Below are 144,179 nucleotides of genomic sequence, written 5' to 3'. Positions count from 1 at the left end.
TTATCTCTCTCTTGAACCATGGCCTCCAACCGTCCTCCACTCTTCCTTCTAAAGGGCCCACACTTCATCTTCTTAAGCAAATATCATCCTTTCTTGGCCCAGGAATTTTCACTGCTTCCCACCACCAAATCTGTGAGGCTGCTGGTCTCTGCACACATGGCTCTACCTTCCCTCTAGCCAGTGCTGAGGAGCCCCCTGCTCCTCTCAAAGGCTGGTGGCCCCTCGGGTGCTCTGGGTGGCTTCTTCCTGATCATCAGTTTCTCCCTTCCTATGCTCACAGCTCCCGTTTTAATCACCTTCCTCATGTCAGGGCCTTTGCACTGGCTGCTTCCTCTGCCCAGAATCTTCTTTCTCCAGGTAACCATGTGGTTCATGTCCCCACTTGTTGTTCAAGCGCACCCCCCCCCCCCCATCTAGGTTCACAGTCCCCATTTCTCTCCTAGTTGGTTCTTTTCGTAGTTCTCACTGCAGCCTGACTCCGGAGACTCCCTCTCTTCATTTGTGAACTGCCTCATCCTCTTTGCTTGCTTTGCTCATTGCTTATCTCCAGAGCCTGGAATAGTGCCTGGCAAACAGTAGGTGCTCAGACAATATTTGATGGAAGCATGAATCATCTTTTATCAGTTTAAATACCAGTTGGATGCTGGCCGATCCCTATATCTTCAGCCCCACCCTCTCCCCGAGTTCTAGATCTGTCCATCCACATGCTATTTGACACCTCTACTTGGGTGTTTCGCTAGCATCTCAAACCTAATAAGCCTCGAGTTGGATTCCCGTTTCCTCCTCATACCCTCTGACCTGTTCCTCCCCTGGTCAGTTAAGCCAAACAGCAGTAATTATCCTCAATCCCCTCTTTGCCCCACTCTTCACACCTGGTCCATCAGCAAGTCCTGTGGCCGATGCCTCACAGCTGCCCACCTGTCCCCAGCCACACTGTTACCTTAGCCCTCACAGCTGTTCTCTTTGCCTCCACTCTTGTCCCCCACAACTTCATCTGCACACAGCAGTGCAAGGGTCTTTTTAAAAAAATTTTTTTAAATTTACAATAGTTTTAGATTTAGAGAAAAGTTGCAAAGGTAACTCAGAGAGTTCCCATCCACCCCCACCCAGTTTGCCCTATTGTCAACATCTTACATTGCTATGGTGCATTTTGTCACAACTAAGGAACCAACCTTGGTACCTTGCTATTAACTAAACTCCACCCTTTGTTCAGATCTCTCTAGTTTTCTGTACTATTCTTTTTCTGGTCCAGGATCCCATTCAGGTCCCACTTTACATTTAGTTATCATGTCTCCTTGGGTTCCTTCCTGCTGTGACTGTTTCTCAGACTTTCCTTATTTTTGGTGACTTTGCTAGTTTTGAGGAGTGTTGGTCAAGTATTTTGTCAAAAACCCCTCAATTTGGGTTTATCTGACGTTTTCCTCATGTTTAGGCTGGAGTCATGGTTTTGGGGAGGAAGACCACAGAGGTGAAGTGCCCTTCCCATCAAAGGTACATGCTAGCAATGTGATGTGTCACTGTCGATGTTGACCCCGGTCACCTGGCTGAGGCAGTATTTGCCACGTTTGTCCACTGGACACTTACTTTTTTCTCCTCACTTTCTGTATTCAACTCTTTTGAAGGGAGTCACCAAGAGCAGCCCACATTCAAGGGGCAGGGGAGGAGGGAATTAAACTGCATCTCCTGGAGGGGAGATTATCAACATAAATGATTTAGAGTTCTGTATGGGAGACTTGTCTCTTCTCCCCCATTCATGCATTTATTCACTCATTCCTTTATTAAGCCATCTTTTATGTATGTCAGTATGGAGTCATGGGCATTTATTTCATACTTTGCATTATAATCCAACGCTATGTTATTTATTTGGGGCTCAAACTGTTCCAGCTTTGCCCTTTGGGACCTCCTTCAGGTTGACTCCTATGTCCATTTGACATGCCCCCATCTCTTTGTTTTTTGAGCACGTTCTTCCTTTCTGTCTCTCCAAATTGCTGTGGGCTCATCTGGTATGGTCCCTCACCCTACCTGAGAATCAGCTATTTCTCCAGGTGTCCTGAAGTCCTTTGGTTGGAGAGTTGTACTAGAAAGAATGGCCTGGGTGCTGGGGGGTGCTCGCTGGCACTGGGCCAAGGATCTTTGAAAAATGCAAACTGAGACACCTCCTTTTTCACTTGGAATAAAGTATATACTCCTTACCATGGTCATTTGGCTCCTGGCCATCTTTTCAGTCATGTTTTAAGCCACTGTGCAGCTATGATGAGCCCGTTTCTTCTCCTCAGATGAATCTTTGGACTCGCTGTGTCTGCTTGGGTCTTTGCCTGGGTGACTCCGGGTCCCAGGGAAATGCCCCTGGACTCTAGCCCTTACCTGCCTAGCTTGCCTTGGTCTTCCAGCCCCAGGAAAGACCATGGTTGTGAAAGAACAATGACCTCCAAGCCTTTGTACTGCCATCTGCACGTGGCAGTCTCTGATGGAAAGCCTGTCCTTCCCTAGAAAGGTTTATTTTTCTTGAAGACCTAGCTCAAAGGTGCATGAAGCCCTTCTGATTCCCAGCGACCTGCAAAGCTGTCGTGCCCTCTTTTGTTCCTGGAGATTGGTGCGAATGTCTCCATGAAAGCACCGGCACATGGAACTGTAAGTAGATTGCAGACATCCTTTTGTTGCTCACAAGTGAGCTCCCTGAAGCTGCCAACCATGATTTGCCCATCTTGGCTTCTCCGTTCAAGACTCTCAGTAAGTAATTTATCAAGTGGATCTGGGACTTGCCATTTAAGTTCCCCAGACCTCTTCAGCGAAAGTCTCCCTAGGAAAGGATGAGCAGGTCACCAGGGGAGCCATTTCCAGCCCTCAGAAAGAGCTTGGAAGATTATGGCAAAAGTGGCTTCCCACTTGCTTTCTCCTTTCCCTTCTTTGGAAGAGAGAGCTGGAGGGTGGAATGGTCACTTCTAGCAAAGCTTTCTGATATTTCAGCAGCTATAAAGGAGATCCCGTCATCCCCAGTCTTATCTTAAAATCTCCTTGATGTCTGTGTCTTTTTTTTTTTCCCATCTCTGAAGATCAATAATATTGCAGAAGTGAGAGATCAAGGTTTTTCAAGTGGTGCGTGAGCAGGGATGGGGGCTGGGAGTGGGGGTGGAAGGAAAGTTCCCATTAAACTCATCCTTGGATGATGTTTCTAGATGCACCAAGTTACATGCTCTCCCCTCTCTACCCCCATTCCTCCACCCCTCCCTCTCTTTCCTATAAACAAAGCCATAGCCTCAAACAACATTTGTAAAGCACATTATAAAATGCTTCTAATAAATCCCTAACAGCCTTGGCCATAACCAGCTGAAAGAAAGGTGAGTATGACACAAAATTGTCAGGTTAGAACAACAAATTGGGCCACGAGAGCAGGGATTTATTCATCTTTGTAAGTGTGCTATAAAAGTTCATATAATTTCACAAATAAATATGAACATTGCTTAGTAAATGGCTCCTGGATTTAGAGCCCCAGAACCACAGGAAGGAGCACATTAGCACCAACAGTACAATTTCAGATATGGGGCAAATCAACCTGGGGGTTGCCAACCAGATAGCCTCAGCGTACTCCTGTCCCTTCTCAAATATGTGGGGCACCCCAGGCTGAGCAGCAGGAGGGCTGGGCAGCTCCCGGGATTCAGGACCAGAACTGGATGCCAGACGGACACTGGTGGGCCCTGGTGTCCTCCTGAAGGTCTGTGAGGCCTTGGATGAGCAGGGAAGTTCAAGGAGGAAGGCAGCTCCCCGCTATGGGTAGGTGAGTGGGCAGATGTTGGGGTCAGGTGGGCTGGAAATCCTGGAAGTAGGGTGACCAACCTCCAAGTTTCCTGGCACTGAGGGGTTTCCCAGGATGCTGGACTTCCAGTTTTATAACTGGGACAGTTGGTCACCCTACCACTCAGAGCAGTGATCCTGGGGGCTCCTTTATTGCATACTGCCTCCTGTTGATGGGTGGCCCCAGAAACTGGGTGTGGGGAGGAAAGGAAAAAGAGGCAGGGCTTCAGAGAAGGTGGAATTGGATTTACATCAGTGTTTTTCAGCTCTGGTTGCATTTGAAGTACTTTTAAAAAGTATTAATTTCCAGGCGATGAAAAGATGCTCAACATCACTAATCATCAGGGAAATGCAAATAAAACCCACAGAGAGATATCACCTCACACCTGTCAGAATGGCTATCATGAAAAAGACCACAAAGAGGGCTTCCCTGGTGGCACAGTGGTTGAGAGTCCGCCTGCCGATGCAGGGGACACGGGTTCGTGCCCCGGTCTGGGAGGATCCCACATGCCGTGGAGCGGCTGGGCCCGTGAGCCATGGCCGCTGAACCTGCGCGTCCGGAGCCTGTGCTCTGCAACGGGAGAGGTCACGACAGTGAGAGGCCCGCGTACCGCAAAAAAAAAAAAAAAAAAAAGTAAAACAAAAAGACCACAAAGAACAAATGTTGGTGAGGATGTGGAAGAAAGGAAACCCTCGTACGCTGTTGCCACAGCCTCAAACGTTGTTGGTGGGAAAGTAAATTGGTGCAAACACTGTGGAAAACAGCATGGACATTTCTCAAAAAACTAAAAATAGAACTACCTTATGACCCAGCAATTCCACTGCTGGGAATATATCTGAAAAAACCCCGAAAACACTAATTCGAAAAGATACATGCACCCCAATGTTCATAGCAGCATTAATTACAATTGCCAAGATATGGAAGCATCCTAAGTGTCCATCAGCAGACTAATGGATTAAGAGACTATGGTAAATGTATACAATGGAATGCCACTCAGCCACAAAAAAGAATGAAATTTTGCCATTTGCAACAACATGGATGGACTTGGAGGATATTATGCTAAGTGAAATAAGTCAGACGGAGAAAGACAAATATTGTATGATATCACTCCTATGTGGAATCTTAAAAATACAGCAAACTAGTGAATATAACAAAAAAGAAGCAGACTCACACATACAGAGAACAAACCAGCAGTTACCAGTGGGGAGAGGGAAGGAGGGAGGGGCAATATAGGGGTAAGGGATTAAGAGGTGCAAACTATTAGGTATGAAATAAGCTACAAGAATATATGGTACAGCACAGGGAATATAATCAATATTTTATAATGACTATAAATGGAGCATAACATTTAAAAATTGTGAATCACTATATTATACACCTGTAACATATAATATTGTACATTGACTATACTTCGATAAAAAAAAAAGGAGAAAAAAACCTATTAATTTCTAGCGTCATCCCAGACCGCTAAATTGGAATCTCCATGGGTGGGGTCCAGGCATGGGTACTATTTCAGGGCTCTCCAGGCGATTCTGATATGCATGGGACATGATTCAGAGGTGTGGAGGATGCCTTCTCCAGCTTATCCAATGCTACAACTTGACTGCCCCTTCTTAGTGCCTTGTAGGAGCTGTCCTTTGATCCATCTATTCTCTTTTCTCTTGTTGCCATCACCAACCCCCAACCCCATTTAAATACCAAATCAGATTGGCTCAAACAAGCCATATTTGCTAATTCAGTCATGAATCCACCAGGAGCACTGGCTGACCCTTTCCCATCTGGTGCTTTTCTCTTGCAGACACAGCCCAGATAAGAAATGATGACCTGCATTTTCAAACCAAAGATGTTACAAATAGGAAAGTCTGTCCTAACGAGCATTCTTTTTTATAACTAAGGTAAAAATGTTGTAATGCAATTTGGTAGAACACGTATGTCTCTGCCCCTCTCCACGGTAGCTGGGGTGATAACTTGGAGCTCGCTCATCATTCACTCTGTTGGCTGGCAGCACACACAGACTCTAAATTTAAACCCAGTATATCCTCCTGTACACTTGAAATTTTGTTTTTGGACTGTCTGACTGGGAACAGGAATTTGGATTGTGAGCGCTAGGCTAAGCATCACTCTCTGTTATGGCCTGTGGTAGAGAGTGGATCACAGCTCCCAGAAGAGGGAGTTTGGTCTCCCTGGAAACCTGACTTTGATGCACAAAGATCTCAGCTCTCATGTGCTGCATCTGTCCTGTGACATCCTCTCATCTGATCTTTCAGGTTACCATTCTCTGAGCTCCACCACTGATTGTCAGCAGCCCCAATTCTGTCCTGAACAATGGTGTCTTCATCACTCAGTGCTCTGGCAGCTTGTAAAGCAATGTGTTGCGGGGGGCAGGGGGGTCTCATTTGATGCTGGCTTTCATGGTCCTCTCACTGTTTTATGAGTGTGGAAAGTCCATAGAGATGTAGAATCAGAGGTTGGGTCTCGGTCCCATGTTACTTCGTGGCTCTCCAACCTTGGACAAATCCCTTAACCCCTTTGATCCTTAGTGTCCTTCTCTGTATAATGGGAAGAATGGGATTGTAGACACATGGAGGGTATGATGCTATATGCAGTATCTGGCACATATTTGGTATTCATTGTGCTTGTTATGTCTCTCCCCACCTTCCTTCTGTTCCTTTTTATCATTGTTAAGACAATCAAATGTGAAGACATCATGCAAGGTGCTGTACTCAAACTCGGGAATATTCTAGTTATTACTCTGATTCCTATTAGACCTTTATTCTCCTGGGCTATATCTAGAGATTGGAACCTTTTACCCTTCTGTACTAGACCACGAAGTGCATCTCTTACTTTGCCATCTCTCAGACCTTACCATGCAGGTATCAAACATCAACTCTTATCCATTCTCTCTGAGCTTCCAAGGCCTTACCCTCTTTACAAGGCCTCATTCAAGTCCACCCTTCCAGGAAGGAAGACTGGAATTTTGTGATCTTGTAACTGGTGAGGGAAGGAATACTTTTAGGTTCCTGTCGAGGTTTATCAGGGCCACCCCATCCCTGAGGGCCAGCTCACGTCCCACTGTTTGAGTTTGCTCAGGCCATCTGCCCTTAACTCTGCTGTCCAAGCTGAAAGGTCCTCCTTCCTTATCTTCCCAAAGCCTATTCATCTACCAGGACCCAGGCTTAGTCTTACCTCCCCAAGAACCAGCCCCCACCCCCACAAGCACCCTGACCTCCCTTGCACTTAGCACTTGTGATGCCTGCATACTGGTCCCTGGGCTGGATGTCCTCTCTTGGCCTCTCCACCTCTACCCTGTCCTGCCCTATGCTGGGAGGCTGACCTACCTGGACTCCCTTCCCTTTGGCTTCAGGTTGGGTTTAGTCAATGGGATGAACCAACAGAAGATCCAAGGGGGAAGGAGAGTGAGCTGGGAGTACATATTCCCTATGGAGTTGCCTCTGGCTGCTACGGCTCTTTTTTTTTTTTTTTTTTTTTGCTGTAGCTCTTGTTAAGTGGACTTTCCCATACAGCGGTCCTCTCTGCCTTCTCAATGTCTCCTTCCCCGGCCTCTTTGGGCCTGGGGCGGTGGTGCACATTATCCCTTATGGCTTTCCCTAACTCTTTCCCACGTATTTTAAAAACAGCACTCTCATTAAACTCTACTCAATTATCCAACTTGAGTGTTCCATCTGTTTCTTGCTGAGACCCTGACTAATACGGCTTCTGATGGTGCAGGGTCCAATCTAACACTTAGTAGGTATTGTTTTATGTCATCCTTCAGTTGTTCACCACATGCATGTCAGGGTTAGGGTCTAAAGGGAAGACATGACTATCATCTAGCTTTTTTGGTGTCCCCAGACTTGGCATAGTGCTGGCCTCATGCTGGGCATGAGTTGCCCGAGAGAAAGACTGCCATGTGTGTGGGCTTCTAACTCCGTTTCTTTGGTCTCTTTCCGAGGTTTATGGGTCCAGTGACTGTCTTAGAAGAGAAGTTCTGAGTTGGGTGGTGAGGAATCCTGGACTTGGAAACCCAAACTCACACATTGGGCTGAGACAGGCACTGGAGCAAGACCCCATGCAGCTTGGAAGCACAGGCATGCCAAATGTCATACCCAGAGAGTGCCAGGGTCAGCCCTGGGTGATGAAGCACTGTCTGGGGAGCTTGGCAGGGCAGGAGGTGGCATTGCATCTTCTGGAGAGAAGGTAGGCAGAGCTGGTGATGGATGGTCTGGTGTCAGGTACACATTGAAGCGTGATCATGTGATTAGAAGTCATCTGAACGAGAAGGGACCTTAGGATCATCTAGTCCTGTCTTGTCCAATATGGCGGCCACTTGACACGTGTGGCTGTTGAGCACTTGAAATGTGGCTGGTCTGAATTCACATGTGCTGTGGGTGAAAATACATACCAGTTTTCAAATTTAGTATGAAAGGAGAGAATGTAAAATGATCTCATTGAATTTGTTTATATTCACTACATGTTGAAATGATAATGTATTATGTATGTTGCATTCAATTATATAAATTCTTTTTAAAATTTTTATTAAAATATAGTTGACTTGCAATGTTGTGTTAGTTCCAGGTGTACAGTGAAGTGATTCAGTTTTTCATATATATATAATATATATATATATTCTTTTTTTACATCCTCTTCCATTATAGGTTATTACAAGATATTGAGTGTAGTTCCCTGTGCTATACAGTAGATCCTTGTTTGTTATCTATTTTATGTATAATAGTGTGTGTCTATTAATCCCAAACTCCAAATTTATCCCTTTCCACCACCCCGCTTTGGTAACCATGTTTGTTTTCTATGTCTGTGAGTCTATTTCTGTTTTGTAATGATATACATTCTTAAAATTAATTTCATACATTTCTTTTTACTTTTTCAACATGACTACTAGAAAATTTTAAATTATATATGCATCTCACATCATATTTCTATTAGGCAGTGCTGGTTTGGTCCACCCCTCTCATTTTACAGATGAGAGACTGAGGCTCAGAGAAGGGAAGAGAGTTTCCGAGGCCACATACCCAGTGGGGATCAAACAGGGAAAGCTGGGTGGGTCCCAGGATGGAGAGTGGTCTGACCCTGAGATTTGAAAGCAGCGGTCCAGTCTTGGCCTGGATTTGGGACCTTGCCTACGTGGAATGGAGGCCTAGCACCTTTCTCTGAGATAGCTGCATGCCCCTGCCCCTGAAGCCCATCTCCCTGGGGGAATGTCTCTTGGTGGGCAGGGAGGGGTCCTCTCCACCCATGGCCTTGGCCCAGGCAGCCTAGACAGGACCTGACAAAAGAACTCAAAGGTAGTTTAGGGAGAGGTCTCCCCAGTGGCTACCACTATCACACCTGTGTTGAACAAGGCTTCCCATTTACCTGGGGGAGGCCAGTAAAGCCAGGACTCAGCAACATTTGAGCTGATTCTGCAAATATTTCTTGAGTGTGTCCTCTGTACCTAGGCCAAGAAAAGGAGAAGACACAGTTCCTGGACTCTGTGACTTATAGTCTGGCACTGAACAATCCATTATACATGAAACGACTCCAGAACAATGCCAGACAGCAAAGGTTAAGTCCCAAGTGGGTAACCCAGACTGCAATTGAGATGCGGTGGGGGGCTGTGGTCGTGAAGATGGCTTGCTATTTAGTGAAAAACCTGGCATGGAGCCCTTGTATAGTCTGAGCTCTGCTGCTAACCATCCAGCAATTTGGGCATATCGCTCTCTCTCCCATCTCATTGTCCTCATTTGCTCAGTGGGATAATGCTGGCCATCTGGATCCCGTTCTCCTGGTGTGGTGGGTGTGACGGGAGTGCCATATGTGGTCAGGAAGGGGTGCCGCCTAGGCCTGAGGTTCCAGAACCGCGGTGGGCAGGGAGTGAATGGGAGCAGCTGAAGGGTGCCCGAGAGGGAGGCTGGCCGTATCATTTATCTTCCAAAACGGAGCGTTTCTAAGGGTGAAAGGGGATGCTATTAATATTAAAATTGGGACGAGAGATGGAGGGAAAGGTTGCTCTATATAAATAGGATGTACGGCACTCTGCTGGGAAGAGATCAAAAAGCCCAACTGAGACAAGTCCAGTCTGGCTTGGGAGGCTTTGCACTAGGGGTTGGAGGGCCAGAGGTGGAGGGTTAGGGTTAGGTAGGGGTCAAAGCAGGAAGGAGTCTGGGGGTAGCATGGACAAGATGCAAGATGCAAATAGTGAGGGAGTGCTTGGCCTGGAGCCTGGTGTAGGACAGACCTGCAGCTCCAGACACATACCTCCTGGGGTTATGGGGAATCTAAAACGAGGTCGTGGCAGGAGACGTGAGGTCGGGGACCCAGCAAGGCAATGCTAGTCTCATTATTGACCACAGGTGAGCATTTTTGAGGGTGTCCTCTGGCTGACGATACAGGAAAGCATGCTGCTTGGAACCCCACAAGGGAGTCCGAGAATGATGCCTGAGTGAGGCCAAGGTTGCTGGCAGCAGGGTGAAGGCCAACAAACTTCAGAGCCCTTGAGAGCTCTCCGGGCCTCCAGCCCCAACCCACCCCAACCCTAACAGTGGGCCCTGTTGAACCAGAGCCAGCTGGAAGCAAGAGGTCTTTGGTCCAAGCCCCACACATGAAGAGAGCCTTAGAAGAGGTGCCCCTGTGACCTCCAGTGGGGGAGCTCAAAGGGGCCCATGCTTCCTGGCTGTGGGGCTCGAGTGGGAGGGAACCGTGCTGTGGCTTTGACCCTGGAGAAACATGACTGGCCCAGTGTTCCAGCCTTTGCCCTGCGGCTCTCTTGGTTCCATCTGCTGACCTCATGGGATTGTGCTTTGAGTCTGTCTTGGCTGCTGTGCACGGCTGGGGTGACAGGGCCTTTCTTCCCTCTCTGCAGCCCCTGTGGGTTGAGTCCAGCTCTGGTGGGTGCTGAATCCCTCCCGCCACCTCCCTGCATGTACCCAGCACCCCCTTCCTTCTGCCCATCTTCCCCACAGTCTCTCATTGGGGCCTGCCAGGGATTTCAGGAAAAACACACCCGGGCCTCCTGCCAGGTAAAGTGGTAAAACCCTCTCTTCTTCTCAGGCCCCAGGGACCAGGTCTGCGTGCTTTTCTATTCTCCGGTGGCCACCACCCACCCTGTGCAGTGGGATTCCACCTCACATGCTCTGTTAACAACAGATATCGTCATGGGCGTCAAGGGACCAGTCCTTGCGCAGAGGGAGGGATGGGTTTCCTCCTAGGAAGATTCCCAAGTAGAACCTTTTAGTCCTTCTTGGCTGTCTTTAAATAGACCCAGAGGGCTTGTTCTTTAGAGCTCTCTCTGATATGAAGGTTCATAACCAGCTTCTAGAGGTCTTCGGTAGGTGTTTGGGGCACTCTTTGGCTCTGTCCTGAAAGGTAGGTAGGTCTAGGCTTGTCTTTCTTACAGTGTCCTCTTCCTTCACTTAGTTGGTCCCATGAGAAAATCTCTGCATCTGTCCATCATTCACTGACTCCTAGGGGTCAAGCTCAGCCAGCCTGCCCTCCCCTCGGGGAGGCAACCCCACGTATTAAAGATGCCTGGGATTTGTTTGAAGCAGGTGAGGTAAGGCACACAGACACAGAAATGTCTGTCCTGAGGGAATACGTTTTTCTACTCACAGATCTCTAGGAACAGGAGGCAAGCCATGAAGGGGGGCCACACGGGGAAGCACCAGGTCTATCAGGAGGCAGAGGCAGGGGGGAAACATGGGCAAGAGTCTTTATGTGGTGTCTGCAGGAAGTAATAGGCAAAGCAGGGTAAGCAGGTTTAGGATTGGGTAGTTGAACAATTTCAGCAGGCTCTGGGGCACACAGGTTGTCCCTAGTTGTTTGGTACCTGGCCTTGGGGTGATTAGGGCAGGGGGACAGTGGCCCTAGTGGAGTGTAACAATTTAATAAAGGAGGAGCTTGGGGGTGTGGGCCCTGGGTTGGTTGGTTTGCTATCTCTAGGAATTAGCTACTGTGGAAGGGACAGTCCCTCCAGTGTCAGTGAGGCCAGAAGATGTCAAAACATCAAATAGAAAAATTAGAAAATGTGGTTATTATCCTCTGTCTCTGCAAAATTCTAGCCATTCTGCTGTATTACCTTCAAGAATACTTTTTTTCTGCCTTTTGGAATCAAGGCCTCTTCCTGGAAGTCTTCTCTTATCTCACCACTGGGGACCCCCAGTGAATGATTCCCTTCTCCCAGAGACTCTGCCTGTCCCTCTGCAGTCCCCGCTATTCCGTGCCAAGGCTTGGGGTTAGTTGTGTTCATGCTGGCCTCCTCTCTAAGGTCATGAGGTCCTTGAGGATTTGTCTTACCCCATATCCCTTGCAGTGTCTTTCACAGGCCTGGCACGCAGACAAGGTGCCATAAATGGTGGTAGAACACTGAATGAACACGGGCTATGGGCCATTTGGACATCCTCAAACTCAAAGGAGTCACTTGCATCTCAGGGTCCTCTGGATAATGTCTGCTGTCTTGGTGTCCCTCCTGAGAAAACAGCAGGAGACATGACGGGTGGTGACCCAGCAAGGCACTTCTATTCTCATTGCTGACACCACAGGTGGACATTTTTGTGGGTGTCCCCTGGCTGTTGATGGGTCGTACTTGGAGCGCTTCTTATTCCAGTGTTCATGACCTCATGGGACCCCTTCAACCCCTGAATTTTCATATAGAAATTCATGTGCAGTTTTCTAAGAGAGAAGATCCAGGGCATTAATCAGATTTTGGAATTGCTCCAAACAGGGAGCAGGTTAAGAGCCTTAGAATGGATGGTCCCTGGCAAGGCTGTGGTCCAGAGCTGGTATCTGGAAACTTCCACTGCCTCTGTCCAGGTCAGTCCTGCTGGAAGCCCATTCCTCACGGGACCCTGCCTCTGTGCCCTTCCTTCTCCCACAGTTAGGCTCTCTGGACCCCTCGTGGGGCAGTCTCCCTGTCTCCCAGACTGATCCTGACCAGGGGGTGGGAGGGATTTAAGTCATTGCAGATCACCACCCTGGGGGGCTGACAGGACTCTGCTCTGGCGTCCTATATTGCTTCTTGTGCCAAAGGCCCCATCCAGGTAACTTCTCAGGTACTCCAAGCACTCCAGAGTAGGGCCACTTGCCTATGCTCTCACCTCCATCCTACTACCCTGGCCAGGTTGCCCTGGCCTGCAGCAACCAGGTAGGTGCTGGGAGACTTTGCAGATGCTAATGGTGACAGCAATGACAACAGCAACAGCTGTCACTCCTATTATTATTATTGCTTATCAGCAATAGCAACAACAGTATTATCAAAAAGAACAAAGGTGAAAGTTGATACCACTGACAGCTGATTCTGCCACTGCTTCCCTATATTCATTTTCTCATTTGATTCTTACAACAACCCATGGGACAGGAACTTTGATCTTTCCCATCTCCATTTTACGGAAAGAAACGGAGACACAGGGAAGTTAAGTTACTCACCCGAGGTCACACAGATGGTAAATGTAGAGCCGGAGTTTAGACCCAGGTGTGTCCTATTCCCAAGCTCACACCTGTGGCCCCCATACCATGTTACTAAGTGTCTATCTGCGCCCTTGGTCTGGGAGCATCATTGTCCTAGGAACTTGCATTCCTCTGCCCTCTCCCCATGGCTCCCATAACACCCCATCCTTCTGCAGTAAAGCACTCATCACGCAGAATCGCCATAGACTGTTCTAGAGCATGAGCTCCCTGAACCAGGGCCTGGGTCACTCTTGTTCTCCACTGTAACCCCCAGAGCCTGGTGCAGTGCCTGGCACACAGCACCTGGGTCCCATCTGATTTTGTTGTGAGGTGCAGCCTTGGACATGGCCCACACCTCACTGCCAGTGTGCAGCTGACCAGCTGCCCTGGCCCATTGGCTTCACACACTCCCCCCTGCCTGCCACCCCAGATGAGGGAAGAGAGGCAATGATGGCAGAGTTCAGAGCATGTCACGGGCAGCCTCTCTCCCTGCTCATGGTACCAGACCTCAATGGGAACTGACATCTTCTCTTGTGGCTTGACCTCTCCCTCCCTGCTCCCTGGGGACTCACAGCCCAGAAGCTGATCGGAAACGACAGGCCAAGTTTTACCGGAACAAATCTGCCAGTGAAAGGGAACACACAGCACCTCCCTGCTAAGAGGCAGGCCAGCCCGTTCGGCTCAGACCTGTTTTGACAAAGAAGGCCAAGGCCAGCCGGCCTTGAGTTTACTGACCGGGGCCTGCAGGGGTCTCTCAGTTTGGGCCTGGGCTCTGAGGGCTCGGCTGCCTCTCCCACCCTGAGACCATGGCGGATGGGGGCTCTGGGGTCCCAGCCTGCCTGAATCTTGGGTTCCAGGATGAGGGTGCACTGATGCTCTTGCCCCAAGTGTCAGCTGTTGGAACCATGAGGACATCCACTGGGGGCCTCATCCTAGTGGATTCCCAGGTCTAAGCGAGGTGCACCATCTGAAGCCAAAGAAGGCTTTGTGAGAAGAGGTGCTGGGAGGTATAACCAGGCAGAGAGGTGTCAGAAAGGGTATACATATATGGAGAAAGTGAGCCCAGGGGACTTCCTGAGCTGAAACAGAAATGAGTATGGGGTCTTTAAAACTGCACTGCTCATCCGGATGGGACAAAGGCTGCTTAAGGCATCAAATTGGAGCCAACACCCATTTGCAGAACCAGAATCCCAGAACTGGTATCCCCATCAGCTCATCCTAGGGTCTGACTCATGTCCTCTAAAAAACCCCACCGATTCTACTGGTTCACCCGTCAATCCATCAACCCATCAAGAATTCGTCAATGACCTGTGCACATAGCACCATCCCCAGCAAATGCTTACCCTCTTGCCGGAGAGATGAGGTAGATGGGTGTGCACGCACACCCACAAACAGCAGACCGGCATGGCGTATAACTCATGGGGGATAGAGTGAGGTGACACACACAGGGCACTGACTGAGCGAGCAGATGAAATCGGGAGGAGTCAGAAAAGGGAGGGGTCCACATGGGCTGGGGTGCTGGGGGAGGGGCACGCAGAGGGGTCGGGAAGGATGCAGTTTTGTGAATGGGAGAGCAAAGAGCCCCCAGCTGGATGGAATCACGGCATGTGGCTCTGGTGCCACCAACACCACCCTTCCAGCTCCACTCTGAGCATGACATGTTATTGCCATTGCCACAGCACCTGGCACAGAGCTGCCACACCTTGGTGCCCACCTTAATGAAGACGGGTGGTCAGTAGAGAGAAGAGCGGACAGGGAGACAGGATGCCCGGTGTTTCCCTCCCCTCTCTTCCCCACCTTCCATATGAGCCAAGCACTGTTCAGAACAATGAGCATGAGGCAAAACTGCTGACCTCATGGAGCTTGCATGAACTTCTGTGACCAAATCCAGCCTTCAGTTTTTCATCTGTAAAATGAGACTGCTTCTGTTACCAAACTCAGGTTCAGCTGCTTGTCCCTCAAGAATCCAATACTGAGAGACAAGTGCTGGGTAAAAGGAAAGATAGCTTTATTGAAGGAGACAGCAATCACAGGCAGAAGGGGGACTCATGTCCCAAAAGACCAACTCCCCTGTGTTGATCAGGGGGCAAGAGATTTTAAAGGGGAATTTCAGGGGTGCACAGGTGGGGCAGGGGCTATGTTCAGAATAGCACAGCCAGCTCTGACAGTCATCTTGAAATTGGTCATGTAATGGTCTGAATAGCATCATCTTTTTATTACTTTTTAATTAAAAAAATTTTTTAACATCTTTATTGGAGTATAATTGCTTTACAATGGTGTGTTAGTTTCTGCTGTATAACAAAGTGAATCAGTTATGCATACACATATGTCCCCATATCTCTTTCCTCTTGCGTCTCCCTCCCCCCCACTCTCCCTATCCCACCCCTCTTGGTGGTCACAAAGCACCGAGCTGATCTCCCTGTGCTATGCGGCTGCTTCCCACTAGCTATTCTACATTTGGTAGTGTATATATGTCCATGCCACTCTCTCACTTTGTCCCAGCTTACTCTTCCCCCTCCCCGTACCCTCAAGTCCATTCTCTAGTAGGTCTGTGTCTTTATTCCCGTTTTGCCCCTAGGTTCTTCATGAACATTTTTTTTTTTTTTTAGATTCCATATATATGTGTTAGCATCTGGTATTTGTCTTTCTCTTTCTGACTTACTTCACTCTGTATGACAGACTCTAAGTCCATCCACCTCACTACAAATAACTCAATTTTGTTTCTTTTTATGGCTGAGTAATATTCCATCGTATATGTGTGCCACATTTTTTTATCCATTCATCTGTTGATGGACACTTAGGTTGCTTCCATGTCCTGGCTCTTGTAAATAGAGCTGCAATGAACATTGTGGTACATGACTCTTTTTGAATTATGGTTTTCTCAGGGTATATGCCCAGTAGTGGGATTGCTGGGTCATATGGCTTTTTAAGGAACCTCCATACTGTTCTCCATAGTGGCTGTATCAATTTACATTCCCACCAACAGTGCAAGAGGGTTCCCCTTTCTCCACACCCTCTCCAGCATTTACTGTTTGTAGATTTTTTTGACGATGGCCATGCTGACTGGTGTGAGATGATATCTCATTGTAGTTTTGATTTTGAGCAGCATCACCTCGATTGTTTTAAGTACAGCTAATCTTCAGTTCCAGGGTGGATTTGTTCCCATTTCCTTGAGGCCAGTTCTTGGAATTGTATAAGATGGAACAGCTTGTGTCATGGCTACAGTCTGGTCATCATGTAGTTAACTTTTTCCACCTGGTGGGTGTTTCAGTGTCTACAAAACAGCTCAAAGGGTATGGCTTAGAATATTATCTATAGCCCATTAGGAGGAACTAAATGTCCTTGACTTTGTTTAAGCACTAAACTATTATTATCTTGTCTTGTTTGACTGTGTTCCTTTACTTCTGCATTTTCTCACATCTCTGATTAAATTAATTCTTTGGCTAAAGTTTTTGTATGGACAAGATGCAGGCAGAGGTCATGGGGGTGGGGTCTGTCCTGGGAACACTCCATAGCTTCTTGCTCCATTATACTTCTGCCTCCAAATCTTTCAAATTCAATGGAGCTTACAGTTAGTTAAGCAGGGCTGGTCACAGCTGTGAAAGGAAATAACAGGACGTGTCCTTTCCTGGGGATACACACCAGCATCACCACCACAACCATCACTGACATAGGAGAACATCAGAGCAGCCCCAGTTGCCTGAGGGGTAACCCACATGTTTCCAGGCTCTGGCTGGATTCTTTGCATCAGGTGGGGCCTCTTCAAATGCTCATGTCACACACATCTCTGCATCCTGGTGTCCCACACCCTCTCTTACTTTGCCCGAGGGCTTAACAAGAAGGCCTGCACTGCCTGTGTGTTTAAGTGAGCTACTTCATGGTCGATTTCCCATCCATCGGCTCTGTTCCTTTGCTGGAGACTAAACACCAGAACAATTATTGTTTAATTTCAAGTGAAAGGAGCACTGAAGGAGACACAGTGTGACCTTTTCTGTGTATGTATCTACAGATAGAGATATATAGACATTGGAATTTATTTCCCCTGGGAGAGAAGTGGCACCGTGCTGCCAGCTGGGTTTGTGTTTGGAGCTGTGTCTGTGTACAGTGCTATGTGTAATTTATTTCCCCAGGGAAGATCCGCTAAGATGGCACATCTGATTCCTGTAGAGGTTTCTTTTTTCTTTTTTTTTAAAATAAACCAAGCCACCCCCTACCCTGAAAGGAAAATTGTCTCCTCCATCTAGTGGCCTTATTTGACTGGTGTCTCTGAGTTTCACAGTGCCTTAGCAGAGGGCTCAGACTCTGGTCCCTGCAAATTCTCTGAGACCCCACATCACCTATCCTCTTTCTGTTGTGGTCATGGGTGGGAGTGGAGGGGAGGGGACTACAGGATGACTGAGGCTAAGGACACACAGTGCCAGACCAGCCCTGCATTTTCTCATCTTTCTCCTCGGAGGCTCTGAGTGAGTTTCATGCCTTTGCTTATTCTTCGCTGGAACTAGCTTTAGCCTAGAGTTAGGAAGTGATGTCCTCATGCTGCCTGCATCTCCCCCCAATCTGCTCCCCAACACCCCTCCACTTCCTCAGCCAGCGCCACCTAATGAGGCAGCTCTCAGGTAAATTCCCAGGTAAATAAGTAAGAGCTCCAGCTCTCTGTGTTCCAGATCCTCCTCTGTGCCTGATCGCAGGGAGATTAGAAATATTTAGAAGGCATTATTTAATTAGCAAATGCAATGCAATGCTTACTTTAATTTTGTAAATTCAGTAGGCACAAGCTCCTGCCCACCTGTTCCAGTTGCCATAACAACTTTAAATTTCATTTGTGGTCTCTGCTGCTGTTTCCTCTTTGATTGTGTGTATCTGTGTGTTTTGTTTGTCTGGGGGATTGTAGTTCCTTTCCCCATCCTCCTCTTCCCCTAAGCCCCTACCTTGATGCCTTCTATTTCATCTCATCCTCTTTGATGCCTCTCTTTTGTCCTCCATTTCCTTCAGGGTCTCCCTCCATCTCCTTCCCTCACTTTTGAGGTTTAGTGTAGAATTATCTTCTTCCATTGCTGGAACCTGTGAGCCAAGAGTTCTCAAAGGCTCTCTAGAGTGCTTTAGGGGAATGCGTGGCTCTTAATGTGCTGTGATTTCAGGGACCCTGGAAGGCCCTGAGAGCTCAGGGTATCAACCTGACCCAGTGTTACAATGCCTGAAATGTCCCCATTGAAAATTTGTAAACCCTGGTCCCTGCCCCTAAGGGAATGGTGAATGCTTTTGAAGGGATTACACTGTCAATAGGCTCTTGTGAGGAAATAGTGATTGACCTGATGGGTGCTGCTGGTTTTGGGGAGGAGCAGGACAGCACCCTGCTCCTGGAGGGACATCCGAGATGCAGGAAGAGAGCATGGACAAGAGGAATCTCTGAGGTTATGCACTCCCCTATGCATGCTTTTGTCCAGGAAAACTCTACCTCTTTGGTAGGCTGTACCATTTTTCCCTGAAATGCATCAGAGAATTCCCAGACCTGGAACTCAAGCAACCTGTGGGTCTGGGTGCAGGATGTTGGCTACCCTGGGCTTTCTGAGTCTCCTGGGTAAGGTTGACTGGACACAGCAGTGATGCAGGAGGCTTTTCTGCTGAAGGCCAGGAGGACTTGATTGCAGTGGCCTCTGGAAAGCAACCTAAAAGGAGAGTGACCCCAGAAATTGCCTCTACCAGGGACAGAAGAGGTGGTCCACGAGGGAGCCCAGAATTTGAGCTAAACATGCAGAGTCCCAAGAGGATGTGTCCAGGAGGGAGACTGTAATTGGAGTCACCTGGGAGAATATCTTAAGTTGGGTTTCCCCAAAAGCAAACTCTGAGCCAAGAATTTGAGTGCAAGTTGCAAGTAGTTTTTTAAGAGTTTGATCCTAGGTAGCTCTGATGGGAGAGTGGGGGATGGAGGCAGGGCAGGGAAGAAAACCAATAAAGGGTATGCTGTTGAGCAGGTGACATCCTTGGGAAACTGTGACTCAGCCCCTGGGGAACTCTGGAAGACAGTACAAAACACATTGGAGTGTTATTCCACCAGATGGGTAAGGACAAGGAATATGAATCCTTCAATACCTCCAACTCTCTAGCATTGGTGGATGCTGCTTCTGGGTGTGTTGATTCCCCAGCACTTCTGGCGGGTTTGCAGAGAGAGCTGCTAGTGCAGTGAGATGCTGTCAGTGTGGACTGGAACAGTAGTGCTTAGGGGATGCGGGCAGGGAAGTGACAGCATCTGCTCTGGTCCACTGCTTGTACTACCTACTCAGACCTGCTCCAGACCCAGTGAAGTTTACTATGTCCTCACTGCTGCTTCCAAATGGTGACTGATCATACTTTCTTAAAAAAAAAAAAGACAACTGGAAGGTTAGTGAGACAAACTGAAGTTTTGCTGCTGCAGTTGGTTCTGAGGCAGTACTTGATTTTTATGGTATTGCTATTTCTGCCACCAATTCTAAATTCTCATGCTCACCAGCATTTTTGCTGTTCTCTGCCTGTCTGGTGGGACAGACCAAGCCATTATCCCTGAGAGGCTGAGCCCCCGGGCACTGGGCCTTTGTCAGGTCATTGGTGGCCACAATTGCCCATTCATGGTTATAAAAGGGCACCCCTCAGTGAATTAGCTGAGTTTCAGACATAATCTTTTCTGCCCCCCTTATAGAAGAAATCTTAACTCCTCATGATAATCAGCGTGAGTTTTCCCTGTCAGTTGGATAACTTCTTTCTTTGCCTGCTGCTCCGCTGGCATGAGGAACCCCAGTGAACAGGCAGCAGCCCTTACTTTAGGGCTAGAGGGAGCTCTGTTTGAGGTTTTTCCCTACCCTGGAGCCCAGATTCTTCAGATCTCAAGGGTGCAGAGACATGATGCACAAATTCCTCAAGTGGGTCACTGGGAGGAATGGCAAGAAGGGCCACTGCTCTTGCCAGTCCTTGGTTTTCAGACCCATGTATTTTAGTTTTGGGGTACACAGCACAATAAACCATTGGTTCCAACACAGAACCATAGCCATTGGCTCTAACAGTATGCTGTATCTTGACTAGAGCCCAACGCTGCGGGTGTCATTACCATGTTGGTGCTTAGTCAAGCCTCCATGAAACCATTCCAAAGCTCCATCATCAGATGGGCAGCTTCTGAGTGATGGATGTGTGGTACAACCCCTGGGTCCTGTGGTCACGTGCCCACCATCACACCTCTCTCAATGTTAAGTGAGCCTTTTGGCCTATATTATACAGGATCCTGTAACAGTAAATGAGATACTCTGTAAGCCCTTGGAGAGTGATTCTGACCAAGATGCTGTGGTCAAAAGGCACAGCCATTCCTAGAATATGCATCAGTGCAGTAAGAATGAAGAATATCTTTCAGGGTGAATGGATCTAGGGAAATCGACTTGCCAGGAAGCAGGTGGTTGGTTTCCTTGAGGGATGGTACCATACGGAGGGCTCAGCATCTAACAAAAGGGGTCATATTAGTTCCTGGAAGTAGCTAGATCAGCCGTGGTAAGAGGGAATCTTGGAGAGCCTTCTTCACTGTCACCATGGCTCCATTCAGTGGGATGGTCAAGGGCGGAGGCTGGCTGACGTCCCCAGCATCCTGTCCAGTGGTTCAGTGCCTCCTCTGTGGTGGGCGTTGAGAAAGATACATACACTTTATCCCCATCTTCCAGTCTTGCTCCTTGAAAGCCCATGACCACAACCAGCTTAAAGCCATTCACTGCCCAGGGGTATGTGAATATCATAACCGCAAGCCCCTTCTCCCACCACGTCATGTTGGTGATCAGTTGAAGTGTTTAAGACTGTCTCTTCTGGGTCTTTCAGGGCTACCTCTGGATCAGGCTGTTGGGAGATGGGAGTCCATTTTTGGCTCATGCCAATACATGGAGTTAAGTCACCTGTGAATCAGGCCCAGGGTTTTCCTTCTCCATCAGTTGGTGATGGGGAATTCCTTACAAGGCTGAGCTGAAGGAAACACATTGGTGCAACAAAAGTAGGTGACACGCGATCTGGGTCACCTGTTTGTGCCCTATGAACTGCTTGAGCCTGGTCCCAAATGTGCCATTTCCATTAAATGACAGAATGCCTCAGTGTCCACACAAATGATGACTTGGCAGGTCTGGAAACACCCAGTTCATGATGGATAGCCCTAGCATGGGCTTGATGGATCCTTGATGTCCCATGGTCAGGTTCTCAGTTCCTGCTAGGGCCCAAAAGCATGTTCAAAGCTGCTTTTTTGATAGTGAGAAGATTTTTTTTTTTTTTTTGCTACTCATAGCACAGCCTTGCTTGAATCCTAGAGTTTTGTCCTGTGACTCCCCTGCTTAAACTTGCCAGAGACTCCAAACAACATTGTTATCTACCCCAGATTTTGCTATCATCATAGAATCTTCCAGGCCTTATGGTCCCAAGTAAGGGCCTCTCTTAAAGGTGGAGTGTTCAAGGTCCAGTGATTTCTCCTTTTCTTGGAAGGAAATATCTCAATATGCCCCAGAGTACTGGACCTTTAAACACTTTATGGATGTGGCAGGCCTCTGGGTCTTTGTTGGACTTATTTCCCATCTCTGGTGCACACATCTTAGCAGGGCTCCTGAGTACTTGCCACTTCCTGCTCACCAGACCTATTATGATGCTGTGTCAGTATAATGGGCCCGGCTGATGTTGGTGGCATGTTCAGAAAAGCAAGGTCTCTTTGAGGAAGATCAGAGGTTTTTTTTGTTTTGTTTTTGTTCTGTTTTTGTTTTTTTGGCTGCACCCCGCAGCATGCAGGATCTTAGTTCCCCGACCAGGGATCGAACCCACGCCCCCTGCAGCAGAAGCATGGAGTCTTATCCATTGAACCGCCAGGGAAGTCCCAAGGTCTCTTTGAACCATATGGTCACAGAAAGCAGAAGAGTTAAATGGATCTGGGGCAAGACCATTAAAATATAAGCTATGCTTTCCAAGTGAATGCAAACTTATTTTGATTCTTTTTGAAGGGGATTGGAAAGAATGCATTCACATGATCGAGAACCACATATAAGAGTTGGAGGCTGTGTGGATCTGTTCTACCAAAGATATCTGGCAAAAAAATTGCAGTCGAGGCTACCCCTTGTTTATGTTTATAGTAGTCTATTGTTATGTTCCATGATCCATCAGATTTTGCTGATGAATTAAAAGGGGATATAATGGGGACCATTGCCTTGTATCATTTAAGTCTTTGAGGGTGACTCTAGTCTCTATCAGTCCAACTAAGATGCAATATCACTTCAGTTTTACTCTCTTGGCACAGTGTGGTGTGTGTGTGTGTGTGTGTGTGTGTGTGTGTGTGTGTGTGGTGTGGTATGTTTGAGTACAGGTATGAGCATGTGAGTGTGAGTGTGTGCTTGTGTGTGAGTGTTTAATGTGTGTGTGTGTTTGTGTGTGTATAGCAGGAGAAGGCTTCTACTTGGCCTTTCCTACGCTAATGACTCTGCTATGCAGGTCAACTGTGAGAGTTCTGCCAACTGCTAAGTGTATCTATCTGGATCATGCATCAGGGACCTGGGAAATGAACACAGACTAAGGTTGCAAACTCCTGGACCTACTGTGAGATGGACATCAGCTGGGAGTCCATTTATTATATGGCTTCTCCATGCCCCCACTTTAACTATGTTCCAAAGTATCAGTATCAGTGTGCTCAGAACCCGTATATAACAGCTTTGAAGTTTTGGGGCATTCTCTTTTCCCCAGTATACAGTTATCTGATAAATGGCCAAAAGTCTTTTTAGGGAAGGAATGGGAGTATTGTTACTATAGATATTTGTGTGGCATTTTCAGGGTCTTTTGCCAAGGCACCTGGTGTCCTCTTCTATTGGTCGTTTCTGAGTCCAAGAACTAGCTCAGGTCTGAAAACTGGATGGGGGATTATAGTTTTCTATCGTGGTGGCCGACAGCCTTGTGCTCACACCCTCCTGACAAATTTTGGTTGTATAGGTTAAGCATTACCTTTGTTGGCAGAGAACATCTATCTCACCTCCAGGAACATCATGGATTATTAGTCAATGCAACAGATACCAGCAGGTCAAGGCCTCTGGTTATCATTCCAGCCTTGCTGCCTATCATGTAATTGCATTCACTTTGCTTCTTGTTATCACGGAACCTTAGCTCCACTGACATTTGGGAGCCATGGCTGCATCTCCTACCATTTTTTCTAGCCTCAGGCAATAGCTACCACTGAACACAGTGCCCAATTATTTTATTACTTTAGTGAAGGGAATGTCCTCTGGGCCCTCCTGGGGAACATAGTTAGGGTGTTCTCTGGTGTAACAGTAAATTCATTCCAACAAGTGTGCCTATCTGAGCCTTTTGTTCTTTCTTAACTCTCTGCCAAAGCAGATTTGGCATTTCCACCACATATACTGTAGACCTGCAGTCCCAAACCGTTTTGGCACCAGGGACTGGTTCTGTGGAAGACAATTTTTCCACAGATGGTGGAAGGGGGATGGTTCAGGCGGTAATGGGAGCGATGGGGAGCGGTGGGGAGCGGCAGATGAAGCTTTGCTCACTCGCCCGCCACTCACCTCCTGCTGTGCGGCCCAGTTCCTAACAGGCAGCGACCAGTACCAGTCCTCGGTCCAGGGGTTGGGGACCCCTGCTGTAGGCCATTGTTGCCTCCAGGCTCCAAGGGGTCATGCCAACAGCGTATTAGAACTGGCTTTAGATGTCCTTGCAAGGGCACTAAATCCTGAGTCACGGGAAAGGGCTCTCCTATCAATGCGTCATCTACAACTCAATCCTGAATTCTACCCACCCATTCCAGCACTCTCAGGATTCTTTCCCAGGAATATTCTTCAAGTTCCTGCTGGCCTTTCAGCAGCCTTTTCTGCTAAGTAATCCATCTTCTTCCACAGGAAGTGGCATACTTCTCTAGTCAAGTCATGCTGAGACTTGGTCCTAGATAATGGTCTAGAAACAATGTGGGGGGGTGGAGGTACCCTTTGAAGAGGATTAGAATCATTTTGCATGACATTAGCCTCTGGTCAGGCTTCTGCCTAGATACAGACAAATGAAGACTTGTCTCCTCTGCTTGGCAAGGGTGCACTTCTGCTGGCCCAGAGGATTCAGGGAGTCTGGGACTTCAAGATTCTCAAAGATACCAACCCAAATGTCCTTATCGTGGGTCTCAGGGTCCCATTCATTTCTTACTGGGGCCCTGCTGTTAACATTGAACTCTTGCTGGGGCTATGAGTCCAAGCACCTTTGTAACTCTGCCACTCTTTTTGTGCGTGTGTGTGTGTGTTTATTTAAAAAAATCTTTTTATTGAAGTAGAGTTGATTTACAATGCTGTGCCAATCTCTGCCATACAGCAACAGTTATACACATATAGACATTCTTGTTTTTATATTCTTTCCCATTATGGTTTATCACAGGATATTGAATATAGTTCCCCGTGCTATGCAGTAGGACCTTTTGTCTATCCATCCTATATATAATAGTTTACATCTGCTAGTCCCAAACTCCCAGTCTTTCCCTCTCCCACCTCCCTCCCCCTTGGCAACTCTGCCACTCTTATAATCAGATACTGAGCCTGGTTTTCAGCTCAGTCTGCCTCTCAGATGCAGGGGATGAGGACCTCTTTAACATGGCCCTGGAGGCCTTCCGGCTTTTAAATGGATTACTGCTTAATTTCAGCTTGTCATATTTTTCCTTCAAAACTTTTGTGGCAGTTAACAACAGTTAACCGGCTCCACACTGTCATAATTAACATTACCTCCAAAGTTTTTAAGTCTAGGCCAGTGCTTCTTAGACTACCTATTATTAAGGAATAGTTTAAAAAATCTTTTGTGGACTGATGGATTACTAGAAAAATAAAATCATACATGATATAGGTCTAATTTTAAAAATTATTAGAGCCAATAGTCATAAAAGTACCCTTGAAAATTGCTATAAAATTTCCATATCCTTCTTCTCAATCTCTGTACTTATCTTGTCAGAGACTGGTATCAAACAGTTCATGGGCGGGGGTTGGCCCATGGACCACACTTTGAGTAGTGCTGTGCTAGACCTATTTTGTAAGTCAGTGCGTTCCCCTCTGCCTGTGTTCCATCTCAGTGCTTTTCACTGTGGGTAAGAGTCTTAGTAAATGTTATGCTAGAGCATGCTGGAGTTGTCACCCAGCCCCCCCCCCCACTTATCACCAGTAATGGGGTCTTCATTATCATTCCGTTGACATGTGATCTTAATCCAGAAACATGCTGAAGGTATGCTTCCTACCTTTATTCTGGCAAATATCTTTCGTTGGGTTCCCCCAGAAGTATTACCTGAGCCAAAGATTTGCATACATGTAGTTTCTTTAAAAGTTGATCTTAGGAAGCATGTGTAGGACAGTGGGAAATTGGTACAAGGAAGGGAAGAAAGCTGAAAAGGGTGTATTATAGTGCAAGATCTGTTTTGGCTTTAGTGTTTACACTTTTTATCTGTGGGGAAAGAGAGTGATAAGAAAGCCAATGGTTCACGTTGCCCTGTGTAGCTGAATGGGGAGAGTAAAAGTGTGTTTGCACAGGCTTGGCCTTGGACCCAGGCTCAGTGTTTGGATGTCGTCATGATGAGCAGTTTGGAATGGTGTGGTGGGAGAGGAAGCAGCCTTCATGTGCTCAGGTAACTGCTGCAGGCTCGGTGTAACTGTGATTGGCTGTGGGTGATACAGAGGGTCATCACATCTCTCTGAGCCTCAGTTGCCACATCTGTAGAGTAAGGCTAAAAATAATCCCTCCTAGGGTGGCTGAGAATAACCAGGAAGTACCTAGCATATTGTAGGCACTCATCACTTTTAGGTCCTGGTACTGGATCTGGAGCAGTAGATTTGGGCAAAAGCCCGGCACAGCTGGATTCTTCTCACCTCTTCATCTTTATCTTCTACTGCTCCCACAGCTCAAGGACTTTTTTTTCCTGCAATTGTCCTCTTTCTCTCTCCTGCATCATTAATTTTTACCTCTCTACTCTCTACTGGAGTGTTCCCACCAGAATACAAACATGCTGTAATACCTTCGATCTTAAAAAATTAAAATCTCCTTTGACCCCCATATCCCTCTGCAGCTACTGTTCAATTTCTCTGCTTGCTTTGACAGTGAACCTCATCGATAACTTGCTTTTTCCACTTCCTCACCTCTCATTCTGTCATGAACCCATTCCAATCAAACCTTCATTCCTACCACCTCATTGAAATAGCTCTTGCCAAGGTTGCTTATTGCTAACTTCAATGGTCAATGCGGAGTCCTCATATCATAGTGAGGTCATAGCTTTTGTCATAGCTGACCACTGTATTTTTTGCAACAATTTCTTCCCTTGGCTCACGCTCAGGTTGATCTTTAGCAGTCATCTTTGCTGGATTTTCCTATTCCTGACCCTATACTGTTGGAGTCTCCTTGTGCTTAGTTCTTTTCCACTTTCCTTCTTAAATTTACATCTTTGACCCCAGCTCTGACCGCTCTCCCCTACAGATCGATATATCCAGCTTGCTCAATCCTGCTCCTTGGTTGTCTCACAGGCATCCTGAATTTAACATATCCTAAGTTGAACACATCTAAGAAACTGGCAATGACTTCCACATTTCAGTAATGGAGAATTAACTTTTCCAGGTATTCAGACCAAACATTAGAATCATCTTTGACATCTCTCCTCCTCTCATTCTCTACATCTAACCTATCAACAGAACAAGGCAGCTCTCTCTGTCTTTGAAATAATCTTGCCCCAATTCCTTCTCCCCGCCCTCACCACAACCATCCTGGAGTAAGTCACCATGATCTCTTGCCTAATCCTTGCAATTGTCCACTGATATCTCCTTGCTTCTGTTCTTCTCTCTTATATTTTAGAATGATAATTATGGCTTAGAATGATTATTTTATATTAATTTTTATTGAAGTATAGTTATTTACAATGTTGTGTTAATTTCTTCTGTACAGCAAAGTGATTCAGATATATTCATATATATATATATAAAATATTCTTTTCTATATTCTTTTCCATTATGGTTTATTGCAGGATATTGAATATAGTTCCCTGTGTTATACAGTAGGACCTTGCTGTTTATCCATTCTACGTACAATAGTTTGCATTTGCAAGCCCAAAATACCCCATCCACCCCTCCTCCACTCCCCTTTCCCTTGGCAACCACAAGTCTGTTCTGTATGTGGAATGATAATTTAAAAACATTGTCAGATTTTTTGACGATGGCCATTCTGACTGGTGTGAGGTGATACCTCACTGTAGTTTTGATTTGCATTTTTCTAATGATTAGTGATGCTGAGCATCCTTTCATGCGTTTGTTGGCAATCTGTATATCTTCTTTGGAGAAATGTCTATAGCTGATTCACTTTGTTATAAAGCAGATACTAACACACCATTGTAAAGCAATTATACTCCAATAAATGTGTTAAAAAACACAACATTGTCAGATCATGTCACAAGTCAGTGCAAAACAATCCAATACATTCCAATTTCTCTCAGGTAAGTCTTACATGATCTGGGCCTTCTCTACCCTCTGATCTCACTGTGGTCCTTTGCTCACTCTGTTCTAGCCACATTACACTCTGATGTGCTAAGCATGATCCTACTCCAGGGCCTTTGCACCTGCTGCTCCATCTGCCTGGTTTGCTCTCCTCCCCAGAGGGTCATACTGTTCACTCACTTCATTCAGGTCCCTACACAAATGGCACCTCTGTAGAGAGTCTTCGGCAAACATCATATCTAAAACACACCTTTGTCATTCCCTATTCACTAATTCTTTTTGTTTTTAAAATTTAACAGCTTTATTGAGGTATAATTGGCACACTATAAACCACACATATTTAAAATACACCATTTTTATAAGTTTTGACACAGGTATCCATCAGTGAAACCATCAGCACCATCAAGATAATGAACCTATCCATTACTCCCAAATGTCTACTTTTGCTGCTTTGTAATCTCTTCTTGCCTCTACACACACATAGGCAATTACTGATCTGCCTTCTGTCGCTATAGATTCGTTTGCATTTTCTAGAATTTATATAAATGGAGTTATATGGTATGTATTCTTTTGTAATCTGGCTTCTTTAACTCAACACAATTATTTTGAGATTCATCCATGTTGTAGTGGATATCATTCTTTTTTATTGCCAAGTAGTATTGCATTGTGTGTTGATCCATTCACATATTGCTACATGGGTATTTCTAGCTTTTGGCTATTAAAAATAAAGATATGGTGAACATTCGTGTAAAAGGCTTTGGGTGAATATATGCTTTCCTTTCTTTGGGGTAAATACTTCAAAAATTAATGAGTGGGGTTATATGGTAGGTATATGTTTAATTGTCAAGAAACTATCAAATTATTTTCTGAAGTGCTGTACCATTTTACAGATAAACCAGTATTGTATGTGAATTCCAGTTCCTCTATATCCTTGCCAATACCCGGTAATTCTAAAAGCTGTGTTGTGGTAGCTCATTGAGGTTTTAATTTGGATTTCCCTAATTACTAATTATGTCTAGAATTTTTTTCATGTGTTTATTTGCCACCCATATGTCTTATCTGGTAAAGTATCTGTTCAAAACTTTTTTCCGTTGCATTAGTTTTCTGGTTCTGCATAATAAACTGCCATAAACTTAGTGATTTAAAAGAACATTCATTTATTATCTTATCCAATAAGATACAGATTGGAGTTTATTATCGTTATTGTTTTTGCATATGGACACCTGCTTTCTCGGACATGGGTCTGCAGTTTTACTGCAATGTATTTGGTTTAGTATCAGGATATTGCTGATCTCAGAGAATGAATTGGGAAGTGTTTCTTTTCTTCAATTTTCTAAGACAGTTTGTATAGAATTGATATTATTTCTTCCTTAAAATTTTGATAAAATTTGCCAGTGAAACCTTCTGGGTTTGGAATTTTCTTTGTGGGAAGAAATTTTTTAATAGATATAAGGTTATTCAAGTTTTAAATTTCTTCTTTATTGAGCTTTGGTAGTTTGTATATTTCAAGAAATATGCCCATTTCATTTAAGTTGTCTAGTTTATTGACATAAAGTTTTTAAAATAGTATTTTCTTATCATCCTTATGATATCTGTAAAATCTGTGGTGATGTTACCTTTCTCATTCCTGATATTGGTAATTTATGCCTTCTTTCTTTTTTTCCTGATCAGTCTGCTTGAAATTCATCAATTTTACTAATCTTGTCTTTTGGTTTTATAGATTTTTTTTCTAGATTGCTTTCCTGTTTTTTATTTCATTGATTTTTGGTCTGATCTTTATTAATTATTTCCTTCTACTTATTTTGGGTTTAGTTTATTTTTCTTTTTCTAGTTTCTTCCCGTGGAAACTGAGGTTTTGAGACTGTTTTTCTTTCCGCCAAAATTGTGTGTAGTGCTATACATTTACCTATAGTAATGTTTTAACGTCATACCACAAATTTTTCTATGTTGTGTTTTCATTTTCATTCAGTTTAAAATACTTTCTATTTCCATTTTGATTTGTTTGTTAGCTTGTTTAGAAGTGTGTTAGCAAATGTCTCAGGGATTTTCCAGAGATCTTTGTTTTTTATTTCTAATTTAATTCCATTGTGGTCAGAGAATATACTTTGTATGACTTGAATCCTTTTAAACTTATTAAAACTTTAAATCTGTGGCCTAGAATACAGTCTATCTTAAGAAATGTTTTGTGCGTACCTGTAGGGAATGTGTATTCTATATTTGTTGTGTGGAGTTTTCTATAAATATTAATTGGGTCAAGTTGGTTGATACTGTTGCTTAAATTTTCTATGTCCTTATTGCTTTCCTGTTTACTTGTTCTATCAATTATTGAGAGAGAAGTGTTGAAATTCTTTACTAAAATTGTCTCCTTATAGTTTTATCAGTTTTTGCTTCATGTATTTTGAAACTTTATTATTGGGTGCATCACATTTTGGGGATTGTTTTGTCCTCTTGATGAACTGAGCATTTAATCATTATTAAATGACTTTCTTTACCTCTGATTATACTGTTTATCTGTAATATACATTGTCTGCTATTAGTATAGCCACTCCAGCTTTCTTCTGGTTAGTGTTTGCAAGGTATATCCTTTCCATCCTTTTGCTTTTAACGTATTTGTACTTTTTATATAAGCATGTTTCTTACAGGCAGCACACAGTTAGGTCTTGGTCTTTTCCCAATCTGACAATCTCTGTTTTTTACTTGGAGTATTTAGACCATTTACATTTTATATGCTTATTAATATAGTTACCTTTAAATCTGTTATCTTGCTCATTGTTTTTTTTTTTTTCCTTAACATCTTTATTGGAGTATAATTGCTTTACAATGGTGTGTTAGTTTCTGCTTTATAACAAAGTGAATCAGTTATACATATACATATGTCCCCATATCTCTTCCCTCTTGCGTCTCCCTTCCTCCCACCCTCCCTATCCCACCCCTCTTGGTGGTCACAAAGCACAGAGCTGATCTCTCTGTGCTATGCGGCTGCTTCCCACTAGCTATCTATTTTACGTTTGGTAGTGTATATATGTCCATGCCACTCTCTCACTTTGTCCCAGCTTACCATTCCCCCTTCCCCCTTCCTGTATCCTCAAGTCCATTCTTTAGTGGGTCTGTGTCTTTATTCCCATCTTGCCCCTAGGTTCTTCATGACCATTTTTTTTTTTAGATTCCATATATATGTGTTAGCATATGGTATTTGTTTTTCTCTTTCTGACTTACTTCACTCTGTATGACAGACTCTAAGTCCATCCACCTCACTACAAATAACTCAATTTCATTTCTTTTTATGGCTGAGTAATATTCCATTGTATATATGTGCCACATCTTCTTTATCCATTCATCTGTCGATGGACACTTAGGTTGTTTCCATGTCCTGGCTCTTGTAAATAGAGCTGCAATGAACATTGTGGTACATGACTTTTTTTGAATTATGGTTTTCTCAGGGTATATGCCCAGTAGTGGGATTGCTGGGTCATATGGCAGTTCTATTTGTAGTTTTTTAAGGAACCTCCATACTGTTCTCCATAGTGGATGTATCAATTTACATTCCCACCAACAGTGCAGGAGGGTTCCCTTTTCTCCACACCCTCTCCAGCATTTATTGTTTCTAGATTTTTTGATGATGGCCATTCTGACTGGTGTGAGATGATATCTCATTGTAGTTTTGATTTGCATTTCTCTAATGATTAATGATGTTGAGTTGCTCTTTGTTTTCTATTTGTCCCATCTATTTTTTTCTCATCTTCCTCTTTTTATGTCCTTTTGGATTGGTTGTTTTTATTATTCCATTTGTAAGCTGATTATCTATAACTCTTTGTTTTGTTATTTTAGTGGTTGCTTTAGGGTTTATAGTATACATATTTAAATTATCAGTCTACCCTTAAGTGATATCATGGTACTTCATGTATAATATAAGAATTTTATAATAGTATACACACTTCCATTTCTTGTCCTTTGTGCTACTGTTGCCACACATTTTACTTTTATAGATATTATAAACCTCACACTACATTGTGATTATTTTTGTGTAATTATCTTTTAAAGATGTTTAAATAATAAGAAACAAATCTCATGTATTTTCCATATTTGGGTTTCTTCATTCCTTTGTGTAGATCGACATTTTCATTTGGTAACATTTTCCTTCTGCCTGTAGGACTTTCTTTACCATTTCTTGTAATCGAAGTTTGCTGGTGATAAACTATTTCAGTTTTTGTATATCTCAAAAGTTATTATTTTTCCTTTGTTTTTGAAATATATTTTTGTTTTATGGAATTTTAAGTTGTTAAATTTTTCTTTCAGTAACTTAAAGATGTTACTTCACTGTTTTCTGTCTTGTGTTGTTGCTGATGAGCTATCTGCTGTCATAGTATCCTTGTTCCTCTGTATACAACATGCATTTTTTTCCTCTAGATGCTTTTAAGATTTTCTATTTATCATTGATTTTATGCAATTTGATTATAATGTGCCTTGGTATACTTTTCTTCATGTTTCCTAGGCTTGGTGTTCATTGAGATTCTTGAATCTACGGGTTTATAGTTTTTATCAAATTTGGAAAATTTTCAGCCAATATGCAAATAGTTTTCTGTCTTCTTTTTCCCCCTCTTTTTCTTTGCCTTCAATTACACATAGATAAGGCCACTTGAATTTGTTCCACAGTTTATTGATACTCTTTTCATTTTAAAAATTCTCTTTTTATCTCTGAGTTTAATTTTGGATAGTTCCTATTGATATGTATTTAAAGTTTTCTAATGTCTTCTCTGCAATGCCTAATCTCCTACTAATCTCACACCATTCAATTTTATCTCACACATTGTTGTTTTCATCTCCACAAGTCCAACATTTTTTTGTGTCTTTCTATTTTTGGTCTTAACTTTATGAATTACAGTCATAATAACTGTTTAATGTGCTTGTCTTCTAATTCTAATGTCTGTCTCAGTTTTGAGTTGGTTTCAATTAATTGACTTTTCTCCTCATTATGGGTTGTATTTTCCTGTTCTTTGTATGTCTGGTAATTTTTGATTGGATGCCAGTCATTGTGAATTTTACCTTCTTAGGAACTGGATATTTTTGTTTTCATATAAGTATTCTTGAGCTTTGTTCTGCCATGAAGTTAAACTACCTGGAAATAGTTGGTCTTTGTAGGTCCTGTGCTTAAGATTTTTAAGTGGGAGCAAAGCAATGCTCAGTGTAGGGCTTATTATTCCTCACTATTGAGGCAAGACCTTGGAATTATGAAGTTTGACAGTATGGCTGCTGGGACTAGGAACTGTTCCTGGCCCTGTATAAACACTGGGCACTGTTCCCTCTAACCTTGGATGGTTCTTTCCTGGGCCTTGGATGTTTTACGCATACACGTGTGCTGATCAGTACTTAGTTGACTATTCAATGGAACCCTTCTCCTGATTTCCAGAGTTACCTCTCTCCTTTTCTAGTCTGTCTTGGGAACTCTAGATACTTTGGCTTCCCTGGACTCTCAACTCTGTCTCCTCAACTAAAGGAACCTGCTGGGCTCCATCTGGCTTTTGTAACTTGACCTGGAGACTCTCTCAAGCTGGGAATATTGTAGAGTTCACTTTGTTTATTTTTTTGTCTCTCAAGAATCACAGTCTATTTTTGCCTGAGGTTCAGTGTCTTAAAAATCACTGCATTGCATATTTTGTTAATATTTTGAATGTTTTAGGCAGAATAGTAATGGTCCCTCTTACTTGACTGGAAACCTTAATCCTCCTTTATCTTTCTTCATAATTTTTATCACCAACTGAAATATATATTTATATATTTTTCTTTCTTAAAAGCTCCATGTGCCAAGGAAATTTTATTGTTTTTCACTATCTAGTTCTCTTTTCCTAGAATAGTTCCTGTAACATAACAGGTGCTCAATAAATATTTTTTAATGAAGGAAAGGATGAGTCGATGAATGAATGCATCCTAACACCTAGCCACCATTCCAGCTACATAGATCTACTCATGCTCCCTACCCTTGTCAGGTCTGTGCCTATGGGCTTCTGCATGTTGGTTCCTGCCTGATAAAACTCTTTCCTCTCCTCTCTGAAATGTTTACCTGTCTTTCAAGTTCCAGCTCCCATATGTCTTTCTACATAAATTCTCTGATTGTTCTGGCTGATCCAGATCTCTCCTTCTTTCAAGCCCTTTCAGCATCTACAGTCAGAACCACATAAATTACAACTTCAGTGCTCTCTATGAAGGTAATGCAAGTTCTTTAAGGACCTTCCTCATTGCATTCCTCTGCATCTAGCACAGTGCTGGTTTCAAGAAATAGGTGTTGGTAAAAGTTGGGGTCTCTGCTTGTTGCACACCTTGTGGGTTGAGAGTGTCTTGTGTTCTTTCTCAGTTTCCAATCTTTCCACGGTAGTGCCAGAAAGATATTTCATGAGCTGGTGACTTGTCATCATTGAAGTTTCCAGAAACCAGGGTCTTAATTGGTTTGGAGCAGAGAAAATGGAAGACTTTTGAGGTTTAGAGCCACAGCACAGGGTTTAGAAATCCTTTTCTAGAAGAAAAAGGGAGAATAGTTGGAGTGAAGGACTAATATTTGATAAGCATTTATTCTATCCAATTATTTGTCTATTATCTCTTTTAATAGCCTCCATAGAACCATAGCCTCACTATGCTAACATCAAGGCTGACATGTTGAAACAATGTTGCTTGTTAATGTAGATCCATAACAGAGTGATTTGATTTTTGGCAAAATATGCTGCTCTGGACTGAAATGTGTTCCCCCAAATTCATATCTTGAAATCTTAACTGCTAGCTTGATGGTATTTTGAGATGGGAACTTTGAGAGGTAATTAGGGTTATATGAGGTCATGAGGGTGAGGCCCTCATGATGGCCTGGCATTAGTGCCCTTTTAAGAAGAGATACCAGAGCTTTCTCTCTCTTTGTTATGTGAGCACGTGGCAAGATAGACACCATGTGCAAGCCAGGAAAAGGGCTCTCACCAGGACTCAACCATGCTGGTACCCTGATCTCAGGTTTCCAGCCTTCAGAACTGTGAGAAAATAAATTTCTGTTGTTTAAGCCCCAGTCTATGATTGTTTTGGCAGTCCAAGCTAAGACACATGCCCATCAGTGTGTCATGACTCAGGAAGATTGGCAAGAAGTCACATCCCAGGAGAGACAGGCTCGTTGCTTCCCTTCTTGGTCTTGATGAAGAATCATACAGTGTTGATATTCCCAACAGATACCCCTGAGACTCACCTCAATATATTGTCTGGTTGTTCCACTTCCTTTCTCAGCAGGGCAGTGAGAAGGCCATCCTGTAGTGATTCTTCCTGGCTCCCTTGCTCTGTCACTGGGTCCAAGGTCACCCTGATTGGGGCTATAAAAAAGAATTAGATGTCCCCTAGTTTTGTGGCTCCAGGCAGCCCTTAGAAGGATGGATCCTCCCTTTGTTATATCATGAGCACAACGCTCTGTGCCCTTGAAGCATGAAGTTAGCTCTGAGGATGAACTATTGGAATGGGAATCTTTGGTCTCACTCACAGTAGATGGCAGAGTCCCTGAAAGGTAGCTCAATTCACTGTGAGCTCCTAATCCACATAGATCATGTTCCAAATCCCCATCAGGTCTCTATGAGGTTCCCTACTGGGGCAGCTCTCTCCTCTTGTGGTTTGTTTCCTTACCTCAACTAGTGGGAGCATCTCCCCTCTGCTGCTATCAAACACTACTGTGTAACCCCTTCCCTAGCACACCCCTGATTGAGGGATGGTCTCACTACAACTGCTCAGCGCTCCTAGAAAAATACTTGATTCCTCTCCTCCTGGTAACAGCCTACAAGCATTGTCCCCTGTCCACGTCCCCAGTTAATGCTTCCAGGGTGATCTCAGCCCCTCAGAATCCCTTCTCTCCTTTGGCTGGGATTGGTCTTGCCTGCAAATAGAAGGCCTGTTGGTACATAGAAAGAAGATAACTTGGAAGGTTCCCAGCCAACCAGAAAAGCAAATGCCAACATTTTTTAGACCTGGTACGCATCCTGGGGTGAACTCGACAATGACTTCAGTTCCATTCTAGGAATGTGGGCATTTGGGACCCCAAAGATAACAGCTTGGAGGTTTTTCCTGTTTTGAAGTTTGTTTGTTTGTTTTTTGAATAACATTTTCTATTTCAAGAGAACCTGGGTTTTACAGATTCACCTGTTCATGTCTATGGTTTTAGGTCTTTTATCTCTCCAGCCATCAGGGAGAAAAATAACTTTGGCAGAAGTAAAGGTGGATTGGCCACTCTTATCTCTGTCAAACTCCGGGGAACTGCTGTCAGATCTCCTGGCTCACATGGCAGGGATATTTTTCTTCTAGAGTTGATCTTGTTCCCTGGCAAGCTGGATGTGATTTGTCTTAACACTCAGAATCCCCTGCCAGGTAAGTTTGGACATATGGTTTTATAAAAATGGTGTTTTGAACTCTATTTATTTGTACTCCGGTTAGAGCTGGGTGTTTTGGATCTTGAGTAACTGAATTGGTAGCAGCTTTGCTTGGGCTCCACTGGGAGCCACTGGGAGATGGGTAGATCACGTCTCCATGTGACAAATCTTTAGAGACAGTTATCCTGATTGAAAGAGAAACTTCTCAAGAAACTCATTAACAAGTAGAAACCATGGTGTGGAATGGTAGCTTGTGGAATACATCCGGGGGAAATTTTAGTGGTACCTCTTCTCTATTGGGCCACCTTTAGCAATATTGACGCTATTAGTCAGCTCACCTTGGGTTAACGGCATCCAAAGAATGTATAATCTGGATTGGATAGAAAGGGAGTATGTCCCTCTTGTTTCAACCATGGACATGATCGTCACAATCCACTGGTCTACAACTTTGTCCTGGAAAAGTTAGGGGGCTGAAATGGATGGGCAAAAGAGCTTTCAAACTCTTTGGGATCTCAACATATTTTCTCTCCAGGTTTTTAAGGTGGAGGAATCATTTACTAGCAGAGTGTAGAAAACTTAAAATTGAGTTTAGTTGCCAAGGGTTCCAACAAAATTGAGCCTTAATCTCCTGGTTCCTGGTTTGACAAGAATGACTTAATGGTCAAAAAAGAAACAAAACAATACCCCCAAGACAAAAAAGTGCACATGCACACAAAATTAACTGGATTAGGGAAGACCCATGCAAAAATCAAAAGTGTCCAACTGGGACCTTATCAAATTTAAAATCTGTTATAAATTTTACATTGCCTGGAAAACACTTAGTTGTAATAAAACAGTGAGATGACCTGAATGTGGCTGATAGATCTGGTAATAAAAACAGACTTCAGGACAATTACCTGAGGCACACCATGGGGATTAAGACCATGGGGTTCAGATTCCAATTGAGTCTTGGAGGCTTGTTCTCCCAGCTCTGAAAGCCATCCACCACAATGTTTGCAGATCCCAAGTTGCTCTTGTTGGAGCCTCTCACACTGTATAAAATTGTAGCAAATAGTGTTCAAAACTGTAGCTGAATACCACACCAGAGGAAGATCATTTGTGCTAAGAGCTATTGATGACTCTGAATGGTGGGTTCCCTGACCTAGTAACTCGCTTAGCTTTATTGAGTCTATGAACATTGATTGACTGCCTGGACAAAGATGTAGTTTATACCATCTTAAAAAAGGAGACATCTCTCTGCTTCTCCCAAATACAGACTTACTAGTTTTTGGACATTCTATAGGAAGTGTATGTCGGATGAACTAACTTGATGAACTAACTGTGTTCTCAGACCAATGTTTTATGTGAGAAGCAGACAGGCTTTTAGATAAGGCTTTTCAACCACAGACCATGTTTTTAACCTGGTGGTGAAGGCCTCCAGGAACAATATTAGATCATGTGTGGTTTGTATTGACTCTTCCTTAGCATTTATACTGATTATAAACTAACACATAAGCTCATCAAAGACCCACAGTTATTGATACTTATACATACTTGGTACTATAGTTTCATAATAGCAGTCAGGGTCAGTTGACGGAGCAGTAAAATCAGGAAGTATTTTGAACCCCATTATTTCAATTTGTATCTTAACTGTTATTACCTTCCAGATGAATGGGACACCAGCCCCCCAGGTTAATGAGTAGAAAGGCACACATTGTTTTATATCATACTCTTCACTGCCTTGAACTAGGTGTGACCTGAAGAGACAAAGGGTCTAATACCTACTGCTAGAAGGAGACCTCCAGAGCAGTGATCACAGAAGCAATGTTACTAATTTTGGTAGATGTTTTTAATGATTTAACTGCTTTATAAGCAAAAATTGTGCATGGTTAGGAGCATAAATTTTGACCCCAATGGTCTGGGTTCAAACCTAGGCTTTTCTACTTCTTAGCTGTGTGACCCTGTGCCTATTTTCTTCATCTATGAATAGTAGTAGGGCCTTCTTCCTTGGTGAGTTTACATAATTTAATACCTATAAAGTTCCCAGAGTAGCCTGACACGTAAAAGAGTTTGCTATGAAAGTCCATACATTGTGCTTCTGTGCATATCAACTTAAAAAATTCCAGGCTAAAATTCTTACGGTCATTCTCCATGGTGTGGCCTTGCCCACCCATTTATCTGTGCACTGGGATTGACCCAAGACACTTTACCAAGAAGGACATTGGCTTTGCCTGACCACTGGCTTCTCCAGTTGGAGAAGGAATGGCTTCTCCTCAGCCATTCTCCCTGAGGGGCTCCTCAGCTCTTCTCCTACAAGAGGATGCCACCCTGACTCTTGGCTCTGCTGTTGGGTAAGGAGCATGGGTTTGAAATGGCAGGTGAGACTAGCTGCACTCTGGGTGCTTTTCAGGGTGGACAACTTTGAGCTCATTGTTTCTCAATACTGACTTTAAAAAATTCTGCTAAGAGAAACAATATTTAAGGAGATTGTTCAAGTGACAACCTGGAGTCTAAAGAGTCTAACATCTATCCCAGTTCAAGTCCTATCAATAGAGTAGGAGACTGAGATCTCATCACTCTGTTCTTCCCATATTCCCTCCCCTGAATCTTACTGCTTTCACTAGATGAAACTTTAGTAGGGTGCTCTGCTCTCAGTCCATACTGGGAGTGGTTAAAAAAATCTCGGAGGTGTTTACTACAAGGGTGTTGCTCATTGCCTCACATGGGGTCCTCCTTAAGAGGCTTCCACAGACACCATCCTCTCCGTCCTTAGTGCCAAGTATGGCTATACTGCTGGTCATTTAGTGTTTCTCTTAGGAACCCTATGAACTACATAAATGACCAAGCTTCCCTTTTCACATCAGCTTCTAAAACATTTGGGGTCATGTGTGTGGCCAACTCTTAGATCTTTGCCATCTTCACTTTTCCAGCTTCATTTCTGGATTCTGCTTTATCCTTACCTTAATTCCTTTCCTTTTTGGCATGAGTTTCAACCTTTATCTTCCTATCTTATTGTGATCTCATAATCCCTCTTCAAACTTATCTGGAGTGAAGTAAGAATATATATGAATAAATAATGAACTCCAGGGAGTAGATGTCCCCTTTAGAGATGAGGAAACTGAGGCCCTGAAGGGTAAATCAACTTGCCCAGTGTTATAAAGCTGAAAGTAAGTAGATGGCCAAGGTTGAGCTCAATCCTGGCTGACTCTGTAGCCTTGTTTCTTTTCACCAACCCCTCCTGCTCAGAAATATACTCAGAAAGAGGTGTGCTGATCAATGAGAGGAGCCGCTGATACAAGCAGCTGGTGGGGTGAAGCTGATGAGAACTGAAAACTGTACATCTATTTTACATCGAGGAAGGACATATTTATGGAACATTTTGGTCATCAGGGTATAAGCAATCTGTAGAGGCAATTCCAATTGCATTATAACCTCAATTAACTGAGACTGGTTAGCTTGGGTAATTGAATTGTCAAGTTAACTGAGAGTCAACTCAACAGATTGTACTGTTCCACCCTGACTATTGAAACTTATCTTGTAGTATCTGACTAGTTTCCTGCCTCAGCTACTGTAATGTAATGTACATGTTGGGACTGTTATTATAATTCTAGACTTCCTTCAATACCTAATGCAGTGTGCTTAACAAAATAGAACCTCATCATCCCTCTTGATTCTGTTGAATATTAGTAGTTTTCTTGGGCCTTAGGGTCAAGTTTGTATTTATCAGTTCTCTCTGAGCAAGATAGTTGATGGGCACACAGACAGTGGGGCCAAGACACTGACCCTACTGCAAGCTCGCATGTGTTCCTCAACACACCCCACTGTCTGTCTAGTCCACTGACCTGAAATAAGGGGGAATCTTCATAAAACTACAGTCAGAGACAGGTCTATGTTGCTGTGATTTGCCTGATTCACTTTAAGTCAAAGCTCAACGATTTTGTTTTAGTTACCTGGGAGTCCATTTGGGCAGAATTCTGGTTAGTCAGGATTTTGTTCGCCTGTGTGGCTTTCTCATCATCCTTTATCATTTATTGAATCCCTCTTGTGCCCAGAGAAATGTGCTGGGCTTTGAGAATAGAAAGATGTATGGAGACTAGAAAAGCTTAATTTCATGGTGATGAACAGACCAAGCTGGCTGTGGGTGGGAGGTACATTGAAGGTCATATGAATCCCCTTCTGTGGTATATCACAAAGAGTGCTGGCTTTGACCTCAGACCCACTTATGGCCTTCTGCAGAACTGGTGGATAGTTCCCCAATCTTTCTGAACCTCAGTTTCCTCATCTGTGAAGTAGGAATACAAATGGCTATTCAGAGCGTTGTTAGAAAGATCAGAAAAAATGTATGTGAAACTCCAGCACATAATAGATGCTCAATAAATGGTAGCCAGTAATAGCATGGCTTTGAGCATTCTCTGCTTAGAAAAACAGGGAAAACTCTCGAAACTGTTTTGAGAACAGGTGGCATAATTTCTGTGAGGTCCCCATAGATGGCAGGTTGAAGGGCCAAGGCCACTGCAAGCTATAGTCTATGGACACGTGTGTCCATAAATAGCCCCAGCCTGTGTAAATACATGATTGAGTGCAACAGTCTGCATCATAGTGAAGATATGTATGCACTGCTGTCAACCATTGTACAGCTGCTGGCGTCCGCCTCGCCCATTCATCAAGCCCCACGGCCGCCCAACAGAAAGAACATTGTGTGCCTTGCTTGTTCCGCACATTTTATGCTGAGAGAGAGCAAATCAGTAGGAGAAAATGTGGATTTGTTCTGCTGAGAAGAAAGGTGGGGGCTGTAAGGAGTGGTGGGGAAGGGGGCGTGAAAATGAGTGAGGTGCAGAAAGGGTACAGATGGAAGGGAAGGGATGCTAAGAGAAGGGAAGGTGAGGGCAAACACAGAGTGTTCCCTTGTCTGGTGGTTTGCAACTTCCCCTGAGTCTAGAAAGTTGTTTTGCATTCACAGAGTAAAACGACATCCACAAAACTGAGGTAAGGAACTGAGGACTTTGCTTGCTGTGGCGGGGTTTGTGGTCCACACCGCGGACAGTCCAACCTCTTCTGTTCTCCTTCACATCTCCCTTTTTTCTCCTTCTATCTCCTCTTTTCTTTCCTTTTTCGTTTGATTTTCTTCTCCGCTCCCTCTCTCCTCCTGCTTCCTTCTCTTCTTGTTTTCTTTTTCCAAACCTCAGCGTTGGTGCCCAGGTATCTCTTTCACTAACTGAACTTTTCCACCGCCCCCATCCCCTAACCAAGCCATGAACACCCTGCTGCTCAGTGGGAGGCACACTCAGCCTGTTATTAACTTCAGTTCAGCTGCCAACCAAGCTGTGTGCAGACTAATCCTGCAGGGAGAGGTGGACCTGGACGTTCTGGGAAATGATGGTGGGTCCAAGCAGCCCAGAGTCATCAGGTGGGACAGGGGCAGGAGGTCTTTGGGAATGGTGGAGGGCGGAGGAGGGTGGGACGTGGGGGGAGTGAGACAGTCCCGAGCCTCCTTCCAAGGCCCGGCGAGGGCTAGGCAGGTGACCTGAGCCCTCACGTTGCCCAGGTGAGCAGAGAGAAGCATGGTGAAGGGGAAGGGGTCCTAGACTCAGATGCTGGAGGGTCCAGTGTCCTCCCAGGTACTTATCTGCTTTGAGCCTCAACTACCTCAACTTTCAAATGGGAACGATGATTCCTGGCCCTACCACATATGGAGCTCTAAAGAGGGAAAAGGAGGTAAATGACTGGAACCTTCTCCTACCATGAGGCATGGCATATTAGTCAGCTCAGCTGTCATGACAAAGCACACCAGACTGGGGGCTTAAACAATAGACATGTATTATCTCACAGTCCTGGAGGCTGGAAGTCCAAGATCAAGGTATCTGCAGGATTGGTTTCTTTTGAGACCTTTGTCCCTGTCTTGTAGGTGGCCATTTCTTCTTCCTCTGTCTTCACATGATCTTCCCTCTGTGTGTGTCTGTGTCCTAATCTCCTTTAATTACAAGGCCACCAGTCATTTTGGATGAGGGCCCACCTTACCGACTTCTACACTCTCCCACCTGTGAGATGAGAGGAGGGATTTGGGGAGGGATAACTCATTCGTCTATGAGAAGTTCCGAGGATACTCCCTTCCTTTTATATCTGGATGGGAGGGCATCTCCTTCCAAAGGCAATAATGAGAGATAAAATAATCACTCATAGAACCTGAGGTTGTACGAGCTCTATCCCCAGCTGGATTCTTGCTGCGCTGGGCGCCGGCAGGCTCATCCTGGTGCTATCTTTGGGATGGTATGTGAGGCAGCGAGGGACCTTGAGGGGCAGCTGGTATGTGTTGTCAGGAGTTGGAGGTGAACCAGAACACAGATCCTGGTGCCTGCTTCTCACCTGGGGTCTCTGGCGGTGGGAGATTGGCTGCAGCAGTTCATGGGTGGGAGTGGGGATAGCAGAATTGGGTGGGCTGCCCAACAGAAGGAAACGGTGGCCGCCTTGCCTAGGGCCCAGGGTTCAGCGGGAAGTGTCCTTGAGGGCAGGGCAGGAGGCTGGAGCTAGGGAGGACACACCTGCCAGGAGAGCAGGTTGAGGGCACAGAGCCCAAGAGGGCTGAAAAGGGGCACCCTGATCCTTCTCTGTTGAGGGTGCCAAGTGAATCTGGCATGAGCAGGATTTCTAGGAAAGGGATTCCAGGGGCTTTCCAGGTACTGGGTCTCTGGCTTCCCCAATCAGTCCTGTAAATGGTGGGTACCCCAAGCCCAGCTTACTGGGCGCCAAAGTGATCTAACTCTCCCCCATTGACCACGTTGCTCCACACTTACTATATTCAGAGGGAGAACAGATACCTTGTCTCCACTGCACAGGGGATCACACTTACATGTCCAGTGGAGCGGCTGGACCCCTCTCTTGTGGGGTGATGAGAGGATGGGGGCCCGACCTTCTCTTCTCTGGCTGACTCAGGCTTGTAAATTTCCCTTTCTCCAACAAAGCCTACCCCTTAATCCATGTCCTGTGATGCTGTAGAATCGTCCCTAGCCCTGTGGCAACAAGCGGTGACTCATAGGGACTTACCTGGCATGAAATGCCTTAAGGAAATTGTACCCTCAGGCAGAGGTTACCTGCAGTCCATGGAATTAGGCTGAGCAGAGCGAGACCCAGGAGACCTCTGTCTTAGTCGGTTCAGGCTGCCATATCAAGAGAACACAGATGGGGGTGCGGGGGCTTAAATAGCAGACGTTTATTCCTCATGTTTCTGGAAGTCCAAGGTCGAGGTGCCAGCAGAGTGGTTTCCGGTGAGACAGCTCTTCCTGGTTTGTAGATGGTCATTGTCATGCTGTGTCCTCACGTGACCTTTTCTCTGTGTGCATGGAGAGAGGGTTCTGGGGTCCCTCTCTTTTTATTAGGAGACCAGTGCTGTGGGATTTGGACCCCACCCTTGTGACTTCATTTAACCTTAATTACCTTCTTTAAAGGCTCTTTCTTCCAAATATAGTCACGTTGGGAGTTCAGGTTTCAACATACAAACTTTTTTTGGTGTGGGGTACACTTAGTCCATAAGACCTCCGTGCCACTGGAAGGCAGTCAAATAAAAAGATGCCATCTGTCTCATTCTGCACCCACCCCAACACACAAGAAGAGGGAGAGGAAGGAGGCATTTTTGAGGTAGTCCTCACGCCTCCATCTAGTACTCCAGAGAGACAAAAAGGAAGATGTGAAAGACCAGACCACACCCTCTTGCTCCTCTAGGTCTTGGAGCTGAAGCATGTCCAGAGCTGAGGAGGAGAAGAATGTTAAATGGACCCAGATCCAAGCCTAAAATGGACTAAATTTTTTAAAAGTCAAAATCGACCAGAAGGTTAGAGAATCTGCCCAAGGTGCCATTAAGGGATCTACTCTGCGTGGAGGAGGAGAGATTGGATTTGGCACCGTACAGAAGTCAGACTGCTGATACACCAGCCCCATCGCTGTGGGAGATGAAGTCCTTTGTGGTCAGAAGAACTTGCCACGTTCCATAGACTCTCCTGACAGCAAACTCTCCAGGACTGCCCGCCCCCCACATCATGGGCAGCACTTGGAGGGCAGGGCCCCAGGGCATAGTGCTGCCTCTGATTTGGGGCTGTCCTTTGTTTCCCAGAGGAGGGACACAGTGTGGGGGGGCGATGAACAATCAGAGGGCATCAGGGAGACAAGGAGGAAAGGTGCTTCCAGCTAAGAAGTCTGGGGGCAGGAGGGGCTTGATCTGTTCCAGAACCTCTGTGTCTCAGCCTTGGGTGGAAGTTACCTGGCTCTGGAGTTCACAGACCGGATGAAGTCAATAAGAATTGGAAACTGATATAGAATTACCAGCTTTGTGTTTTGCCAAGAAAGGACATGAAGAAAAAAACCCCTGCCATCTGTTATCAACACCCTTTCCTAAAAGAAGAGAGAAGGGACATAATCTCAGAATAATGCGTTGTCCTTTAAATTGAATAAATATAGCATCGGGGAAAAATTCTCCGTATTGCCCTCTTTAAACTAATTTTATGGAGGTGGATGAAAACTTCAGTAATCTGAGTTGAAGCTTGGCTGATTATGCCTGTGTGTGAGTGGGTAACCTGAGTGTGAGTCCGTGTGCGGGAAGGGAAGTGTGTGAATGTCTCCATGAGTGTAAGTGTGAGGGTGCGAGGTTGTGAGAGCACAGATGAGTGTGTTCACATGTGTGTGTTGAGGATGGGAGAAGGGCGAGGTGTTTGAGTGTGATGGGAGGAAAGGGGAGGGGTGCGCACAGCGGTAGGAGCTGGAGTTTGCACATTATCCCAGGACCCTGACTTGCTGAAAGCCCGCTCAGTTATAAGGGACATTCCTCCCTTCTGTCCCCCCATCCCTCCCCCTGCCTTGTGCTCTTTCCTCTCCTCTTCTCCCCTACTCTAATTGCCCATCCCCTTGCCGGAGGGAGAGGCCGGTCAGCCACCCCGCCAGACTTCTCACATCCTGCCAAGAAGAATTGCTGTTGTGTAAAGGAGCCTTTACATCCTCCTGACACATAGTCACTTTGGGAAGCAAAACTAGGCCAAGTCCTTATTCAGCAAAGGACTCAGCTCCCTCGGGGCCTGGCCCTGCCTGAGCCTCTCACATGGTTTATGACCTTGAGTCAGCGATGCTGACCTTCAGCTCCGCTGGCTGGGACAGAGCCACAGGTGACCTTGAAGCTTCCTGGAGGGACCCTTTGGCCCTCTCTCCTTGTTTCATGGGGCAGAGCCACTTGATCTTCGTTCAGACTACTGGACTGGGGCTTGAGGTTCTCCCTTGCTGCCAAGTGTCCCAAACCAACACTTGGCTCTTCTGCATCACCCCTGCCCTAGGGAAAGAACTTGTTCCAGTCAGCGTGACTGCCACCCAAATCCTCCAAAATTCTGTACCACCTAGTCTCTGTGACTTTTAAAAATTAATCATATATATATATATATATATATATATATTTGTTGAAGGATAGTTGATGTACAATGCTGTGCCAATCTCTGCTGTACAGCAAAGTGACTCAGTTATACACACAGAAACATTCTTTTTTAAAATATTCTTTCCATTATGGTTTATCACAGGATATTGAATATAGTTCCCTGTGCTATACAGTAGGACCTTGCTGTTTATCCATCCTATATATAATAGTTTTCATCTGCTTCCATGACTTTGTTTGGAAAGTTCTCCTCTCCTGAGAAGACTGCCCTCTCAAATGTAGCCCAACTTCAAAGGTCAGCTAAACTCCACCTCCTCCAGGAAGCCTTCCTGCACCACTGCAATGAATGCTGACTTTGCCAACCAGGAGGAGGGGAGTGTGGGGACTGGTGTCCAACCTCCAAATCCTCCCCCATCTTTTAAAACCTGTGCTGCAGGGGGCCTCTGTCTTGTCTCTCTGCCACACTGTTTGAGATGTTAACATTCAGATTAATCTCCTCGGCTGGTCCCCTGTGCTGATTTTGCCTATATATATTTTAAAGCCATACTTTTGTTTTTACTGTTTTTAAGTCTTTTTATGTTTTTACTGTATTTGTCTGTTTATGGAGTCATTTTTTAATGCTTATTATTTCTCATTGATTTTTACTTTCTCGTTTAGTGTTTACAATAAAAGAGGGAATAGGAAATGGCAGCACGAGGGGGAGGGATGGGAGTCCTGGGGTCTCTGGTTCGGCAGGCTGGGTGCGGGAGAAGGCAGCTGGGTTTTGGGCAGGACAGAGATGGGTCAATCAGCCACTCACAACTCGGGGATCAATTCTACCTTTCATTCTGAGCCCCAGTTTTTCATCTGTAAATAGAGATCCGAGTACACCCGGTTGTGAGAATTGAATTAGGTAATGCCTGTAAGGCTCTCAGCACAGTGCGTGGGCCCTACTAGGCACTCACAAAATGAAATTTCTGCTCCTCAATTTCACTCCCCAAACAGAGTTCGAAGCTGGTCTTTTTTTTTTTTTTTTAACTTTTTATTTTACATTGGAGTATAGTTGATTAACAACGTTGTGATAGTTTCAGGTGTACAGCAAAGTGATTCAGTTATAATATACATGGATCTATTCTTTTTCAAATTCTTTTCCCATTTAGGTTGTTACAGAATATATTTTTTTAACATCTTTATTGGGGTATAATTGCTTTACAATGTGTGTTAGTTTCTGCTTTATAACAAAGTGAATCAGTTATACATATACATATGTTTCCATATCTCTTCCCTCTTACGTCTCCCTCCCTCCCACCCTCCCTATCCCACCCCTCCAGGCGGTCACAAAGCACCGAGCAGATATCCGATATCCCTGTGCGAAGCTGGTCTTTAAGGAAGCCCTGGCTTGGATGTGAAGAGGGCACCACTAGCCTGCACGGCACCTTTCTGTGAATTAGAGAAGGGCGCCCCCTCTGGGCAGACAAGGCATAGTAGCTCGGTGGCCACGAGAGCTTGGTGGGGCCCGGCGCGCAGGGCACCTCCACAGGCAGCAGCCTCAAAGTGATGGTGGAAGGCGGTCAACGTCATGTTCAACACCCCCATCCCCGTGGCGGAGTTGATCAGCACGGGAGCCGCGAGGCCAGCCCCAGAGGCAGCTCAGGGGAACTGTTAGGCAAAGGTGTTTGTGCTCAGAATCTTCTGGGGGTGGGGAATGGGGACCCACCCGACTCTTTTTCCATGGATATACCACCAGGAGACGGCCTCCCACTTCCTTCCTTTTATATTTTTCTTGGCTGTCTATTTCCTAGTGTATGGCAGGTGCTTAATAAGTGCTTCTCTTGTGGGGTAGAAGTGTGAGGGGACTCAGGGAAGGGGCTGCGAAGTAAAAGGAAAATGGCCTATGGACCCTTGCTGCCCCACGTCCGCCCTTCCAGCTGCAGCCTCTGAGAGGCAGGGGGGACACCAGCTCATGACTCTCCTTCAGTCTCAAGTTCACAGACCCCGTTAACTGGCCAAATGCATTGCAACAGAATCTCTGTTCCATTTTCAGGCATCCTTGCATTCGGACAGACCTGCAGGAGCAGGACGAAGGTCTCTCTCACCATGCACTTTGATACCCCAGGGGCCTGTGGAAGTTTTAGTGCTCCTGGGAAAAACTCTGACTTAATCTCGTATTATTCTTTCCTTCAGCAAATCCTCACTGAGAACTCAGTGCCAGGTCCTCTTCTAGAGCTGGGGATGGGTGGTCAAGGAGACAGTCACAGGCCTGTTCTCAGGGAGATGGCATCTAACCATATGGTCAGCTGTGGTCTTTGTCACCTGTCTGATCCCAGATCAGAGGAATACAGGTCACAGGCATTTGGGAGCAGAAGCAGGGCATGGTGTGGATAGGTTTGCTATGAGGGGGAAGCAAACCACTGCTGGAGGAGTGATACGAGGGTGGGAGGAACGATTCCTCTTAGTAATGTCCTGAGGGTTGGCTGCGTCCAGCCTCCATTCTGTCCCCTGAGTGATTTTCTAAAAGGTGCATCTGACCATCTCTGGCTCCTTCATAAGCAGCCACTCCGCTCTCTGCATATGTTCCAAGCCCTTAGTGTGGCTTGAACCGTCCTATCCACCTCGTACCTCTGGAACCCCAGGCCTCACACCACACACACCAGCAATTTAACCTGCTTGTGGCTCCCCAGAGCCTCCCCTGAGCTTGCATCCTTCACATGTTTGCTCGGGCATTTCGCTTTGTTTGAAATGTCTTTATCCACCTCCGCCATCCCTTGGCTGATGATTTCTCATTACTTAGTGCTTATTTCATGCTTCACCTCACCCAGGTAGACCTTCCTTGCTCTCACAGGCTGGCTCAGGGACACAGCAATCTCCTGGGGATCTTGCTAAGAGCCAGATTCTGATTTAGTGTGTCTGGAATAGGGCTGATGATTTGCATTTTCTCACAAGCTCCCAGGTGATGCTGATGCTACTTGTCCATTGACTGCACTTCAGATAGCAAAACATTCTAGGCTGTTGGGTCTGGTTCAATGTAGAACGTCTAACCTTAACCTTTTGGGGGTAAGAGACTCTTTTGAGAATCAAGTGAATGTTTTGGACACTGTTTCACAAAATCATATATACAAATATTTTTGTAATATTTTCAGAGATTATATTGCCTCCTGAAGCTCACCCATGTGGGTCCAGGTTGGAAATCCCTTTCTGAGGGCCACTGCATAATGCAACAGTTAAAGATACAGGCCCACGTGTTCAGAAGCCAACTTTGCCTTTTAGCTGGCTGCCCTCCCCGAGACCGAGTTTCCTCATTAGAAAAGTTGTTTGAACTTTTAGAAAAAAGATGATGCTAAGAGTAACTTTCTCATCGGGTCATTGTTATGATTAAAAGCGGTAATGTTAAGAAAAGTGCTTAGCACAGGGTCTGATAAGCTCTTGATAAATATTCTTTTTCTTGCTATTATTATCATTAATAATTGATGATATTATGGAGAAGAGTTGAAGTCAGAGGAACTGGGCCCCACAGAGAAGAGATACTAGCTGAGCGCTCTGGGCCCCTGCCCCTCCCCACCAAGTGCTCTGGGAACAGAGCCGGTGGTCGCTATTTTTCCATGAGGACGCTGAGGCTTCAGGAGAATGGAACCTGTGTCAGAGTCACTCAGCTCCTAAGCAGCAGAGGGAGTTTTGCAGAGGGCAGCTCAGTTCCAGTGCTGGTATTTTTTTTCTGTTTTTCCCTGGATGAAAGTAAATACGTGGAGGTATGGAGAGGTCATTTTTCCCCCCCTTATACCCATATTTAAGTTATTTTCCCACATTTTGATAAAACTCTATTAACTCTAATTACCATCATTTTCGGCAACATTACAAAGCCGCCTGTGAACTTTTCTCAGCACATTAGTTTCTTAGGTGGTTAATTATTAGCCATTAATGTTGGTGAGGCTTTCTGCAAAGTGACGGCTCCATAGAGCCATTTACCTGTTTATTCATACTTTTCTTTACACAAACCCAACATTAAATATGCAGCCAGTTTTATTTATTTATTTTTACGAAGAAACCCTGACCTGTAAAAGCCCCTTTTTTTCCATCCTGGTTTCAAAACAATTCATTCAGATATTTTAGAAGTTATGCAAATGAGCTTCCCTTGGTTTTTCGAGGATTTCTCTAGAATTGATTCTGGGATTCTGTATTAATTAACAGCTACCCAGGCATAGGGGCTGTCACATAATGGATATATTTAGCAAGAATGACAAGGCTGATAATTATGCACAAGGAGCCTTAGAAAAGGCATTGTTTACTCTGATGTTTAATTTCGGCAGACTTCTTGTTTGTTAAACTTAATCAAAAGCAATCAAAATACGCTGGTGTGAATTACCGCAAATTAATTTCAAACCAATGGAAAACATCATGTCTTTCAAATGCGAATGTTGAACTGGAACTTTTGAATGAACCACTCAGAGCCAGGAAGGGGTAGGTTTTTAAGTGCTGAACATTTCTCTAGGGCTTGAATTAGGATTTGAGTGAGGACTGGGTGAGATTCCAAAAGAAACTATGCTTTCAGGAAAGACTGAAGGCTTAGAAATGACCATGACTTTAGGATTTAAGGCAAACTCTGTGACCTGGGAAAGTCACTTAAACACAGCTTCTCAGGGCCTCAGTTTCCTGATCTGTTCAACAACCTAATTCTTGCCTTGTTACCATTATTAGTAAAGAACACTTAACCTTTATCATATTTATTGTTTACTCTGTACCAAGTTCTGTGTGTACCCTTAAACCTGACAGTGGCCCCATGAGGTTGGTGCCTCCATTGAAAAGATAAGGACTCAGTTCCAAGACTCTTATGAACCCAGGCACTCTCCCTCCGGATTATGACTTAGGGATATTGCGTTTAATTCTAGAATCTTCTTTAGTTTGACAACTTAATCAGGAGCAATCAAAATATGCTTATGAACATATAGAAAATTAATTTCAAGCTAATGCAGAAGATTATCTTTCCTTGCCATGGAGAATCAAGTGAGAAAATGGATGTGAAAATATTTTGTAAAATGTTGACTGCTATGCCAGTGAACAGTATTAGCAGTAAGAGAGTCAGCCTAGCGGACTGTGCCGAGGCCAGTCCTACAGATGAAGACACTCAACTCCGCCAGCTCATGACTCATTATGGGAGGCTGCATTTTATTTTATGAGACCTGTAATTTCAATGGGGTCCACTGAGTCATTCAAGCATTGATTCATCGAACACATTTTCTAAGTTTATTTACGAAGATCAAGGTATTTGGAAAGGGACACAGAGTTTGATAAGATGTCGTCTTGACCTCTGGGAGCCCACCACGTAGCAACATAGACAAACAAATAAATTGTTCATGATCATCCAAGAATCCATGGAAGAGGATCAAATGATGATACGTGTTTGGCACTGTTTTAACAAAGAAGCTTGAGTCTGTCCCATTTATCAATGTATCCCCAACACTTGGCACACAGATGGGCCAAAGTATTTGATACATTTGGTTGAATGAGTGAATTATAAATGGGTCCTGGGTATCAGGGTGGGCATCTAGAGTGGATGACAGTCAGTCAAACCTTGTAAAGATTAACCTGGTATTTATGGGTGGAGAGGAACTGTGTGAGGTGTTGGTGGAGGGTGTGTGACTAGTTGGGTATGGCTGCCACAGGGTGTGTAGATCACAGTAGGGTGTCTAGATGGAAGATTGTGGCTAGTGGGGGCTGGGCTTTGGTGTTCATGTTACAGAAGGTGAGGTTTACTCTGTGTATTTTGGAGGAGGGATGTGGCCTAACACTGTGGGACCATTGTCTCTGGTAGGTACTTTGAGTACCAGACTGCCCAGGGCTTGAACCTCTGTTCACTCTTTGCCAGCTGGGTTGATTTGGGTAAGTCACTTAACCTCTTTCTACCTTGAATTGTCAAGTGTAAAATGGAGATGATAACCGTCTTTTTTTTCATGGAATTGTGAGTATTCCATGAACTGTTAGATATAAAGCATTTAGAGCCATGCCAGAAACATAGTTAGCCTTGAATTGGTGTCAACTGTTATTATTAATTGGTGTTTGATGGCTCATGTGGGACTCCTGGCTTTGCCACTTTTTGGCTACGTAACCTTGAAGTAATGGCTGAAGCTCTCCAGTCCTCACTTTCTTCTTTTATAAATGGGGCACTCGAAGTGCATCTGCCTAGGGTGAGGCTTTGGTAAGACAATGCATGCAGTTTGCCCAGTGCTTAACTGAGAGCAAGTCCAACCGGACCTGGGTTAGGTCCACTCTGATGAGAGGACAGTTGGATGAGACGTGAGGGGTGTGAGACTTGCTTGGAGGCTGAAGGAATTGTTAGTATGAGAGACAGTGAGCTACACTTTTGTGAAGCCAGAATGAAAGCAGTGACTGGGGAGATGGAGAGAAAAGGGGAGGGTGAATTTGAGACACTTGCCTGCTGGATCTGGAGACTTATGGGAGGGAAGTGAAGAGACAGACAACGAGGTTCCTAAGCTGGTTTTGGGGAGCATGTGGGCACATGGGCTGAGGTGAAGAACTCAGGAAAAGCAGGTTTGGGGCTGAAGAGTGATGATGGACTCCCTGGAAAGGCAGATGTGGGACTGAGAGGGCTTCAGAGAACATGTCTCGTAAGCTAATCGTGTTTAAACAGAGTCTGTATTTTTAGGAAGATGAACTTACCCACATTTTTTTTTATTATTATGGTATAATATACATAACAAAATTTACTATTTTAACCATTTTTAAACATACAGTTTAGTGGCATTAAGTACATTCGCATTGTTGTGCAATCATCACCACCATCCTTCTCTGGAAATTTTTCATCTTCCTCAACTGAAAATCTGTACCATGAAATACTAACTCTCCATTCCCCCACCTCCTAGCCCCCGGCAACCCCCATTCTACTTTCTGTCTCTATGAATTTGACTACTCTAGGGACCTCATATAAATGGAATCATAGACTATTTGTCCTTTTGCGACTGGCTTATTTCATCTAGCATAACATCTCCAAGGATTATCCATATTGTAGCATACGTCCAATTTCCTTCCTTTTAAAAGTTGAATAATATTCTGTTGTATGTATAAACCACATTTTGTTTATCCACGCATTTGGGTTGCCTCCACCTTTTGGTTATTGTAAAGAGTGGTGCTATGAACATTGGTGTATAAATATCTGTTTGAGTCTCTGCTTTCAATTCTTTCATGTATGTACCCAGAATTAGAATTGCTGGATCATGGGGTAATTTTATGTTTAATTTTCTTAGGAACCCCCATACAGTTGTCCAGAGCAGCTACATCATTTTGCATTCTCACCAGCAATGCACAAGCATTCTGATTTCTCCACATCCTCACCAACACTTGTTATTTTCTATTGTTTTTGTTGTTTTTTGATAATAGCCATCCTGATGGGTGTGAAGTGACATCTCACTGAGATCTTGATTTGTATTTCTCTAATGATTAGTGATATTGAGCTTCTTTTCGTGTACGTATTGACTGTTTGTATATCTTCTTTGGAGAAATGTCTACTCAACTCCTTTGCCCATTTTTAAATTGGGCAATTTTGTTGTTTGTTGTTGCATTATAGGAGTTCTTTATATATTCTGTATATTAATCCTTTATCTGGTAAATGATTTGCAAATATTTTCTGCCATTCTGTGGTTTGCCTTTTTACTCTCTTGATAGAGTCCTTTGATGCATAAAAGTTCTTAATCTTGATGAAGTCCAAGTTATCTATTGTTGCCTATGCTTTTGGTGTCATAGCTAACCACATTACTTCTTGTGTCATGTAAGAAAAAGTCACACTGTTATGCTAAAGCTTTGGGATACAAAAGCAAATCTATTTTATTATTCTCTTGGGTTAGTTTAATTCTTTGACATAAGGATGTACAATGCCAAGCTTATGATTCTTCTATCTTCCTCTCTGAATTTTCTTATGTGTATCAATGGTCCCATCAGTCTTCTAGTTTCTAGACCTAAAAATAGTTACTCTTGAATTCCAGTCCCCTCCCTTCATAGCCAGCTATAGAACTGGGAAATTGTTTCCCTTATCTTCCTGGGCAGTGAGGCTACGTTTCCCAGCCTGCCAGCAGTTAGATGAAAGAGCTCTGGCTAAAAAACCTGGGCAGAAGGGATGGTTACTACTTTCTGGGGTGGCAATAAAAGCTTCTTTACATCCATCTACGTGATCTCTCTTCCCTCATCTGCTGGCCATGTGCAGAAGGAAGACATTGAGGACTGTGTGGGAGCCACAAGGTGGAAGGGGCCTTGGTCCCTGAATGACTGCATGGATCAAGACACTCCATTCACTCACATTGTACTGTGATGTGAATGAGAAATAAACCTTTACTATGTTAAGCCACTTAGATTTTGTGATTATTTGTTACAGTGGTCAGACTTTGTAGACTAATCCCTCAATTCGGAATTCCTGTCAAGACCATCCTCATAATGTCTCTCACTGTCTCCTCTGTTCCATGCCTATTTTGACTATTTTAGCGTTGTTGCTTCTCCCCTCACCCTTAAACTACTATGATCGTTGGTTAACTGGATTACCTGGTTCAAATCTTTCCTTTTCTAGATTAGCATTCATGTTCACAGAAAAAAAATATTTCTAAGAGGATAGAAGATTTTATTCAAAAACTTTTGTTAACCAGGACTTTTCCCAATAGGACACCTTCTTCCCTCTCCTATCCTCATCCATGGAATGCTCATCATCCTTTATGCACTCATGCTTTTTTTTTTAAAAAAAATCCTGGCCCCATCCATTCATCCTCCTATATCCTTATCTAAGGCTCAACCATCCTTCAAGTTCAAATGTTCCTCCTCCTCCAGCGAACCTTCTGTGAACTCCTGTCTTACTCTCTGGCTCATATCTTTGGCACTAGAGGCACATTGCTCTTTGTACACATAGTTCCATGCTTCATGTCTTCAGGTAGACTAGATTCTTAACCTTTGGTTCATCTGCAGAATATGTGAGCCCCCTGAACTTGTGTACCAAATTCTGTGTGTGTGCACGTATGTATTTTGTTTCTTTGAAGAGGGGATGGGCTTGCAGACTTCACAGGTCAGTTCCCTTCTAGTGTTGAAAGTCCATGAGACCGGATAGCTGTTGTCCCTAGAAAACAGTTCAGGCAAGCAGGAACAGATATAATACCCCAGAGGTAAGAAAGGCTTGGATGGAGGCAAACTCAGTTCATGTAGGAAGCCCTTTGTGCTCTTCCTGCTCTAACAGGAGACCTTCCCAGGTCCACAGGGAGGGGAGTCAAGAATTCTGCAGTGGAGCGGCTCACTGTCCCTGGCACAGCCTTATATTTGCTCACATTCCTCTGGTTCATGCAAGGCAGGTGGTTTGTGGAGTTGATTGGAAGCCAGAGCCCGTCCAGCTTACTCTACTCCTTACCCATCTCAGAGGGATGGGTGGGAGGAAGCTCCTACCAAATGCTGGGGCAGGAGAATAGCTCCCTTATTCTGGTCATTCCTGCCAAAGAATTCCACACTGGCCAGCAGCCCCCCTTCTACTGTTTAATCTCCATATTTGTAAGATCCATCTTCTCTCTAAGATGACAGGACCTAGGCCTGCTGGCCTCTGATGCTCGCTCTTCCCAAGGGAGCCCTGGCAGAGCCCCACTGGTCCCTTCTCCTTGACTGTTACTGTTTGCTCAGCACCCAATCCTGGCAGCCAGCAGAGTGCCTTGTTAGCTTTTTTCCTCTACAGCTTTTTGAACGTTTAATAAATTCTTAATTAAAACCTGGGCACCTCATCTATTTCTGTCAGTTGCTTCTCTGTTGTGAAGAAGAGCGGCCTACTGTACGGAAATGTCAGCTCTGCACCCCGCCCTTCCTTTACACCCACAACTACACACACGCACACACACACACACACACGCACATGCACACACAGCAATAGGACTTGGTGCTGTATTTACATAATTCTATTGACATTTTGAGGCTAAAATTATGTATGCTACTTTAATTTGCTGTTAAATTAAATTATGAATGTTTGGAACGTAGTAATTTCTTTTGTTCTATGAACAGATTGTTTTATATATCTGCCTATATTGCCAAGTTATTAATTTAATGATTTCATAATAGCAGCTCATTCCTCTGGGTAATATAAAGGCTGAAGTGCACGCTCCGTACAGTATAGGCAGCCACTGCTTTCCCTACATGAATTGAAGATTTTAGGAATAAAGATATTAGTTTTGGCAGAATGTTTAAGTGTGCATAGGGAAACTGGAGGGATGTGTCAGGTCAGCTCCAGCTAGCCAATCTCATTTTTAAAAGCCAGGACATAGTCCATCGCCCATGAGACTGAATGAAAAATAATTTTCTTAAATAAAATCAAGCACCTGGCAGAAGGCTGGCAGGTTTGAGAGCTGCTGCCTGCATGTTTACCCTCACAGCTCTGGACACAGTGTTGGTTCAGCTGAGGTCTTGCCCCCTGGGGGTCTGTGGACTATCAGCTTCCTGGATACATGCTGCCATGGCAACATGGCATTGCCTGCATCATCCCACTCCTTGCTGGCATCCAACCCTATTGTGGGGAAAGGGCAAAGGGCCAGACGCTGTGTGGTGCGAGGGGAGGAAGTCTGGATTCAGAGGAGCCTTCCTCCATCTCTCGGACTTGTGGCTTGGGCTCTCTGAGCCTTAATAGCCTAATCAATAAAATGGGGGCATTGAGATTGCTTGCCTGACCAGTTTTGTAGGAGTTGTGTGGCGCAAACAAGAAATGAGATGAGGATGCAAAAATGCTTTGTAGTTGGGAACAGGGTTCTTTGGGGCCTTCTTTGTGTGGGATGTGGTCTGGTACCACTTATGACCACATACAATGTTAGAGTAATGATCATGTTAATTCTCCTTCTAGCTTGAGGGGATTCCCTGCTCTCTAGGCCTCAATTCCTTCAGTTGACACCTGAGATTTGAACTTGGTGACTTCCGAGGTCCTCCCCACTTCTCGCAGATTTGGATTCTATTATTTTTCAGGAGAAAGCACCAAAATGGTTCATTTTAGTTGGGAAGCCAATGCTGAAGGTGGAGCCTTACTAAGGAGTCACAGCATATCCAGTTGTTCAATAAATATCGAGCCCCTCTAACTCAACAAGTACTGATTTAGAGCCACAGATACAGCAGTCTTGAACAAGCACCACTTCTGCCTTCTCCAAGCTGACAGTCTCATGGGAATCAGATGAATAGACAGATGATCATGTTACCCTGTGATAATGGGGGCAGGCACCCACCCCAGACTGGGACCAGGAAAGGGGACTGGAAGCTTAGGCTGAGACCTCAAGGTTGACTATGGATCAACCATGCAAAGAGGGGGTGAGAGGGTGAGAAGGGCAAAGGCGTTTCAGGAAGATGTAGGGCACCTGAGAGACGGAGGGAGAAGAGAACAGTGCAGCGTGGCTGGGGCATCGAGCCTGGGTTTGCCAGGACAGTGGTGAGATACCAAGTTGGAAAGATCAGTGGGGGCCATATGTGGCAGACATGGAGAGCCTCATTAGGCAAGGGGCAAGGGGGGGGCACTGAAGAAAAGGGACATGATCTGTGCATCAGAAAGGACACCATGGCTTTGTGGGGAGAATGCTTTGGTCAGAATGGAGGCAGGGAGACCAATTAAAAGACTGTTGTAGTAACCGTGGTGAGAGATGATGAGGGTCTGATTTAGGAAGTGACAGTGCAGTGGGGAGAAATGCACAGATGCAAGAGGTGCTCGGAAAGCAGGGTTAATAAGGTCTCCATTAGATGGTTGGGTAGATGGGATCAAATAGAGAAGAAATTTGATGGTGGGGCTACCAGAGGTCTTTGAAGTTGCCCTTTGCCCTTCAAGTTCCTTCCTCTTTGGCTCTTCTATAATTTCTTAAAAGAAAATTCTATCACCAACCCTTCCTCCCAGGGCTGACAACACTGACACGTGCAAACATGTGCTTGGATGCCTGTAGACACACACATGTTTCAGCTGTTCTGTGTGCTCAGTAGGGTAGGCAAAACAATATTTCTCTGCAGAGCTGACGGATCGCCCAGTTAAAAACAGTGTCATTGCTTACACTTTCTTTACTTGCTCTTTTTTGACTCTGCATGTCACCTCTATGAAATATTCCTGATCTCAAGGAAAAAAAAAAAAGAATTTCTTTCTTCTGTGCTTTGTCTACACCTTTTGTTCTCACTGTCTCTGTTTCCATGTTAGTAGTTTCATGCACTACAGTGCATCTTAATCATTTCTGGATTTCTGGTGACTAGCACCATGCCAGGCATGGCCACAGTCATTATTGTCAAAGGATTGATGAGCCAGTGGACCCCAAGGGTCTGATCCCTCATGAGGGGGGCTGTGGGTCATCCTTCCCAACTTCCACCAGAAAAGCTCTGGCTCTCCTGCCTTGAGATGTGAGACACTAAGGCACCAGCATCTGATGTTGAGCATCTGCCCCATTATGGAAGTGCCAAAGCCAGACCCCTTTGGGACCCAGAGAGCAGAGTTGCAAAGAAGTTGCTTTGTAAATGTAAATTACTGTTGGCTGGCTCATTAGCTGGAAGTGGACAAGATGGAGACAGAAAGAGAAGGAGAGAAGGAGGGTTGGTCGTGGCTCAGGTAGGAGAGGATAGGACCTATAAGAGAGGGAAGGAATGCCTGCTTAGACACAAGATAGAGAGATGGTGGAAAATAGAAAGGGGCAGGGAAGGCAACAAAGATGATGTGGAAGAGCTCAGGATGAGCCAGGAGTCAGAACTGGAGCAGATCAGCAGTGAAAGGGGATTTTCCTCAGCATGTAGGGCAAGAAGTCAGCGGATTTGCCAACTAGGGTCAGGGTGGTGTGTGGAGAACAACTGTTTTGGGAGATTGGGGAAGACGGTGAATAGGAGAGAGCTTGGACTGAAGGATCCTTAGGACAAGATGTGTTTGTTTCGTTTAAGGTTGTGTGCCAATGCCTGAGGCTGGCACTTCATTGGTAGTGAATAAGAGTTGAATGAATGCTGGGTGCTGACTTTGAGAACCATGCAGATGTGGAGGGAAGAGGCATGCCAGCAGGTGGGAGAAGCATGCAGCCTCCAGGGTCTGGATCTCAGGACTGGCTTGTAAGCAAAGCAGGGTGGAGGGAGATTCGTAGTACCGGGTTGCATTCCAAGACATTTCCAGCTGATGCCCCGAGAATCCTGGGTCAGTGGCAAATTATTGCTTCTATGCTAAACATCATGAACGGAGAGAAGGATGACTCAGAGGTCCCTAGAAGAAGCGCACTGGGTAGGAGTCAGGGTCAAGGCTGTGGGTCCAGCCTCAGAGGGTAGAAGCAGAGGGCTCTTCAGGGAAGTTCAGGGGCCTTAACTTTTATTGCAAAATGTCTGTGGTCCTTTTTGTACCTCACAGAAAGACCACCTCTCTGGGTGAGAATGGAGGTTGGGGTGAGAGGTTATGGTTAAACTCTAGGAGGAAGGGAGCCTACCTTCCCACCGTCTGTCTCGAAACAAGAAAATCCCTGGGGAGTGCTAGAGGCCATTTGGAGCAATTCGAAGTCTGGAGCTCTGGGTTATTTAATGTTTCCAGCAATGAACTACATGATGAAACAGAGAGCACGCTCATTAATTTCATTGATGACACCCAGCTGAGGCTGGAGGGGCACCTTGGAGGATCAGATTAGAATTCAAATGGACTCCAGTAGGTCTTAGAAATCGGTCAGGAACCAACCAAATGAGATTCCGGAAGGACAAAGGCAAAGTGAGGAAAAGGCAGCCACACAGATAACTGCAAGGAACCCCATCCTGCCTGAAACCTGAAAACTTCCTTGACCTCCCTGCCTGATTCATCAAGGCTGAGGTTTGCACACAGTTTACAAAGGACTCGCATTGTTCTTTCCTTTGAGCCTTGTGACACCCCCCTGAGAGAAGAATTGTTATGAATAAGTTTCTGGGGATTTGGGGATGTTAAAAAATCTGCCAAAGGCCACACAGCTGATAAGTGTCAAAGTCAGATGCAAACCCCATGAGTGCGCTTTCCGGCACTCCTTTGACACCTACCGCAGGTGTTGACTGTGTCATCTGATCGGAGGTACAGTCCCTTGATCCTTTCCCCTGTCCCCAGGCTACATCCCATCCTCTTTCTGCTGTCATATTCTCCTCTGGACAACCAAAATCTTAGGGAGGCATCCGTTCAACCCAATTCCAATCAGCACCAATTCTGATCACCAGCCCGGATGCCCTCTAGTTGGACTAGACCCGCCCTGATGACTTTGGCACCTTGGGTCAATGCAACCATCCTCACCTAGCTTGCTGAGAACTCTTGGAGGGAATTACATAATTGGGGGGATGGAGCTACTACAGATCCACTGGGCAGACCCTTGGTTCTGCTTGGCAATAGCCTTTATGTGTCTCTGGTCCGCTCCCTCCCCTCAAGGTCCACTGGCCCATTTATTATTAGTTAGTATTATTATTCTATTGAAGAGAAGATGAGGGTCATCTGGCATAAACGCCCTCAGCAACTTCCAACTCATCCAAGTACATCAGCCCTCACCTCCTCTCCTCTGGGCTCAGGGCAAGGAATGATGTTTCTGTCCACTCACCTCTCCTGTGCTTATAGCCCTCCCAGTCCACTTTTTCTTGCACGTACTCCCCCAAGGCCCTCTTCACTTTATTAGTTCCTTCCTCATAGACCTTAAACATGCTCCAACCTGTCCCAGCTCATAAAACTCTCCCTGGACGGGGAGGCAGTGGGGAGGAGTAGAGGTGTCTGCTGCCGTGGTCCTGGGAGTGATCTGGTTCTTAGGTTAACGGAGGGTTCATCGGTACTTTACATAGAGTCTCTCACAAGTATCCACTATTGCATAATTAAAAAAAATCAGATTTAATGAAAATAACTCTCCTTCCACCAGGCTACTGGTGTCTTGCTCGTCCCATCTTAGTGAAGTTCCTTGAAGATCACCTAGCCTTTTATCTCTAACTTCATTTCCTGCTTCCTCTTCAAACTATCATTCTGATGACAAAAGCCACCCATGACCCTGATGTGTCCTTTTACAACCCACCCCTCTCCTGACTTCCCTGAGACATTTATTAGCCAGCTACCCATCTTCTCTGAAAGCCCCTTAGACCTGAGCCATTACGCTGTCCTGGCTCTCTCTCTCCCAAGGTCTCTGACCAGTATCTCCCAGTATCTTTGCTGGTTCCTTTTCTTCTGCTGAGTGTGTTCACAACCCTAATCTCCCAGAGTCCTTCTCTGTCCCCTTTCCCTTTCTTTCCATCCTTCACCAGACCAAGGCTTTCCCCCATGAGTTAGTTCATTTCCACCCACTCACACACTTACCTCCTGGCCACACTGCTCTCCTGCATCCCAGACTTTGCTCTGAACTGCCCACTAGATAGTATCACCTGAGTGCCGCTCCTCCCATCCAACCTGCCCCTAACTGGGCTCACTTCATTGCCTTCCTCCTGGGTGCCAGATCCTAGGAGCTAACTTAGACTCCTACCTCTTTCTCACTTTCCCCACATCAAATTGGGGACTGTCTTCAGGCTCAGAGGCACTATCTCTGTTCACGATCATGGTCTCCTAACTGATCTCCCTGTCTCTAGCCTTCCATCGGTTAGTCCAGGGCTGATCTTGGTGACATGCAAAATTCACCGTGTTAACTCCCTGTTTAAATCCCTGAAATTCCTCCCTGCTACCTACAGGGCCGAGTTCCTGGCTTACACACCCCCAAACCCGATGCCACCTGCCTCTCTAGGGACAATCCCTGCCATCGCTGTATGTGGCTGCTCACAGGTCTGCAGGACACCCCCGTGCCTTTGCACATGCTGGGCACATGCCTCAGATGTCTTTCCCGTCATTTCCCACATGGAAACTGTTACTGAAACCATCCCCCTTCCCATAGTGGGCAGCGGTCCAACATGGTGATAAGAGTGCTGGTCCTTCAGTCACACCACCAAGGTTAAGATCCCAGTTCTACCCCTTCCAGCTGTGTGACTTGGGTCACACACCCTCAGGCTTATCCCCTCGTCTGTGAGGTGGAAATGCGGAAACTGTCTACCTCTTAGGGATGCTGCGAGGATTAACTGAGATGATCTCTGTAGGCACCTTTCCTAGCGCTCGGTGCATGGTAAGTTCTTACTGCTTGCTGGCCCTTCATAACGCTGGAGGGGTCCTGTTCATCCCTCGAGATGCAGGTCCAGTGTCACTTGCTCTGTAAAGATGTCCCTGACCTCCCAGACGGATTTAATTTGACCACTTGTTGATCCTTAGGATGTAATTGCGAGCGTTTATGTTTGTCTTTCCAAGTATACTGTGCATTATTTGGGCTGTAGACCCCAGGGTCTGGCACCATATTTAATGTTAGACGAATCCCTCTCTCTTGCCTCCAGGATGCTTAGTTACTTAGGGCTATTGTGATTTTGGACAAGTGCTCTGATCCAGTTGACTCATCAACAAAGCTGAGGCCATTGTGAAAGGGATGTTGCATTCTGAAAGAGGTCTCAGAGTCCCTATGTGAACCCCAATCCCTAAAATGATCAGGATGGAATAGCTAGAAATTAGGACTAGTCAGCAGTGTGTATAATACATTGCCCATTGGGAGCTGTGGCCGTAGAGTAGATCGCGGAGCTGTGTTACTGGGTGGGGGGTACGTGTGCGTCTGTGCGCTCCAGCTGTGCAGTGCGCAGTGGGTCTGGGGAAAGTTGCCTCACTGCTCTTTGCCTGAAGCAGCTGGTTGTGGGCAGCTGCAGCCTGCCTGGCCAGCGTCCCTAACGATGATCTCAGGGGGCAGACATCCTGTTGCCCCAGCCAAGACCAAAGTCCCAGGACCCACTCACAGGCATGGGAGAGCAGACTTGCCTAGGACAGGCAGCCTCTGTGGGCCTCCCAAGCAAACGGGGCTGCACGTTGCCTGAAGGGTTGCCAGCACGCTCCTGTGCCTGAGCTGGGCTGGGCTGCGCTGGGAAGCAGCTGCGCCAACCCTGGGCAGAGGCCAATCCCGGCTCTCCAGGCTGGGTGGGCAGGCCTGCTGGCTGACTCTCTGTGCTCCCCAGCTTTGGCGGGGAATGGGGTTGGAGAGCAATGGCTCATGCCCACGGCCCAGACCAGTCTCCCTGGTTGGCCAGTTTCTGGTGAGCCATGCTGTGGGCTTCTCTGGGTCTCCTTTCCTGTGTCCTTTAAGGGTTCAGAGTGTGTCCTCACCTAAGGCTATAGAACCAGCTGGAGAAGCAGTTCTACGGTCTGCTCTCTGGCCCTCTGGGCCTGGCTTTGGGGGTCCGCTCTAAACTGCCTCCTGTAGGGGTTGCCTTCAGTCCCTGTGGGCTTGGCCTGGGCTTTTCCTTTACTGGCCCCCTTCGAATTTGTGACCTGCCTGTGGAGGGCTCCTCTGGGACCACACACCTGCAGCACGTTCCCCCACCTCTGTTCTCCATCTACCCATTGGAGGTGCCTACCCCTCACCCAGAGAAGGCTGGGGCCTGGTGTTCATCACCTCTTTGGGGCAGGTTCTCTTTGGACACTCGGGCCTTGCCTGGAACTCATCTGATGTCGTCTGCTGTTTCTCCAACGCAGAACTGGCTCCCCACTCCCTTTGGTTCAGGCACAGCCTACCTCCCGGCCGGTAAGTGACACGCTGGGTTTGTGCAGTGTAGTCAGGACAGGTTCCGCGGAGGAGATGGGCCCTCAAAACCAGGCAGGATAGGACTAAAGCAAGGGAGAGTTCGGGGCTGTTGGTTAAAGGGACCTGTCCTGGGAAATGACATCTCAGCTGTGTTCCCACAGCTGCCAATTAACTGTGCCAGCCACGTGAAGGCTGCAGGGAGAGGAGGAGTGTGCCCCCAGGCCACCGAGATGCTGCCTCTGCCTTTGAAGCTGTGTCATGCTCAGGCCTGGCTGACGTGTCATCTTCCATGTGTCCTTGTGGGATGAAGACATTGAAGCTGACCTCCTCCTAATGACCTTCAGCAGAAAACCCAAATTGGCTTGTGAGGCAGACATTTCCCCCGTGTTCCCGTGTCGGCCCTGCCACCACCCAGGCAATTAACGGCTGCTGTAATTCTGTGTCTCTGTCCCCGCTGGCCCCCCTTCCCAACAACCATGTTGAACAAGAGTCTTCATAGGAGAAGAGAAAATGATTGTCCTGTCTGGCAGCAGAGGTGGCTGGGTCGACAGATGACAGTGGTCTGAACGGAGGGGCCATGTGGTTTTAATCACTAGAGATGCTGCTCTGGAAGAGGATGTGACACAGCTCCCAGAGAGGCTCCGGGGGCCACAGCACCCCGAGGCTAAATGAGGGTGACATCCAGAAGACAGGATATTCTCCTGTATCACTATCCCCCGGGGGCTGGCCCCAGGCCCTGCCAATTATCTCCCAGCTGGCTGGGCTCAGCTGTCTGAGCAGGGGCTTGAACCAACCCTCTCACGGTGTCCCCCAGCAATGAGCACGAGGTACCTCCTTGCAGGGGGTGCTGGGAGGCTGGGGAGTGACCTCCGGGGGCACAGATCCCTGGGGTCCATGTCAGTTCCTCCCACCCTCTGGCGAGTTGTTTTCTCTCTTGCTGCAGCTCAGCAGCATCTTTGGCTAATCAGAAGCCACGGCTGACCCTGGGACGATGGTCTCTGAGGAGAGAACCTATTTTGAGCTGGTGAAATCATTAGCGGTACTAATCACACATTCTCAGCCCAGACCCTATGGCCTACTTATCGGCAGCTCCCAAGCCTCCTGGGCTTGCGCACTCTCTGCTCTCCCATCCTTCCTTTTCTCCTCCGAGCCAGCGCCCTCACTTCCCTATCTCTCTTCCTGCTCTTTCCTCCCATCTCTCTGGGAAAGGAGACCCTGGAAGCCTCTGAGGGCTCTAGTCTGCACCTCTAGGAACCCCCAAAACTTTAACATGACCCCAGGATCTTATAAAGCTGAATGATACTGACGCCTGGCATATTCTATTATAAGTGTGTTAAAAGGTGTGAAACGAGGGGTCGTTCTGCTCTTGACCTATGCTAACTTTCTCGAGGCTACAGAGGAGGTATTTGTTAGTGACCTAAGGTAGAGCTGGACTCCTGGGGCCTTTGCAAGAGGTGAATAATGAGCCTGGCGCCTCGGGGAGGATGGAGCCATGGCTTGGTCCTCTGAGCACTGGTCTGGCTGGCCAGGTGAGGGCTGGGCCCCATCCTCATCCACTTGCTCAACAAATAGACATCGAACAACCATTATCTACCAGGCCCTGTGCTAGATGCCTGGGGCAAGGGGAGAACAGGGGAAAGAAGAGGGTGCTGGAAAGAAAATTAATAAGGAACCCACTCTAGATTGGGGGTAGGGGGGCAAGCCTCTCAGAGGACTTGACATTTGAGCTGAGACGTGAAGAAAGAGTGGGGATGAGCAGAGCTCGGAGTGGGAGAAGGGGGCTTGGTGGAAGCATGAATGCAGCCAACGGGGCTGTTAGGAACTGGGCTCTTGGGAGCTGAAGGAAGGCCTGTGTAGCCACAGAGCAGGGAGGTCAGGCTGGCGGGGGCGGACAATGCTGAGGAGTGTGGATTTTGTCCTTTGAACCAAGCCCGTCTTGAGTCTGCTGCTGCCCTCTGACACATTCATTGCCCTGGCCTTGCTCTGCTCTGTGCGGCAGAGCTGACCCTCACAGGCTGGGTTTTCCAAGCTCTGAGTCAGCAGGCCTGTAGCTGGTCTCAGCCAATGGGAGATGCTGGCAGGAGATGGAGGCCAGGAGAAAGAAGCTGGGATATTTCTCTCTCTCTGTCTTGGGCAGAGTTTCTAACACTGGCTGTATCTCCTCCAACTTTCCAGTCCCCAGTGAGTAGGTCTACGAGAAATCCAGGCCTGCAGGTCACAGAGGCCCCTGGGTTCTTTAATCCAGCCTCGTCCTTTGTTCCAGCCCAGGAGGTTAGTGGCTCTTTGTGGTTGCTAATCTCTGGGTCGTCCCATTACTCCTGTTTGGCTTCTCAGCCTCTTTAAATCTCTCCATTTCAAATACTCATCTATTGAATATTTACGTGTGCCAGGACCTCAGATGACTTTACATACACAACTTTATATAAACCTCTGTTAAAACTCTATGACGTGGATTGCACCCATTTTATAAATAGGAAAATTGAGCCACAGAAAGGCTAGAGTAGAGCTAGTGAATAGTAACACTGGATTTTGAATCAGGTAGTCTAGTCCCAGAACTTGAGTTTTTAACCTGTGCACTATAGGTCTACACCTTCCTTGGGCCAGGCCCTGAAGAATGGGTTGAACTGGCAAAATCCAATTATGTGCAAGGTTCTAGAGTGAGACTGGAGGCGGAATCTGGGCTGCCCCTGTGATGGGTTCTGTGATCTTGCATAACTCACTTAGTGATGGTGAGCTTCGCCCACCTATTAACTGGGGATAATAACAGAACCCAGTTCAGAGGGTTTTTGTGGGATCAAATGAAATGAAGCACGTAAAGCACTTATCACAGAGCCTGGCACAGAGTAAGCACTTGATAAAGCTCAGCTTTTATTCTTGTTCTTAATTTTGCACGCCTGCCCTGACCCAGGAGTCCAGCAGATGAGATTGGGCAGCTGGATCCCAGGCTGGGTGAGGCCGAGGCAAAGTTAGGACCAGGGGTGGGCGCACTGGGTTCACGGCACCTGGGTCTGAGGCTTCAGCTCTAAAGATGTCCTTGGGTTTCTAGGTTGCCCTGTCCTTGGCTGTAGTGTGTTTCATGTTCTGGAAAGAATTTCCCAGAAGGCTCATACTGAGCCTTCTCCCTCCACAGCTTTCTGTTCTACGGGGACCTCTCTGTGGCCCTGCGAGGACTTTGCTAGACTGAATTAGGCTGAGAATACCCAGGCTCAGACTTTTGGGGCAATCTCAGCTTGCTGAGAACTTGAGGTGGCCTCTGTTTTTCTTTTCTGTTTGAGCCTCAACCAAATATGGAGCACACACATGTACACTCACACACATGCACGCTCACACCTTCACACACTCACACTTGCTCATACACACGCACACACATACACACTCACCACTAAAATCAATGATCCGGTAGCAGACCTCAGTGAATTGCTGAGCTTTGAATAATTTTAGATGACTGATGAAGATCCCAAATAATTTCCATTCTAATCTATGTTGCTTGACTTGCAAGGAGGTAATGGTCCCTTTGGTGACACGCTGTCCTTTCCGTACACAATTTATGGCTGTGACTTGCCTTTCTGAACTGCTGCAAAGTATGCAGGAAAAACAGCCTTTGAATTACTACCAACCACTCTTTGCTGGGATGTTGGGGGCCTGAGCAGCCGTGCTGGTGGCTGGACCAGGGGAGGGTGGGGAGAGGTGGCAGGGAGGAGAGGGAAGGAGGTCTGAACTTGAAACCCAAAAGATGATAATGACCCTAACAGTCATATGAGATAACATTTGTACACTTTCTAATTGCAGAGAACCTTCACAAGCATAATTTTCATTTAATCTTGTTATGACCTGTCATTTTACAGGTGATGGGATTTCCGTGAGGTGACTGATCTGGGGATACCTATTTGGTTAGCAGAGGTACAGTCACAACTTACACCAGGTCTTCTGACTGCCATATGGTGTTTCTGATGGGTGTGAAGGCTGAAGAGGTTTGTAGGCCTTTCCCAGGTAAGGAGTAGTTGGCTCAGGCAGGTTGGAGTCTTTCCGCTTGCCTAGAACATGACTCAAGGGCTTAGGGTTAGCCCTTGAGTTGAATGATTGTCTAGCCTTAAGGTGAGACCCAATCAACTTCCAGGTTGTGGTGTCTGGGGAGAAGGGAAAGGCTCAGAGTGAAGTGATTCATGTAAGTCTGTCTCCTCTGGAAAATGGCTCAGAGCAAATACTTTGCCGAGCTTGGGAAGTCTTTTAACCTCGCTCTGAATCTTAGCTCCTTCATCATCTGTAAATGGGATTGCAACAATCAAGTCCTGGTGAGAATTAAATGAAATAATTATGAAAGTGAAAGAACTTTATAAGTGGTAAAGCACCAAAGAAATGTGAAGGAATCTTATTGTATCTTCCATCATCATCATCATCACCATCACCATCATTGTCCCTATCACCGTCATCATCATCATGATCTCGTAAAGGAGAGCATAAATAAAAAATTACCAAGAGTGTGGAGTAACACAGAAATAGCTAGGGGTTTATTTAAAATGTGTCTTCCTGGCTGCACTTCTAGAGACCCTGAATCAGGTCTCACTGGAACCCAGAAATCTCCCTTTTTAACAAGTTCCCTGGGGTGATTTTGTTGCAGGCTGTCCATGGATCATACTTCGAGAAACATTGCCTTAGAGCTGTAGGACAGAAAAAGAAAAAGAGATTGTATGTCACACTGGGTTTAGTGATGCTTATGAAACCTATAAGGCCATGATAATATGTGTAAGTAGTCTAGAACTTTTGAGAAGGAGCCATCAATGTCAGTGGTGAGGTCACTGACAGTGTGGTCCACCCATCCCCACTCCCCAAATTTCCTGGTCTCGCTCTATCTAGTTTTAGCCACCTGAAGTGAGCTGGGTAAAACACACATGTGTAACACACTCATGTGAACTTGGGTCTTGGGATTGAAACAGCAGTGTTAAGACAAAGGAAAGAAGTATTTATTTATACTACCATAATACAAAGCAGTTAATTAGCCATAATTAAACCACTCAAAATGAAGTTGATGACTCTAGACTTGTGAGCTGGAGAAAATCTCCTCTATGGCTCCTGGGGAGGACACGCCCCACCCCCAGCTCTCCTCTGTCTGCTATCCTGGGCCAGCACTACTCTGTTCCAGATGATTCCAAATTGCTCCTCAAGCTGCCACTGGAGAATTGACTTTGGAAGTTGGTTTTTGTAAAATGTCAGACTAATTTTCCTACAGAAAACATGTGGGTTATGTCTGAAGAAACACACCTAAGCAAAATGCCTAGCGGAGTCCAGGGTGGCCTGCAGGAGAAGTTTGGATTTATTTTAGCATGTGGAATCTGGGGCTATGCAGCAAATCAAATTGGTGTTCACTGATTTGCATGGCGGCTAAAAGCTTCTCGGGGGGCGGGGGAAACAGCCCAGCCGCATCTGAATTTGGGGTTCAGACATGATGAGACATGTCTGGTAAACTGAAAATAGGTGCCGGGCAGAGGACAAATTACTGGGGTAAACTGATGCCTCTTGAAAGAACCTGGCTGATAGGATCATGGGAAGGGACTCAGAGGCAGATCCGAGGCTCAGGGGCCCCTGAATGCTTGGGCGAGTGTAGGGGCTATTTGAGAACCTCCAGCCCTGCTATTGTGGGCGTCATGCGCTTGTTCTGGGGAGGAAGAGGCTTTGGGGTGTTCCCTCAATTTCTGCAGCTGGGGGGCCCTTGCAAGAGAGTGTAACTCAGAAGAAAAAGAATGTTGAAGGGTGGGTGGCAGCTGCAGTGCAGGTGCCCCTAGGGGTTTGGAGTGGTAGCCGGAGCAGCTGGGGGCCCAGTGAGCAGGCGTGTTGTGGCAGAGCGGCAGAGACAGCCTGGGCTCTGATCTGAGGGCAGCGGGAAGCGTGGGGCTCCCAGAGGCAGCGTGGTGGAGCGTGGGCCTGGCAGGGGTTTGATCCCAGTGTCTCCGTGGGATGGGAGGGTGCATGTGGTGAAACAAGAAGACGCTTATACTGAGCTTGCTTCGTGAGATGCGGGAGGGTCGGCCTGCTCAGGCTGTGCTGGTGGAGCTGCCGTCGGCAGACTGAGTCACTTGGTAAGGCTTTCCCGGCCAAGTCCTCATTGGGCTTTTCCATTCCCAGCCCCTTCACCAGAGACAGCAGTCTTTCATGTCTTTCTTTTGACTTCTCTGTCTATACCTGGTGGTTCTGGGCTGTGGTCTCTTCAGTACACAGTCTGGCACATGTGGGTCAGACAAATAAGACCCAGTGTCCTTGCTGCCAAGTCGCTTTCCAAGTCTTGAGCTCCCAATCTGACCCTCCTCTGCATTGGAGAGTAATTTTATGATTGTCTGTTGAATTATCTTCAGAGCATCTTATTTTGAAGAGAGGAGCAGGGGAAAGGGGGCTTATAGCATCCTGTCTGGGAACTGCCTCTCTGTTGTGGTACAGCCAGATGGGGAATTGGCAGGGGAGCTGGTACGCAGTATGAAGCAGGAGTTGGGCTGTTGGTGGCATCACAGGCAGGGGCCAGATCATCTGGAATAATGCTCAGAATATTTCTGTGTGCCTCTCTCTACACACCAGCCCACGAGGCCATAACTGGAGATGGTAGTGAGCTGGAAGCTCCCGGTTCTGAGCTCTAGGTCTGAGCTCAGAGCAGAGTCTCATGGCTGCTGAAGGAAGGTGGTATTGTATGAGGCGGTTCAGTAAAGCAACGATCTGTCACCAGTGATATGGTCTTCAGTAATGATGTCCTCTAACAGAGCCACAAGCCAAGTGCCTGCTGGGGTCCTGATGCATGAGGGCAACTGGGGAGTTGGCCTTATAATCCAGCAACTTTTCCATCAGCCAGAAAGGAACTTGCCCCTTGACTTCTCTGATTTATTTATTTCAGTCAAGCTTTTATCATGTGCCTGGCATGGTGTTTGATGTCGTGGGGAGAGAGATGAATGAGACGGTCCCTGTCTTTGGGGAGGTCACCATCTAGTTGGTGGGTGGGTACATCAGCAATGATACCAAATGTACTGTGGCACCTCTGAGGAGACCCAGGAGGGTTAGAAATTGAAGATGCCAGCAGGAGGTCTCCAGGAAGACACATGAGAAAGGCCGAGGAGACACACTTACCCCAAATCTTGAAAGTCCAAGACACATGGGTGAGTGTCTACAAGTGGGGTTCAGGACTAAGAGGCTTTGCTTCCCAGGAGCTCCAGCTATTTGGAAGGTTGGGCCTAGACTTAACAAAAAGGGATCACTTGCTCATGGGCACCAGCGTGTGAGAGACTTTCAGACAAGATAACTCTCCCAAGTATGTTTGTGGTTTGAACCTTCCCTCTCAAGTCATCATGGAAACTTTCCCCCTGGTCAATGGATCCCCAGCCATCTCAGGAGGTACTGGAGTGGGTGGGAGACTTTGAGGAGGGACAGTCCTCATCGGGGGCTGCCAGTCGGTCTTGGAGCAAAAGCTGAGGGGCCACTACCCTGGTGTGAGTGTGTATGAGTGACGGTGAGAACATAGTGTGTGTGTAAGAATCAAAGCTGCCCTGAGATATTCTTCTTTGTATCTTCTCCACTCCTGGCTTCATGCCTGCATGTTGTAGGTCTCCAATGAATGGGTATTGAATGTTGATGGCCATTAGGACCAAGGAGTATCTGCTTCACAGGAAGGAGATGAAAGAAACCGAGTAAGTCTACAGTATTGACCTCAGCAGCTCCATTTGGAGTTTCCATGCTCTTAGAGGGCAGTTCCATGTCCCCATTTGCACTTGTTTTGGTGTTGAGCTCAGGGGAGGTTCTGAAAAGACTTGGTTGCTTGAGTTCTTCTAATATCTGTCTCCTAGGCTTGTCTTCTGCCACTTACCCTGTTTCCAGTCACTCACAGAGCTCTCTCATTCCTCTGTTCCTCTGCTCACGTGGTTTGTTCTGTCTGGAAGAGGTGCTCCCTCCACCACTGGACAATTCTTACTCATCCTTCCAAGCTCATGTCAAATGTCACTTCCTCCAGGAAGCCTTTCTTGATGCCCATCACCTGGGCCACATGACTCTCCTCTGTGATTCCCAGCTCTGCTCCACCATAGTATGAATGCAGTTGTTGCTTGTAGTTGTTACTCATTGCTTTACTTTTCTGTCTTTCCCAGGAGGTTGAGAATTCCTTGTGAGCTGAGATTGTGTTTTGTTCATCTCTGAATTTCAAGTGCCTAGAAGGTGGTTAAGCTCTGCATCATCATCAATCAAAAAATATGTATGGAGTGCTTTCTCCATAACAGGCGCAGTTTCTCTTCTGTTAAATGGGGAACATGTGCAAGAATTCTGAGGTTCAAAGAATCTTGATGCATCTGAAAGAAACCTGGAGCTCTGTGAGTGAGAAGCAGAGTGGTGTGAGATGAGGCTGGAGAGGAAGGTGGGAGCTGGATTATGCAGGGCCCCATAGACCTGTGAGCCTAGGAAGAGGATGTGAATTTTATTTTATTTTTTAAATTAATTTTTATTGGAGTATAGTTGCTTTACAGTGTTGTGTTAGTTTCTGCTGTACAGCAAAGTGAATCAGTTATACATATATCCACTCTTTTTAGATTTCCTTCACAATTAGGTCACCACAGATCACTGAGTAGAGTTGCCTGTGCTACACAATAAGTTCTCATTAGTTATCTATATTATACATAGTAGTGTATGTCAATCCCAATCTCCCAATTCATGATACGTATATACAATGGAATATTACTCAGCCATAAAAGGAAGGAAATAGTGCCATTTGCAGAGACGTGGATGGACCTAGAGATTGTCATACAGAGTGATGTCAGTCAGAAAGAGAAAAACAAATATTGTATGATATCGCTTATATGTGGAATCTAGAAAAATAGTACAGATGAACTTATTTGCAAAGCATAAATAGAGTCACAGAGGTAGAGAACAAATTTATGGTTGCCAAGGGGGGAAGGGGGGATGAATTGAATTTTAAATTCATGGATGTGTCTGATGGGCCAGGCATATAGTAGATTCAGTAATGGTAGATGCTGCTGCTTCAATGTCTCCTAGTATTTCAGGAGATTCTAATCACTCCCCTTTAAGAGAGGGAGCAAAAGGACAAACAGGTAAAAGTTATAGAAAAGGCAACTGAAATGATCAATAGGGACGGGGGAGCAATTAGAGTTCTTAAGTCGAAGTATCAAGTCTGAGAGAGGATGAGGTGAAAAGTTAGCTGACCATGAAAGAGAGAGTATATGTTGAAACCCTGACATCTTAGACCTAAATTCCTCCTTCTCCTACGACTCCATAAAACTTGACAGGAGATAATTTTAGGATAACTAAAGAGAATTGTGCTTTACCCAGTGAGTAGTATAAATTTATGCAACTCTTTATCCCCAAGAGATATTGCACTAGCTGAACATATAAATAACTTCAAAAAAGGTTTACAAATTCCAAAGATTGATGTTCCCTAAGGAGCTGAGGAATGGAGTTTAGGACTTTAGGATGCTACCCTTTACATAACATTCATCCCCTGACCGGGCTTTCTGCTCTATTGTCAGAGGTAGAAGGCATCAAATCTTCCAGACTTGACAGTTGGTAATTCCCAGTCTCTTTGGCCAGGCTGCTCTGCTGTTGGTTGGGGGTTCCTCTCGGTGGGTGTGGCAGGGCATTTAGGGTTGGTATGATTTTGATTGTCTCTAAAGATGCCCTTGAGCCATGGAAAGAGTCTGTTGCACTGGGCTGCATGGGCCTGGTCGATGGGGAAGGGGAGCTGCACTTGGTGAGAAGCTTTGCATGTGAGTTCTAGCACTCATTTTTTTTTTATTGTGGTAAAATACATATAACATAAAATTTACCATTTTAGCCATTATTGAAGTGTACAATTCAGTGGCATTTACTCCGTTCACAGTGTCGTGAGATCATCACCACTACCTAGTTCTGGAACATTTTCATCACTCAAAAACAGGACCTCACACCTTTTAACCAGTCACTCCCCATTCTTCCCGCCTCCCCCACCTCCAGCAGCCACTGGTCTGCTTTCTGTCTCTACAGAATTTCTAAGATTAACTTCACTTCCAGGCCAACATGGCTGACCGGGTTCTGCCTCCTTCCCTCACCCCATCTGGTTCCATGTTCCCCACTGATTGCAATAATCCAACCACCTTGGCCTCCCTCTGGTTCTTTACAAACACAACTTTTGGGTCTCATGGTCTGTGTGTGTGCATTCCCTCAATGGCCCTTGCCTGTGCTCCTACTCTGGGTAAAACATCCTGCCTGATTCCACCCTGGGCTCTGAGACCCCATCCTGGAATTGGTCTTCTAGGCTGAGGCCTAAATGGCCTGGCCTGGCCTGGTCCTGGGAGGGGAGAGATTAGAGGTGTGTGTGACAGTTTTTGGTGAATGGTATAGTACAGTCTATAGTACAAGGATGGGCATTACTACCTGCTCCAGGAAGGCAGTTCCTCCAGAGGACATCCATGGGTCTGGCTGCCTTTGGAATAAAACATGGCAGGTGCCACTCTCCAAGTGAGTAACAAGACATGGCAGCACCTAAAAGGCAGTCAGTGGAGGTGAACCACTCCTGCTGAGGAGACATGAGAAGAGAGAGCTTCCCTAGCCCAGAATTTCTCCTGGGGGTGGTTCTGGGGCATTGTCTGTCTGCCCGTAGCTGAGAGGGCAGCAGGGTGGGAGTGGAGCTGTCTGCCAGGTCTGGGATCCTGTGATTCCTGTAGATTCCTACCACCTTCACAGGGCTGTCTTGAGGAACAAAGGTGCACGGGAAGAAACTCTGGAAAGAGTGAGTTGGCATACAAGCATAAGGCAGGAATATTTACACTGGTAATAATGGAGAAGTCTTTAGTTCTTGACCACCCATCTCTAACCAGCGTGTGTGATGGGCATAAGGGGCTGATGAGTGGTCAGTCTTTCATTCATTCACTGATTTATTCTTTATTTTTTTAGATATTTTTTGATGTGGGCCATTTTTAAAGTCTTTATTGAATTTGTTACAATATTGTTCTGTTTTATGCTTTGGTGTTTTGGCTGCGAGGCATGTGGGATCTTAGCTCCCTGACCAGGGATCGAACCCACACCCTTGCATTGGAAGGTGAAGTCTTAACCACTGGACCACCAGGGAATTCCCTCACTGATTTATTCTTTCATTCACCCACTCATATATTTATTCACTCATGGTTTATATCTGTACTATCCAATATGGTAGCCACTAGCCATCTGTAGCTATTGACACTTGAAATGTACTAGACCAAACTAAGATGCTCCATAAACATAAAATACACACTAGACTTCAGAGACTTAGCCTAAAAGTTGTGAACGCCTCATCAAAAATTTTTAAAAATATTGTTTACATATTGAAATGATAGTATTTTAGATATATTGCATTCAATAAAATGTGCTATGAAAATTTATTTCATCTACTTCTTTTTACTTTTTGTAATGTGACTACTAGAAAATTTCTAATTTCCTATGTGGTTTAGATTTTATTTCTACTGTACAGGGCTCATTTAATCATATCTGTTCCTCTGAAGGACTGGGGTGTGTGAGACTGACTAGTTCTGGTTAAAAAACTGCCCCAGACTGGGATTTGCCCCTTCCAATAATATCACAGAAGGGGAGAAGCTGGCCCACAAGTCTCCCAGATGAGAATGGGGCACCCCAAACCACGAATGGAGGATTTCATTACAAGCCCCTCCTGAGGGAGTTAACACAATTGTTATGATTGATTAAGGCACGAAAGTTGTTCATTATTCATGTTTGCTGGGTTGTACTTCGTTCGGTGTGTCTCAATGGCATGGGAATAGGAACTGAATAAATTACCCAGCGGTGTGGGAATTCATGTAATTCAGAACTCGAGTGTGCTATGTGTTTGTGAGTGTGTGCACACATTTTAATTAGATGCAATTTTCTTTCCATTTGAGAAATCCTCAGAGCGCCCCTGCTTTGTTTGCTCTGACTCTAACCTAGCAGCTTCAGAGGCAGCAGAAAATGGAGAGATAAGATGAAAACATCTGGGCACAATCCCTCTGAAGGCTTTCTGGGGTTTTCTTCACTGGAATCTTTCTGCTGAAGGGCATGCCCTCCTGACACTTTAGAACTCTGGCCTTTGTTCTTTCCTTGTCTCTGGTCTGTTTTTCCTGCAGTGGGTCTGTAAGACAGCATATAGTCAAAGCAGAGTGTAAGCCCATGGCAAAGAGTGAGGGATCTCAGGGTCCCAGCTGGATGCATACAGGTAAGATGTACCCACAGCCTCCGCATGTGAAAGGCTGTAAGGCAGAGTGGAAAGAGCTGGGTGCTGCAGAGGGTTCTTTACAGGCCCTTAGGCACTACACTCATTAAGGCATTTATGAGTGTCCCAGTGGCTACGGGACACATGATCTTGGCCGGGTGTTGAGGAAACCAAAATGAATCAAGTTTGCGTCTTGTCCTCAAAGTATTCCACCGGATGAGAAAATGGTGAAAAAGCAAAATGTAATTCAGCACTGCCACTTTGGGAAGATGGAGCAGATGTACTTTTCCCTATTCCTTCTGCCAACTACAATGAAAAAATCCTGGACGTATATATAAAACAAGCCTAAAGAGACTTTGAAAGTTTGAGGAAAGAAGGTGCACCATTTAAGGCCTCTTGGGACCCAAGAAGAGACCCAATGGTGAGTTCCCTGGGTCTTCTTATTATCTTTTATATTCAGAGTTGGAGCTGAAGAAGCAGGCAACCCAGGCATATTAACAGGTGCAGAGAGACAAAAAGCCTCCCCAAAAGCCTGCTCTCTAGCCAAAGGACCAGGAAAGGGGCCTTGAGCAAGACAGAAAACTTTTAGACTCTGACTGCTGTGCCCCAAACAGACACCACAGAAGAGACTGTAGCCTAGCCCCCACCAGCAAAGGCCGAGTGGGGAGCCTGGATTCTAACTCTCACCAGGCTGTAATGAGGTGCCTGAGCCATGCTGGGGCATGGAGGCGAGGGCCAATGAACAGTGAGGACTTTGAGCATCACCCAGTCACCATGACATCACCCCCCAGGAGAGACCACCCTGAGAGAATTAAGGACGCCTCCCTTCCATGCTCCCAGCCAGGTGGCTTCAGTGGAGGTCTCGTGAAGACCCCAGACTCTCAGCCCCACCCTGCTGTAATGGCGAGCCCCTCCCCACCTGAGGGTCCAAGTGGGGAAGCTGGACTTCTACCCTCATCCAGCAGTAAAGAGGCAGTGTCTCCCCATCTCCTTCTAGAATGGTGTCAGAGGAAGGCAGAACCATAACTTACCCAATCTGAACAGCAGAGAATAGACTGAAAAAAATGAAGAGTTTCAAGGACTTCTGGGATCCTAACTAAAGATCCAACATTCATTTATTGGATTCCCAGGAGAACAGAAGAAAGAATATGGGGCTGAAAAGTCTTTGAAGAGATAAAGGCTGAAAACTTTGTAAATTTGGTGAAATTTGAATCCTACAGATTCGAGAAGTGGAGCGAACCCCAAGTGAGAAAAATCAATCTCAAAAGATTACATACTGTATGATTCCATTTTATAACATGATTGAAATGACAAAATGATAGAAATAGAGGACAGATGAGTGGTTGCCAGGAGCTAAGGGAGGTGGTGGGTGTGGAGTGAATGTGTCTCTGTAAGGGCAACACGAGGGGTCCTCATATAGAAATGTTCTGTGTCTGGTCTGGATCAAGGTCAGCATTCTGGTTGTGATGTTGTAGGATGGTTTGGCAAGATGTCACCATTGAAGGGAACTGTTTCCATGTGACAGGGACACAGGAGCTCTCACCTTCCAAACTAGTGTATGGGAATTTACAGTGATCACAAAATAAAAAAGATTAATTGGAGAAAATAAATATAATTCAGTTGATAAGTATTGTCATAGTTATGTATAAAATTCTTTGGGAGCCCTGAGGATGGATCAATTATTTCTTCAAGGAGGAGGCAGAGAACTATCAACAAGCAGGGTCTTAAAAAAAGAATTTTCACCTGTCATTTTTCATATGTACTCACCTTTCTACTGAATTCCTCTGTGTTGACTCCACCATTTATTGTATTTACTGATGGCTTTTTAAAGGCCAGGCAATGTGCTAAGGGGTTTATGTGCATAATTTAAAAATATTTTCATGCAGTAATCCTGGCAGTACTATTATTTACAGATAAGGAAACTTCTTTGAGAGATTCAGACACTTAACCAATGTCACCCAGATGGCAAATGGTACAAATCAGGTTTTCAACTCTGGTCCATCTTAGACCACTACCTAGGTGGCCACTGATAGTCATCTTTTGCTATAAAAAATTTTCTATCTGTTCTTTTTTCTTTCTTCCTCCTTTTCCACCTCCTTCTGGGCTAATAATGTATTTTAAAGTGTTTTAATCTATCTTCTCTATTTGCTTTATAGCTATATGTCTGTATTTTTTAAAAAACGTCTTTTGTCTAGGGATTATAATATCCACCCTTAATTTAATCACTATCTACCTGAAATTGATATTATACCATGCTTTGTTTAATGTAGGAATCTATAGAAAGTGTAATTACATTTATCCCCAATGTCATTCTTTCTATTGGTGTCATATGTATAATTCTACATATTTTATAAACCCTACAATACATTATTACTACTTTGCTGAAGTCAATTTTCTTTGAAAAACTCTAAGAAAAATATAGAGAAATTTACCCATATATTTACCGTTTCCAGTGCTCTTCATTCCTTCCTGTAGATCCACATTTCCATCTGGTTTCATTTCTTCAGACTGAACAACCTCCTTTAGCATTTTTTTGTGGTGTGGGTCTGCTGGTGATGAATTGTCTTTGTTTTCAATGATCTGAAATGCCTTGATTTTCCTTCAGTTTTGAAAGATATTTTCACTGGATATAATAGAATCTCTGTTGAAGTTTTTTTTTTTTTTTTTAAAACCCTTTCAGTACTTGTAAAGTGCTGTTTTCCTTATGTTGTTTTCTGTTTTCCATTGTTTTCTGATAAGAAGTTAGCCACTATTCTAGTTGCTGGTGCCCTGTTTGCAATGTATCTTTTTCAGGCTACTTTTGTGATTTTTTTTCTTTACCTTTGTTTTTCAGCAATTTGATTATGATACACCTCAGTGAAGTTTCCTTTGTATCTGTCCTGTGGGGATTTTTCTGAGCTTCTTAGCTCGTTGGTGTTAAGTTTTATCTAGATTTGCAAAAACGTGGCCTGACATTTTATCATTCTTTTTCCTGACAAAAATTTTAAATAAAGAAAGGATCAATATTTTTTGATTTTTCCATTTTATCAGGTTCCAATAAGGCTTAGTATGGCATTGCTATTGATTCTGCCTTTATTTAAATTTTTGATATTTTGTACATCATGGATTTTTTCTGCATTGATTTTGATTTGTTAAAATACTGTGTTATATTATTTTGATAACTGAGCTTTTTGTTTTGGAAGATCCTTAAATTTTACACCCAAAGCAAATGCCTCCACTCATCTCAGCCCCATCCCTCTCTCCTAGTTACTTAAATGCTCGTTCCAATATCTGTGTTGTTTGTGGGTCTATTTCTTTCTTTCTTTTTCTTTTCTTTTTTTTTTTTTTTTGTGGTACGCGGGCCTCTCACTGTTGTGGCCTCTCCCGCTGCGGAGCACAGGCTCTGGATGCGCAGGCTCAATGGCCATGGCTCATGGGCCCAGCTGCTCCACGGCATGTGGGATCTTCCCAGACTGGGGCACGAACCCATGTCCCCTGCATCGGCAGGCAGGCTCTCAACCACTGCGCCACCAGGGAAGCCCTGTGTGTCTATTTCTATTGACTATTTTATTTACTGATTATTTGTCACATTTCATTACTTTTTTCTTTTTTTCTTTCTTAGCGGTACACGGGCCTCTCACTGTTGTGGCCTCTCCCATTGCGTGCTCTGGATGCGCAGGCTCAGCGGCCATGGCCCACGGGCCCAGCCACTCCGCGGCATATGGGATCTTCCCGGACCGGGGCACGAACCCATGTCCCCTGCATCGGCAGGCAGACTCTCAACCACTGCGCCACCAGGGAAGCCCTCATTACTTTTTTGCATGTCCAACAACATTTGATTATCTATTGGACATTACGGATGATATATTCTAGAGACTCTGGATTCTGTTTTCTTACTCTGAAGAGTGTTAAATTCTGTTCTATAAAGCATTTAATCACTGACAGCACACCTCAACTTGTGGAGACTTGATTTTAGGCTCTTCTAGGATGGCTGTATTTCAGTTTTTCCCTAAGTTGGGGGTTCAGATATAGTCTCTACTGCTAAGGTATGATCCTTATGGAGTTTCAATAGGAAGTTTCTGGGATTTGCCAAAGACTTCTATACTAGGTGAGTTTGAACCACAAACTCTGTCTCTTTAACATGAGGTCACTGTTGAAATATCTCTGTTATGGACTGAATGTTTATGCCCTCTCCAAAATCGTATGTTGAAGCCCTAAGGCTCAATGTCATGGTATTTGGAGATGGAGCCTTTGGGAGATAATTGGATTTAGATGAGATCATGAGAGTGGAGTACTCACAAATGGGATTAGTGTCCTTATAAGAAGAGGAAGAGTCTAGAACTCTTTCTCTCTCTGCCACTTGAGGACAATGAGAAGGCAGCCATCGCAAACCAGGAAGTGGGCTCTCACCAGGAGCTTAATCTGCCAACACCTTCGTCTCAGACTTCCCAGCTGCCAGAAGGGTGAGCAATAAATGTCTCTTGGTTAAACCACCCAGTCTGTGGTACTTTTGTTATAGCAGCCCAAACTGACTAATGGTCTTCTTACCTCTTTTAGCCTATCAGTTAGAACTTTCTGCAGGATTTCTTAGAGCCTCTATTAACACATGGGCAGTTCAGAAGTCAACTAAGATTTTGAAGGCAGACTTTATGCATATTATTGTGGCTCACAGTTTGGTGGCCCACTCTTTTCTGGGATTTCCCTCCTCAATTTCTAGCCACTTTGACAACCCCACACTCCAATCTCTGACTTTGCAGCACAGTAAGATGGCCACTTTCTGTTCAAAATCTATTTCCCATGCGCCATGTGGACTCAGGCATGCCTTCAGAAGAAAAACCAGTTAAATGCTATTATCATCTAGTTTTCTTACTGCTATGGGCTGAATTCTGTCTTGCCAAATTCATATGTTGAAGTCCTACCCCCCCAGTACTTCAGAATGTGACCTTATTTGGATATAAGGTCTTTGCAGAGGTAATCAAATTGGAATGCGGTTATTAGGGTGGGTCCTAAAAAAAGGGAAATTTGGACTCAGACACACACATAGGGAGAACTCCATGTGAAAATGAAGGCAGAGATTGGGATGATGTTTCTACCTGCCATGAGATGTCAAAGATTGCTAGAAAACCACCAGAGGCTAGGTGAGAGATATGGATTATATTCTTTCTCACACCCCTTAGAGGCACCCAATCTTGCCCCACAATTTGATCTCAGACTTCCAGCCTTCAGAACAGTGAGTCAATAAATTTCTGTTGTTCAAGCCACCATGTTTGTGGTACTTTGTTACAGAAGCTTTAATAAGCTAATACACCCCCCTTAATTAAGTCTCACTCTTCTAATTCTCCCTGCTATAGGTCATTCTGCAGCTCTTCAAATAGTTGTGCTTGTTTTAATATATTGTCCAGAGTTTATAATTGTCACCAGCGTGGATGTTAGTTCAGTATTAGCTACTCCACTCTCGCCAAAAGCTAGAAGCCCATGAGCTAAATTTCCAATCTTCCAGTCTGTGCTTGGCAGCCTGTGAGTTAATTTTGTTTACCCCTGTATCCAGTCCAGGGTCCCAGATCCCATGTTAGGGTCAGATATTCTGCCCTCTGATGGTTTACAAGAAGTAGAAAAATATTTATGGTCTTCTATGGTTAAATAGATTGGTTATGACTGATCTTAAAATCATGTAGGCAACTCCCCCCCCAACTTTTCCCTTTCCTGGGAGGGCTGCATAGGACTTCAGCTGAGCCACTATTCAAGTACTTATGCAGATGGAAAACTGCTTTCTGTGGAAATTTGTCCCTACCTATAAGTGATTCTGCAACCCACTTCCATGCAGGTGTGTGTGGATTCTTGTGTATATGTACGTGCATGTTGGTGCATTGGAGAGGAGCTAGGGGACTCTCCATTTGGGAAAGAATACAAACTGAGCTCTTTGTGTTTAATAACACTGCAATTTTTCTTAAAATAGATGGCTCCCTTTCAGTCAACAATAGAACATATCTGTTAACTTGGAGAATTTAACCTGTTAAATCTCCTGGAAGCAGCCTGACAAGGACATTGGAGAGTTAGTCCAAAGGACATTAACCATCACTTCTGGATTGTCTAAGCTTACTCTCTCTTGCGATTTCTGTAACCAGGAAGACACACACTGTACTACATTACTTTAGCTTCCCATAGAAATGTCTTTCCAGAGAATAGTGATTTAATATGCCTTCAGTTTCTGTCCAGTGTTGATAAAAGAAACAGTGATATGAAGAATACTCTGCAATTTTTGCATAAGAGCTGTTGAGGATAAGGTTCATTATATTGTTCAATATCTTATATAAAGGCCTAGGAGAGTGGCTCCTACATTTTTCTTTTTAATCACAAAATCCTTTCTTCAAATACAAGCTTACATGGAAACTTCATGCCTATAATAGATCAACATGGTTGAAGTGGAAGCTGGAGGTCCTAGAGCCTTGTCTTCCCTCTCTCCCTGCTTTTCTTTCTCTAGTTTTTTTCTTACCCACCACTTCACATTCCCCTGCATGATCCCTTGTTAAAGGGCTCCATTGAGCCCAGTGTAAAAATAGTTAGTGTTAGTTTAAGGTAGACTTTACGTTGAGAAATTAGTGCTAGGACAAATTTGTCTCGTCTCACAGATAGTGGTGATTATGTTGATACAACCCAGATGTGTTATTCTGTGTGTTTCTCTTCTTGCCTTGGATGCCAGGAAAATCAGATAAATTAGGTGCTCAAATTTAATAATTATTCTTGTCCTGGAATAGATGCAACAATTTGTCCCAGTTTTCTTCAACCAAAGTTGTAGAGGATTGAGTTTATTATATCCCCGGTTGAAGGTACATTATCATCATAGGAGCTCTCTGTTGTATGTATACGAATTTGTATGTATGTATATATTATGTATGTATTTATTACCATTATCCTTAAACTCTATTCTCATTACCCTTCTCCTCCCTTACTACCCCTCACAGACAACTCTATTCTGATGGGTTGAATGTATAACTTTATGTTATACTATGTTCCTACAAATGGGTATTGTTTTATACACATGTATATTTATGTGTGTGTATCATTTTATATATATATAATATGTGTATCGTATATATACAGGTATATAATATATGATATATACAGAAATTTATCTCATATATTCTTCACCATCCATTATGGTTTCAAGATTCATCCAATTGCTCTGTTTAAAGGTAATCTACTGCTTTCAGCTACTGCATAGTGTGCTGTTGTGAGTACCAACCACTTATTTTATATTCTCTTTCCCAATGACATACACCCAGGTTGCCTCCAATTCCTGGTCACCACAAATAACATTGCAATGAGCATCCTTGTACATATGCCCCTTAGTAGCTGTCTAAGAATTACACTGGGATATAGACTTTGGAGTGGAATTTCTGGGTCATAGCATATGTACCTGTTTAATTTGACTAGGTATTGGCAGATTGCTCCCCAGAATGGCCGCACCCATCCACATTCCCACCAGCAGTGTAAAGGGTTCCTACTTCTCCAAATCATTAATAACTCTTGACATTATTCATTTTTACATTTTTTTCAATATGTAAGGTATTTTTAATTGCTGTTTTAATTTAAATTTCTCTTATTCTCAATTATTTTGAGCAAGTCTTCATATGCTTATTATTTTGAATTTCTCCTCTATACATGGCCTACTTATATCCGTTGCCCATTTTCTGTTGAGATTACTGTAGCTATGTTTTCCTTGTTGATTTTCATGAGCTCCTTGTATATTTTAGGTCAGCATTGGTTAATTGAAATATAATGTGAGCCACACGATCTTCCAGTAGCCACATTAAAAGAATGAAAATAAACCAGTGAAATTATTTTCATTAATTTATTGCTTAATTATTAGTGAAACCGTAGTTACAGACTATCTTTTCAGTTTTATAGATAGCAAATATTTTCTCCCATTTTGATATCTGGCTATTTACTTTTTTGGGGGGGCTGAGATGTCTTTTCTGGTCTAATATATGGTCATTTTGTTGTAAATCTCTATACATACTTGAAAAAATAGTTATTCTGTTGAGTATAAGATTCTTTCTCTATAGGTATGTTTTAAATTTCTATATCTTAATAATTTCATCTGATTGTCCCATCAGTTTCTGAGAGGAAGAGATGTAAAATCTCTCACTGTAATCATGAATTTGTCAATTTATCCTTGTAATTGTTTCCTTTATACATTCCAGGCTAGTTTGTTTATGATCTTGGAGATTGCTTCTTTTAAAAATACCAAATGATGTCTCTCTTTGCCTCATTAAATGTTTGATATTTAAAAATACTGTTATATCAGCTTCATTTATTAATTTTTGATGTATTTTTTTTCCATGCCTTTAAGTTTTCAGTGTTGTTTCGTTTTAGGTTTCTCTCTTCCTTCCTTCCTCTTTCCTTCCTTCCTTCCTTCTTTCCTTCCTTCCTTCCTTCCTTCTTTCCTTCCTTCCTTCCTTCCTTCTTTCTTTCCTTCCTTCCCTCCTTCCTGTTTCTTTCCTTTTTTCCCTCTGTTTCTTTCCTTTTTCCTTCCTTCCTTCCTCTCTTTTTTTCTTTTCCTTTTATTAATGTCAAGTAACTCTTTAACTGAATATAGCAAAGCTGTTACTGCAGATCTTTCTATTTTTCAGGGAGGTAATTTCCCCCCAGTTTTACTGAGGTATGATTGACATATAACATTGTATTACACCAAGGTGTACAACACAATGATTTAATATATTTATATGTTGCAAAACGATCACCACAATAAGTTTAGTTAACATCCATCACCTCACACTGTTACAGATTTTTGTCTTGTGATGAGAACTTTTAAGATCTATTCTCTTGGCAACTCTCAAATATAAAATACAGTATTGTTAACTATAGTCACCATGCTGTACATTACATTTCCAGAGCTTTTTTATATTATAGCTGGAAGTTTGTACCTTTCGACCCCCTTCACCCATTCCTCCCATCTCCCCTCCCCGTCCCCCCTTTCCCACTGGCTCTGGCAACCACCAGTCTGTTCCCTGTGTCTATTTCAGTTTTTTTAAGGTTCCACATATAAGTGAGATCATACAGTATTTGTCTTTCTCTGTCTTATTTCTCTTGAATATTAGGTTTTTTTGATGATGTCCTTTTCTACATAGACTTTGTTAATTTTTATATTTGATTTGTTTTCTTTTGTTTTAAGCAGTCTTAATTAATATACTAGGAAACATACTTTTACTAAGAATATCTCTTGTTCTGTGTTTCTCTCTCTCAGAGGCTCAGATGTAAAATTAACTTGGCAAAAACTTAGAACTGGCTTCTAAAGAGCTTATATCTCTTGAAGAATAAAATAAATGATATCAGTCAGGATCTCTGCTTCTGGCAAGTTAGAGAAACAGAGCTCCAACTTATCCTCCTATGTGAAACAAGTGAAAAAAAATATATACACACACATGCACATATGTATACACACAAATATACACACACATATATACATGTACATATACACACATCCATATATATATGTGTGTATATGAAACCACAGTTTCAAGTCTTTGGATTTCAGGCAACAAAAGACAGTGAAGACTGAGAGATGAGAAACAAATAATATGATTTCCAGGGTTTCCCCAGCTTAGTACCTGGAGAGAGAATAATACATTATGGCTAAGTGGGGTTTATTCCAAGAACACAGGTTTGTTTCACATTAAAAAATAATCAGTGTAATTCATAATATTAACAAACTAAAAAGGCAAAACCACATGACCATCTCAATACATGTAGAAAAAAACATTTGATAAAATTCAGTACTATTCCTAACCAAAACCCTCTACAAACTAAGAATAGAAGGGAACTTATTCCACCTGAGAAAGGTCATTTGCAAAATTTCTATAGCCTATTCACTCTTAGTGGTGAAATACTAGATGCTTTCTTCCTAAGATCAGGCACAAGGCAAGGATGTTACCTTTCAGTAGTTCTATTCAACATTGTATAGACAGCCTAAGTGCAATAAGTAAGTGCAATAAGGTAAGGAAAAGAAATAAAAGCATCCAGATTATGAAAACTATTATTTTCTCAGAGAGTATAATTGTCTACATAGAAAGTCCTATAAGATCTACATAAAAGTAACAATGCAATATAGCTTTCTCCAGATTATAAATATTTTCTCAGATTATTATTTATTTTATTTTTATTTTTTGTGGTACAAAAATTTATTTTTATTTTTTGTGTGGCCTCTCACTGTTGTGGCCTCTCCCGTTTCAGAGCACAGGCTCCGGATACGCAGGCTCAGCGGCCATGGCTCACGGGCCCAGCCGCTCCACGGCATGTGGGATCTTCCCAGACCAGGGCACGAACCCATGTCCCCTGCATTGGCAGGCGGACTCTCAACCACTGCGCCACCAGGGAAGCCCTTCTCAGATTATTAAATATAATGTTTTTAATGACTACATCTCTTGTACTCAATTAAATAGTTCCTTTATATTGGACATTTAAAAATTTTCTAATAATGTTATTAATACTGTAGTAAACATCTCCATCAGTTTAATTTTATTCATATCTCTGTTATTTTCCATTGTGAAAATTCTCAATAATTAAAGTTGAATTTCTGGGTAAAAGGTGATGGATATTTTAAAACTTGTGAAATGTATTATCAAATTGTCCCCAAGGCAGGTTGCCCTAATTATTAAATAGTACCTTGTTGTTTCAATTTGAACACTTTTGCCACCTGGGTATAATATTTTGTTGATGGGATATAGGTTTCTTATTTCTGTCCCTGTTAATCAATTTTGCTAGCACCATTTGTTAATAATAATACGCATTTCCCATTGAGTTGAAACATTATGTAAATATATTGAATTTTTATATATTCTTAGACCTTTGGATAAATTTTTTTTTGTATAAGTACCTTCTTTAAATGTTGTTTTTAGCTTTATCATTTATTTTAATAATTTACAGTTGTGGTTCCCCTCCATTATTTTTATTTTTCAAAATCTTTTTTTACAAAAAAAATGAAGCCCATCAATTTACCCTTTATATACATTCTAGAATTCTTTCCCCAAATTAAAAAAAAATCATTGGGATTTTGGTTGGAATGACATTAAATTTGTAAGTTAAATTTTGTGGAGAATTGTGCTCTTTATAATGTTAAATCTTTTTATGGGGAACATGGTCTGTCTCTTGTTTTATCCAGGCTTTTTCTAAGTATGACTTTGATTTCCTCCTTAGCTTCATAACTATTTGGGAGAGCATTTTATAATTTCCAGGTTAAGTTGTTATATGTGTGTGTCTGCATTGGCTTTTTGTCTTATCATAGTGTAAATTAGAGAATGAGGATGACAGTTTTTGCTTTTGAATAAATTGTTGAGGTTTTTTTTAGGGCCTATTATATGGCCAACTTTTATAATGTTCATGGACACTGAAAAAGAAGGTACATCCTCCATAAAGTGCCACGTTTAATGAAGAATTTAAATCATTTTATTAATTACATTTTTCAGATTCTTCTGTTTCCTATTTGTTTTATCAAGGCCCAGAAATATGTATTAAGAAATATCATGCTACTAATGTATTTCTGCCAACTTCTCATTGTGATTTGAATAGTTTTTATTTCATGTATTTTGATGCTATGTTATTCAAAACATAGACATTTTATATTATTTTATCTGCATTGTAGATTTTGTCCTTAATAAATGTGATCCTCTTTTATCTTGTTCATTGCATATTGCTTTGAGTTCCATTTTAATATTAATCTTATGGCCTCTGCTTTCTTTTTATTTGCATTAGCCAGGTACATCTTTGTTCATCTTTTTTTTTTTTTTTTTGCGGTACGCGGGCCTCTCGCTGTTGTGGCCTCTCCCGTTGCGGAGCACTGGCTCCGGACGTGCAGGCTCAGTGGCCATGGCTCACGGGCCCAGCTGCTCCGCGGCATGTGGGATCTTCCCAGACCGGAGCACAAACCCACGTCCCCTGCATCGGCAGGCGGACTCTCAACCACTGCGCCACCAGGGAAGCCCCATCTTTTTATTTTTAACCTTTATGTGTCATTGTAAAAGTATGTCTTGGAGATAATTTATAACTGGATTCTTTTAAAAATACAATCTGAGTGTCTTTTGATTTCAGTAGATGAGTTTATCCTACTGTTATTTATTACTATCACAGGTAAGTTTTGTTCTATTTTTGCCATCATGTTTTTATTGGCCACTTTTATATTTAAAAATATATATCCTTCATTTTATTTTTATTAATTCATTTAGACCTTCTTCTATTTTCTTCTCTAGTGATTTTTCTTGTCTAGTAATTAATTTTAATTAGAAGGACATACTTGTCCCCTTTCTTTAAGTATCAATGTCAATCAAGTATCAATTATCTAACATCTAAATATATAATATTATCAGTATTATCTAATATTATCAACTACCTTTTTATGTATTATTTAGAAATTAGCATATTTACTTCCCCCGTCAATCATTCTCTTACTTAGAGTATGCATCGATTTAATCTGCAATGTTTGGATTAATTACTGTGATTTACTAACATCTTACATTATGTATCTTCTTTTTCTAAATTTTTAAATTTGTTTTCATTTTTATTTTTTAGTGGAGTATAGTTGCTTCACAATATTATGTTAGTTTTTACTGTACAACAAAGTGAATCAGCTGTATGTATACATATATTCCCTCTTTTTGGGATTTCCTTCTCATTTAGGTCACCACAGAGTATTGAGTAGAGTTCCCTGTGCTATACAGTAGGTTCTCAGTTACCTATTTTATACATAGTGTCAATAGTGTATATATGTCAATCCCAATCTCCCAATTCATCCCCTTCCCTGCACTTTCCGCCTTTGTATTGTTGTTTGGTCTCTACGTCTGTGTCTCTGATTCTGCTTTGTAAATAAAATTGTCTATACCAATATTTTCAGATTCCACATATATGCATTAATATACGATATTTGTTTTTCCCTTTCTGACTTACTACACTCTGTATGACAGTCTCTAGGTCCATCCATGTCTCTACAAATGACCCATATTTTGTTTCTTTTTATGGCTGAGTAATATTCCATTGTATATATGTACCACATCTTCTTTATCCATTCCTCTGTTGATGGACATTTAGGTTGCTCCATGTCCCGGCTATTGTAAATAGTCTACAATGAACATTAGAGTGCATGTGTCTTTTTGAATTATGGTTTTCTCTGGGTATATGCCCAGTAGTGGGATTGCTGGGTCATAGGGTAGCTCTATTTTTAGTTTTTTAAGGGATTTCGATACTGCTCTCAGTAGAAGTTGTATAAATTTACATTCCCACCAACAATGCATGACGGTTCCCTTTTCTCCACACCTTCTCCAGCATTTACTGTTTATAGATTTTTTGATGACGGTCATTCAGACCGGTGTGCTACCTCATAGTAGTTTTGATTTCCATTTCTCTAATAATTAGTGATGTTGAGCATCTTTTAATGTGTTTGTTGGCCATCTGTGTGTATTCTTTTGAGAAATGTCTATGTCTTCTGCCATTTTTTAATTCATTTTTTTTTGATATTGAGCTGCATGAGCTGTTTGTATATTTTGGAAATTAATCCTTTGCCAGCTGCTTCATTTGCAAATATTTTCTTCCATTCTAAATGTTATCTTTTCATCTTGTTTATGGTTTCCTTTGCTGTGCAAAAGCTCTTAAGATTCATTAGGTCCTATTTGTTTATTTCTGTTTTTATTCTCATTACTCTAGGAGGTGGGTCCAAAAATATCTTGCTGCAATTTATGTCAAAGAGTGTTTTGCCGATGTTTTCCTCTAAGAGTTTTTTTCTGTGTGTGCTAATACAATAGCATTATCTTCTGTGGGTATATATATATTTTTTATTTTTAACATCTTTATTGGAGTATAATTGCTTTACAATTGTGTGTTAGTTTCTGCTTTATAACACAGTGAACCAGCTATACATATACATATATCCCCATATCTCCTCCCTCTTGCATCTGCCTCACACCCTCTCTATGCCACCCATCTAGGTGGACACAGAGCACCGAGCTGATCTCCCTGTGCTATGTGGCTGCTTCCCACTAGCTATCTATTTTACATTTGGTAGTGTATATATGTCCATGTCACGCTCTCACTTCATCCCAGCTTACCCTTCCCCCTCCCCATGTCCTCAAGTACATTCATAATGTCTGTGTCTTTATTCCTGTCCTGTCCCTAAGTTCTTCAGAACCATTTTTTTTTCATTTTTAGATTCCATATATATATATGTGTTAGCATACAGTATTTGTTTTTCTCTTTCTGACTAACTTTACGCTGTATGACAGATTCTAGGTCCATCCACCTCACTGCAAATAACTCAATTTCATTTCTTTTTATGACTGAGTAATATTCCATTGTATATATGTGCCACATCTTCTTTATGCATTCATCTGTCGATGGACACTTAGGCTGCTTCCATGTCCTGTCTCTTGTAAATAGAGCTGCAATGAACATTGTGGTACATGACTCTTTTTGAATTATGGTTTTCTCAGGGTATATGCCCAGTAGTGGGGCTGCTGGGTCGTATGGTAGTTCTATTTGTAGTTTTTTAAGGAACCTCCATACTGTTCTCCATAGTGGCTATATCAATTTACATTCCCACCAATGGTGCAAGAGTGTTCCCTTTTCTCCACACCCTCTCCAGCATTTATTGTTTCTAGATTTTTTGATGATGGCCATTCTGACTGGTGAGAGTTGATGCCTCATTGTAGTTTTGATTTGCATTTCTCTAATGGTTAATGATGTTTCATGTGTCTGTTGGCAATCTGTATATCTTCTTTGGAGCAATGTCTATTTAAATATCTATTTAAAATGTTCTGCCCATTTTTGGATTGGGTTGTTTGTTTTTATGATATTAAGCTGCATGAGCTGCTTGTAAATTTTGGAGATTAATCCTTTGTCAGTTGCTTCATTTGAAAATATTTTCTCCCATTATGAGGGTTGTCTTTTCATATTGTTTATGGTTCCCTTTGCTGTGCAAAAGTAAGTTTCATTAGGCCCTATTTGTTTAGTTTTGTTCTTATTTCCATTTCTCTAGGAGGTGGGTCAAAAAGGATCTTGCTGTGAATTATGTCATAGAGGCTTCTGACTATGTTTTCCTCTAAGAGTTTATAGTGTCTGGTCTTATATTTAGGTCTTTAATCCATTTTGAATTTATTTTTGTGTATGGTGTGAGTGTTCTAATTTCATTCTTTTACATGTAGCTGTCCAGTTTTCCAAGCACCACTTACTTAAGAGGCTGTCTTTTCTCCACTGTATATTCTTGCCACATTTATCAAAAATAAGGTGACCATAGGTGCGTGGGTTTATTTCTGGGATTTCTATCCTGTTCCATTGATCTATATTTCTTTTTTTATGCCAGTACCATACCATCTTGATTACTGTACCTTTGTAGTATAGTCTGAAGTCTGGGAGCCTGATTCCTCCAGCTCTGTGTTTCTTTCTCAAGATTGCTTTGGCTACATGGGGTCTTTTGTATTTCCATACAAATTGTGAAATTTTTTGTTCTAGCTCTGTGAAAAATGCCATAGGTAGATTGATATGGATCACATTGAATCTGAAGATTGCTTTGGGTGGTATAGTCATTTACACAAGTTGATTCTTCTGATCCAAGAACATGATATATCTCTCCATCTGTTTGTATCATGTTTAATTTCTTTCACCAGTGTCTTACAATTTTCTGCAAACAGGTCTTTTGTATCCTTAGGTAGATACCTACTTATTCCTAGGTATTTTATTCTTTGTGTTGCAATGGTAAATGGGAGTGTTTCCTTAATTTCTCTTTCAGATTTTTTTTCATCAGTGTATAGGAATGCGAGAGATTTCTGTGCATTGATTTTGTATCCTGCTACTTTACCAAATTCATTGATTAGCTCTAGTAGTTTTCTGGTAGCATCTTTAAGATTCTCTATGTATAGTATCATGTCATCTGTGAACAGTGACAGCTTTAATTCTTCTTGTCTGATTTGGATTCCATTTATTTCTTTTTCTTCTCTGATTTCTGTGGCTAAAATTTCCAAAACTATGTTGAATAATAGTGGTGAGAGTGCACAACCTTGTCTTGTTCCTGATCTTAGTGGAAATGGTTTCAGTTTTTCACCATTAAGGATGATGTTGGCTGTGGGTTTGTCTTATATGGCCTTTATTATGTTGAGGAAAGTTCCCTCTATGCTTACTTTCTTGAGAGTTTTTATCATAAATGGGTGTTGAATTTTGTTGAAAGCTTTCTCTGCATCTATTGAGATGATCATATGGATTTTCTCCTTCAGTTTGTTAATATGGTGATTCACATTGATTGATTTGCATATATTGAAGAATCCTTGCATTCCTGGGATAAACTCCACCTGGTCATGGTGTGTGATCCTTTTAATGTGCTGTTCTATTCTGTTTGCTAGTATTTTGTTGAGGATTTTTGCGTCTATGTTCATCAGTGATATTGGATTGTAGTTTTCTTTCTTTGTGGCATCTTTATCTGGTTTTGGTATCAGGGTGATTGTGGCCTTGTAGAATGAGATTAGGAGTGTTCCTCTATCTTCTATATTTTGGAAGAACTTAAGAAGGGTATGTGTTAGCTCTTCTCTAAATGTTTGATAGAAATCGCCTGTGAAGCCATCTGGCCCTGTACTTTTGTTTGTTGGAAGATTTTTAATCATGGTCTCAATTTCAGTGCTTGTGATTGGCCTGTTAATATTTTCTATTTCTTCCTAGTTCTGTCTCGGAAGGTGTGCTTTTCTAAGAATTTGTCCATTTCCTCCATGTTGTCCATTTTATTGGCATAAATTTGCTTATCGGAATCTCATGATCCTTTGTATTGCTCCAGTGTCAGTAGTTACTTCTCCTTTTTCATTTCTAATTCTATTGATTTAAGTCTTCCTTTTTTTCTTGATAAGTCTGGCTGATGGTTTATCAATTTTGTTTATCTTCTCAAAGAACCAGCTTTTAGTTTTATTGACCATTGCTATTGTTTCCTTCATTTCTTTTTCATTTATTTCTGATCTGATCTTTATGATTTCTTTCTTTTTTTCTAACTTAGGGGTTTTTTTTGTTGTTCTTCTTTCTCTAATTTCTCTTGGTGTAAGGTTAGGTTGTTTATTTCAGATATTTCTTGAGGTAGGATTGTATTGCTATAAACTTCCCTCTTAGAACTGCTTTTCTGCATCCCATGGGTTTTGGGTAGTCGTGTTTTCATTGTCATTGGTTTCTAGGTATTTCTTGATATCCTCTTTGATTTCTTCAGTGATCTCTTGGTTATTTAGTAGTGTATTGTTTAGCCACCATGTGTTTGTATTTTTTACAGATTGTTTTCCTGTAATTGATATCTAGTCTCATAGCATTGTGGTTGGAAAAGATACTTGATACGATTTCAATTTTCTTAAATTTACCAAGGTTTGATTTGTAACCCAAGATATGATCTATCCTGGAGAATGTTCCATGGGCACTTGAGAAGAAAGTGTATTCTGTTGTTTTTGGATGGAATGTCCTATAAATATCAATTAAGTACATCTTGTTTAATGTATCATTTAAAGCTTGTGTTTCCTTATTTATTTTCACTTTGGATGATCTGTCCATTGGTAAAATTGGGGTGTTAAAATCCCCTACTATGATTGTGTTACTGTAGATTTCCCCTTTTATGGCTGTTAGCATTTGCCTTATGTATTAAGGTGTTCCTATGTTGGGTGCATAAATATTTACAATTGATCCCTTGATCGTTATGTAGTGTCCTTCTTTGTCTCTTGTAATAGTCTTTATTTTAAAGTCTCTTTTGTCTGATATGAGAATTGCTACTCCAACTTTCTTTTGATTTCCATTTCCATGAAATATCTTTGTCCATACCCTTAATTTCTACCTGTATGTGTCCCTAGGTCTGAAGTGGGTCTCTTGTAGACAGCATATATACAGGTCTTGTTTTTGTATCCATTCAGCCAGTCTATGCCTTTTGGTTGGAGCATTTAATCCATTTACATTTAAGTTAGTTATTGATATGTATGTTCCTACTACCATTTTCTTAATTGTTTTGTGTTTGTTATTGTAGGTCTTTTCCTTCTCTTCTGTTTCCTGCCTAGAGAAGCTGCTTTAAAATTTGTTGTAAAGCTGGTTTAGTAGTGCTGAATTCTCTTAGCTTTTTCTTGTCTGTAAACGTTTTAATTTCTCCATTGAATGTGTTTGAGATTCTTGCTGCATAGAGTAATCTTGGGTGTATTTTTTTACCTTTCATCACTTTAAATATGTCCTGCCACTCCTTTCTGGCTTGAAGAGTTTCTGCTGAAAGATCAGATATTAACCATATGTGGATTCCCTTGTATGTTATTTGTTGTTTTTCCCTTGCTGCTTTTAATATTTTTCCTTTGTATTTAATTTTTGATAGATTGATTAGTATGTGTCTTTGTGTGTTTGTCATTGGATTTATCCTGTATGGGACTCTCTGTGCTTCCTGGACTTGATTGACTATTTCCTTTCCCGTATTAGGGAAGTTTTCAACTATAATCTCTTCAAATATTTTCTCAGTCCATTTCATTCTCTCTTTTTCCTCTGGGACCCCTATAATTTGAACGTTGTTACATTTAACATTGTCCCAGAGGTCTCTGAGAGTGTCCTCAATTCTTTTCATTCTTTTTTCTTTATTCTGCTCTGTGGTAGTTATTTCCACTCTTTTGTCTTCCAGGTCACTTATCCGTTCTTCTGCCTCAGTTATTCTGCCATTGATTCCCTCTAGAGAATTTTTAATTTCATTTATTGTGTTGTTCATCATTGTTTGTCTGCTCTTTAGTTCTTCTAGGTCCTTGTTAAACATCTCTTGTATTTTTTCCATTCTATTTCCAAGATTTTGGATCATTTTACTCTCATTACTCTGAATTCTTTTTCAGGTCTACTGCCTATTTCCTCGTCATTTGTTTGGTCTGGTGGGTTTTTGCCTCACTCCTTCATCTGCTGTGTGTTTCTCTGTCTTCTCATTTTGCTTAACTTACTGTGTTTGGGGTCTCCTTTTCGCAGGCTGCAGGTTCATAGTTCCCATTGTTTTTGGTGACTGCCTGCAGTAGCTAAGATTTGTTCAGTGGGTTGTGTAGGCTTCCTGGTTGAGGGGACTAGTGCCTGTGTTCTGGTGGATGAGGCTGGATCTTGTCTTTCTAGTGTGCAGGTCCGTATCTGGTCATATGTTTTGGGCTGTTTGTGACCTTATTATGATTTTATGAAGCCTCGTTGCTAATGGGTGGGGTTGTGTTCCTGTCTTGCTAGTTGTTTAGCTTAGGGTGTCCATTACTGTAGCTTGCTGGACGTTGAGTGGACCTGGGTCTTAGCGTTGAGATGGAGATCTCTCGGAGAGCTTTTTCCAGTTGATAGTACATGCACCTGGGAGGTCTCTGTTGGAGCAATGTCCTGAACTCGGCTCTCCAACCTCAGAGGCACAGGCCTGACACCTGGCCAGAGCAACAAGACCCTGTCCACCACATGGCTCAGAAGAAAAGGTAGAAAAATAGAAAGAAAGAAAGAAAAAATAATAAAATTATTAAAATAAAAAATTATTAAAAATAAACAAAAATTAAAAAGTAATATAAAAGAAAGAAAGAAGAGAACAGCCAAACCAAAAAAGAAATCCACAAATGATAACAAGCACTAAAAATTTATACTAAAAAAATAAAAATAAAAAATAAAAATGGACAGACAGTACACTAGGCCAAATGGTAAAAGCAAAGCTACACAGACAAAATCACATGAAGAAGCATACATATACACACTCACAAAAAGAGAAAAAGAAAAAAAATCTGTATATAAAAAAAAAGAGGAAGAGAGCCAGCAAATAAATAAACAAATTTACCAGTGATAATAAACTCTAAATACTATACTAAGATAAACATAAAACCATATATAAATTAGATGCAGAAAGCAAACCCCCAGTCTACAGTTGCTCCCAAAGTCCACTGCCTCAATTTTGGGATGATTCGTTTTCTATTCAGGTATTCCACAGAAGCAGGGTACATCTAGTTGACTGTGGAGATTTAATCTACTCCTCCTGAGGCTACTGGGAGAAATATCCCTTTCTCTTCTTTGTTCGCATAGCTTCAGGGGTTCAGCTTTGGGTTTGGCCCTATCTCTGCATGTAGGTCGCCTGAGGGCGTCTATTCTTCGCTCAGACAGGACAGGGTTAAAGTAGCAGCTGATTGGGGGCCTCTGGCTTACTCAGGCCGGGAGAATGGAGGAGTAAGGAACGCAGGGCGAGCCTGTGGTGGCAGAGGCCGGTGTGACATTGCAACAGCCTGAGGCATGCCATGTGTTCTCCTGCGGAAGTTGTCCCTGGATCACAGGACACTGGCAGTGGTGGGCTGCACAGGCTCCCGGGAGGAGAGGTGTTGATAGTGCCCCGTGCTTGCACACAGGCTTCTTGGTGGCTGCAGCAGCAGCCTTAGCATTTCATGCCTGTTACTGTTGTCTGTGCTGATAGTTGCGGCTCACGCCTGTCTCTGGAGCTCGTTTAGGTGGTGCTCTGAATCTCCTCTCCTTGCACACCCCGAAACAATGGTCTCTTGCCTCTTAGGCAGTTCCAGACTTTTTCCTGGACACCCTCCCGGTTAGCTGTGGTGCACTAGCCCCCTTCAGGCTGTGTTCACACAGCCAACCCCAGTCCTCTCCCTGGAATCTGACCTCTGAGTCCGGAGCCTCAGCTCCCAGTCCCCACCCATCCCCGGTGGCTGAGCAGACAGGCCTCTCAGGCTGGTGAGTGCTGGTCGACACCAATCCTCTGTGCGGGAATCTCTCCATTTTGCCCTCTGCACCCCTATTGTTCTGCCTCCTCCGTGGCTCTGAAAGTTCCCCACTGCCACCCCCATCTCTGCCAGTGAAGGGGCTTCCTAGTGTGTGGAAACTTTTCCTCCTTCACAGCTCCCTCCCAGATGTGCAGATCCTGTCTCTATTCTCTTGTCCCCTTTTTTCTTTTGCCCTACCCAGGTACATGGGGAGTTTCTTGCCTTTCGGGAGGCCTGAGGTCTTCTGCCAGCATTCAGTAGGTGTTCTGTAGGAGTTGTTCCACATGTAGATGTATTTCTGTTGTATTTCTGGGGAGGAAGGTGATCTCCGCGTTTTACTCCTCTGTCATCTTGAAGGTCTCTTCCCTCTAAGAGTATTATAGAGTCTGGACTACATTTAGGTCTTTAATCCATTTTGAGTTTGTTTTTGTTTATGGTGTTAGGTAGTGTTCTAATTTAATTCTTATACATGTAGCTGTCCAGTTTTCCCAGCACCACTTATTGAAGAGGTTGTCTCTGCTCCATTGTATATTCTGGCCCCCTTTGTCATAGATTAGGTGACTATAGGTGTGTGGGTTTATTTCTGGGCTTTTTATTCTCTTCCATTGATTTATATTTCTGTTTTTGTGCCAGTACCATACAGTCTTGATTACTGTAGCTTTGTAGTATAGTATGAAGTCTGGAAGCTTGGTTCCTTCAGCTCCATTTTTGTTTCTCAAGATTGCTTTTGTTATTCTGGTTCTTTTGTGTTTCCATACATATTGTAAAAATTTTTTCTAGTTCTGTGAAAAATGCCATTGGTAATTTGATAGAGATTGCATTGAATCTGTAGATTACATTGGGTATTGTAGTCATTTTGAGAATATTGATTCTTCCAATCCAAGAACATGGTATATCTCTCCATCTGTTTGTATCATCTTTGATTTCTTTCATCAGTATCTTATAGTTTTCTGTGTACAGGTCTTTTGCCTCCTTAGGTAGGTTTATTCCTATGTATTTTATTCTTTTTGTTGCAGTGGTAAATCGGATTGTTTCCTTAATTTCTCTTTCTGATCTTTTGGTGTTAGTGTAGAGGAATGCAGGAGATTTCTGTGTAATAATTCTGTTTCCTGCGACTTTACTAAATTCATTGATTAGCTCTAGTAGTTTTCTGGTTGAATCTTTAGGATTTTCTATGTATATAGTATCATGTCATATGCCAACAGTGACAGTTTTACTTCTTCCTTGCCAATTTGGATTCCTTTTGTTTCTTTTTTCTTCTCTGATTGCCATGGCTAGGACTTCCACAGCTATGTTAAATAATAGTGGCAAAAGTGAGCACCCTTGTCTTCTTCCTGATTTCAGAGAAAGTGCTTTCAGTTTTTCACCATTGAGAGTAATGTCTGCTGTGGGTTTGTCATACGTAGCCTTTATTATGTTGAGGTAGGTTCCCTCTATGCCTACTTTCTGGAGAGTTTTTATCGTAAATGGGTTTTGAATTTTGTCAAAAGCTTTTTCTGCATCTATTGAGATGATCATATGGTTTTTATTATTCAATTTGTTAATATGGTGTATCACATTGATTGATTTGCATATATTGAAGTATCCTTGCATCACTGGAGTAAATCCCACTTGATCATCGTGTATGATGCTTTTAATGTGTTGTTGTATTCTTTTTGCTAGTATTTTGTTGAGGATTTTTGCGTCTATATTCATCAGTGATATTGGCCTGTAATTTTCTTTTTTTGTGATATCTGTGTCTGGTTTTGGTATCTGTGTAATGGTGACTTCATAGAATGAGTTTTGGAGTGTTTCTCCCTCTCTAATTTTTTGGAAGAGTTTGAGAAGGATAGGTGTTAACTCTTCTCTAAATGTTTGATAGATTTCACCTGTGAAGCCATCTGGTTCTGGACTTTTGTTTGTTGGAAGATTTTTAATCACAGTTTCATTTTCATTACTTGTGATTGGTCTGTTAATATTTTCTATTTCTTCCTTGTTCAGTCTTGGAAGGTTGTACTTTTCTAAGAATTTGTCCATTTCTTCCAGGTTGTCCATTTTATTGGCGTATAGTTGCTTGTAGTAGTCTCTTATTTTCCTTTGTATTTCTGTGGTTTCAGCTGTATCTTCTTTTTCATTTCTAATTTTATTGGTTCGGGTCCTATCCCTTTTTTTCTTGATGAGTATGGTTAAAAGGTTTATCAATTTTGTTTATCTTCTCAAAGAACCAGCTTCTAGTTTTATTGATGTTTGCTCTTGTTTTTCTTTTCGTTTCTATTTCATTTATCTCTGCTCTGATATATATGATTTATTTCCTTCTACTAACTTTGGGGTTTGTTTGTTCTTCTTCTTCTAGTTGCTTTAGGTGTAAGGTTAGGTTGTTTATTTGAAATTTTTCTTATTTCTTGAGGTAGGATTGTATTGTTATAAACTTCCTTCAGAACCAATTTTGCTGCATCCCATAGGTTTTGGGTCATTGTGTTTTCGCTGTCATTTGTTTCTAGGTATTTTTTGATTTCTTCTTTGATTTCTTCAGTGATCTGTTGGTTATTTAGTAGCATATTGTTTAACCTCTCTTTGTTTGCATTTTTTGCAGTAGTTTTTCCTGTAATTGATTTCTAATCTCATAGCGTTGTGGTCAGAAAAGATGCTTGATACAATTTCAAGTTTCTTAAATTTACCAGGGCTTGATTTGTGATCCAAGATGTGATATATTCCAGAGAATATTCTGTGTGCACTTTGGAAGAAAGTGTATTCTGCTGCTTTTGGATGGAATGTCCTATAAATATCAATTAAGTGTATCTGCCCTAATGTGTTATTTAAGGCTTGTTTTTCCTTATTAATTTTCTGTCTGTCTGATCTATCCATTGGTGTAAGTGGAGTGTTACAGCCCCCCACTATTATTGTGTTACTGTTGATTTCCCCTTTAATGGCTGTTAGCATTTGTCTTATGTATTGTGGTACTCCTATGTTGGGTGCATAAATATTTACAATTGTTATATCTTCTTCTTGGATTGATCCCTTGATCATTATGTAGTGTTCTTCCTTGTCTCTTGTCACAGTTTTTATTTTAAAGTCTACTTTGTCTGATATGAGTATTGTTATTCCAGCTTTCTTTTGATTTCCATACAATATCCTTTTCCATCCCCTATATATCTTCTTTTTATAATTATTTTTGACATTTCCTTTTGTTTTATAACTACATTGGGAGCAGATATTTTCATTTGATTCTTTGTCTTAATGATTTCAATATTTACCTCTCATTTAATAGCATGACTTCTTCATTGCTGAGTCCTTTATTTTTATTCATTTCTTTTTTCAGCTTTTTTGTCTTTGACTAGTTTTTATTTCCTTCAAGATTTTGTGATTGTTATATTTTTTGTGTTCCTGTATATCTAAGAATATTTTCTGTTGCCATCACATGTAAGCAACAAGTTAATTAGCACAGAATTTTCAAGTAGTAACTATTTTCTCTCAAAACTCTGTCACTATTGTTTCATTGTCTTTGGCGTTTAAATTTAAGAGGTATATTCTGAAGTTAGTTTGCTATCTTGTTTTAGGAGAGCTGTTTTATTTTCCTTGACTATATTTTTATATGAGTCTTTGTCTTGTTCTTGAAATTAATCATTTTCTCTAAAGCATTTCTTTTCTTTTTTTTTTTTTAAACTTCATTGTAAGTGACTCCTTTTGGTCTGGCAAATCCAGGTGTTTTTCATATCAAGAAAGTTTTTTTTCGATTTTGTGTCTGCTTGTTGCTTCTTTATTTGTTTATTTGTTTTTTTTCCTTCCAGTACTCCAATTATGTTTATTTCTATTCACTGTCTTCTGTATTCATAATGTGTCTTCTCTTCGTATTTTCCTTTGGGCTTTTCCATTTATTGGAAAAGGCTTCTGAAATGCATATTTCATAGCACTGTTTTTGTTTTAGCAGAGTCAGGACAGCTCTTTATTACTTTCTGTCTTTGTTTAATTCTGATACTGTATTTGAAAACTTCTTGCAATTTCTCTTGTTTTAAAATTTTGTGTAACATAAGTTATAATGTATATATAACATATAAGTTATGTAAGTTATGAATTATGACATTAAAATGAGAACTCACAACTGACTCTACCATCCAGTTTAAGAACTGCAATATTAACCATAGCATTAAAGGACTTCCTCTGCTTGCCTCACCCCCACAGGTAACCTCCATCATTAACTTATATTTGTCATTCTTTTATTTTTAAGAAAGAGTTTATCACAAGTATGTATCTTAAAACAATATAGTGTTTAATGGCTTTACAATATAATATTGTGCAGTGTGACTTACTTTTTTTAATTCAAATTGTTTGTTTTCTTATTATTGAGTTTTAAGAGTTCTTTATATACAGTAGTTTCAATAACAATCTTTTATCAGATGTGTCTTTTGCAAGTATTTTCTCCCAGTCTGTGGATTGTCTGCTCATTCTCTTGGTATTGTTTTTTTCAAAGCAGTAGTTTTTCATTTTAATGAAGTTCAGCTTACCGATTCTTTCATGGATCATGCCTGTGGTATTGTATCTCAAAAGGCATTGCAATATCCAAGGTCATCTAGGTTTTCTCCTATGTTATCTTCTAGGAGTTTTATAGTTTTGCACTTTACATTTAAGGTTATGATCTATTTTGAATTAATTTTTGTGAATGGAGTAAGGTCTTTGTCTAGATTCCTTTTTTTGGGGCATGGATGTCCAGTTATTCTAGCAAAATTTCTGTTGTTTCTCCATCATATTGCCTTTGCTCCTTTGTCAAAGACCAGTTGACTGTATTTGTGTGTGTCTGTTTTTGGACTCTATTTTGTTGCATTGATCTATTTGTCCGTTCTTTCACCAATACCACACTTTTTTGATTACTGTAGTTTTATATTAAGTCTTGAAGTCAAGTAGTATCAGTCTCCTTAGAATTAATTCATTGACATTTATAAAACTGAAATCTTGATTGGAATTGTATTGAATCTATAGATCAAGTTGGAAGGAATTGACATCTTGACAATATTGAGTCTTTCTATCCATGAATATGGAATATATCTCCATTTAGTTAGTTCTTTTTTGATTTTTTAAATCAGAGTTTCTTAGCTTTCCTCAAATAGATTTTGTAATGTGCTGTATTTTATTTCTATTGATTCTTAATCATGCTAGTTTATTTGCTTGTGGGACTGGATAAATGTTTTTTTGTGTGTGTGTGAGTTTATCTTTGGTTGACCTTAATGTGTGGGAAAACTAAGAACTTCTAATGGGGTTATTTTTACTCAGGGAGGATTTGTGTTTACTTCTACTAGGAAGCAAGCAGCATTATTGCCCTAGGACTACTTCAGCCTCTTTGAAGGACCTCAGTTTAATAAAAGATCTTCATGTTCCTTTCCCCCAATTAGCATAAGGTCACAAGTCTAGTCTCTCGATCTTAATGCAGATATAAGAAGTTAATTACATAACAATCCTGGCTTTATATGTCTCAGTGTTCCTTACCTCCCTCTCTACCTTTCTTGTAGATTTCATTTTCTTGAGAACTCAAAAATGCTTTAAAAGGTGATTATTATAATCCAGCAGGTCTAGTCCATTAGAATGCTAGAAGATTTGTAATTATTTCTATAGTTTACTTATTTCCCCTTTCCATTCTGTTGTCTTTTAAATCTCAGATTCTTTTCATTCTGTTCCATAAGAGGTAATGACTTGTTGCATTCTATTGAGGATACAAATTTCCAGAAATTTTTTCCTGATGCCTGGAGGTGCTCACTTCTTCAGAGGTATGTTGTTCCTCTGAGTTTTAGATGATGTTCTGTTTCTCTTGTTCAGCAATTTTATTTCATTGAATTACTTTTCCTTTATTCATCTTCAAACAAATTAAAATCTGTATTCTTCTTTTGTTAGAGGTTCTTGTATAGAGGTTTCCCTGTTCTTTGTTCACTTGAGGCAAAATCTCTAACACTCACTTTCCCAAACCTAAAATTGTTGGCTGGGTTTGTGCATGTAAACTCTCTCTAGTCTAAGTGCCAAACTCTAGTAATAATTTACCTAGAAGGCATCTTCTCCTGCTGCCACTGCCTTGTTCTCTGATTAGCTGAATGGATGGAATACATCGGAAAGTACATTTCCTAGAAGATCTCTACTTCTGACAAGTGATTTCTAAGAGTTCTTGCTGAAGAGATGTAAAAAGATGCAGAGATTAAGATTGGAGGCCAGTAGGAGGGAGAAAAAGATTAAGCAACTGTTCTCCAGCCAAAACTCCTATCAGCACCAAGGGACAGTTCCTCAGATTTATGCTTGGCATAGACCTGTGTTTCTGAGTCTTGGAGTCAGAAGGCAGACAGTGGAGAAAGTATAAAATGTTATCCTAAAGTTTTAAAAAAAGAGTCTTTGTTTCACATGACACAGAACTTTGATATTTCATAAGGCAAAGCTTAGCTAGGTTTCCCCCACCCCCAATATACATCTGGTTACTTTCCCATAAAGTTCTCTTAGTTTCCTTTGTTATACATTTTCATTTTTCAGCATCTTTGTGGGCATTTTAAAAGGGTATGGGAAGACCTTGGATTAGGTACCATGTTAGCGGTAAGTCCAATAATGGTTTTTAAATGGCACAAAATAAAAAATACTTGGTGCTTCAACTTGATCACTATGGTCTCTACCCTCGTTTCTACCCTTAGTGCTCTTTGTAAAGAGCAGTTCCCGTAGGGTTTTCCAAGTCTGCTCTTCACAGTGGGGATATGGAAGAAACTCAACACACAAGTTGGGTGGATGAGAAAGCAAGACCTTCAGGTTTTTATTCTCTTATCATATCTAAACTACCTTTTTCAGTGGAAATGTAGTAGAATCTCCATGTAAAATTGCTATTAACAATATTTTCCTCTCTTTCAAAATTGCCTGGAGATAGTCATAAACACATAACCAATGGATTCCTCATTCATTCATTCATCCACCCATCATTTGCTTGAGCTCTTGTCTAAGGGTTGACACTAATTAAAGGAGTGAGAGCTCCTCATGCCACCCACAGTCAGTTGGGAGTGAAAGGTATTTAAGTACTCAGAAATAAGGGTACTTATTTACGATAAGCATTACAGTAGAAAAGAGCACAACGATAGACAACAAAATGATTGATTCAGCCTCACAGAGAAATGATTTTGCATTGATTCTCAAAGTCTGATTCATTTGCCAGCAGAGGGAACAACATGCATGTTGGTAAAGAGTTATTTAAAGCATGGCTTTTTAGGGAAACTGAAGTTAGGCATGTGTTTATAGGAATGTGGGGGGAGAGGTGGTGAGCCTGAAAAGATAGACTGATGCCAGTTGATAAAGGGCCTTGTGTGTTAGGCTGGAGTGTGGTCTCTACCCCAAGGGCACAGGTAGTCAGTGAAGGTGCCTTTGTCAGCTCCGGCTGCTGTAAAAAATGCCATGGACTGGGTAGCTTAAACAACAAACATTTATTTCTCACAGTGCTGAGGCTGAAGTCCATGATCAGGGTGCCAGCACAGTTGGGTTTTTTGTGAGAACCCTCTCCCTGGTTCTGGCCTCACATGGCCTTTCTTTGGTGTGTGCACTGGGAGCTGAGAGAGAGAGAGATCTCAAGTTCTTCCTATAAAGGCACTAATATCATCACGGGGACACCACCCTTATGACCTCATTTAAACTAATCACCCCCAACTACACCACCTCCAAATACCATCACATTGGGCTTTAGAGCTTCAACGTATGGATTCTGTAGGGGCACACATGTTCAGACTCTAGCAGAAGGATTTTAGGTACACTAGTGACAGAATGAGGTCTGCATTCTAATATACAACAGCATCAGCCTAAAAACACAAACAGAAAACTACTTACAAACAAAGAAAAAATGCATTTTTAGAGTGCTTTTTAAAATTCAAAATATCTTTTTTTTAACATCTTTATTAGAGTATAATTGCTTGACAATGGTGTGTTAGTTTCTGCTTTATAACAAAGTGAATCAGTTATACATATACATATGTTCCCATATCTCTTCTCTCTTGCATCTCCCTCCCTCCCACCCTCCCTATCCCACCCATCTAGGTGGTCACGAAGCACTGAGCTGATCTCCCTGTGCTATGCGGCTGCTTCCCACTAGCTGTCTATTTTACATTTGGTAGTGTATATATGTCCATCTTTCTCTACATTATCTTATTGGGTTTGTTCTTTGAAACCACCCTATGATGGATTATTGGACCCATTTTAAATATAAGGAAACAGATGCAGAAAGGTGACTCACTTTGCCAAAGTTGGCTTAGCTAGTAGGAGGAGTAGGAAAATAAACTTAAGAACTTGGAAGAACAATACAGCTGAAGCATTTTCTCAGCACTTGGCTCTGGGGAATACCTCGTGGTACTGATTTCTATCTCCAATGAGGCCTGCAGGGCAGTTTAGGAAACTGCTAAGTTATTGGAAAAGTAGTAAGTGGTAGAGCTGACAGCTGTAAATCCCAGGCCAGTGTACCTTCACTCCACCAGGATGGCAAGCAGTGCATATGTAATCTGATGTGAGTGATGTGTTCCTTATGAAACTATATATAAATGAAATTAACCTGGAGAATCCCTGAGGAAGGCTCTGTGTTGGAAACATCAAGCCTTTTAAGAATTTCCTCCAGAGTTTGAACAGGACAGTGTGGATGAAATATTTAGTTTTCATCTGGGAGTTTATTGTATGAAAATACTTGGTATTTCACCAGAATTCTACCGAGTGTTGTGAGATGCTCATACCAGGGGATGCAGGAGGGCGCTGAGAGCACACTGCCCCCTCAGTGTGGGCATGTGCTAATTGACTGTAAAGATGGGTAGAATCACCCACACTTTTAAAATTCCTCTTTCTTTCTCTTTTCATTTGTATAGAGCCCAAATGATTTCATTTGAGTGAATTAAATGTGCTTATGACTCTACTGTATGTATGGAAAGCAACTATGCATTAACCTCTGGACTCTTTCCCACTAAACCTGGACTTGGCCTTAGAACCCATCTCAGCTCAGAGCTTAACCCAGGCAGCTATAACGAGTCAATGGGAATTGGTATCCCTGAACTATAGTAATCTACGTATTTTCAGAAATATATTTGAAACATTTAAAAAATATCCATTGCTCAGAAAACATAAATAAGCACTCATTTCAAGAAGCAGAGTTAGCCTAATCCCTGTACCCCTGAATATGGACCCCTGTGCCAGTAGGAAAGCTGGGCAAGGGCAGAGCATGTCTGCAGGGTAGTTCTTCAGGCCCACATGGAGTGAGAGGTTGGCTCAGGTTGCCAGAAGGAAGAGGTTTTGATTTCCTTTCTCAAGGAGCAGGACATAGAGAAAGGGTTAGGCAGTGAGGGGTGCACGGGCTTTCGCCAAAATTCCACCTCGGCCACGTCACAGCTACATCATGGCTGCATGCCTCAGTTTCTATAAAGTGTGGGTAACACTTCCTCTCTCCTTGTGTAGTTGCAAAGACTAAATGAGTGGCAGTGGCAGATCAGAATGAGTTATTGGCCCAAGATGGCCCTTGGAGGCCATGCCTCACCTGACACAAGGGCCTGGAGCCAGGTGTGATTCCCATTAGCCACCTGATCCTCCCTATCTTCAGCCCCTGCATCATTGCAGGGTCCTTCCTGCCAGCTTCTTCTCCACACCAATCTGCCTTCAAATAAATCAATAAATGGACAGATGAGCCAATTTGGGCATTAGAATATTTGCAAAGGTTGGCTCTCAAGACAACAGACACATGAAATAATCTGTTTTGGCACTGGGTGAATTTGTTCCAACCAAAGGGCCATCACCAGTGTCAAAGGCAGTTAGCGTCATGCTGCCTCTGTATCTATTTCTTGTTAGCTTTCCAACATTGAACAGTAAACACATTTCACTGTTTTGTAAACCTCTCCAAAACCGATGGTCTGACGGCAGTGTTAACCATTTTCCTCCCCTCCCATCAGCCTTCCCATAACTTTTTTTTTTGCTCTCTCTCATTCCAAAACTTTGCAAGTTCAAGACCCTAGGAACCCACTGAGTTCAGGAGGAGGAGCTGGGAAATTTCCGACAGAAAATTTCCTCTCTTGATCTCCTTTCTCTTCACCTTGGCTAAACATACAAATTTCTCCACCCTGCCCTGTCAATTCCCCTGTAATTAGAAGGGCCTCCAGAGTCTTGCAGGACAAGTCTCTACCCCAGAGCAGAAGGTTGGGAATAGGTGGTGAAGGTGGGTGATGGGGGAGGGGAGAGCTGGAGGACTGGGGGAGCCCTTGTTTTGGAGTTAAGAGCCAATGGTCAGCGAAGCAGGGAGGCTCATGCAGGAGGGTGGACTCCTGTTCCCGGAGGACGTGAGTTGGGGATCCCCTTCCTTTCTCCATCACAATCGGGCATCCCGCAGGTGCTGGGACCCTGGAGAAGTTCCTGCATTGTGTTGGAGACAGACATACAAATGACCACAAAGCTACATGCACACAGTGGGGTTTATGTGTCAACACTGGTTATTTCTAGGTAGTGGTGGGAGTTTGATAAACTTGTTGCATTCTTTATACTGTTTTTTTTCTTTTTTAAAAATTTTTTTCTTGGAGATTCGTTGACTTACAATGTTGTGTTGGTTTCAGGTGTACAGCAAAGTTATTCAGTTATACATGTACATGTATCCATTCTTTCTCAGATTTCTTTTCCAATATAGGTTATTACAGAATATTGAGTAGAGTTCCCTGCGTTATACAGTAGGTCCTTATTAGTTTTCTATTGCTTGCTTTTAAAATAATGAACATGTGTGCTTTATAAAGAGTGGTAACTTTATTACTTAATAAAAATAACAATGCAACATAATGAGTTTTCTAGAAGTCCACTGCAATCTGGGAGCCCTGAGGTTTTAAAGCAAGAGGGAACTTCTGGTTGAAGACAGTTTTTGAACCGGAGTATAATTAGTTAAATTTTTTTTCTGCACAGGCCCTGTGCTGTATCTGAGGATACAGAGAGGGTAATGTTGGGAGAGAGGGTAATGAATGTGAAGTGGGGAGAGGTAAGAACTCATTCTGGAGAGCCAGGCATGGGACAGGCTGAGACAGGTATATGTGCCAGGCCAGGGGGCTGGCATTTCTGCTCCTCAGTCAGGGGAAGACATGTAGATGGTGGCTCAAGGTGGTATAACAAAGGACAGCTAAAGGCCCAGGAGAAATGGATACAGAGCAATCTTCTTGAGACATTAATTTTACTTGAACATCCTCGGGGAAGAAGTCCCCTCGGCTGGAGTCCTGGACGAGCCCCTAAGCGGGAGTGTGTTTGCTCTGCTCCGTGGTTGGGGGGATCTCTTGGAGGGTATGAGGAGGCCTGCAGTGGAGACAGGAAGTACGGGGATGAGTCACCATCCTGTCTGTTTTAGAAAGGTCAACTGAGGGGCCTGCATGAAGAGGGAGGATGAGATTTGAGGCAGGGTGACCAGTTAGGAGGCCCTCATGATAACTTTTTGGAGAAGCTGAGAGCCTGGCCATGGGGAGTGGAAGGCAGAGGGATGTGGGGGTGGCATTGATGGGACCCGGGTATTGCTGGGGGGAGGGGAAGGACAGGTGGGAGTCAAGAATGACCCCCAGGCTTCCATCTTTGGTCCCTTGGGGGATGAGTACACTATCCAACAACAGGGATACAGGAGGAGGATGAGGTTTTATTTTGTGCATATAGGTGGGGATGGACCTGAGACCACTCAGTGAGAGGGTTCTGAGGAGGAAGAAGACAGAGACAAGGGAGAGACTATGGTGACAGCAACTTTAGGGAGTGGGTGGAGGAAGAGGTCCTAGTGATGAGCAGCCCCTGCTCTTATCCCCCAGCCACCCCACATGACTTATGGGGGGCTGGGGACCCAGGCCCCTGCAGGCCTCCAGGCTGCACTTCCTCAGCTCCTCTGCCAGGATGGCATGACTCCCCTTGTCTTTCTGGTAAATGCTCCCTTCTGAAGAATTCCCTCCTAAATGTAATGACAATTCCCTTCTTTTATGCCTCCTTTGACACCTAAATTTCCAGCACTGCCCCTGTAGCACTTTACAGAGTGCTCTGGTCTCCCCGAGTGCCTTCCTCCACTGGACGTAAACTCCCGTGTCCAGACGTGCATGGTAGAGGTGCTCAGTAAACATTTTCTGGGTGAGCAAATGAATTATCAAAGAGGAAGGAGAAAGAAGCAGGAAGGGTGTGGCCATAGAGAGAGAGAAAGGAAGGAATTCTCTGTCAAGAATTCCAAATGCACCAAAGAATAAAGTTATTTAAAAGCTAAGAAGAATCAATTTCACTTGGTAGTTGAGAGGTGTCTCTGGCAAGAATAACTTCCCTGGCATGAAGGGGGCAGAAAAATATTACAACATATTTACATTAAAGAGTGAATATGAGATCGGAAAGTGGGGGCACAGTGCAGACTTTCTTTCCTTAAGAAACTCAGAATAGAATAGGAGAGAGATAAAGTAATAATTACAAGTGACATAGATTTTTTAAGGTTTGAGGTGAAGGGGAAAGTGGAGAGGAGTAGCTCATGATGTGAATGAATGAGTGCCATTGATTGAGGTAAGAATAGGTGAGAACAAGTGCACGGGTGGAGAGATTGACTTTGAACCTGAAGGCAGATGCCTCTTCCACTATGAAGTAGGAGGAGGGAAGAGGCTACAAGTTTAAAGAGATCAGGGAAGATTGTGAATGGGAAAGGATGAATTCACAGACAAATAAAAAGACTCCTGTGTGTACTTTGAACCCACTTGAGACTAGAAAATATCAACAAACCTCCAACCCCTATGGTTTTATCATTTTTCTAGCCTTGTTCAGATGCCCAGATGCAGTTGTAGAGAAAGGAGTTTTTAGGGCAGCTGTGACAGAGGAATGTGAGTGTGAGAAAAAAATTAAGGAGTCTGATGTAGGGATACCTGAAGCTCTTGACCTGAATTCTAGAGTGTGTAGGAAAGGCAAGAGAAGATAGTTGGAGAAGACACAGTTCCAAACAACCAGGTATCACTGAGGTTGAAAAGAAGGTATAATGGAGTTAAGAGAGCAGGAAAGCTGCTTTTAAATATACTCCTTCATATATATTGAAGTTGACATGTAAGTTTTCATCATTAGTTTACCAGTTGAAAAGGACATAATTATTTGCATATTGTAATCGTACACAAGGAAACACACACAGACATATAGATGTATCTTAAAAATAAACTGCTAACACTCCCAAACTCATTCTATGAGGCCACCATCATTCTGATATGAAAACCAGACAAAGATGTCACAAAGAAAGAAAACTACAGGCCAATATCACTGATGAATATAGATGCAAAAATCGTCAACAAAATACTAGCAAACAGAATCCAACAGCACATGAAAAGGATCATACACTATGATAAATTGGGGTTTATCCCAGGAGTGCAAGGATTCTTCAATATACACAGATCAATCAACGTGATACACCATATTAATAAATTGGAGGAGAAAAACCATATGATCATCTCAATAGATGCAGAGAAAGCTTTCGACAAAATTCAACACCCATTTATGATAAAAACACTGCAGAAAGTAGGCATACAGGGAACTTCCTTTAGCATAATAAATGCCATATATGACAAACTCACAGCCAACATCGTCCTCAATGGTGAAAATCTGAAACCATTCCCACTAAGATCAGGAAGAAGAAACAGTTGCCCACTCTCACCACTATTATTCAACATAGTTTTGGAACTTTTAGCCACAGCAATCAGACAAGAAAAAGAAATAAAAGGAATCCAAACCAGAAAAGAAAAAGTAAAGTTCTCACTGTTTACAGATGACATGATACTACACATAGAGAATCTTAAAGATGCTACCAGAAAACTACTAGAGCTAATCAATGAATTTGGTAAAGTAAAAGGATACAAAATTAATGCACAGAAATCTCTTGCATTCCTATACACTAATGATGAAAAATCTGAAAGTGAAATTAAGAAAACACTCCCATTTACTATTGCAACAAAAAGAATAAAATATCTAGGAATAAACCTACCGAAGGAGACAAAAGACCTGTAGGCAGAAAATTATAAGACACTAATGAAAGAATTAAAGATTGGATTGGAAGAATCAACATTGTAAAAATGACTCTACTACCCAAAGCAATCTACAGATTCAATGCAATCCCTGTCAAACTACTACTGGCATTTTTCACAGAGCTAGAACAAAAAATTTCACAATTTGTATGGAAACACAAAAGACCCCAAATAGCCAAATCAATCTTGAGAAAGAAAAACGGAGCTGGAGGAATCAGGCTCCCAGACTTCAGACTATACTACAAAGCTACAGTAATCACGACAGTATGGTACTGGCACAGAAACAGAAATATAGGTCAATGGAACAGAATAGAAAGCCCAGAGATAAACCCACACATATATGGTCATCTTATCTTTGATAAAGGAGGCAAGAATATACACTGGAGAAAAGACAGCCTCTTCAATAAGTGGTGCTGGGAAAGCTGGACAGCTACATGTAAAAGAATGAAACTAGAACACTCCCTAACACCATACAAAAAAATAAACTCAAAATGGATTAAAGACCTAAATGCAAGGCTAGACACCATCAAACTCTTAAAGGAAAACATAGGCAGAACACTCTATGACATAAATCACAGCAAGACCCTTTCTGACCCACCTCCTAGAGAAATAGAAATAAAAACAAAAATAAACAAATGGGACCTAATGAAACTTCAAAGCTTTTGCACAGCAAAGGAAACCATAAACAAGATGAAGAGGCAACCCTCAGAATGGGAGAAAATATTTGCAAATGAAGCAACTGACAAAGGATTAATCTCCAAAATTTACAAGCAGCTCATTCAGCTCAATATCAAAAAAAGCCAAACAACCTAATCCAAAAATGGGCAGAAGACCTAAACAGACATTTCTGCAAAGAAGATATACAGATTGCCAACAGACACATGAAAGAATGCTCAACATCACTAATCATTAGAGAAATGCAAATCAAAGCTACAATGAGATATCATCTCACACCGGTCAGAATGGCCATCATCAAAAAATCTACAAACAATAAATGCTGGAGAGGGTGTGGAGAAAAGGGAACCCTCTTGCACTGTTGGTGGGAATGTAAATTGATACAGCCACTATGGAGAACAGTATGGAGGTTCCTTAAAAAACTAAAAATAGAACCACCATACGACCCAACAATCCCACTGCTGGGCATATACCCTGAGAAAACCATAATTCAAAAAGAGTCATGTACCACAATGTTCATTGCAACATTGTTTCCTATAGTCAGGACATGGAAGCAACCTAAGTGTCCATCAACAGATGAATGGATAAATAAGATGTGGCACATATATACAATGGAATATTACTCAGCCATAAAAAGAAACAAAATTGAGTTATTTGTAGTGAGGTGGATGGACCTAGAGACTGTCATACAGAGTGAAGTAAGGCAGAAAGAGAAAAACAAATACCATATGCTAACACATATATGTATTCTACAAAAAAAAAAGTGGTTCTAAAGAACCTAGGTGCAGGACAGGAATAAAGATGCAGATGTAGAGAATGGACTTGAGGACACAGAGATGGGGAAAGTTAAGCTGGGCTGAAGTGAGAGAGTGGCACGGACATATATACACTACCAAACATAAAATAGATAGCTAGTGGGAAGCAGCCGCATAGCACAGGGAGATCAGCTCAGTGCTTTGTGACCACCTAGAGGGGCAGGATAAGGAGGGTGGGAGGGAGACACAAGAGGGAGGAGAAATGGGGATATATGTATAGGTATAGCTGATTCACTTTGTTATACAGCAGAAACTAACACACCATTGTAAAGCAATTATACTCCAATAAAGATGTTAAAAAAAACTACAAAAAACAAAAACTGCCACATCATTTTCAAAGCACGTTGAATGGACTCTAATTGCAATAGTAACGTTACAGCACCATTATAGACTTTAAAAAGACATGAACAAGCTTAAGTTTAACAATTGAACAAGTGTTAAGTGAACCATATAACTCATGGAATTACTTGACCGGATGGGAAGCTGTGGTCTGAGAGAGCAATGTTGGGGTTTCAGAGGTAGTGTTAAGTTGTGCCATGCCCAAGAACTGTGAGCCTCAGGTGCTGGGTCTCTTTACCACGTTGCAAGCTCCTGTGTTGAGGGAATCAGAGAGGGGTGGACAAAATCCTTCACTGATATTCCATGGAACACCAGCCCCACAGGATTCCTGACCACAAAGGTTTTCTGTAGTTAGACATATTTTTGGGGAAGATGCTTACTTTGCCCCTCTCTTGGCAGTTAGGAGTGCACATTCTTATTGTGGGAAATGACACTTTAGCTGTCTTTGCACCATTTCTGCCACCCTAACAATGCAGTTATATCACAGATTTTGTTTGAGCCAATATTCAGTATTTACATGGTTATAGTACATGAATCAGGGTACTGCTGAGCCAAGTAGCATACCATAATTACATTTCCTTTCTTGTATGGTCACATCAGGTTTTACAACAGCTTGATTCTCTTTTAAATGCCATTCTTCCTTGGAGCCAGCAGCCTGACTGTTCCCATCTGGATCAGCAGCTCTCTGGGACTGTTACAAAGGTGCTGTCTGGGACTCATTTTCTCTGTCTTCTTAGGATATACCTTCCCTTTCTCCTGTCTGGAGCCCTGTTTCCTGGGATCCATGTTCTTCTCCTTTTTGTCTTTCTTCCTCATATCTTCTACTACCTATCTAGTTGCTTGCTGAAAAGCCTGAATGTGTCTTGTTGGTCTAAAAATATCTTTATTCTATCCTCATACTTGAATCTTTGTTCAGTTGGGAATTTAATTCTAGGTTGAAAATGAATTTCCCTCAGAATTTTGTCTTCTAACGTCCTATGTGGTTATTGAGAATTCAATTGTGATTCATGTTTCATGTCTTTGGATGTGACATTTTTCCTCTCTGGAAGCATTTAAGATGTTATCTTTACCCGTGTTGTTCTAAAATTTCATGATGAGGAGCCTAGATGGGAGGTCTTTATTCATTAACTTTATTGGGCAATCAGAAAGCCATTTCAGTCAGGGGACTCATATATTTCAGTTCATGGGAAACGTTTTTGTAGCACATATTGGATGGTTTTCTTCTTTTTTTTTCTGGAATGTCTATTACATAATTATTGAACTTGGATTATCTTCTAAATTTATTTCCTACTTTTCATCTTTGTTTTTTATTTTCTTCATTTTGGGCCTGGGGATCCTTCCCTTCCCCTTTTGTTGGTCTCCACTTCTTGAACTACATCTCAGTTGGGTTTGTCATTCAGGTGTTTGGTATCAGTGTCCATTATTTTGGCTCTGAGACATAATATGCTGTTAACCCCACTCCCACTGTGAGGCACTGGAGACCAGATTCAGAAAAAGGTTAGCCAACTTCTTGGCTGAGGGCTGGGAAGCAGCCCAGTCCTTCTGCGTCTCCTACAGTAATGAGAATGAAAAGCACACGGATATCTTAGTACATTGTTTGGCTATCACTTGCAGTTGGAAATCCTGGTTCCATTTAACTGGACTTTTCCAACCTTATTTGGCCATAGAACTCCTTTCCCCTCTTAACATTTGTTAACATTGTATCAGTTTGGGCCCAGAGGAAACAGCTGGCACGCTCAGATGGGAATAATGTAAAGAGGGTTAATTTAGAAAAGGACTAGGTACAAAGGCATGGGCAGGGTGTAATGGACAGTGCATGAACTTGAGGCCAGGAGCAATAGCGTTGTTTCCACCCCATCCTGAAGAGCCAGGGAGGTGCAGGGGAATTTGGGGGATCAAATTTGTCAGCCTTGTCAGTATCTGTTCAAAGTTCCCCATTCTGTATTTCAGAGAGCTGCTACTTCTCCACTAGCGCCCTTACCTTACATCCAAGGTCTGGCAGGTTTGCGAACTAATCGGTGCTGGGACTCTACAGCCCCAACCGTCAGACTCTGGGCTTGATCCTCACCATACCTGCCTTGTGATACCTGCAGGAGGTGAGAAACTGTAATGCTGCCACAGAGCCTCGTGTTCTCCAAGTTAGTTCTTAATGGCACATCCATACACTCCAGGGATGGTAGACGGAGGAGTGACAGGGGTCTCTTGTCTCATGCCCACTCCCAGACAAGAAGCAACCCAGGACAGGGCTCAGCCTAAGGCACAATGTCTGTCCAGAAGCCTGGCCAGGGCACTGGAGTGGGAGTCACTTCTCTAGAAGCTCTGGTCCCTGGAGCCAAGGGTGATGCCTAGGAAGCAGCGTGCTTATCAGCAGGTACGTTGTCAACCTGGAGGATGAGGCAGTGAGGGTGGCCCTGGGTTTAGGCAATGGGAGAGAACTGGGACAGCCACACCAGAAGTGTGGAGCTGGAGCAATTCTCTGGATTGGAGATACTGGTTGCAATGACTTTTGATGGATTCTCTGACCGACATGTGGTCAGGAGGAGAGGCACTCAGGCTGCTGGGATGGAGGGGTGCTGACGTTCATTTTCACCAGCTTTACCACTTTTTCTGCCAGCACCTCCCTCTCTCTCCTCACCTCTTCCCAGTCCTCTCTCTGCCCTTCTCCTTTCTTTTCATTTCTCCTTTCTCCTGCGTTGCTCCTTTTATTTTCCCACCTCTGTCTTCTCCCCCATCTTTTCATCTCTCTTTTCTTCTGTGTTTTAGTCTCTTCTCCCTTTTGTGATACACTTTTTGTATTAGGCTGTGCTATCTATATATTTTAAATCCCAGAGGTGTATCTGCTAATTGTCCTTTTAGGGAAATAATTATGGAAGTTAAGATGATTAGATAATGAAAGCATTCTCTGGGGCTGGCCTCTTTACAAAACGATGATGATGAGGTGGTGATGAGAACGGGGGATTGTTTCTACTTAAACTAACAGGGTGGTACAACTCTTACCAGAATGCTTTGAACATCTGGGATGTAATTATATCCCTCCCAGAGCCTGGCCAGAGGGCAAACTCTGGGAGTAGCATCCTGGGAACAAGAATGTATATTCTGTGGCCTTCCGGGAAGGCAATGATCAGGGAACTCCGTGATATGGCTTGGAGCTCAAGACCCCATGGAATTCCTAGATCCAAATGAAGATTCTTGGAGTTTCTGAAATGTGTATAATTGTGCGTGCGTGCGCGTGCACACAAACACACACACGTGCAGGGCAAGATTATGGCTTCCCTCAGGCAGAGGGTTTTGTAGATACTAAATTGCTGAAACACATCATATCTGGAATTGCTCCATTGCACACTAATGGTTGCTGTAAGCTTCCTGCTCATTCACTCTTGTCATATAAAAAGTGTTCATGAGACAGTCCTTTCGTTGTCTGGGTTCTGCTCTTGATCCAGCACTGACTGCATTGTAACACCCTCCTGGCACTCCTGGGCCATTGCAAGTGCTTGCCACTCCCTCGCATCCAGCAAAGAGCTGACCTCCACAGGCAGGAAGAGGTAGAATGCTCTCAGCCAAAGGCCAGTGGACACAAGGAGAGGTGGCAGTAGAGGAGGGCATGAGTGGGGAAGGGACAGAGAGAAAGGGTTCAGAGAGTATTGGGTGGTGGGGCAGCAGGAAAGTGGGACTGGGAAAATGCGCCTCCTGTTGGGGAAGGGAGGGTCTGGAAAGAGTAATGACTGGGAAGAATGAAAAGGGAGGGGAGACTAATTCTGACTGAGAGCCTGCTGTTTTACAAAGAGAGAATGTGATGCCCAAAGAGGTTAAATTACATGCCCAAGTCATTGTAAGCATATGAGGGACAGGGATGCAAATCCAAGGCTCATGGTCCTCATCCTGGCACACCCTGCCCAGAAAATAGGATTGCAATGGATGTCAGAGTTAAATTACTCCCCTCCACAACTCAAGAAAGAGGACTCCTTAAAGACCACTCAGGCAAGAAGTGTCCACTGAAATACATGCTATCGCTAGGAATTAGTGATTCATCCAGGTTTAACCTTAAGAAAGGAAGGAAATTCCTCTCCAGATTTAACTAGAAGTTCTCTCAGTAAACCCTAAGCCCTTTTGCATTGTCCATCTCCCCATAATCCATGCCACCCTTCCCCCTTCATCATTCCTCAGGGCTAGCAAAGGAAGTGGTTTCATATCGTAGTGTGACAGCAAAGAACTGTAGTCTAAGGACACAGTAGAAGGTGGCTCAGATAAAAGATTCCCACTCTTCTGACTTATTTTGTTTCTCTGACTTATTTATTATTGTTAGGCACAAGCATAGAACAGCCTCAATTGGGGGTGCTCCTGATTTCAGAATTTCCTCCCCTTCAGCCTCCATTAAGGAAACCATGGAGCTGAGTTCTTCCATGAAGTCCTGTCCCTGGATCCTGATGGCTCACCCACCCTTGCAGGCTTCCTGGTGGTCCCAGAGCATCTCACCACATTCACTGCAGACAGTGTTGCCAGGTTTAGCAAATAAAAATACACAATGCTCTGTTAAATATCAATTTCAGATAAAACCCAAATACCTGTTTTGTTTAAGTGTATCCCATGCAATATTTGGGACACACTTATGCAACGGAAGTGTTTGCTGTTTATCTGAAAAGATTTTATTTGGAAGCTCCACAGCTGGGGATGCCGTCAGCATGATTTTACTGGAGTGAGTACAGTTAGATCCGTTAGAAGAAGTCAAGTGCCCCGAGTCCCAGGGCAGGAATTACAACACCACACTGTTTCCTTCAGGAGCTGCCTCAGCTTCCCCTGTTCCTCCTTTAGTCTAGACTGGACTTCTATGTCTGCAATACCCTGTTCATGACCAAACAGTGCACAGATGACTTTCCAGAGCCATTTGCCTAGACTTCTCGCAATATCAGTGAGTATCCATTTTTCTGACTTGTAAAATAATACACGTTCATTGATAAAAATTGGAAAATACAGCTCAATAAAAAGAAAAATAAACATTCACCTTAATTGCAGTATATAGATCAGATCCAGACAGAGTTCAAATTCCAGCTTACTAGTTGCATGATTTTAGGCAATTTCCTTAACTTCTCTGTGCCTCAGTTTTTCAATTGTAAAATGAAGGTAATATAGTGACTTGAATGAATTTTTGAGGATTAAATGAGTTTATATGTGTTCAGGTACTTTAAAAAGTGCCTGGTATATAGCAAACACTGTGTAAGCACTTTTCAAAAAAAAATGAAAATTCTTTCACCCAGAGATAAGCATTATTGATGTCTTTTCTATGCATTTCTATACATTCTATCATATAGATTTATACCATAGATTTCCATACCGTGGTAGGGTGCATTTTCCAAAGTTGAACGTAATGATTCTCCTGTCCAACCTGTTCTTCTGCAAGGTGGTCTGGACACTTCTCCATCAAGAGGTGGAATCAATTCCTCTCCCCTTGTATCTAGGCTTTTTTTAAGTTTTCTGGTCAACAGAATGCAGCAGCAGTGGTGTTCTGGGACTTCCAAGGCCGGACAGAGGAGGCTTGTGGTTTCTGGTTCCCTCTCTGGCACACTCACCATTGGGTACTTCCTCTTGGAATCCACCCTCAAGCCAAGGCACATGGAAAGACTTCATGTAGGTGCTCTGCTCAGTTCAGCAGCTGAGTGGCCTGCTGGCAGCCACCTTCACCTGCCAGCCCATGTGAGTGGGTCAGACCAGCTGTCTACAACGGCATGAGAGACCCCAAACAAGAACCACACAACTGAGCCCAATTGAACCGCAGAGCCGTGAGGGATAATCATCAATTATTGTTTGGAGCCACTAAGTTATGAGATGGTTTACTACAAAGCGATAGAGATCTGGAAACATATTTAAGGAAAGTGCCTAAGATCCTGAGTTTTATTATTCATTTATTTATTTAACATCTTTATTGGAGTATAATTGATTTACAATGGTGTGTTAGTTTCTGCTTTATAACAAAGTGAATCAGCTAACCATATATATATATCCCCATATCTCCTCCCTCTTGCATCTCCCTCCCACCCTCCCTATCCCACCCCTCTAAGTGGTCACAAGCACTGAGCTGATCTCCCTGTGCTATGTGGCTACTTCCCACTAGCTATCTATTTTACATTTGGTAGTGTATATATGTCCATGCCACTCTCTCACTTCAGCCCAGCTTAACCTTCGCCTTTCCTGTGTCCTCAAGTCCATTCTCTACGTCTGCATCTTTATTCCTGTCCTGCACCTAGGTTCTTTAAAACCACTTTTTTTTTTTTAGATTCCATATATGTGTTAGCATATGGTATTTGTTTTTCTCTTTCTGACTTACTTCACTCTGTAAGACAGATTCTAAGTCCATCCACCTCATTACAAATAACTCAATTTCGTTTCTTTTTATGGCTGAGTAATATTCCATTGTATATATGTGCCACATCTTTTTTATCCATTCATCTGTTGATGGACACTTAAGTTGCTTCCATGTCCTGGCTATGGTAAACAATGTTGCAATGAACATTTTGGTACATGACTCTTTTTGAATTATGGTTTTCTCAGGGTATATGTCCAGTAGTGGGATGGCTGGGTCGTATGGTAGTTCTATTTTTAGTTTTTTAAGGACCCTCCATGCTGTTCTCCATAGTGGCTGTGTCAATTTACATTCCCATCAACAGTGCAAGAGGGTTCCCTTTTCTCCCCACCCTCTCCAGCATTTATTGTTTGTAGATTTTTTGATGATGGCCATTCTGACCGGTGAAAGGTGATGCCTCATTGTAGTTTTGATTTGCATTTCTCTAATGGTTAGTGATGTTGAGTGTCCTTTCATGTGTTTGTTGGCAATCAGTATATCTTCTCTGGCAAAATGTCTATTTAGGTCTTTTGCCCATTTTTGGATTGGGTAGTTTGTTTTTTTTTGATATTGAACTGCATGAGCTGCTTGTAAATTTTGGAGATTAATCCTTAGTAACTTGCTTCATTTGCAAATATTTTCTCCCATTCTGAGGGTTGTCTTTTCATGTTGTTTATGGTTTCCTTTGCTGTACAAAAGCTTTGAAGTTTCATTAGGACCCATTTTTTAATTTTTGTTTTTATTTCCATTTCTCTAGGAGGTGGGTCAAAAAGGATCTTGTTGTGATTTATGTCATAGAGTGTTCTGCCTATGTTTTCCTCTAAGAGTTTGATAGTTTCTGGCCTTACATTTAGGTCTTTAATCAATTTTGAGTTTAATTTTGTGTATGGTCTTAGGGAGTGTTCTAATTTCATTCTTTTACATGTAGCTGTCCAGTTTTCCCAGCACCACTTACTGAAGAGGCTGTCTTTTCTCCATTGTATACTCTTGTCTCCTTTATCAAAAATAAGGTGACCATAGGTGCATGGATTTATCTCTGGGATTTCTACCCTGTTCCATTGATCTATATTTCTGCTTTAGTGCCGGTACATACTGTCTTGATTACTTTAGCTTTGTAGTATAGCCTGAAGTCTGGGAGCCTGATTCCTCCAGCTCTCTTTTTCTTTCCCAAGATTGTATTGACTATTCAGGGTCTTTTGTATTTCCATACAAATTGTGAAATTTTTTGTTCTAGTTCTGTGAAAAATGCCAGTGGTAGTTTGATAGGGAATGCATTGAATCTGTAGATTGCTTTGGGTCGTATAGTTATTTTCACAATGTTGATTCTTCCAATCCAAGAACATAGTATATCTCTCCATCTGTTTGTATCATCTTTAATACTTTCATTAGTGTCTTATACTTTTCTGCATACAGGTCTTTTGTCTCCTTAGGTAGGCTTATTCTTAGGTATTTTATTCTTTTGTTGCAATGGTAAATGGGAGTGTTTCCTTAATTTCTCTTTCAGATTTTTCATCATTAGTGTATAGGAATGCAAGAGATTTCTGTGCATTAATTTTGTATCCTTCTACTTTACCAAATTCATTGATTAGCTCTAGTAGTTTTCTGGTAGCATCTTTAGAATTCTCTCTATATAGTATCATGACATCTGCAAACAGTGACAGCTTTACTTCTTCTTTTCCAATTTGGATTCCTTTTATTTCATGTTTTTCTCTGATTGCTGTGGCTAAAACTTCCAAAACTATGTTGAATAATAATGGTGAGAGTGGACAGCCTTGTTTTGTTCGTGATCTTAGAGGAAATGGTTTCAGTTTTTCACCATTGAGAACGATGTTGGCTGGGGGTTTGTCATATATGGCCTTTATTATGTTGAGGTAAGTTCCCCCTATGCCTATTTTTTGGAGGGTTCTTATCATAAATGGGTGTTGAATTTTGTCGAAAGCTGTTTCTACATCTATTGAGATGATCATATGGTTTTTTTCCTTCAATTTTTAAATACGGTGTATCACATTGTTTGACTTGCATATATTGAAGAATCCTTGCATTCCTGGGATAAACCCCACTTGATCATGGTGTATGATCCTTTTAATGTGCTGTTCTATTCTATTTGCTAGTATTTTGTTGAGGATTTTTGCATCTATGTTCATCAGTAATATCGGCCTGTAGTTTTGTTTCTCTGTGACATATTTTTCTGGTTTTGGTATCATATGATGGTGGCCTTGTAGAATGAGATTGGGAGTGTCCCTCCCTCTGCTATATTTTGGAAGAGTTTGAGAAGTATAGGTGTTAGCTCTTCTCTAAATGTTTGATAGAATTCACCTGTGAAGCCATCTGGTCCTGGTCTTTTGTTTGTTGGAAGATTTTTAATCACAGTTTCAATTTCAGTGCTTGTGTTTGGTCTGTTTATTTTTTCTATTTCTTGCTGGTTCAGTCTCAGAAGATTGTGCTTTTCTACGAATTTGTCCATTTTTTCCAGGTTGTCCATTTTATCGGCATATAGTTGCTTTTAGTAATCTCTCATGATCCTTTGTATTTCTGCAGTCAGCTGTTACTTCTCCCTTTTCATTTCTAATTCTATTGATTTGAGTCTTTTCCCTTTTTTTCTTGATGAGTCTGGCTAATGGTTTATCAATTTTGTTTATGTTACTGTTTTGTTTATGTTACTGTTAGTGTTGTCTGCACTGATAGCTGCAGCTCGCACCCGTCTCTGGAGCTCCTTTAGGCGGTGCTCTGAATCCCCTCTCCTCCCACACCCCAAAACAATGGTCTCTTGCCTCTTAGGCAGTTCCAGACTTTTCCCCAAACTCCCTCCCAGCTAGCTGTGGCACACTAGCCCCCTTCAGCCTGTGTTCATGCAGCCAACCCCAGTCCTCTCCCTGGGATCTGATCTCCAAAGCCCGAGCCTCAGCTCCCAGCCCCTACCCGACACCAGCGGTTGAGCAAACAAGCCTGTCAGGCTGGTGAATGCTGGTCCGCATTGATCCTCTGTGCAGGAATCTCTCTGCTTGCCCTCTGCACCCCTGTTGCTGTGCTCTCCTCTGTGGCTCTGAAGCTTCCCCCCTGCCATCCCCTGTCTCCGCCAGTGAAGGGGTTTCCTAGTGTGTGGAAGCTTTTCCTCCTTCACAGCTCCCTACCAGAGGTGCAGGTACAATCCCCAATTTTTGTTTCTGTTTTTTCTTTTTTCTTTTGCCCTACCCAGGTACATGGGGAGTTTCTTGCCTTTTGGGAAGTCTGAAGTCTTCTGCCAGCATTCAGTAGGTGTTCTGTAGGAGTTGTTTCACATGTAGATGTATTTCTGATGTATTTGTGGGGAGGAAGGTCATCTCCATGTCTTACTCCTCCAGCATCTTGAAGGTTTCCCCCCTGAATTTTAAATATGAACCAACGTGGTTTCTATCCTGTTTCGCTATTACTTTCAGAGAAAGGGGACAAGTTCTTTTCTTTTTTTTTCTTAAAAAGTTTTGTTTTAGTTAAAAAAATGTAAAGGATTTTAAAAAGTATTTTATTTTTGGCTTTGCCGTGAGGCTTGTGGGATCTTAGTTCCCTGACCAGGGATTGAACCTGGCCCTCAGCAGTGAAAGCGTGGAGTCTTAACCACTGGACTGCCAGGGAATTCCTTAATTTTTTTTTTTTTTTTTGTGGTACGCGGGCCTCTCACTGTTGTGGCCTTTCCCGTTGTGGAGCACAGGCTCCGGACGCGCAGGCTCAGCGGCCATGGCTCACGGGCCCAGCTGCTCCGCGGCATGTGGGATCTTCCTGGACCAGGGCTCGAACCCGTGTCCCCTGCATTGGCAGGTGGACTCTCAACCACTGCGCCACCAGGGAAGCCCAAATTCCCTAATTTTTAAAACTATTAGAAAAAATTTTTATTGGAGTATAGTTGATTTACAATGTTGTGTTAGTTTCAGTTGTACTGTAAAGTGAATCAGTTATACATATACATATACCTACTCTTTTTAAGATTCTTTTCCCAAATAGTCATTATAGAGTACTGAGCAGAGTTCCCTGTGGTATACAGTAGGTCCTTATTAGTTATTGAGTATATATATAGTAGTGTGTATATGTCAATCCCAATCTCCCAATTTATCAATACCTCCCCCTTTCCCTGGCTGGTAACCATAAGTTTCTCTTCTACATCTGTGATTCTATTTCCATTTTGTAAATAAGTTCATTTGTACTATTTTTTAAAATAGTCCACATATAAGCAATAATATATGATATTTGTCTTTCTCTGTCTGACTTACTTCACTCAGTATGACAATATCTATGTCTATCCATGTTGCTGCAAATGGCATTATTTTTTCTTTTTTATGGCTGAGTAATATTCCATTGTACATATGTACCACATATTCTTTGTCCATTCCTCTGTTGATGGACTTTTAGGTTGTTTCTATGTCTTGGCTATTGTAAATAGTGCTGCAATGAACATTGTGGTACATGTATCTTTTTGAATTATGATTTTCTCCAGATATATTCCCAGGAGTGGGATTGCTGGATCATATGGTAGTTCTATATTTAGTTTTGTAAGGAACCTCCATACTGTTTTCCATAGTGGCTGTACCAATTTACATTCCCACCAACAGTGTATGAGGGTTCCCTTTTCTCCACACCCTTTCCAGCATTTATTGTTTGTAGATTTTTTGATGATGGCCATTCTGACTGGTGTGAGGTGATACCTCATTGTAGTTTTGATTTGCATTTCTCTAATAATTAGTCATATTGCAGAAAAGAGACATTTTCAAATAAGCTTTCCTGTCTAAGAAAATATATTTCTCTCTCTTTGGACAAGTTAACCCCCAGCTGGGCTGGTGGTTAATGAACCCTAGGTCATTCATGCTTGAAGGTAACTTAGAGATCATCTAATAGTCACTCATCTGCCTATTTGCTTTACAGGTGAGAACCAGGAGGTGAAGTGACTCACCTAAGGTCACCTGGGTGCTAAATGACAGAGCCTGGTTGCACCACAGGTATCCTGACTCCAAGCTCAGTGCTCTCTTTTTTATATTGTGCTACTTGTTTATAAGGATGCTTAGGGGCAGGGTAGAATTGTGAGTTTCCAAAGGCCTGATGAGAGTGATGAAAGAATCTGGAGTCCTGAAGTCACCTGGGCTCTTTCACAGCTATGTCCAGTCAGTGTTTCTTGGAGAGGACACAGCTTCTTTAAAAAGTACCTTTTCATGCTCTGTCCGGTAAGGAAAATGTGAAATGTGGTGTGTCAAAGTCAAGTCTGGAGTGAGGGCTTCAGTGAAGAACTGGATGTGCTGAAGTCAGGAAGAGTGACAGGCTTCAGGACACCCTGTTGTCTTGAGATTGAGAGAGTCTGGCAAGGGCGGGGCCTGTCGTGAGTATGTGAGGGTCAGTGGGAGGGCTGCTTCTTGGGCCTCATGCTCACTACCATCCCAACTGAGTGGTTCAGATTCAAAGAATGACAGTGTTTGGATGATGTAGGAGGCAGTTATCCTCATCCCAGGAGGAAGGAAGCGTCAGAGAGAGGTGTTCAATGAGGAGAGAACATCAAGATGTTTGTTATGGGTTGAACTGTCACACAATTCATATACTGATGTCCTAACTCTAATGCCTCAGAGTATGAAATAAGACTGCTGCAGATGTAGTTAGTTAAGATGAGGTCATACGGGAGTAGGATGGGCTTCTAATCCAAACTGACTGGTGTCCCTATGAAAAGGGGAAATTTGGACACAGACACACATACAGGAGGAATGCCATGTGAAGATAAAGAGAGATTGTGGTGATGCTTCTACAAGGCAACGAATGGCAAAGGTTGCCAGCAAACCACTAGAAGCTAAGGAAGAGGCATGGGGCAGATTCTCCCACACAGCTTACAGAAGGAACCAACCCTACTTACACCTCGATCTTGGACCTCTATCCTCCATAACTGTGAGAGAGTAAGTTTCTGTTGTTTCAGCCAGCTCGTTTATGGTATTTTGCTATGGCAGCCCCTTCAAACTAATAGGATGTTATATAAGTCAATGCATAGAGTCTTGAGATAAATAAATAAGATGAAAGGGGCCAGAGACTTGGCTGGAGGAGGGAAGGGTAGGTGGGGTGACCTTGGCTTATGGTAAACTCTAGTGGGAGAATCACAATGCAGGCCGCTGGGATCCTGGAGCAAAGCCATGCTGTCTTCAGTGGAGAATTATGCACCCTTTGAGAAATAGCTCTTGGCACATTACTGTAACCTGATAGAAGCAGAGTACTTGGCCATCATCATCAAGTGACAATGCATCTGGAACTGCTCATTATGAGCTGGGTTCTGTCAGACCTCCAAACCATAAAGCCAAGCAGGTCCAGCAGGCATCCATTGTGGTGTGGAAATAGTACATCTAAGATTGAGCCCTAGTGGGACCAGAGGGCATGACTAACCTGCACGTTTAGGTAGCCCAGACCTGCTTGTCACCCACTACAGTTGGATCAATGCCCTTCTCCGACTTGTGCTTATGGCCATAGAGGAGAATCACTTATGACCAGCTGGAAGAGGAGGAAAAAGCCTGAGCTTGGTTTACAGATAGATTAACTCAGTACATGTGTGTAAGTCAAAATTGACAGCAGCTGCATTTCTCCCACATTTAGGGTTGGCCCTAAAAGACAGTAGAGAGGGGAAAGTCTTCCCAGTGGAACTACAAGCAGTGTACCTGATCATCTTCTTTGTAGGAAAGGAAAAGTGTCCCAAAGTGGATGGCTAATGGCCTGGTCTGGGGTCAGAAAAGAAAAGGAATAGAGGAACACAGGCAAGGAGGTCTGGGGTGGAAGCATGTGGTGGACATGTAGGAGTGGGCATAATGTGTGGAGATTTTTGTATTGCACTTGCACTCACAAGTAAGTGTCCACCATCAACTGTATAACCAAGTAGATCAAATGACTTGTTCTGTGAACCTTAGCCAGCCTTCATCATCAACCACTGATGGCTGGTATGATGGGCTCATAAGTGGAGTGGCCACAATATCAGAGAGGAAGATATGTGTGGATCCAACAGCATGGACTTCCACCTACCAAGGCTGATCTAGCTACTGTTGCTTCTGAATGTTCCAACTGTTAGCAAAAGAAACCAATTCATCCTGGCACTAGTCCTCAAGGAAACCAATTGACCATTTAATGGCAAGTTGACTACATTGGCCTGCTTCCACCTTGAAAGGGTCAATGATTCCTTCTCACAAGGATAAATATCTTTGCTGGTATGGGTTTGCCTTTCCTACCAGCAAAACCTCAGCCAGAATTACTATCTAGGTGTTTATAGAATGCCTGATCCATAGGTATGGAACCCCACACAGTACAACATACAATCAGAAGATCCACTTCACGTTGAAGAAAGTGTGAGACTGGGACCACAACTAGCAGATATATTTGTTTTATTACATACTACATACTCAGAGGCAGCCATCCTCATGGAACACTAGAATAGCCTTCTATCAGTACAATGGAAGCCCTAGCTTAGAGGAAACATTCTGAAGCGAGTGGATGCCATCATTCAGGATGAAGAGTATTTATTAAATCAGTGACTCTTACGTGTTGTTCCGTCTCCAATAAGAATTCAAGGGTCCAGGAACAAAGGAGTAGCAGCAGGGGTGGCCAAATTTACCATCATACCAATGACCCATGGGGGGATGTTATTATATGCCTTGTCCCTGCAACTTTGGGTTCTGCAGGGTTGGAGGATTGCTGAAGAGGTGAACCCTTGTCATGGGTCACGGCAAGTGTACCATTGAACCACAACTTGCAGATGCTGTCAGGGCACATTAGGTTCATTGTGCCCAGAGACAACGGGCAAGGAAAGGAGTCACTACGCTTACAGGGGCAAGTGACTTTGACCAGCAGGAAGATGCAGCTCTGCTTTTACACAATAGTGGCAGGAAAGAAGACACATGGAATCCAGATGTTAGTAACTAAACCTGTCCCTCCAAAATCCGTATGTTGAAGCTCTAGCATCTAGTGTGGCTGTGTCTGGAAATGGGGGTCTCTAAAGAAGTAATTGAGGTTAAATGAGGTCTTAAAGATGGGGTCCTGATCTGACTGGACTCTTATCCTTACAAGAAGAGACACCAGAAAGCTCTGTCTCTTCATGTGCAGGCACCGAGGAAAAGCCATGGGAGTAAACAGCAAGAAGGTGGCTGTCTACAACAAAAGGGAGAGCTCTCATCAGACACTAAACTTGCTGTCACCTTGATCTTGGACTTGCACTCTTCAGAACTGTGAGAAGATAAAAATTTATATTGTTTAAGCCCCCCAGTCTGTGGTATTTTGTTTAAAGCAGCCTGAGCTGACACACTGGGTGATCCACTTGGGTCTCTCCTTGTGCTCCTTTGCCACATTGTAAGTATGAATGGACACATGCAATCACCCTGGCCTGAGATGAGTGATTACATGGGTTCATAACCCTCAGGAATGAAGGTTTGGGTCACACCACCAGGGAAGCCACCAAGACCTGCCAAAATCTTGATGAGTCATAGTTGAGCTTGAGGAAAATTTAAAAAACGGTAGTGGAGCAGGGAGAGGGTGGTATTTGTTCTGACCCCACAGTCAATTGCAAAGATGGGAGCAGTAATTCACCCTGCTAACCTCCCTCTTCTGATTCCCCCTCAGGAAAAAAGGCCCCCTGGAACCATGGGGGAGCTGCTGCCCAAATCTTGTAGAGAAGTAGATTTGTTTGGTGGAAGGGATAGGCTGTGGTGACCATGAGAATAAGCCTTGCAGACCTCCAACTACAGGGAGAACAGATGCCTAAGGGTGCTAGTTGTAAAGCCCACCACCACATTTGCACTGAGGCTCCACTTCCCGTGGGCTGCTCCCAGTCAATGAATGAGTGTCGCAGGTATAGTAAGGAAGGTCCATTCTTGGGAGACACAAGATCCTCTGATGACCGACATTGGCTGGAGGACTCCTAAAATTTCCTCAGATTCTATCATCCTTTAGGATACTTCTACTCAACATTCTATTCCTCTGGCCTCCCTTTAGGGTCAAACTTGCATCATGGTCTGACTGTTCTTCTAGCTTTATCTGGACCCTACCCATTTTTTCCCCTCATAGATATTTCCCCTGAAAAATCCTTGCAAGTTTAATCTTAGTCTTGGCATCTTCTTCACAGAGGACCCAGAATAACACAGTTCCTTTAACCCTTGCTCACACCTCTGTAAATAGATCTTCTATAAAACATCTCTTTAAACATCCCAGCTGACTGTGACATCTGTTTCCTGCTGGGACCTTGACTAATATAGATTGCTGTGGACCATAAATGCTGTAACATTCCGAAGGAGAAAAACCAGTGTTAGTGTGGTAAGAATAAATAGCAAGGAATAAATGTGTTCTGAAATATGGGGTTGATCTGGGGTTAGAGTTTGGTATTTCAGATAGGTGTGTGTGTGTGTGTGTGTGTGTGTGTGTGTGTGTGTGTGTGTACAGCATAAACAAAGGTACTGGGGTAGAAACAAGCAGTTATGGCAGGGTCTGTTCAAGAGCCCACACTGTTTTTCCAAGGAGCTCCACCTGTCCTATGGGAGAAGAGCACTCAGAATGCTCATTTCTCTACATTCATTGCTTGGAACCTGTGAGGAAGCCTCTACCTTTCCCCCTTTCATCACTTCATTTTGTATATCTTTCTATGTGCACACATGAGCTCTTGTTAGAGAAGAGCTGAGTCAGTGGCCGTGGGACTCCCTGGAAAGCACATGGAAAAGGGGAAAGGAAGACAGGGAAGAATGAGTATCTTGAAATTCTGGGGTCAGGACATTGGGAGAATTGGGACTGAATAGCCCCATTTCTTAGGATCCCAAGAGGGCCAGTAGTTTTCTTTAGAATTCAGAGGCTGAGGGAAGGTTGATTTCACAAGAGGCACAGAAAACAGAATTCACAGAGAGCCAGGGAATTTACAGATATTCAGACAGAGGCTTCTAGAATTTAAACATCTTTAAGCCAAACTTTCTTACTGAGCCGGTGAAAACTATTTTGTTTTTGTATTCAGCACACATTTACAGAGCACCAACCACGTGTCAGGAACTGTTCTAGGCATTGTGGATGCACTGGTAAGACAAGATGAAAATCCCTATCCTCATGGAGCTTCCATCCTTGTGGGGGAGAGGCAGACAACAAATAAATAAACAAATAAAGCAGTAAAACAAATAGCATGTCAGAGGGTGGTAAGTGCTGTGGAGCAAAGCAAACCAGAAAGAGGAATAGACTGTGCATGGGTCTGTCTGGGGCAGCCACGGAAGACCCTACAGACAAGGCAACATAGAACAGACTTAAAGGAGGGGAAGGTTCAATGCCCAATGGGTTCCATGGGGAGTGGTTCATGCAGTGGAAAGAGCAAACGCAAAGGCCTGGAAGCAGGGGTGTGATTGGTCACATTAACATCTGTCTACTCCATGCATCTCCATGCTTGTCTACCTGCCCATAGATAAACTGTTAATTCCAGTCTTCAAGTTCTAGGGGTTTAAATTTCTAGACTATGTTGAAGTTATCTAACTGTAGGATCTAAGAAGCACCAGTGGTATAACAAAAAATTATTTCTCATTATGGCATCAGACATGAAGTCCATTATCTCATGATCTGCATCAGGTTCAGAAGCAGATAAGGCTCCTCAAGTGTGTCTCCACAGATGCCCTTTCTCTTGGTCCAGGACTTTGAACTACTAAAAACAGGTAGCACCCTGGATTTTAGAACTGGAAAAACTGAGTCCTGGTTCACTTACAGGCTGCACGGCCCTGAATAGTTACTTAACTTCTCTGAGCTTCTGCTTCTTTATCTATAGATAGAGATAATAACACCTATGGCACAAATCACGGAGGAAATCAAATAAGACCGTGTATTATAAAGTGTTTATTTATGAATAGTTGGCTTTTATATAGCACAGATACACTAACTAAACTATTAGTCTATTTCTTGATATTTTAGTTATTATTATCTAGTTATTATTTGAACATAAACCATGTAAAAATATTGGCTTAAAACAACAATCATTTATTTGCTCGTGGTTCTGAAATATGGACTGGGCTTAGCTGGGGGTTACTTTTGTGGTTGCAGTCATCCAGCAGCTCGATGGAGGCTGGATGTCCCAAGAAGGATTCACTCACATGCCTGGTCTCATTCACATGTCCCCAGCTAGGGCTTTTGGCTGGGGTTTCTGGTTCTCCTTTACATGGTCTCTCCCTTCCTGGCAGGATAATCAGTTTTTCTTTTACATGGTGACAGTCGCTTTTCAAGAGGACGAGGATAGCAGCTGTTTTGAGGCCAGGGCTCAGAAGTCACACAATATCACTTTTGCCACATTTGATTGGCCAAAGCAAATTACAGAACCAACTGAGATGCAAGGGGTGGAGAAATAGGTTTCCCACTGCAATGGAGAGAGCTGCAGAGTCACATTGCATGGGTGGAAGAAATGGGCCATTTGTAGAAACAGTATATGACAGTCTATCCCCTGGTCTCAGCAAATCACTCCCTGGCATGTGCAAAATACACTCACGCTTCCCAAGGCCCCCCAAAGTTTTATCTCATTATGACATCAAGCTGGAAGTCCATTATCTGATGATCTGCACCAGGTTATCACATAGATACGACTTCTCAAGTATGGCTTTTCAGATGCAGCTTCTCTCTTTTTAAAAAAATTTTATTTATTTATTTTTAGCTTTTCTTTTTTTTTTTAACATCTTTATTGAAGTATAATTGCTTTAAAATGGTGTGTTAGCTTACTGCTGTATAACAAAGTGAATCAGCTATACATAAACATATATCCCCATATCCCTTCCCTCTTGCATCTTCCTCCCACCCTCCCTATCCCACCCCTCTAGGTGGACACAAAGCACCAAGCTTCTCTTGATACAGAGACCTTCAACTCTTCAACTTAAAAGATAAGTAAGTATTCTATCCCTTCACCCCTAAAACACAGTAATGAGAAAGGAACTAGATAGACCCTACAGCCACTCTTATTTAAAATGGATAGGATGGGAACCACAGAGCAGTCACTAGTTTACAGAAATTATGAAGTCCAGCTGGTCACATGTTGGTTTCCCCTATAAGGGTCAGAAAATGTTCCTTGATTAGGACACGATTCTGCTCCCTCAGAGGGATACCTAGCCAATTGTTCTCTGTGGCTTTTAGGTCTTCCCTCTGGGCTCTTAGCTCCACCCTCTGAGATGTATTTTCTTTCACATAGGAAATTATGCATGTCTGTAGCTAAGTAGCCTTCTCAGTCTGATCCCTGCTTGCAGAAAGTGGAGGTCCAGTGGCCTCTTTTCATTTTGAATGATCTCTTTCACTTTTAGTTGAACCTTGTAATGCTTTCATTGATAAAACTCTCTTAAAACTTTTGTGCATTTACTAGGAATCTTATCGGGATTAACTTTATGCCCTCAAGACTTTATCTATAATTTTTTTTGAGACAGACCCCTCTCTTTGAGCATATCAAGCTGCTGTGGGACAATGCCCTCAAGATTCTCAGAAGTCCGTTTATCTAGTTGAGAGGGTCTCCTAGGCACTTCCTTTCAGAGGTCTTACAAGCATACCCCTGATTTGATCTTTATGCTGAGGTCACTTTTTATGTGAGAATTTTTGCCTGGCTGGAGATACTAGGGATGAAAAACAGTTTAATTTTTTCTAAACCAGGAATTTCTGGGCTCTCTACATTTCTCCTAAAATATGCTTGAATACTGAACAGTTTCTCTTTTGGCTTATCTCTCTTGGTGGTATCTTATCATATACAACTGGAAGCATCTAGTTGATGCCTTCAACATTGTGTCTAGAAATTTCCTTAGCTAAATCCATAAGTTCATTAGGTACTTTATATTTTTTAAGTTACTGCAGGCAACATTTTTGCCAATGATTCTGCTACTACATAACATAGATTGTCCTTTTCCCAACTCCTAGTAACAATTTCCTCACTATATTTTTAGCATACACTAAAAGATTGTTCACCATTTCTCCAGCCTCTGCTGACAATCTATTCACTGCTTTCCCAGCTCCTATCCTCTGGTTTGTCACAAAGCCAATACCACATGTTTTAGATTTTTGTTATGGCAGTACTCCCCTTCTAGATAAGAATTGCATTAGCAGTTATCTAACGCTGTACAACAAATCACTCCACGTTTTTGTGGTTTCAAACAAGAACCATTTATTTGCTCACTCTTCTGTGGTTCAGTAATTTGGGCAGGCTTAGCTTGGATGGTTTATCTCTGTCCCGCATGGTGTTGGCTGGGTTCAGTCATATGCTTATTATACTCAGTTGTCAGTTCATCTGGGAGCTGGCTGATGGAGATGGCCTCGTGCACATATTCCAGTTGGCTGGGGCTATCCACAGAGGCACCTCTATTATTTCTGTGTGGCCTCTCCAGCAGAAAGTCTGGACTTTCTACAGGGTACAGGGTAGTGGCGGCATTTCAAGAGAGCAAGCCTCAGTGTACAAGCACTTATAAATCCCTGGCTTGCATTACATTTGCTGATGTCCCATTGGCCAAAGAAAGTAACTTGGCCAAGTTCATAGTCAATGTGAGGGTGAACTAAGAAAAGGAATAGATTCTGGGAGGCATGCTCCACTGAGGGGCCACTAATGTAACGATATACCACACTTGATGTGTTCATTGATCAGCTCTTGCTGACATCCAGATGTGGTAGAGAATTCGAATACTTACCCTTATCTTGATCTTGTATTCCTCTTCTTCCAGTCACATAGGAGGATGACAGTTTTTTTCCCTGTCCTTCCTTATAGTGAGGTCATGAGACCAGTGGGCCATGTGGGCTGTGGGTAGACTTATGTTATTTCCAGGTAGGGAATTTAATTTCTGGGGTGAACACCTCTGGCCTTGTCATTCCTCCTGTACTGTATGAACCCTGAAGTGTCTGCTGAGAGTATGGTGGTTTCTGTTGGCCTAGGTAGGCAACTGACTACATGAGGCAGAGCCCCCTACATTTACCTCTACACTTGGTACCTGTACAATGAGGTAGCAATGAACTTTCACCATTTTAAACCATTGAGATTTGGGGTTTGCTGGTTACTATGACATAGTCTAGCCTATCCTGATGGATGCAGAAGCCTCAGTCCCTCTGTGCTCTGTGGTCAATTCTAGCTCCCTCCCTAGGTATTTTTTGTTGTGACTTATGCAGCAAGAAAAGGACGATATGGATAAAAAAAATAAGCATCTAATGGAGAAGATGGAAAAAAGGGGAAGGAAAAAAATCACTGGGTCAATGAGGAGCCCGTTGTTTATTCACCAAGCACTTATGAAGTACCTCCTCTGTACTGGGTTCTGTACGCTGCCTGGGCGATGCAATGATGGATGAGACACATGACCTTGAGGAGGACGCGGGCTACCAGGGGAGGCTGACACACAAACAACGAACCACACTTGAGAGCCATTAGTGCCACCAAGTGGTGGGACTGATTTTCTATTTTCCTCTGTAATTGGGTAATTGTTCCTGCAGTCACTTTCCATAGAGAAATTCCAGTCTTGGTGCCTGGAGTGGCAGCCTCATTGCTGTAAGTGTGTGGCCAGCCTCCCAGGGTGACATCACTGAAGGCCACACTCATCTGGATTCATAAGGTCTGTGATTTGTTTAAAAGTCAGTCTCATTACTTTATAACCACATATCAGATTCAATCCTTACAGATGACAAGTAATACATGGACAGAACAAAGCTGTTCCGAGGACTGCAGCTTGCAGTTTTGTGGCAGGATTGGTGACTGAAATAGGGAGGTACCTTTGAGCATTCAGTGCCTGCTCAGAGCTGAGGGCCTTGGGAAGTTGGTAGACAGCATTCACGACAAAGCTTTGCAACTCTGACATTGCAAAGCCACAGTATAGTAAGGGAAACTCATGAAATATTAACTTCTAACTAGCATTGGTTCATGCATATTGAAGGCGGATCTGCCTTGGAATGTCTGGGACCAGCCAGGCTGGGCTGTACAGGGCTGCTTGGGAGGGCAGCACAAGGATGAATTTTACTCTACTTACAAGGTGAGTTATAAAGAAAGTTTTCTTCCCTCTAACTCTATTTTATTCTGAGCCCACATCCTGCCAGGCCAATGGAAAATCCAATCTTAGCCACAATTCGGGCTCCTTTCCCCTGGCTCTATGCCTTCTTTGAGGTGTGAGTCATAGAATCTTAAAAAGTGCAGACTATTTGCCGGGCACCCTCTGGTCTTTAGTTCAGATGACACTGTCCAATTTTCAAGCCCATACAGTCCCTTGAAGCTTGGCTGCCTCTGTGCAAGCTGGCACATACAGCCTTTGCTGAGGCCCATGCTTAGTTCTTGGGCTAAGCCCATCCTTAGCCCAAGCTGCATCTTCTAGTCACCTAGATGCAGCCTACAGAGGCATTGCTCTCTGAGGTCCTGACACCTCCTACGCGCGTGCAAGGGAGCAAGATATAGACCCTTCCTACTCCCAGAACTCCCATAACTCTCTGTGTCTTGTAATCTTTCCAAACTTCTCTAAGGTCTGCCTGTGTCATGTTACCGTCTCCTGTCCCAATCCCAAGCTCTGGTACTAGTCTTCTTTTCAGACAACTCTTTTTTTGGTCTTTTGGTCTCTGAGATCACATGATTTTTAACAATAAAGATCTTTTAACCCTATTTTTTGGGCAAAAGAAGCACAGTTTCTAGGACTCAAAGCCTTACCTACCCTCTTGAGAGGAAGAAGAGGAGGTGGGTAGCACATCTCATTCTTTCTGATTTTTCTACAGTAATAAGACCAAAGTGCTATCTATCTATCTATCTATCTATCTATCTATCTATCTATCTATCTATCACCTATCTATCTTTCTCCATCCATATAGGCATTGAACCTAGAATGGTGGTAAAGAGGGGAGTCAGAGAAGAAGGAAGGGCTGTAGACAAGATGGTCAGAAATTTAACAGGGTAATCAATGAATTTGGTAAAGTAACAGGATACAAAATTAATGCAGAGAAATCTCTGGTATTCCTATATACTAATGATGAAAAATCTGAAAGTGAAATCGAGAAAACACTCCCATTTACCATTGCAACAAAAAGAATAAAATATCTAGGAATAAACCTACCTAAGGAGACAAAAGACCTGTATGCAGAAAATTATAAGACACTGATGAAAGAAATTAAAAATGATACAAATAGATGGAGAGATATACCATGTTCTTGAATTGGAAGAATCAACATTGTGAAAATGACTCTACTACCCAAAGCAATCTATAGATTCAATGAAATCCCTATCAAACTACCACTGGCATTTTTCACAGAACTAGAACAAAAAATTTAGCAATTTGTATGGAAACACAAAAGACCCCGAATAGCCAAAGCAATCTTGAGAACGAAAAAAGGAGCTGGAGGAATCAGGCTACCTGACTTCAGACTATACTACAAAGCTACAGTAATCAAGACAGTATGGTACTGGCACAAAAACAGAAAGATAGATCAATGGAACAGGATAGAAAGCCCAGAGATAAACCCATGCACATAAGGACACCTTATCTTTGATAAAGGTGGCAGGAATGTACAGTGGAGAAAGGACAACCTCTTCAATAAGTGGTGCTGGGAAAACTGGACAGATACATGTAAAAGTATGAGATTATATCACTCCCTAACACCATAAACAAAAATAAGCTCAAAATGGATTAAAGACCTAAATGTAAGGCCAGAAACTATCAAACTCTTAGAGGAAAACATAGGCAGAACACTCTAGGACATAAATCACAGCAAGATCCTTTCTGACCCACCTCCTAGAGAAATGGAAATAAAAACAAAAATAAACAAATGGGACCTAATGAAACTTCAAAGCTTTTGCACAGCAAAGGAAACCATAAACAAGACCAAAAGACAACCCTCAGAATGGGAGAAAATATTTGCAAATGAAGCAAGTGACAAAGGATTAATCTCCAAAATTTACAAGCAGCTCATGCAGCTCAATAACAAAAAAACAAACAACCCAATCCCAAAATGGGCAGAAGACCTAAATAGACATTTCTCCAAAGAAGATATACAGACTGCCAACAAATACATGAAAGAATGCTCAACATCATTAATCATTAGAGAAATGCAAATCAAAACTACAATGAGATATCATCTCACACCAGTCAGAATGGCCATCATCAAAAAATCTAGAAACAATAAATGCTGGAGAGGGTGTGGAGAAAAGGGAACACTCTTGCACTGCTGGTGGGAATGTGAATTGGTTCAGGCACTATGGAGAACAGTATGGAGATTCCTTAAAAAAACTACAAATAGAACTACCATATGACCCAGCAATCCCACTACTGGGCATATACCCTGAGAAAACCATAATTCAAAAAGAGTCATGTACCAAAATATTCATTGCAGCTCTATTTACAGTAGCCCGGAGATGGAAATAACCTAAGTGCCCATCATCGGATGAATGGATAAAGAAGATGTGGCACATATATACAATGGAATATTACTCAGCCATAAAAAGAAACGAAATTGAGCTATTTGTAATGAGGTGGATAGACCTAGAGTCTGTCATACAGAGTGAAGTAAGTCAGAAAGAGAAAGACAAATACCGTATGCTAACACATATATATGGAATTTAAGAAAAAAAATGTCATGAAGAACCTAGGGGTAAGACAGGAATAAAGACACAGACCTACTGGAGAACGGACTTGAGGATATGGGGAGGGGGAAGGGTAAGCTGTGACAAAGCGAGAGAGAGGCATGGACATATATACACTACCAAATGTAAAATGGATAGCTAGTGGGAAGCAGCCGCATAGCACAGGGAGATCAGCTGGGTGCTTTGTGACCGCCTAGAGGGATGGGATAGGGAGGGTGGGAGGGAGGGAGACGCAAGAGGGAAGAGATATGGGAACATATGTATATGTATAACTGATTCACTTTGTTATACAGCAGAAACTAACACACCATTGTAAAGCAATTATACCCCAATAAAGATGTTAAAAAAATAAAAATAAAATTAAAAAAAAAAAATTTAACAGGGTATAGAGTGGTCACCATGGAAGATGGCGAACTATAATACTTCCAAGAACATGGGGTATTCAATAGGGCACTCCATTTATGGGCATCTTGATGGTGGTCTCTGACCAGCTGGGACAGGCTTGTATAGAATCCAATTGGAGCCAGACTTGCAGAATGAGGGTCTAGGAGGAATCTTCTACTACTGAGAAGATGCATAAAGGCACGTCATTCTATTTAATGGCCTTTGACAAATACTTACCTAGGGCCTACCCTATGCCAGGCAATGTACAAGGCACAGGGGTAAGCAGAAGGAAACTGCAATGTGTTGATGTCAAAGAAAATAGGGCACCAATAGCACAATATCTATGGCAGTGGGCATCTCTTGGAGTGAGCTCATGTCTGGCTGGCTACAGGGGAATCTGCCAGGAAGAAACAAAGGCAGCAAAACATGCCTCCCTGGTCAGTTTCTCAAAGAGCCTAAAAGAGTGTTTCTCTAAAGACCCTTCAAATATGATCATCATTGTCTTAAAGATAACTTTACTTATCCATGTTTCTTCATCTTTTAATTTGTTGTGATAAAAAAATTGCTACTCTCCTCCCCTTCCACAAAGGAAATGTCTTATAGCCATGAGGTTGGGCTCTTCTCTCCTGGTTCTGCTGAAACTGGAGAATGGAGAAAGAGGGGAGTTTGTGTCGCCCCCAGACCCCTCAACACCCTTGTCACATTCAGACTCAGATGGAGGGGTCTGGGGTGGGGGGATACCCTGTGCTCGCAGCACACCCCCAGGAAGGCCCACTCTGCATTGTGGCCTCTTGGGCCCTCCCTCGGTCACTCAGCCAGGCCACTCCTGGCTCCTCATTTTGTAGATCCTGGCTTTTTAGATCCAGGTGTGGGTTTCATCTTTTTCATAAGGCTTTTGTCTTTAGACTCTATCTCACTGCTTTTTCTTTTTCTACCTGCTTCTGAGGCACCAGCCTCTTGAGTACTTAACAAGGATCCCTTCCACCAGGAACAGTTTTTCTTCTTTTTCTTCTTCTCATCTTCCTCTTCCTCCTCCATCTCTTCTTCTTCCTCCTCTTCTTCGTCATCCTTTTCCTCTTCCTCCTCTTCTTCATTTTCCTTTTCCAGGGAAGGTCTCCAGTTTCATAACATTCTTGACCACTGAGGAACTCAGGTCCAGAACCAGCCCAGAGTGGAGAAGTAAGGATTTATCAATACTTATGTACAATAGATTGCTATGAAAGGCTATATTTAACCCCACTTCATAGTACTATGATTAACTGGTTTACATGACTTTAGAAAGCGTATAAAGTAGAGTCATGCATAGATAATCAGATTTTATACCATTGACACTCTGAAAATCAGATTCAGGCTTCATGCATTTGACTCAGAGCTCCTTTCTTTTTTTTTTGAGTTTGAAGAACTGGTTCATGATCCCATTTGGATAAACTTCTGCTTGTTAATTTCTCTCAGTGCCTGACTACTGCAAGGCATTTGGGCAGTTATTGAGACAATCTCCATTTTTGAGTCTGAATTCCAAATAAGGGACCACTACAGTTTTGACCAGTGACAGTAAATGGCAGCGAGAGCAAGAGACTCCCTGCTTTGTTGTAGGATAGATAGAGATGTCTCTAGCCCAGAGCCTTGGTCCATGTGAGGATACCTTACGACAACAGTTGGATTAGAGCCCCCTTAATCAACATGATCAGTGTCCATAAGCAGGGACAGAGCCTTTGGCCTTTTTCTTGGGGAAAGAAGATCTTAGGCTACTTTCCAGGATAATTTCCAGTTTCCAGGATAGTTTCTAGACTCTACTTCTCAGGTCCCTAAAAAAACGTAGCCAGAAGTGGAAGCTGTGCCACTGGAACCCAGATTCTAGGCACAGAGTTAGGTCATACCCCTGCCTTCTCTTCTTCTTCCAGGGGAATTCTCTATTCTCATTTGATAGAGGTTTGCAAATGGTTGTGTTTCAGGGGAAGCCTTGCAATTACCTGCCTCATTCACTGTTCTATTTATGTGTCATTTTGGGGGGTTAATTTATTTCAGAGAAATAAAACCCAAGCTTTCTGGTGCCAACCTCAGAGCTGGTTCCCAATCATGGGGTTGGCCAGGATGAAGCAGGAAAGAGGCCTCCCTGGTTCCAGCTAAGATTGCAGAGATGGAAGATCAGAAACACTCATCCTAGGGCAGATCTAAAAATAAAGTGGAATCTCTTCTGAAGCCTTCAAAATTTCAGAGACCACTCCGTGAGGAGCAGCTAAAAGGTGAGACTCTATTTGGGGTAAGGTAGGTCTGGTGAACACACAGATCATTGAGCTACATCCAGTCTTCCTCTGGGCATTTTGCTTTTGTCACTTCTATATTCATACTAGTACCAGGAAATCATAATTGGTTCAGATCTGTCTTTGTCCAACTCAATCTCATGTGCTGGAGTTGGTTGGTTACACTGTCATGGAAACATGGGATTATACCTAATTCTAATGTATTTGACTGAGTGTAGAGGTAGACACCTCGAGCTTCTCTATCAGAGATCAAGGGAGCAGATGTATGGTTCTAGTTCTGGTCTGACCTCTGGCTTGTTGCTTATTTCTCCATGGTATTCACTGTATAAGCCTCCCCTTATTTTTCCCTTGTTGGATGACTTTCGCTCCTTTGTAAGCTCTTACGCTAAACGTTAGAGGGTGCATGGCTGCTCTTACCTTGCAGTAATCAATACTTTTCTTTACCTAGCACATAGTAGGTATTTAATAATGTTCATGGCTCTGGTAACATCTATTCTACAACAAAACAGCAAGTTTCTAGCTATCTCCGTTATTCCCACTTTCCTTGGGGATCTAGGTGCAAAAATGGAGATTGGCCCAATAACTCACCAAATAGAAATAAAAAATTTAAAAGTGTTTGACAGGGCTTCCCTGGTGGCACAGTGGTTGAGAGTCTGCCTGCCAATGCAGGGGACACGGATTCATGCCCCGGTCCGGGAAGATCCCACATGCCGCGGAGTGGCTGGGCCCGTGAGCCATGGCCGCTGGGGCTGCGCGTCCGGAATCTGTGTGCTGCAACGGGAGAGGCCACAACAGTGAGAGGCCTGCGTACTGCAAAAAAAAAAAAAAAAGAAAGAAAAGTGTTTGACAAACTCTTTAGATTACTGTCTCTTTTCATATTGTCTGACAGACAAGGATATCCCATGTCCCTTCCAAAAAGGGTGACACTGATCCAGAAAAACAGTGAGTGTGGTAATGCAGAATCTGACCAGATCCATCGCATTGATTTGAGCACTTATTTCTGGTTAAAAAACTGTCTTGAAATTCACTTGCTTGGATCACTCCACTCCCTCCTTAAGTTACTCGTGTTCCTTTGTTCTCCTGGATTGCTGTTTCCATGCCATATTAATGCAGATGTCTGATCACGACAACTCTCCCCAGCTCAAACCTTGGGAGTTCAGCCTCTCGGGAAACTAGGTTCTCCCCGTGGGAAGCTCCAGCAGGAGAAGTGATGGAAGAAGCAGCCTGAGACTCTTGACTCAAAAAAGATGATTACTTATGAATCTCACCCAACTGCTCTATCCCGGTCTCTCACTGTCACCAATAATTAAGAGCTGACAATACAGCTATTTTCAATGAGAATTTTCACTAAGGAAATTCAAAGTTCTTTAGAAATACCATTTGAAGATCTATCTTAACACCTTGGTAGGGAAGGTTCACAAATCCACTAGATGCTTGAATATAAAATCACTTGAAAAAGTATTAGAAAGGGACAAAGTTGTTACAGTGGAAAAAGCATAGGGTTTAGAGGTAGAATTTTGCCTCCTGGTCCTCCCAAACATTAGCTGTATTATGTTGAACAAGTCACTTAAACTCTTGGATTCTTCATTTCCTCTGCTGTAAAAAATGGAGATAATAAGATACCCACTATTTAGTGAGCACCTACTATTAATTATCTGTAAAATGGAGATAATTAATAGCTACAACTTAGTGAACCCCCCTCCCGCCATGATATGTTACATTTTGTTATCTGCATCTCACTTTAACCTGCAAAATATTTGAACAAATTCTGTCTTGAACACAAATTCAAGAGAATAACATAAAAGTCAGGGTAAAGGTAGGAAAATATTAGAGGCAGAGGTAAGACTGCACTCAGGATACATTTGGAAGCATCAGTTGCTTGGCCTCTCATCCTGTAATCCCTCTGCCACCTCCCTCCGTGCTGCCCCTGCTCACTGTCCCCTCTCCTTGGTCTGGCCACCATCCTTATAAGCAGGGATGCAGAAATGGTCAATGCATAGGTCAGTTTTGGCATTACAACCAGATCTTTGAAATATGTAACTGAGATAATCATTTGAGAGAAAAGTGTTGCTTGGGGTTGAAAATCAAAGTCCTGCAGGATTCAGAGCACAAGGTTTCTGGAAAGAACACATGGAGAGCCCCACTGTTCCAGCCTCCAAGACGGAGCCTTCATAGGCCAAGTAGCTGACACAGCCATGGAGGTGAGATCCCGGGAGCATCTCCGCTGAGGCCACTGGCCGAACAGTGCTCTGAGAGGGTGTGTGTGGTGGTGAAAAAGCAGCAAGGATGAAGGTGCACCAGGAGATGCCATCCAGACAGCTGGTGACCAGGGCTGGGGGCAACCCTGACCCTCTCCACCTGTCATGGACTGGTTGTATGTCCCCCCAAAATTCATCTGTTGAAGGCCTAATCCCCAATTCGATGGCATTTGGAACTGGGGTCTGTGGGGGGTAATTAGGTTTATTTACTTATTTATTTTTATAAATTTATTTATTTTATTTTTGGCTGCATTGGGTCTTTGTTGCTGCGTGCGGGCTTTCTCTAGTTGCGGCGAGCAGGGGCTGCTCTTCTTTGTGGTGCTAGGGCTTCTCATTGCGGTGGCTTCTCTTGTTATGGAGCACAGGATTTAGGCATGCGGGCTTCAGTAGTTGAGGTTTGCAGGCTCTAGAGCTCAGGCTCAGTAGTTGTGGTGCAGGGGCTTAGTTGCTCCGCAGCATGTGGGATCTTCTCAGACCAGGGATCGAGCCCATGTCCCCTGAATTGGCAGGCAGATTCTTAACCACTGCACCACCAGGGAGGGCCCCAGGGTAACAATGTTTAAATTAGATCGTGAAGGTGGAGCTCCCATGATGGGTGTAGTGTCTTTTTATTCGTTTTTCTTTTTTGGCTGTGCCATGTGTCTTGCGGGATCTTAGTTCTCCGACCAGGGATCGAACCCGGGCTCATGTCACTGAAAGCACCAAGTCCTAACCACTGGATCACCAGGGAATTCCTGGGAGCAGTGTCTTTATGAGAAGAAGAGTGACCAAAGCTCTCTCTCTCCCTCTTCTCACAAAGAAGAGGTCACATGAGGATGCTGCAAGATGGTTCTATCTAGAAACCAGTACGAGGGCCCTCGCCAGGAACCTTGATCTTGGACTTCCCAGACTCTAGAACTGTGAGAAATAAATGTCTGTTGTTTCAGGCCCCCAGACTATGATATTTTGCTATAGTAACCCGAGCTGGCCAAGACACTGTCCCCAGCACCCCAGAACATCGGCACACCAGTGAAACAGGCAGAGGAGGGAAGATACAACCAGTGAGCTGGAAAACCCTGAATTGACTAGAAGCAAATTTTCACTAGTCAGCACGACAGAGACTTGAGTTTGAAAATGAGTCACGTTATGGAAATTTAAGAACATTCCATATTTGTATACCTGCTTTTGTGGCCTGAGAAAGTCATTCTTGCTTTTTGTGAGGTGTTGCCACCTGGTTTCTGATAGCGATCTGTGCTAGAATTAGCTAAGGCATCTGTTTTCTGAGCCACCATGCCTCTTTGGGGACCATGCCCTCCATCAACTACGTTTAAGAATGGAGAACAGTCTTAGAGGAAAACATAGGCAGAACACTCTATGACATAAATCACAGCAAGATCCTTTTTGACCCACCTCCTAGAGAAATGGAAATAAAAACAAAAATAAACAAATGGGACCTAATGAAACTTCAAAGCTTTTGCACAGCAAAGGAAACCATAAACAAGATGAAAAGACAACCCTCAGAATGGGAGAAAATATTTGTGAATGAAGCAAGTGACTAAGGATGAATATCCAAAATTTACAAGAAGCTCATGCAGCTCAATAACAAAAAAACAAACAACCCAATCCAAAAATGGGCAGAAGACCTAAATAGACATTTCTCCAAAGAAGATATACAGATTGCCAACAAACACATGAAAGAATGCTCAATATCATTAATCATTAGAGAAATGCAAATCAAAACTACAAGGAGATATCATCTCACACCAGTCAGAATGGCCATCATCAAAAAATCTAGAAACAATAAATGCTGGAGAGGGTGTGGAGAAAAGGGGACACTCTTGCTCTGCTGGTGGGAATGTGAATTGGTACAGCCACTATGGAGAACAGTATGGAGGTTCCTTAAAAAGCTACAAATAGAACTACCATATGACCCAGCATCCCACTACTGAGCATATACCCTGAGAAAACCATAATTCAAAAAGAGTCATGTACCAAAATGTTCACTGCAACTCTATTTACAATAGCCAGGAGATGGAAACAACCTAAGTGTCCATCATTGGATGAATGGATAAAGAAGATGTGGCACATATATACAATGGAATATTACTCAGCCATAAGAAGAAACAAAATTGAGCTATTTGTAATGAGGTGGATGGACCTAGAGTCTGTCATACAGAGTGAAGTAAGTCAGAAAGAGAAAGACAAATACCATATGCTAACACATATATATGGAATTTAAGAAAAAAAATGTCATGAAGAACCTAGGGGTAAGACAGGAATAAAGACACAGACCTACTAGAGAATGGACTTGAGGATATGGGGAGGGGGAAAGGTAAGCTGTGACAAAGTGAGAGAGTGGCATGGACATATATACACTACCAATCATAAAATAGATAGCTAGTGGGAAGCAGCCGCATAGCACAGGAAGATTAGCTCGGTGCTTTGTGACCACCTAGAGGGGTGAGATAGGAAGGGTGGGAGGGAGGGAGACGCAAGAGGGAAGAGATATGGGAACATATGTACATGTATAACTGATTCACTTTGTTATAAAGCAGAAACTAACACACAATTGTAAAGCAATTATACTCCAATAAAGATGTAAAACAAACAAACAAAAAAACCCCAAAAACCCAAACACCTCAATTAAAAAATGTGCAGAACATATATACAATGGAACATTACTCAGCCATAAACAGGAACAAAACTGAGTTATTTGTAGTGAGGTAGATGGACCTAGAGTCTATCATACAGAGTGAAGTAAATCAGAAAGAGAAAAACAAATACCGTATGCTAACGCATATATATGGAATCTAAAAAAATCACACTGAAGAACCTAGTGGCAGGGCAGGAATAAAGACGCTGATGTAGAGAACAGACTTGAGGACATGGTGGGGAAGGGGAAGCTGGGACAAAGTGAGAGTAGCATTGACATATATACACTACCAAATGTAAAATGGATGGCTAGTGGGAAGCTGCTGCATAGCACAGGGAGGTCAACTTGATGCTTTGTGATGACCTAGAGGGGTGGGATAGGGAGGGTGGGAGGGAGGCTCAAGAGGGAGGGGATATGGGGATATATGTATACATATAGCTGATTCACTTTGTTGTACAGCAGAAACTAACACAATATTGTAAAGCAATTATACTCCAATAAAGATGTGAAAAAAATGTGCAAAAAAAAAAGAATGGAGAACAGGAATATTTGGGACTTGATCCTCCATCACTCTCGGCTGCAGGACCTGAGGGTGCTTTCCCAGGCCCTTTCTGCTGTGAGGCTGCCCTGGCATGCTGGCAGGAGAGGTGGGGACCCTGCCTGAATAGCTCCTCCTCAGCTGCACCCAGGTCTCTGCTTCTTTTGGATCTATTGTCCTGTTGCCTAGGGGCTGGGGGAGGGGGAGGGAGGGCAGGCTGCAGGCTCAGCATCTGGATATTCACCAGCTTGACAGTCTCCTCCCACCATGCACTTCCATCCTCCAGCCTGCGGAAGAATCAGCTGGTCAGAACAGGGTAGTCTGGCACTTTATCAGTAATTTCCAAATTTATTATTTGTAGCATAAACTTTATGCCAGGATCCTTTTAGGGCTGTGGCATTTGATACGGACATGCTAGTTGAGACTTAAAAATGATCCTCTCTGTTCTCTGTGCTATGAGACTCAGTAGTCGACTCTGAAGCTCAGAAGCTGAGCCCCTGACACTTTTTTTTGTTCCTTTTGGTTTTTTTTTTTTCTGCTGGAACAATG

This window comes from Grampus griseus (genome assembly GCF_964374135.1).
Source record: "Grampus griseus genome assembly, chromosome: 6".
Taxonomy (NCBI): Eukaryota; Metazoa; Chordata; class Mammalia; order Artiodactyla; family Delphinidae; genus Grampus; species Grampus griseus.
Note: the sequence above shows the minus strand (reverse complement) of the source record.